We start from the raw sequence: 138,945 nt of genomic DNA, 5'->3' as shown, positions 1-138,945 counted from the left end.
ACACAGGTGCAAATCCCTGGGGGTGGGAGGCAAGGTTAAGAAGTTGCACAGAGGCCAAAAAAAATAAAAACCGCCGGGCATGGTAGTGGGCGCCGGTAGTCCCAGCTACTCAGGAGGCTGAGGCAGGAGAATGGTGTGAACCTGGGAGGCGGAGGTTTCAACGAGCTGAGATCCGGCCACTGCACTCCAGCCTGGGTGACAGAGCGAGACTCTGTCCCAAAAAAAAAAAAAAATGTTGCACAGAGGCCGGTGCGGTGGCTCATGCCTATAATCCCAGCACTTTGGGACTCCAAGGCAGACAGATCACTTGTGGTCGGGAGTTGGAGACCACACTAGCCAACATAGCAAGACCCTGTCTCCACTAAAAGTACAAAAATTAGCTGGGCGTGGTGGCAGGCATCTGTAATCCCAGCTACTCGGAAGGCTGAGGCAGGAGAATCGCTTGAACCCGGGAGGCGGAGGTTGCAGTGAGCCGAGATCTTGCTACTGCACTCCAGCCTGGGTGACAGAGGGAGAATCTGTCTCAGAAAAAAAAACAGAAGTTGCACAGGGCCGACGTAGTGGCTCACGCCTGTGATCCCAGCAGGTTGGGAGCCCAAGGCAAGAGGATCGCTTGAGCCCAGGAGTACCAGGCTGCAGAGAGCTATGATCGTGCCACTGCACTGCAGCCTGGGCAGCAGAGCAAGACTCCCGCCCGCCACAACATCGTCTTTTGAAAAATAATAATAGGCCAGGCACAGTGCCTCATGCCTGTAATCCCAGCACTTCGGGAGGCTGAAGCAGGCAGATCATGAGGTCTGGAGTTCAACACCAGCCTGGCCAACAGGGTGAAACTCTGTTTCTACTAAAAATATAACAATATATTGCTTCAACCCAGGGGGCAGAGGTTGCAGTGAGCCGAGCTTGTGCCACTGCACTCCAGCCTGGTTGACAGAGTAAGACTCCGTCTCGGAAAAAAATATGTATATTATAATAATAATAAAATTAGGCCAGGCTTGGTGACTCACGTATATAATCCCCGCACTTTGAGAAGCCAAGGCAGGTGGATCACTTGAGGCCAGGAGTTCATGACCAGCCTGGCCAACGCAGTAAAACTGTCTCTACTAAAAATACAAAAAATTAGTTGGGTGTGGTGGTGTGCGCGTGTAGTCCCAGCTACTTGGGAGGCTGAGATGGGAGGATAGATCCCTTGAACCCAAGAGATGGAGGTTGCAGTGAGCTGACATTACAACACTGCACTCCAGCCTGAGTGAGAGAGGGAGACTCTGTCTCAAAAAATAATATTAAAATAAAGTGTAACCTATATACAGAAAGAACATGAATTGAATGTATAAAGCCTCGTGATTTTCATAAACTGAAAACACTCCAACACCCAGCACCAAGATCAAAAAAACATACAACATGATCAGGCCCCAGAAACACCCTCTTCCCTGCCAAGGATAACCACCCTATCTCCTGACACAGATTGTTTTGCATGGCCTATTTTTGAGCTTCTCACACCTTGACAGTGCAGCACGGCCTCTTCTGGATCCAGCCTCTTCTTGCAGTCAACATTACCTAGAAGAATTCGTCCACTTTGTGGGCAACTGGCATTTGTGCATCCTCACTGCTGTATTCTCTTTTTTTGAGGCCGAGTCTCATTCTGTGTCCCAGGTTGGAGTGCAATGGCGCAAGTTCAGCTCACTGCAACCTCCGCCTCCTGGGCTCAAGCTATTCTCCTGCCTCAGCCTCCCAAGTAGCTGGAACTAAAGGCATGCGCCATCATGCCCGGCTAATTTGTGTATTTTTAGTAGAGATGGGGTTTCGCCATGTTGCCCAGGCTGGTCTTGAACTCCTGGCCTCCAGTGATCTGTCTGCCTCTGCTTCCCAAAGTGCTAGGATTACAGGCATGAGCCACTGCGCCCAGCCGCCCCAGGGGATTTCTTTTTCCCGCAAGATGTTGCCCAGGCTGGTCTGGAACCATAGGTTCAACCGATTCCCCGCCTCAGACTCCTGAGCACCTGGTGTTACGGGCAGGAACCCATGCACCTGACTAACCTCCTGTGTGGGTTCTGCTCCAAGGGGACACTTAGCAACGTCTGCTATGCATGGTTCTCATGACTTGGGGTGCTCCTGGCATAGAGTGGGTGGAGGCCAGGGATGCCACTCACTGCCCTGACAGTCCCACCCCAGAGAAGGATCTGGCCCCAAATGTTGATGATGTTGAGGTTGCAATTGAAATCCTGCCTCAATTATTTGGAAAAAATATTAAGACACGAGAAAAAACTCCCGATGGGGCGAACAGCATATATCAGGGAGACGGCAGCTTCCGGGATTCTCCTCTTCTCTCCCTCCCCACTCAGGGTGTGGATTTCAATGTGTGTGGCCTCCCGGGACCTCAGCAGGGCAGAGGATCAAGAGACACAAGAGTCTCTTGGAGGTCCATGGAATCCCCTAACCCAGGGGGTCTCAGCCAAGGTCGATCCTGCCTCCCCAGGGGACAATGGCAACATCTGGGGACATTTGTGCTTGCCTTGGCAGAGTGGGTGCTGTTCAGCACCCTGCTTTGGACAGCCCCACCCAAGAGAATTATCTAGCCCAATTGTCAATAGTGCTGTGCTTTAGAAGTGCTGGACATAATTGTTTAAAATTATGAAGCCGGGCGCGGTGGCTCACCCACCGCGCTCACCCACTGCAAGTGCTGGTGGTAATCCCAGCACTTCGGGAGGCCAAGGCGGGTGGATCACCAGGCCAGGAGATTGAGAGTATCCTGGCTAACACAGTGAAACCCCGTCTCTACTAAAAATACAAAAAAAAATTAGCTGGGTGTGGTGGCGGCGCCTGTAGTCCCAGCTACTCAGGAGGCTGAGGCAGGAGAATGGTGTGAACCGGGGGGCGGAGCTTGCAGTGAGCCAAGATCGCCCCACTGCACTCCAGCCTGGGTGAGAGCGAGACTCCATCTCAAAAAATAAATAAATAAAATAAAATAAAATAAAATAAAATAAAATAAAATAAAATAAAATAATGAAACGCTGAAACTATTTCAGAGTTGCTATGCAGGTTGTATTCACTCATTCCACACATACTTACAGAGCACTTTGTATCTGCCAGACATTAACTGAGGGACTGGGGACACAGACCTGGTGGGGCTGGCATTCTAGTGGTGACAGCAGGGAGGTGATGGAGCAGGTTGTGCACGGCCTTGTGGGCCTCAGCAAAGACTGGCGCTTTTATCTGCAGGAAGGTGGGAGCCATAGAGGGCAGTGGGCAGAGGAGGGACAGGGTTTGACTCAGGTGCTCACACACGCCCTCTGCTGGCTGCTGTAGGGAGAACAGACTATAGGTGGGAAGGGCAGGAGGCTGAGATCAGCCAAAACAAAGCAGCAGGTTCTCCCAGCTCAGGGTAACTTAGGGCAGTGGAAACCCAACGTGTGAGCAGCTTGCACCCGGGCCCTTTGCACTGCCCCATGGGACTTGGAAGACTTGGCGAACAGATGTCAACATGATATTCATTTGGCCTGCTGTGGTGTGAGTTTGTTTGTTGAGACAGTTTCACTCTGTTGCCAGGCTGGAGTGCAGTGGCACAATCTCGGCTCACTGCAACTTCGGCCTCCTGGTTCAAGTGATTCTCCTGCCTCAGCCTCCTGAGTAGCTGGGATTACAGGCCCATGCCACTATGCCCAGCTAATTTTTGGATTTTTAGTAGAGACCGGGTTTCACCATGTTGGCCAGGATGGTCTCGATCTCCTGACCTTGTGATTTACCCGCCTTGGCCTCCCAAAGTGCTGACATTACAGGTATGAGCCACTGCACCTGGCCCTTTTTTTTATTTCCATAGGTTTTGGGGACACAGGTGGTATTTGGTTACATGAGTAAGTTCTTTTTTTTTTGTTTTTTTTGAGACAGAGTCTCACTCTATCACCCAGGCTGGAGTGCGGTGGCACGATCTCGGCTCACTGCAAGCTCCACCTCCCAGGTTCACGCCATTCTCCTGCCTCAGCTTCCAGAGTAGCTGGGATTACAGGCGCCCGCCACCACGCCCCGCTAACCTTTTTTGTATTTTTTAGTAGAGACAAGGTTTCACTGTGTTATCCAGGATAGTCTCGATCTCCTGACCTCGTGATCTGCCCGCCTCGGCCTCCCAAAGTGCTGGGATTACAGGCGTGAGCCATCGCAGCCGGCCTACGTGAGTAAGTTCTTTAGAGGTGATTTGTGAGATTTTGGTGCACCCATCACCCGAGCAGTGTACACAGAGCTCAATTTGTAGTCTTTTATCCCTCACCCCTTCCCAAACTTTCCCTCGAGTCCCCAAAGTGCAATGTATCATTCGTATGCCTATGCATCCTCATAGCTTAGCTCCCACTTATGAGAAAGAACATACACTGAGACTACGGTGAAACCTCGTCTCTACTAAAAATACAAAAAAAAAAAAAAAAAAATTAGCTGGGCGCGGTGGCGGGCGCCTGTAGTCCCAGCTACTCAGGAGGCTGAGGCAGGAGAATGGCGTGAACCCAGGAGGCGGAGCTTGCAATGAGCCAAGATGGCGCCACTGCACTCCAGTCTGGGGGACAGAGTAAGACTCCATCTCAAAAAAAAAAAAAAAAAAAGAGAGAGAGAGAGCATACTATGTTTCGTTTTCCACTCCTGAGTTATTTCTCTTAGAATAATAGTATCTAATCCCATTCAGGTTACTGTGAATGCCATTAATCTATTCCTTTTTATGACTGAGTAGTATTCAATCATATATAGAGGCCACATTTTCTTTTTCTGTCCTTTTTTTTTTTTTTTGAGACGAAGTCTCACTCTGTTGCCTAGGCTGAAGTGCAGTGGCAGGATCTCAGCTCACTGCAAACTCTGCCTCTTGGGTTCAAACGATTTTCCTGCCTCAGTCTCCCAAGTAGCTGGGATTACAGGCATGTGCCACCAAGGCCAGCTAATTTTTTTTTTTTTTTTTTTTGAGACGGAGTTTCACTTTTGTTGCCCAGGGTGGAGTGCAATGGCATGATCTCGGCTCACTGCAACATCTGCCTCCCAGGTTCAAGTGATTCTCCTACCTCAACCTCCCGAGTAGCTGGGATTACAGGCATGGGCTACCAAGGCCGGCTAATTTTGTATTTTTAGTAGAGACGGGGTTTCTCCACGTTGGTCAGGCTGGTCTCCAACTCCCCACCTCAGGTGATCTCCCTGCGTCAGCTTCCCAAAGTGCTGGGATTAGAGGATTGAGCCACTGCACCCGGCGGAGTCTCTTTTCAAATCTCTCGGGTATACACCCAGGAGTGGGATTGCTGCCTTGTTAATGTTTCTCAAACAGCCGGGCGCGGTGGTTCACGCCTGTAATCCCAGCACTTTGGGAGGCCAAGACGGGCGGATCACGAGGTCAGGAGATCGAGACCATCCTGGCGAACACGGTGAAACCCCGTCTCTACTAAAAATACAAAAAAAATCAGCCGGGCGAGGTGGCGGGCGCCTGTAGTCCCAGCTTCCAGGGAGGCTGAGGCAGGAGAATGGCGTGAACCCGGGAGGCGGAGCTTGCAGCGAGCGGAGATTGCGCCACTGCACTCCAGCCTGGGCGACACAGCGAGACTCCGTCTCAAAAAAAAAAAAAAAAAAAAAGACAATTGAAACAATTACCCTCCCAGGTAGAAATTCCCAGCTGATGGGGTGCATCTGTTCAGCATCGGTGTTGAGAGCTCAAGCTCTTTTTTTAACGCTTTGCCTCGCTGTCCCCAAAGTATTCCTTCATCCTCATAGTCCAACGTGTCCGCCATCGCATTCACATGTCAGCCAATAGGAAGAAGAAAAGAGAAAAACAGGAAAAGAGTTTACATGCCACTCCTGCTATTGGGCAGAATCCTGTAACGTGACCACACTCAGCTGCAAGGGTCGCTGGGAAATGTAGTCTTTTTTTTTTTTTCCCCCCTGGGAGGCCATGTGTTCGGCTTAAAATTGTCTTTTCTTTTTCTTTCTTTCTTTTTTTTTTTTAGGAGGAGTTTTGCTCTTGTTGCCCAGGCTGGAGTGCAGTGGCGCGATCTCGGCTCACCGCAACCTCCGCCTCCCGGGTTCAAGCTATTCTTCTGCCTCAGCCTCCTGAGTAGCTGGGATTACAGGCGCCCACCACCACACCCAGCTAATTTTTTGTATTTTTAGTAGAGACGGGGTTTTACCATTTTAGCCAGGCTGGTCTCGAACTCCTGACCTCAGGTGATCCACCTGCCTCGGCCTCCCAAATTGCAGGGATTACCAGGGCCTTTTTATTTCCTTCCTTCCCTCCTTCTTTCCTTCCTTCCTTCCTTTGTTCCATCCTTCCTATTTTCGTTCCTTCTCCCCCTCCTTCCTTCCTTTTTCTTTACTTACTTCTTTCTTTTTTCTTTTCTTTTTTATTTTTCGGAGACAGAGTCTTGCTGTGTCACCCAAGCTGCAGGGCGCAGTGTTGCCTTCCTAGCTCATTCTGGCCTCGAACTCCTGTGTTCAAGCAATCCTTCTGTCTCAGCCTCCATAGTAGCAGGTATACACCACCACATCCAGGTAATTTAAAAATATTTTTAGAGTTGGAATCTCACTATGTCGCCGAGGCTGGTTTTGAACTCCTAACCTCCAGGAACCCTCCTGCCTCTGTCAGTTTATTTTATTTTATTGTTTTGTAGAGACGGGGTCTCGCTGTGTTGCCCAAGCTGGTCTTAAACTCCTGGGTCCAAGGGATCCTCCCACTTCAGCTTCCCAAGGTGCTGGATTACAGGGATGAACCATCACACTCAGCCAGATTTTGTGTTTTCATTTTCACAAAGTACCAAAGAAGCAGCACAGTTGCGTTGTGTTTTGTTTTTTGTTTTGTTTTTGTTTTTGTTTTTGTTTTTGTTTTGAGATGGAGTTTTGCTCTTGTTGCCCAGGCTGGAGTGCCATGGCAGGATCTCAGCTCACCACAACCTTTGCCTCCCAGGTTCAAGCGATTCTCCTGGCTCAGTCTCCCGAGTAGCTGGGATTACCGGCATGTGCCACCACGCCCAGCTAATTTTGTATTTTTAGTAGAGATGGGGTTTTTCCATGTTGATCAGGCTGGTCTCAAACTCCGGACCTCAGGTGATCCACCCACTTCAGCCTCCCCAAAGTGCTGGGAATACAGGCGTGAGCCACTGCACCAGGCTTAATTTTTATATTTTTAGTAGAGATGGGGTTTCACCATGTTGGCCAGGATGGTCTCAATCTCTTGACCTTGTGATTCACCCGCCTCGGCCTTCCAAAGTGTTAGGATTACAGGTGTGAGCCACCGTGCCCGGTGTGTTTTTTTTTTTTTTTTTAATTGAGATAGCGCAATCACAGCTCACCACAACCTCCCTTTCCCAGGCTCAAGCAATTATCCTGCTTCAGCCTGTTGAGTAGCTGGAATTACAGGTGCCCACCACCACGCCTGGCTAATTTTTGTATTTTTAGTAGAGATGTGGTTTCACCATGTTGGCCAGCTGGGCCTTGAACTCCTGACTTCAAGAGATGGGTCCACCTTGGCCTCCCAATATGCTGGGGTTACAGGCATCAGCCACCATACCCGGCCTTTGTATTTTTGGGTTTTTTTGTTTTTTTTTTTTTTGAGATGAAGTCTCACTCTTGTACCCCAGGCTGGGGTGCAATGGCACGATCTCGGCTAACTGCAACCTCTGCCTCCCAGAATCAAGCAATTCTCCTGCCTCAGCCTCCTGAGTAACTGGGATTACAGGCGCCTGCCTCCCCATCCAGCTAATTTTTGTATTTTTAGTAGAGACAGGGTTTCACCATGTTGGCTAGGTGGGTCTTGAACTCCTGACCTCCAGTGATCCGCCTGCCTTGGCCTCCCAAAGTATTGGGATTACAGGTGTGAGCCACCGCGCCCGGCCTATTTTCATTTTAAACTTTTTTTCTTCCTTCAGCTTATTTTAAGTTCTGGGGTACATGTGCAGAATGTGCAGGTTTGTCATCTAGGTAAATGTGTGCCACAGTTGTTTGCTGCACAGATCAACCCATCACCTAGATATTAAGCCCAGCATCCCTTAACTATTCTTCCTGATGCTCTCCCTCCCCCCACCCCAAGTCCTAATTTTTTTTTTTTTTTTTTTTTTTTTTGAGATGGAGTCTCATTCTGTTGCCCAGGCTGGAGTGCCATGGTGCAATCTCAGCTCACTGCCAGCTCCACCTCCCGGGTTCACGCCGTTCTCCTGCCTCAGCCTCCCAAGTAGCTGGGACTGCAGGTGCCCACCACCATGCCCAGCTAATTTTTTGTATTTTTAGTAGAGACAGGGTTTCACTATGTTAGCCAGGATGGTCTTAATCTCCTGACCTCGTGATCCACCCGCCTTGGCCTCCCGAAGTACTGGGATTACAGGCGTGAGCCACTGCGCCTGGCCAAGGTCACACCTTATGTACAACATCAGAACAAGAAATATGACATTAGTACAATGTGTGTATACAGTTCCAAGTTATTGTAGCTGGAGACCGTGGTTCATACCTGGAATTCCAGCACTTTGGGAGGCCAAGGAAGGAGGAACCCTTAAAACCAGGAGTTTGAGACCAGCCTGGGCAACATCATGAGACCTTATCTCTTAAAAAAAATAAATAAATAAATTAGCTGGAGGTGGTGGCACATGCCTGCAGTCTCATCTCCTAGGCAGGCTTGAGCCCAGGAGGTCAGGGCTGCAATGAGCTATGATCATGTCACTGCACTCCAGCCTGGGTGACAGAGTGTGACGCTGTTAAAACAAAAACAGACGCTGGGCACAGTGGCTCACGCCTGTAATCCCAGCACTTCGGGAGGCTGAGGTAGGTGGTTCGAGGTCAGGAGTTTAAGACCAGCCTGGCCAACATGGTGAAACCCCGTCTCTACTAAAAATACAAAAATTGACCACGCGTGGTCATGGGCACCTGTAATCCCAGCTACTTGGAAGGCTGAGGCAGGAGAATCACTTGAACCTGGGAGGCGGAGGTTGCGGTGAGCCGAGATCGCACCACTGCACTCCAACCTGGGCAATAAGAGCGAAAGTTTGTCTCAAAAAATATGTATAAATAAATAAAATAAAAACACACAGAACTATTTCATCACCACAAAGATCGCTGTTCTGTTACCTCCTTATTGTCACAACTATTCCCCTCCCCGTGGCCCTGCCCTGATCCCTAGAAATGACTGATCCATGTTCCAGCTCTATAATTCTGGCATTTCAAGAATGTTTTTGTTGTTGTTGTTTTGAGATGGAGTTTCACTCTGTCACTCAGGCTGGAGTGCAGTGGTGCGATCTTGGCTCACTGCAACGTCTGCTTCCCGGATTCAAGTGATTCTCCTGCCTCAGCCTCCCGAGTAACTGGAATTACAGACACCCACCTCCACATCCAGCTGATTTTTGTATTTTTAGTAGAGACAGGCTTTCATCATGTTGGCCAGGCTAGTTTTGAACTCCTAGCCTCCAGTGATCCACCCGCCTTGGCCTCCCAAAGTGCTGCGATTACAGGCGTGAGCCGCTGTGCCCAGCCCACATTGGCTTTTACCCCCCACTCAGCAGAATGCCCTTGAGACCTTCTTGTCCTTTCTAAATTAATGGCAATCTAATAATATTTCACAATTCTTGAGGGCTTACTGTGTACCAGACACTGAGCTAAATGCTTCGTGGCCCTACAATCCCCCTGTAAAATAGATACTATTTGTGGTGCCCAGCCTGCACGATTGTCCCAACGAATCTGCCCTCCTAACATCCAGGTATGACCTGCTCACATTGAACAGGGCTGAGCTTTATGAGGTGTTTTGAAAATGGGAGTGTGCTGTTTCAGGCTAGGTTATACAACACATCATGGCAGGTCCCAGTAGCTCACATCTGTAATCCCAGCCCTTTGGAAATGGGGAAGATTGCTTGAGGCTAGCAGTTCAAGACCAGATTTGGCAACCTAGGGAGACCCCGTATCTACCAAAAAACTTTATTTATTTTATTTTATTTTATTTTTTTGAGATGGTGTCTTACTCTGTAGCCAGGCTGGAGTGCAGTGGCACAATCTTGGCTCACTGCAACCTCCGCCTCCCGGGTTCAAGTGATTCTCTTGACTCAGCCTCCCAAATACCTGGGACTACCGGTGCCCGCCATGAAGCCCAGCTAATTTTGTGTATGTGTGTGTGTGTATTTTTAGTAGAGATGAGGTTTTGCCATGTTGGCCAGGATGGTCTCGATCTCCTGATCCACCTGCCTCAGCCTCCCAAAGTGCTGGGATTACAGGTGTGAGCCACCACGCCCGGCCCTCCGGAAACCTTTTTTAATAAGCTGGGCATGATCGTGCACGCCTGTAGTCTCAACTACTTGGGAGGCTGAGGCAGGAGGATCACTTGAGTCCAGGAGTTTGTTTGTTTGTTTTGTTTTGTTTTTTGAGACAGAATCTCGCTGTCGCCAGGCTGGAGTGCAGTGGCATGATCTCAGCTCACTGCAACATCCACCTCAAGCGATTCTCCTCATCTCTACAAAAGCTGCAAAAAAATTAGCTGGGCATGGTGGCATGTGGCTGTAAAACCAGCTACTCAGGAGGCTGAGGTGGGAGGATTGCTTGAGCCCAAGAGGCGGAGGTTGCAGTGAGCCAAGATTGTGCCACTGCACTCCAGCCCGGGTGATAGAGGGAGACTCAGTCTCAGAAAGAAAAAAAAATAGTAGGTGGGTGGTTATTTCTATGAAAGAGACTTCTGTGTCCCTGAGAAAATGCCCTGAGGGTGGGGTGGTGGGAGAGAGAACAAATTCCTTAACTCTCAATTCAATTATTTACTTGTTTGTTTTTAGACAGCATCTCACTGTTACCCAGGCTGGAGTGCACTGGTGTGATCGTAGCTCACTGCAGCCTCAACCTCCCAGGCTCAAGCAGTTCTCCCACCTCAGCCTTCTGATTAGCTGGGACTAGAAGTTCACACCACTATACCTGAGTTTTTTTTTGTTTTTTGTTTTTTTTTGAGACGGAGTCTTGCTCTGTCGCCCAGGCTGGAGTGCAGTGACCAGATATCAGCTCACTGCAAGCTTCACCTCCCGGGTTGACACCATTCTCCTGCCTCAGCCTTCCCAGTAGCTGGGACTACAGGCACCCGTCACCTCGCCCGGCTAGTTTTTTTGTATTTTTTAGTAGAGACAGGGTTTCACCGTGTTAGCCAGGATGGTCTTGATCTCTTGACCTCGTGATCCGCCTGTCTCGGCCTCCCAAAGTGCTGGGATTACAGGCTTGAGCCACCGCACCCGGCCAAGATGCTTTTAATATTCAGCTAACACCCAATTCACAATTTCGTAAGTATTATTATTATCATTATCATCATTTTAAAGACGGAATCTCCCTCTGTTACCCAGGCTGGAGTGCAGTGTCGTGATCTCGGCTTACTGCAACCTCCGTCTCCCAGGTTCAAGAGATTCTCCTGCCTCAGCATCATAAGTGGCTAGGGTTACAGGTGCGTGCCACCATGCCCTGCTCATTTTTTTTGTATTTTTAGTACAGACGGGGTTTCACCATGTTGGCCAGGCTGGTCTTGAACTCCTGACCTCGTGATCGGCCCGCCTCGGCCTCCTAAAGTGCTGGGATTACAGGCGTGAGCCACCGCGCCTGGCTCATAGGCATTTTTGCCCAGGAAACGACTCCATTTATTTAAGTGCAAAAAGGGAATAACTCTCTGTATGTGTATCTACCTCTCCCCATCTATCTATGTATCTTACATAACAGTGGAGGTGGTTTGTGAATTTTGTCAAAATTGCAAAGGATCTGATTTAGAACTGATGAATTTTGTCCTAAAACAGGCTGTAAAGCTTTAAATTGGTCATGCGGGGATTTTCCATAGCTTCCCTCTCCTCTTTCTTATCTGTCTACCTCCCATCAGTGTCTGAACATGTTCTGTATTTAGCCTTTTTTTTTTTTTTTTTTTTTGAGATGGAGTCTCCCTCCATCGCCCAGGCTGGAGTACAATGGTGCGATCTCGGATCACTGCAACCTCCATCTCCCGGGTTCAAGCGATTCTCCTGCCTCAGCCTCCCAAGTAGCTGCGATTACAGGTGTGTACCACCACGCCCAGCTAATTTTTGTATTTTTGGTAAAGATGGGTTTTCACCATCTTGGCCAGGCTGGTCTCGAACTCCGGGCCGCAGGTGATCTGCCCGCCTCGGCCTCCTAAAGTGCTGGGATTACAGGTGTGCACCACTGCGCCTGGACCTTCAATTAGTGTTTGATTTTGTTTGTTGTTTATCTCCTTCCTGGAATGTCAATTCCACGAGGACAGGGAATTTTGCCTTTTGTGGTCACCACTGAGTCTAAGCATCTCTAACAAAGATTAGCAAGCTACAGCCCTCAGCCCTAATCTAACTTGACACCTTTGTTATTTTATTTATTTATTTATTTATTTATTTATTTTTGAGACAGAGTCTTGCTCTGTCACCCAGGCTGGAGTGCAGTGGCACAATCTCAACGCACTGCAAGCTCTGTCTCTTGGGCTCACGCCATTCTCCTGCCTCAGCCTCCTGAGTAGCTGGGACTACAGGCACCTGCCACCACGCCCGGCTAGTTTTTGTGTATGTGTTTTTAGTAGAGACGGGGTTTCACCGTGTTAGCCAGGATGGTCTCGATCTCCTGACCTCATGATCTGCCTGCCTCGGCCTCCCAAAGTGCTGGGATTACAGGCATGAGCCACCGCGCCTGGCCCACTTGTTTATTTATAGTCTACGGTTTCTTTTACCCTTAGATGGCAGAGTTGAGTAATTGCTCTAGACATTATATGTGGTCCAGAAGCAGAAAATACGTCCCTGATCTCTACAGAAAATGTTTGCAGATCCCTGAACCAGAAAACAAGACAGTGGCTTAGTCAATGCCTGGGCAGGTGTTCCTATCGGATCCTGGCTTTCATCATCAGAGAATGAGGGGTCGATGGGGATGCAGCTAACATGGAAACACCTTATTCTGACAGTTTCTAAGACAGGGCTCAGCAATTTTTTTTTTTTAATTATTATTATTATTTTTTTTTTGAGACGGAGTCTCGTTCTGTCGCCCAGGCTGGAGTGCAGTGGTCGGATCTCAGCTCACTGCAAGCTCCGCCTCCCAGGTTCACGCCATTCTCCTGCCTCAGCCTCCCGAGTAGCTGGGACCACAGGCGCCGCCACCACGCCCAGCTAATTTTTTGTATTTTTAGTAGAGACGGGGTTTCACTGTGTTAGCCATGATGGTCTTAATCTCCTGACCTCATGATCCACCCGCCTCGGCCTCCCAAAGTGCTGGGATTACAGGCATGAGCCACCACACCTGGCTGCAATTTTTTATTTTTTTAATTTATTTATTATTATTATTATTTTTTTGAGATGGAGTCTGGCTCTGTCACCCAGATTGGAGTGCAGTGGCATGATCTCCACTCACTGTAAGCTCCGCCGCCTCCCGGGTTCATGCCATTCGCCTGCCTCAGCCTCTGAGAAGCTGGGACTACAGGCGCCCGCCACCATGCCCGGCTAATTTTTTTGTATTTTTTAGTAGAGACGGGGTTTCACTGCATTTGCCAGGATGGTCTCAATCTCCTGACCTCGTGATCTGCCCACCTCAGCCTCCCAAAGTGCTGGGATTACAGGCGTGAGCCACCACGCCCGGCCTTTTTTATTTTTTTGAGACGGAGTCTCACTCTGTCGCCCAGGCTGGAGTGCAGTGGTTCAATCTCAGCTCACTGTAACCTCCGCGTCCCAGGTTCAAGCAATTCTCCTGCCTCAGCCTCTTGAGTAGCTGGGATTATAGGTGCCCACCATCATGCCCAGCTAATTTTTGTATTTTTAGTAGAGACCGAGTTTCACCACGTTGGGCAGGCTGGTCTCAAACTTCTGGCCTCAAGCAATCTGCCTGCCTTGGCCTCCCAAAGTGCTGGGATTACAGGTATGAGCCACTGCACCGGGCTACGGCTCAGCAATTTTAGGTACAGAACGTCCTGAGTCCCTCCTCATCCATCCTTCAGGTTCAACAATTGGCAACACAAAATCCATTTTGTTTTATTTTTCTCCCTCAATACTCTTCCCATTCCCATTATTTGTTTTCTTCTTTTTTTTTTTTTTTTTTTTTTTTTTGAGACCGAGTTTTGCTCTTGTTGCCCAGGCTGGAGTGCAGTGGTGCTATCTAAGCTCACCACAACCTCTGCCTCCCAGGTTCAAGCGATTCTCCTGCCTCAGCCTCCTGAGTAGCTGGGATTACAGGCATGTACCACTACACCCGGATAATTTTGTATTTTTGGTAGAGACAGGGTTTCTCCATGTTGGTCAGGCTGGTCTCGAACTCCCGACCTCGGGTGATCTGCCCGCCTCGGGCTCCCAAAGTTGCTGGGATTACAGGCGTGAGCCACAGTGGCCGGCCTCTTCCAATTATTTCATTGCAAATCCTATACCATTTTTTCTGTAAATATGCTTGGCAGTTGTTTGTAACTGATAAAGACTCTTTATTGATTTATTATAGTTACTTTTGAGACAGGGTCTGGCTGTCACTCAGGCCGGAGTACAGTGGTGCTATCATAGCTCACTGCAGCCTCAAAGTCCTGGGCTCCAGTGATCCTCCTGCTTCAGTCTCTGGAGTAGCTGGCACTAAAGGTATGTGCCTCCATGGCAAGCTAATTAAAAAAAAAAATTGGGGGGGCCAGGCACAGTGGCTCACACCTGTAATCCCAGCACTTTGGGAGGCCGAGGTGGGCAGATCACCTGAGGTTCAGAGTTCAAGACCAGCCTGGCCAACATGCTGAAACCCCGTTTCTACTAAAAATACAAAAATTAGCTGGGTGTGGTAGCACGCAGCTGTAGTCCCAGTTAGTCGGGGGGCTGAGGCAGAAGAATTGCTGGAACCCAGGAGGCGGAAGCTGCAGTAAGCTGAGATCATGCCATTGCACTGCAGCCTAGGCAACAGACCCAGACTCCATCGCAAAAAAATAAAGAATAAAAATAAAATAAAATAAATTTTTTTGTAGAAATGGGGATCTTGTGTTACGTTTCCTGGCTGGTCCCAAACTCCTGGGCTTAAGTGATCCTCCTCCCTCAGCCTCCCAGAGGGCTGGGATTACAGGTTTGAACCAGGCACCCAGCCCAAAACATATTTTAAAACACAGACACAGTACCATGATTACACAGAACCTTCAGACCACAAGGGTTGCAGGAATCTACAAGTGAGACAAAATTTCACAGAACTGCCAGGCACACTGTCTCATGCCTGTAATCCCAGCCCTTTGAGAGATTGAGGCAGGTGGATCACTTAAGGTCAGGACTTCAAGACCAGCCTGGGCAACATGGCAAAACCCCGTTCTCTAGTAAAATTATAAAAATTAACTGAGTGTGGTGGTGCCTACCTGTAATTGCAGCTACTCGGGAGGCTGAGGCACGAGAGTTGCTTGAACCTGGGAAGCGGAGGTTGCAGTGAGCCGAGATCACACCACTGCACTCCAGCCTGGGCAACAGAGCGCGACTCTGTCTCAAAAGAAAAAAAAAATAAAAAATTCATAGACCCAAACACACACACACACAGGAAGGTGCATGTAAAAACGGGTGAAATCCAAATAATGTCTGCACTTGAGTTGATTCCATTATACTAACATTAACGCCCAGGTTTTGACAACACAACATGGTTGTATTTTTTTTTTTTAATTTTTTTTTTTTTTTTTTTTTTGAGACTCTGTCACCCAGGCTGAAGATCTGGCCAGCAGATCACTGAAGGTCAGGAGTTCGAGACCAGCCTGACCAACATGGTCAAACCTTGTTTCTACTAAAAATACCAAAAATTAGCCGGTGTGGTGGTGCACACCTGTAATCCCCACTGCCTGGGAGGCTGAGGCAGGAGAATCTCTTGATCCTGAGAGGTGGAGGTTGAAGTGAGCCAACATCCCACCACTGCACTCCAGCCTGAGTGACAGAGAGAGACCCTGTCTCAAGAAAATTAAAATAAAATAAAATAACATTACAAAAATTAGCCTGGTGTGGTGGCACACGCCTGTAATCCCAGTTATTTGGGAGGCTGAAGCATGAGAATCGCTTGAATGTGAGAGGCGGACATTGCAGTGAGCCGAGATCGCACCACTGTACTGCAGCCTGGGCGACTCAGCAAGATCCTGTCTAAAAAAACAAAACAGGCCGGGCGCGGTGGCTCAAGCCTGTAATCCCAGCACTTTGGGAGGCCGAGACGGGCGGATCACAAGGTCAGGAGATCGAGACCATCCTGGCGAACACGGTGAAACCCCGTCTCTACTAAAAATACAAAAAACTAGCCGGGCGCGGTGGCGGGCGCCTGTAGTCCCAGCTACTCCGGAGGCTGAGGCAGGAGAATGGCGTAAACCCGGGAGGCGGAGCTTGCAGTGAGCTGAGATCCGGCCACTGCACTCCAGCCTGGGCGACAGAGCCAGACTCTGTCTCAAAACAAAACAAAACAAAACAAAACAAAAACAAAAACAAAAAACCATCCCCAGCAGAATCAGCAGGGCTGGAATGAAGGTGAGGTCAGACTCATACGTGCAATGGCAGAGCTGGGTTCTGTTGTCAATGGACAACATTTTAACACATTTAAGGACATTAACTGGCTTCACTGCAATTTGCTACACTTCATTCCATAAAATAGGGTAATTGTTCCAATCAGTTGGGCAGAGGAGGTTGACTCTACAGGCAGAGAAGGGTTGTAGAGAGCAAAAGCAAAGAACAGGCTGGGCCGGGTGGCTCATGTCTGTAATCCCAGTTCTTTGGGAGGATCCCTTGAGCTCAGGAGTTCGACAGCAGCCTGGGCAATTCGTCAAAATCCCATCTTGACAAAAAATACAAAAATTAGCCAGGTGTGGTGGTGTGCATCTGTAGTCCCAGCTACTCAGGAGGCTGAGGTAGGAGGATCACCTGAGCCTGGGCAGTTGAGGCTGCAGTGAACCATGATTAAACCACTGCACGACAACCTAGGAAACAGAAACCCTATCTCAAAAACAAACCAACCAACCAAAAACCCAACAGCAAAGAATGTCTTAAGTCATTAGTTACCATTAGGTTGTTTCAGGCTAGTTTTTTTTGTATAAGGATTAAAGCAATTAAGCAGAGGGAACTTCAGAGCATTGCCCACTGAAGACTGAAACTGGCCTGTTTGGAAAATTGACTGGCCGGGCAGTGGGGGCTCACGCCTGTAATCCCAGCATTTGGGAGGCTGAGGCGGGCGGATCATCTGAGGCCAGGAGTTCGTGACCAGCCTGGCCAACATGGTGAAAACCCATCTCTACTAAAAATACAAAAAGATTAGCCAGGTGTGGTGGCAGGCACCTATAATTCCAGCTACTCGGGAGGCTGAGGCAGGAGAATCGCTTGAACCTGGGAGGCAGAGGTTCCAGTGAGCCGAGATTGCGCCCTTGCATCCCAGCCTAGGCGACAAATGCGAGGCTCCTCCAAAAAAGAAAAGAAAAGAAAAGAAAATTGGCTGAGAGGGCTCCCTCCTGATTTCCCCAAAGGTCAGATAACAACTTAGTTTTATCGTGGTGACTTAGAATCTGAGTGTGAGTAGCTGTGTTTTATTTATTCCAGTCTGTTGGTGCCTAGTGCAAGAGCTTAGTCCAAAACAACCGTCTCCGATAATTTTGTCGCCCAGTGACATGATGAAAGCTCACTGCAGCCTCGAACTCCTGGGCTCAAGGGATCCTCCTGCCTCAGCCTCCTGAGTAGCTGAGACCACAGGCGCACACCCCTATGTCTGGCTCTTTACTTCAAATTTTAGTATTTCAGGCTGGGCGCGGTGGCTAACACCTGTAATCCCAGCACTTTGGGAGGCCGAGGCAGGTGGCTCACCTGAGGTCAGGAGTTCGTAGACCAGTCTGGCCAACATAGCGAAACTCCATCTCTACTAAAAATACAAAAGTTAGCTGGGTGTGATGGTGCCCATCTGTAGTCCCAGCTACTCGGGAGGCTGAGGCAGGAGAATCACTTGAACCCGGGAGGCAGAGGATGCAGTGAGCTGAGATTGCGCCACTGCACTCCACCCTGGTGAAAGTGAGACTCCATCTCAAAAACAAAACAAAACAAAAATTAGCTGGGTACGGTGGTGCACGCCTGTAATCCCAGCTACTAGGGAGGTTGAGGCAGGGGAATCGCTTGAACCCAGGAGGCAGAGGTTGCAATGACCGGAGATTGCTCCCCTGCACTCCAGCCTGGGCGACAGAGCAAGACTCTCAAAAAAAAAAAAAAAAAGAGGCCAGGCATGATGGCTCATGCCTGTAATCCCAGCACTTTGGGAGGTTGAAGCGGGCAGATCACTTGAGGTCAGGGGTTGGAGACCAGCCTGGCCAAAAAAAAAAATTAGCTGGGCGTAGTGGCAGTCACCTGTAATCCCAGCTACTTGGGAGGCTGAGGCAGGACAATCCCTTGAATCCGGGAGATGGAGGTTGCAGTGAGCTGAGATCGTGCCATTGCACTCCAGCTTGGGCAACAAGAGTAAAACTCTGTCTCGAAAATAAATAAATAAATAACAATTTGGTATTTCATCCATCATGGACTCTTTTGCATTGATTTTTCTATGTTTAAAATGTTGGACTAGCCGGGTGTGGTGACTCATACCTGTATTCCCAGCACTTTGGGAGGTCCAGCCAGGAGGATCATTTAAACCCAGACATTCGAGACCAGCCTGGACAACATAATGACATTCTCGTCTCTACAAAAATAAAAACAAAAAATAAATGCACTAAAATACTTCATTACTGAAGTTTGAACTCCACTTCTACGGGCACTAAGCCACTTGGCTCCAAAGCCAACCAAGGAGCGCTTTGGAGCAGGAGAGGTCCCAGCTGGTGCAGATCCAAGGTTTCCCATGGGTGAGGAGGCAGGATGGGAGGGTGCAAAGACGTGAGGGCTGCCCGATCTCCGAAGAATTTGGGAGCAGGTGTCCCGCTTTTCTCCGCCTGGCGCCCCCAGCCAACTGGGTGCCGAGCCCACGCCCCATCTGCACACCAGGACCCGGATGTGCAGTGCACGGGGCGTCGGGGCCCGTGGAGCGTGCACCACGCGGCGCTGCAAGGCGTCGCACTGCACGCACTGGCGACTGCTGCGGCGGAGCAACCATTCCCTGCCCGACGCCGCCGGGAGTCTGGACACGCACCTGGCGGCCGCAGCGCGCAGGAAGCCACGGCACCTGGTCGCATTGTTGTCATTGCCACCGCCCCCTCCCGCCCTCCCTCCCTAGAGGCAACCCAGCACCGTCCCCACCTGCGCAGGGCTCGTACCCCTTTAAGGAGTCAGACGCCGCCAGGGGTGGGCGTGGTCGCCGTGAGCGAGAGAAGAAGGGTGGGGGGGAAGGGGCCGGTGTAGGGCAGACCTGATTGGCCCGAGGCCCGGGCGGCGGCCGCGCGCGCCTGCGCAGGACGCAACAGCGCGCACGGGCGGCGGGAGGAGCGCGCGCGGGTGCTAATTGGCTCGGGTGGCGGCCCCGCCCGCGAGTGGTGGGCGGTCACGTGACGCGACGGCTGGGGGCTCCCGGCGCGGGGGACGCTGGTGGCCAAGATGGCGGCGGAGCTGGTGGAGGCCAAAGTGAGTGAGCGGCGGCGGCACCGGCCGGGGCAAGTGGGCGAGAGGGCGGGGGCCGGGCCGCGGGTTGAGGTCTGCGCCTTCTGTCCGGGGCCCCACAGCGCGGCCGGCCCGCGGCTCGCCGTCCCGGCCCCCAGACCCCGACCCCAGGTCTCAGGGTGAGGGCGGGGGGCGGGGAGGCCGGGGGCGGGGCCCTCCTGCCTCACCCGGGTCTTCGCTCCGGGGGTCGCTCCCCCGGCTTCAGGCAGGGTCCCCCCCACCCAGCCCGAGCCCTTGGAGTCCCGGTCCCTAAGCGCCAGGCCAGGGCCGCGCCTCCCGGTTGAGGCACCGTTCTCCCGGGCTACGGGACGTGTTGAGCTTCTCGTTGCTCTCTTGGTTCCGAGCCGGGGTCTTTGCTCTTTGGCTGGTGTGTAGGGGGGAGTGTCTGCGCCTCCCCGCCCGCAGGGCTCCCAAGACTGGTATCTGGGTCTCGTCCCCGCCCAACAGGCCAGACTGGGGTTTGCGAGTCTCCGGCTTGGAAGGGTCCCCTGAGTCCCGGAGAGTGTCCTGCCACCGTCCAGGTAGAGGAGTCAGGGCCCTGAGACCACTTCCAAGACACAGCACGTCCTCTTGGGGTCTGGAATCCAGGCTCGGGCTTGAGCCCCTCTTCAGCTCCTGCATTGGTCCCAGAACCCCGCCCCCTTCCCGACACCGTCTCTCACACGCTGGAGTGGGCGCTGGGGGAAGACTGGGCCCCTCCTTTCCCTCCCCATAGGATAGAGTCCTGACCACTTTTCTTCGTCAAAGACTTTCCTTATTCTCCTTTCTTTAAATCTTAAATCCTGAACTGTGCTTTGGTCCTACCTCATTCCCGTTGGGACAGAATCTAAGACTACTAATTCTGTTTCAGGGGGCTCTAAACCTCACCTGTGCAGCATCAGATACTGTCTTCAAACCTTGGCTGCTTCTCTTATTTTCTGTTCTTGAGCGAGTCTACTTTTTAGGTCAGACACCCTCCCTCCCTGCACAGCCCCCAGAATCTTTATGCACCCCAGCTTTGGTTTTTAAGGTCTCCTGTCTTTCTGCCTATTCTCTTATGTTGATCTCTGGAGGGTCCCCATTGGGTCCAAGATTGGCCTCTTTAGAATAACTTCTGCTGCTACTCTTTTATACTACGGATCCTGTGCAGGTCCCATGTTCCATAGATACCATCTCCTAGCTTGGAACCCATTTTAATCCTAGGATTGAGCTCCCAGTATCCGCATTCCAGGGGATGTACCTTCTTGTAGGTGCCTGCCTAAAGCTGAGGGTCTAAAACCCTTAGAAGTGCCCGCAAAACCACGGCTTCCAGGGAGGTTAGGGGACCTCTCCCTCCCCCATCCCCCTTCACGTCTTCCCTCCCCACAGTCCTGACCTGTACATATTTTCTTCTCAGTCCTCTCACATTACCCACTGGGATCTGAAAACACAGCGCTCAGGGCTCTGTGATTACAGCATACACCTCTCTTCGCCTCCCAACCCTGCCCTCTCCCCCGCCCCGCACACACTTCTGTCCCTCTCTAGAGTTTTGAAAAGTGGAGACTCGCCCTGGAGATGTAGAGGCCTGAACTCTGTAAACCCGAGGTGGCAGGCTCTGGGCTTGAAGTGCCCTGGAGTCCTGAAATGTAACCTCCTTTCTGGACTTGGAGCTGTGACCCTGGACTCCCCACCCCCACCCTGGCTGAGGGCAGGGTCTGCACTCTTTTGTACCATCCAGGCCTTGAAATATGATCTGATGAACTTTCCTTGACCCTCTGGTGACTGGGTCCCCCCACCTCAATTAAATCAAGTTGATCCTTCTTTCAGGTTCTCTAAACCGTGAGCTTCCATTCAAGGGGGCCTGGACCCCAGGGAGCCTTCTTTCTTCCTGAGTCCATTGCTGCCCCTCCGAGTACCTTAAATGTCATTGAAACATCCCCTTTTTTACAGGGACCTTCCCCAGCCTGTCATATTCATGGCTGCAGATTCTGTCTTATGGGGGTGCATCACAGACTGCTCGGAGGGATGAATGTTGGGGGCTTGTTGGTGAACTTTGAAATCTGAGACTCTCAGCTTGAGACTTGGAGGCAGGTTTGGGGCAGGGGTGTCTGTGAGCTCCCTGAAATAGTCCGCAGCACACATCTCCACTTTCCTGGAAAGAGGCGCCTTCCTGAGCTTCCCCCAGTGCTCCGAGGGGCCTGTGCTGGAGGAAAGGTTCAGTGCAGCTGCTGTGTTTCGGCTGATGTCTCCCCACGAGACTTCCAGGCAAGCCTGAAGTTGAAACTCTGGAAGCTGCCGGTGCCTGGCGCTGTTTATAAACACAGCTCTGACGGCAGGCAGGTCAGCTCAGAGCCAGGGCAGGAAGTGATCCTGGGGCATTTGGGGCTTCTTCCTGAATTCTTGTCCCCCCCGCATTCCCTCCAGTGTCAAGGGCAGGCTCCTCTGAGGTGGCAGCTGCCGGGAAATCTGAGTCGTGAACATATGGCCGCCTAAGGGGTGTGCTCCGGGAAGTGGGAGCTGGGGCTCCACTGTCCAGCCTGGGCGGGGCGGAGGCTCCCGGGGTGCCAGGATGTCAGCAGGTTCCTGAGCCCACCTGCCTTCGACCAGGCTGCCAGTGTGAAGTGTCCACATGACATCGTCTCTCCCTGCTAAGGCCTTGGGCCACTTCCAGAAGAAACATCTTGTCCGCAAGCCTTTTTGTTTTCTGCACAAGGTAGGAAGTCAGGCCAAGGGAGGTGAGGCATTTTTGTTTTCAAAGTATCACTGACTCTGAGGCCCAGCAGACCACGCAGGTCCCCATAGCTAGTGTGCTGGTGAGTGAGGGTCCCTGGCAGCGGACGGGAACACTCTGGGGAGCCCAGGGCCGAGGGGCCGATGCCAGTCCCATGCATGTACTAGGGAGGCTCTGGGCCAGCCACTTCTCTCTGTGAGCCTCGGTTTCCTCACCTACACGATGGGTGTGGTCATTGTGAAATTAGCGACACAGGCCTCGCTGGTGCCTGGCAGGGAGCAGACGCTGGCATCCTGGTTCTTCACAGTCATGGGGCCGCGCAGCCCTGATATGGGAAGAGGCTGCTCCCGAGGCTCGTAGGGCAGGACTGGGCCACCCACACGTGCGTCCCTGTCGTTTTGAGCCGGGACAGCCTCTCCGTCTTCAGCAGGATCCCGGCCTGGTACAGCTGGAAGGAATCAGAGTTGACAGATGAGGACCCTGCAGTGGCCCCGGCTGCTGCAGCCTTGGTGCTGAAGTGGGCGGCTAGGCTCCTGGCCTCACCCTGGGGCAGCCGGGAGCTGGAAACCCCAGCGCTTCCTGGCACGGAGGCCGCAGTGTAGACACTCCAGTGGGACTGCCTCTGGCTTTGACCCTCAGGGTCTTTCGAGTGGAGTTTGAATGATTTATCGGTTTCTTCGGGTGCCTGCCAGCTTTCCTTACCACCCTTGACGCTTGAGCTTTTTCTCCATTCCTCCTGGAAGTTTCTCTTTCCCACCACATCTCATTCATCCCAGGCCAGCTTCAGGGCTGAGGGTGGGTGGCCCTGAAAGCCTGCCAGCCCATCGTTCGAGGACACCTGGCTTCTGCAGCCTGTTGAGCCCTCTTTCCTGTTCATGGTCCTACCCCTCATGGAGGGGAGGCCACTGCCAGGCTACCCCACATCAAACACTAGGGTCAGCTGGGCTCTCTTGTTTGGTTTGATTTCGCTGGAGAGGCCCTGTGGGGGGATGAGGGCCAGGTCCTGCCAAGCCTCATTCGTCACTTTGGCCCAGGTCCCGCAACAGCCCCTGTGGCTGCTGCCTTCCCCTCGGACCAGTCCCCCAGGGACTCACGGCGATGTCTGGAGATGTATTTGGTTGTCATGAACTGTGGGTGTTTAGCACCCCACAGTGCCCGGGACGGCCCCAGTGTCCACAGGGCCGAGGGGACGAAACCCTGCTGGAATGATGGGTAGATGTTTCGGAGGCCCCCACAGGCCCGGCCCTGTGTTGCTGTCCGGAGGATAGTGTGGCAGCAGGGACCGCCCCTGGCTTCAGAGCCAGGTCTGGGTTTGGATCTTGGCACTGCCACCTCTGAGCCGACAGTTCCTCTTTTGTGACAGAGTTCACGCACCAGCCTAGCAGGGGTGTTTTAAGGATCAGAGTTAAATATATAATCACGTGACCGACTCGGTTCCCGGCAGGTGATTAGTGCTAAGTAAACTGTGGCTACCGTTGGCGAGACCGAAGGGAAAACATATCTGTGGCTGACAAGGGTTGAGCGCCCGCCCAGCCAGTGCTTTATGTCATTATCCTCCCGACGAAGAGACTGAGGGTCAGAGAGGCACTTGGTGTTTGCTGGCAAGGCACTGGCAGAGGCCGTTTACAAGTAAAGCACGATGCCCAGTTCCTGCCATGGGGATGCTTTCAGGCTGAAGACAGGGAAAGAGAACCTAAAATAGAAGGGGGGCCTAGTCAGAGGCGCTTTTGCTGCGTTGGCGATGCTGGGGAAAGTTTGATGAGGAGGAGGGAGGGGCAGGGCTTTGCTGGGAGGGGGCACCGTAGGGGCAGGGCACTCCACCAGCCCCAGCCAAGGGTGGCGCTTCCTGGCGAGTGGGTGTCTCTCACGGCCCCCGCCTCAGGGCCTGGCCTTTGCGGAGTCTCCTGCCTCGCAGCTCTGCCCTCTGAGTTGTGTGTGCTTGCTCCTCCTCAGAACATGGTGATGAGTTTTCGAGTCTCCGACCTTCAGATGCTCCTGGGTTTCGTGGGCCGGAGTAAGAGCGGACTGAAGCACGAGCTCGTCACCAGGGCCCTCCAGCTGGTGCAGTTTGACTGTAGCCCCGAGTTGTTCAAAAAAATCAAGGAGCTGTACGAGACCCGCTACGCCAAGAAGAACTCGGAGCCTGCCCAACAGCCACACCGGCCCCTGGACCCCCTGACCATGCACTCCACCTACGACCGGGCCAGCGCTGTGCCCAGGACTCCGCTGGCAGGCCCCAATATTGACTACCCCGTGCTCTACGGGAAGTACTTAAACGGACTGGGACGGTTGCCCGCCAAGACCCTTAAGCCAGAAGTCCGTCTGGTGAAGCTGCCCTTCTTTAATATGCTGGACGAGCTGCTGAAGCCCACCGAGTTAGGTGAGTGGCCGCCCCTGGGAGGCTGCGACGGGAGGCCTCACCTAGGCCCTGTCGCCCAGTCCAGCCCAGCCACGCAGCCGACCTTGAGTGATGTTCTCTGGCGCGGCCAGGGCGGGGGCCACGGTGGCCAGGGCTGTCCTTCCCTGGAAGCAAAGGGACCATCTTTGATATTGGTCACCCCTTGGTGTGTTACAAGTTACCCTGAAATGGAGCAGTGGGCGTCTGTTAGCTCTCAGGAACCCGCAAGCCACGTTGCGGGGCATTGGGGCTCGGGGGCTCTCATGAGGCTCAGTCAGGCTGGAGCCACGTCATTCGGAGGCTCGACCAGGGCTGGAGCAGCCACTTCCTCATGTGGTGGCTGGCAGGCCACAGCTCCTCACCGGCTTTTGGCCGTAGTCCCCAGGTCCTCACTGTGCGGCCTCCTGCACGGGCTGCCTGGGCTTCCTCAGCCTGGTGGCTCCCTCACCCTAGGGTAGCGAGCGTGTACGTCCAGCTGGGAGCTGGAGCCCTTTTTATGACCCAGCCTCGGACACGCCTTGCCGTCTCCCCCATGGAGTCCATTGCTCACAGACTCTGTGGCGCAGGCAGGGACCGCACCAGGCTGTGACTGCCAGGGCCAAGGGTGACCAGGGTCACCTGGGAACCTGGTTTCCCTGCTTATTCCCCATGGAAAGGGAGCTGGCCAGTGGCATCGGCCTTCCCTCCTTCCCCTAGGCTCTGGTTCCTCGCTGGCAGCCTGCAGGTATGGCCTTGGTCAGCGGGCTCAGGTCACTGCCAGGCTGTGCGCACCAGGCGTGCTGGGGGCTCAGGGTGATCCCAGGCAGAGGAGAGGTGCTGGGCTCCGTGCTTCTCTCTCTCATGTCTTTGTCTGCAAGCACTGACTGAGCAGGAACTGTGTGTCACGACCTCGCAGCCCGCAGCAGTGTGGACAGGCCCCTGGCGCCTCCCAGCAGCCGTGACCATTCAGGCTGCAGGTGGGTATCAAGCCCAGTCTCTGCCTCAACCATAGCCCTGAGCTCAGGGTCGGGGAGGCCAGCGCAGCCCCAGCCCCCAGGGCAGGAAGAGTGTACAGCCTCTGGGACTCCCAGTTAGGGAGCGGAACATCCTGGGCCTTTTGCGGACCTGTGCCCCAAGGCGCTCAGATTTTACCAGGTCCTCTGTGTGCCTGGAGGTCTCTTCTTCCTGCCTCCCTTCCCCTGCCCTCACTCTTTCCTTCGCAGTAAACGTCGCGCAGTAAACGTCGGAGTACAGTAAACGTGGGAGTGCCTGCTGGGTGGGTGCGTGATGGGCACCAGGCATGGATATGCAGCAGGGAACGGGACCAAGGCCGCGAGGTTCAGGAAGCCTCTGCACGCCCCCTCCCACCCTGCTGACCCAGCGACCTGCCTGGTCCCTGCTGTGGCCTGAGGGCTCCTCTCTGGCACGCTTCAGTCCACTGGGTGCCAGCTGGCCCCCCTCCCCTGCCCCGGGAGGCAGGGTCAATGGGGGTGTGGGGAAGGGGAACTGGCCTCCATTCCCCTCCCACCTACAACCCTGGGACTTTGTGAGGTTAGGTTGGAGGGGCTGTGCTTCCAAGTGAGGATGGAGGAGGTGGAGGAGGTAGGAAGATGCTGCCGGTGGTTCCTGAAGCAGCCGAGGCTCCTCCCTCCAGCCTAAGGCTCCGCCTTCCAAGTGAGGCTCCGCCTCTACCTTTTTTCTTTTGCAGGAGGTGTCTAGAGGCAGCCTCCTGGGGAGCAGGTTGGCCCAGCAGCTCCTGTCCTGGGGGACTCGGGGCCTTGGCCTGACTTTCCCGGCCTTTGCTGCCTCATGAGGGAAGTGGTTCCCCTTGGCGGGTTCTTGGGCAGAGCTGGCTATCTCTGAAGCTTGGGCCTTGGGAAGGACCTGCATCACAGGGAGGCTGGGCTTTCCCGGGAGCAGCAGGGCAGGCTTGGTCCAGGGCGGGGGACGGGGCTGACCGTCTTCCTTCCTGCACGGGGACCAGTAGCTCCATCCCACAATGCATCGCTGTGCCCTGAGCCCCCAGGGACCCCGGTCACCTGATCTCCGGGAGAGCCAGCTCCCCTGTCTACACCAGTGTGACTCTGCTGGCGGCTCAGAACAAAGAGGCCAACCCCACCCTGCCTCTACTTCCCACTGGCTCCCTCTCCATCCTAGGCCGCCAGGTGAACCCCCTTTCCTGGATTCCCATGCTCTTGGGGGACCCTCGCCCCAGGGAATGCCTGGGTCCTCAGAGGTTTCCTGGAGCATAGACCCTGGCCCCAAAGCAGTGCTCCCCTTGGTTTCAGGGCCTGAGATGCCATCCCTCCACCCCGACCCTGGGCTGTGTTCCTCCCCAGGTTGCACTCTGTGGTGCTGGCCTTGCGGGGGGCCGCCTCAGGAGGACCCAGTTCCACCGGCTTCCCCCTTGCCCCCGCCTCTGGCTGTGACCCACCGGCCAGCGTGAGGCCCACTGCTCTGGTCTGTTTCCCCGGAATAGCCGCCGGCCGGCTCCAGGATGGAGACTGCGCCAGGCGGACAGGAGCCATAAATCACATGGCGCGGAATGCTGGGCTGGGGGAGGGGGTGACAGAGCTGCAGAGCAGGCTACGGGGGCCTCGGGCCACAGATGATGGGCTCTAGTGGGAGGTACCATGTGTGGGGACGGGGCCGGCGCCCAGAACAGTGCGGAGAATGGCCCAAGGTCACACAGCGGCCTGCCTTCCCTTATTCTGAGCCAACTGGGTCCTGCCTCTGAGCAGAGGCTCTGGCCTGGACCTCGTGAAGGCTGGGGACCCTGTCCTGCCTCTCAGCAAGGAAGCCCACCCCACCCCTTGGAAGCCCGCCCCACCCCTTCCCAGCCTGCACCACCTGGGGAGTCCAGCTAGGGGGCCTGACCCTCCTGTCAGGGTACATGGGAAGAGAGGCTGTCAGGAGATGTGGGGCAGAAGGAAGGACACACGCTGGCCCGGCACAGAGCTGCTCCTCCAGGGCCTCAGCCCACAGCGGGCACCCCGAGGAATCTGCCTGGTTGCCCGCCTGCTGTGCAGAGTGGAGCCCCTGTCACCACAGCTTCAGACGCCCCCAGAGGCAGGAAGCCCTGGCACTAGCCAAGAGCCGCCAGTCGGGCATGTGCTGTGCTGTGCTGTGCTGTGTGTAGGCACACGTGCTCTTCAGTCTCTGAAGCCCTTGGGCGAGCATTGCCCAGGCCACAGCGAGGTAGCATGGTCCCTGCTCAGGTGCCATACAGAAGTGCCAGGTGATGAGCATCTCGTGGCAGGCAGAGGGCTTTCAGGGGCAGCTGTCGGTAGCGGGAGCCATTCACTCTACATTTGTGAGGAGGTAGCAGTCAGGAAGGCTTCCTGGAGGCAGCAGCTTCCAGTCCAGACCTGAGGGTGACTCCCAAGAAGCCAGGCAGAGATGGGGGGCAGGGGAGTGTACTCTGGGCAGAGGGGAGGGGCAGGGGAGTGTACTCCAGGCAGAGGGCAGTGAGGGCAGAGGCCGATGGCCAGAGAGGGCTCATTCACAGGGCTGAATGGAGTCCATTGTGGCCAGAGTGTGGTATGCCCAGGAGGAGGGATGCGGCAGCCTGGGCGCAGGCGGCAGAGGCTGGAACCCGAGAATGGTGGGTCCAGGGAAGGCTGGAAGCTACTCTCCTTTCCCCGAGGGCTGCAGCGCCCCTGAGGTTCTGGTATGATTTTGGGGGTCAGTGAGGAAACTGAGAGGTGCAGGAGGCAAGTGGCCACCTGCCTTCCACAGCCAGGCCTGCTGCCTGCCCAGGCCCACCATCTGTCCGTCTGCACACTGGGAGCCTGGGGGGCACGGGCCATCCTGTGTCACTGTCCCGTGTGTGGGGTGGTCTGACCCACTCGGCCCGCTGGCACTTCCCGTGCCTATGATTGGGGAACAAGGGGACTCCGCCAGCTCTGCCCCAGGTCCAGGCCTTCTGGTTGAGGAGGAGGGATGTGCCCACTGCTACCAGCTGGGGGACTGCTGACAACCACCCCCACATCCCACTGGTCCTTCTCCTGTCCCCTGTGGCCCCTATCCTGCCCAGCCCAGTTCCCCACCTGCCTGCCGGCCACAGCCTCCTGCTCTGCTTCCTGCCCACTGGTCCCCCTGCCATGGCAGCCTGTGAATGTTCTCGCTGATGGGTGGAGCTGTCAGCACTGCCCTCTGTGCCTAGCCAGGGGCACCTGTTCCTCACCCCTCCAGCACAGTGCCCCCGTGTCCCTCATACCTGACTGTGCTGCCTCTACTCTTGATCTGGGGGACCTGGGGTGGGAAATTGGTGCTGGTAGCTCTTAGCTGGACAGGGCAGGTCTGGGAGTTAGAGAACTTGTACGTGCTGGGGAGGGGACAGCCTGGAGGAGGGGGCCAGCACATGGGCCAGCTGGAGGCGGAATGGTCCCATCCGATCAGCTTTTTTTTTTTTTTTTTTTTTTTTTTTTTGAGACAGAGTCTCGCTGTGTCACCCAGGCTGGAGTGCAGTGGCGCGATCTCGGCTCACTGCAAGCTCCGCCTCCCGGGTTTTACGCCATTCTCCTGCCTCAGCCTCCGAGTAGCTGGGACTACAGGCGCCCGCCACCACGCCCGGCTAGTTTTTTGTATTTTTAGTAGAGACGGGGTTTCACGGTGTTAGCCAGGATGGTCTCGATCTCCTGACCTCGTGATCCACCCGCCTCGGCCTCCCAAAGTGCTGGGATTACAGGCTTGAGACACCGCGCCCGGCCCCGATCAGCTTTTTTAAAATTTTTTTATTTTTGAGATGGAGTCTTGCTCTTGTCGCCCAGCCTGGAGTGCAGTGGCACAATCTCGGCTCACTGCAAGCTCCGCCTCCCGGGTTCACACTATTCTCCTGCCTCAGCCTCCTGAGTAGCTGGGACTACAGGGGCCACCACCGCGCCCGGCTAGTTTTTTGTATTTTTCAGTAGAGACGAGGTTTCACTGTGTTAGCCAGGATGGTCTCGATCTCCTGACCTCGTGATCCACCCGCCTTGGCCTCCCAAAGTGCTGGGATTACAGGCGTGAGCCACCGTGCCCGGCCCCGATCAGCCTTTTAGAATCTCCCTGTGTTTCGTTTCTATTTACACTTGCACAATGATGCGCCTGTCCTAGAAAACTGGAGTCAACAGCAGAGCAGCCCGGCTGGCGTCCTGCTGCCCAAGCGGGCCGCTTCGGCGCAGCGGGCCGTGCTTGCCGCCTTCCCCCTTTGCCTGTGTGATTGTAGGAGCGTGTGGCTGTCCTGGCTGCTGTTTTATAACCACCCCCCATGCTGTGAGCATCTGCTCCTGGCGTTAAATATTCATGTCAGCGGCATCTCACGAGGCTCCCTGGCAGCCTTGGGTGGAGCCAGCGGCTGGGCCCTTCTTGTTGGGCCCTCGGATTGGGCCCATGGGCTGCTTTGCATGCCCGGGCTGGATGGCCTTGCTGAGCACCTTATCCCAGAGCCGGCTCTGCCTGGCAGGGCCCAGCCTTGCACCTGGCCGCAAAGGTGCATCTATTTCAGCAGCGCCTGTGCCTTGGTCCTGTGGCCCGCGGGTGCCGGGCAGCCCACGAAACCATCTCCCCCTCGGGGAACTTCGTGCTTCAGTGGCCCAACAAGAGGGAGCAGCAGAGTGATACAGGGAAACTGAGTCGATCCTTGGAGGGAGAAGGTTTGGAGAAAAGCGGGGCGAGGGGGTGCAGTTTTTAAATGAGGTGCTCAGGGAAGCCTTTCTTTCTGGTTACATTTGTGTGAAGACAAATATAGGGCCATGAGGCTGGTCGGGAGAGGAAGGTTCCAGAAAAGGGAATGGCGTGTGCAGAGTCCCTGAGGCAGCATGGCTGGTAGGGCCCAAGCAGGAGGCCAGGGTGGTGGCCGTGTGTGTGCCGGGGTGGGTGTGGCCCTGAACAGGGGTGCTGAGGGCCAGGGGTCTCCTGCAGAGCCAGCCCAGGGAGCAGGCTCTGGCTGCTGAGACCAGCAGAGCTGGGGGCAGGTGTCCGCATCGGGTGGCATTTGAAAGCAGAACTGACAGGACCGGCTGGGGGAGTGGATGTTTGTAGGACGGCAGAGACAGGGGCTGCGTGGATGCCATCTGGGTTTCTGGCCCCAAACAGCTGACCCTGAGGGCAGAAGAGAAGGTTTGCGGTAGCTCCTCTTCCTGAGGGCCAGCCACAGCCCCTTCCCCAGCAGAGGGGGGCCAGGTGTTTGGGGGGATCCGTGAGCGGCCTGGGGCGAGTGGCACAGCAGAGCCGTCAGAGCACAGGGCATCTCCCAGGCCCCCAGCAGAGAAGCACAGCCTGGCCTCCCCCAGAGGGAGCCTCCCAGGGCAGGGAACCCTCCCAGGGCAGGGACCCCAAAGTTTTGGTCTTCAGTGACTGGGCCCTTTCTGCCCCAGGCACGGGCTTGCTGCCTACTGGGGACCCACCTTCCTCCCCTAATTCCTCCTGAGACACTGAGGGGTGGAGTATCCGTGTTTTCACCTCTGACCCAGCCTGGAAGCTCAAGGCCCAGCTCAGGTGTCGGCTCCTGCCCTGAACCATTGCTCCCCAGCGCTTGGGACAGATCTGGGTGTGTCTACAGGTGGCCTGTGTGCCCCACCCTCCCAATTAGGCGGCCTTCCTCAGGGGCCCAGCTGGGCATCCACAGCCCATCACCTCTGCAGACTGGCTGTGCCCTCAGCACATAAACGGGAAGAGGCTGTGGCACTGTGGCCCTTGTGGCAATGCCACTGCTGCAGTAGCCCCCTCTTCCTGAGGGCCAGCCACAGACCCGGCACCGGTTCCCGAAGAAACGGGTCAGCATGGGCCGGACATGCAGGCTCAGGCCACAGAGGCCCTGGCAGGGCTGGGATCCGAGCCCAGGCAGTCTGTTCTTTTTTTTTTTTTCTGAGACAGAGTCTGGCTCTGTGGCCCAGGCTGGAGTGCAGTGGTACAAGTTCGGCTCACTGCAAGCTACACCTCCTGGGTTCAAGCCATTCTGCCTTAGCTTCCCGAGTAGCTGGGCTTCCCGTGAGCCACCCATGAGCCACCACGCCCAGCCGGCAGTCTGAGCTTCTGACCCTAAAGCAGATGTACTTTTTACATCGTTACCTCTTCTCATGGGTTTTAATTGAGAAAGTTCCAAGACGGTGCTGGCAGTTGAGGTCTGATCCCATGGCTCCGGTTCTTGTAAAGGCCCTGTCATAGGTGCAGGCCACACCGCTGTGTGCGCTGCCGTCCTGGGAGCACCTTTCCAGGACTGGGCAGTCTCCTGCTCATAACACAGAGAGTGTGGCCTGCGAAGCTGATGAACTCCAGCTTTTACCGGGGGCAGTTCGCCGTCCTTGTTCTAAAGGGCTTGCCCGCCATGTTGTCTCCTGGCCACTCCAAGGCTGCCATTGTGGCCAGATTCTCCCCCACGCTCCTTTGATATTTTTTTACACTTATAGACAGATAGGCATTTACTCAGATTCCTTCCCTCCGTTTTCATTACACAAGCGATGGCAGGGCATGCAAGCCGCTCAGCGTTTTTGATTTACGTCTAAATATATTTTTTAACGTAGACGTAGTCTTGCTGTGTTGCCCAGGCTGGTCTCAAACTTCTGAGCCCAAGCAATCCTCTCGCCTCAGTCTCCTGCGTCGCAGGGATGACAGCTGCACACCAGCACACCTGGCTCAGGCTCATTTAAAAATGGCTTTTTAGAGACAAGGTCTCACTGTGTTACCCAGGCTGGTCTCCAACTACTGTGCTAAAGCGATCCTCCTACCTTGGCCTCCTGAAGTGCTGGGATTCCAGGCATGAACCGCCGTACCCAGCCTGCAAGTCTCTGAATGCATGTTTTCATTTACTGAAGGAAAATACTTCGGAGTGGGATTCCCGGGTGCTGGGGTAGGTCTGTGCTTACCTTTATAAGGGCAGTTTCCCGAAGTGATTGTACTGTCTTAAAACCCCACCAGCAGAGAGTTTGCTCTACACCCTCGCCACCTCGTAGAGTTGCCAGTCTTTTCATTTTAGCCATGCTAGTGGATGTGTAGAGAGGTATTTTACTTTATTTTACCTCATTTTATTTTATTGATACGGAGCCTCACTCTGTCACCCAGGCTGGAGTACAGTGACCCAGTCTCGGTTCACTGCAACCTCCGCCTCCTGGGTTTAAGCGATTCTCCTTAGCGTCCCGAGTAGCTGGGATTACAGGCGCGTGTCACCACGCCTGGTTAATTTTTGTATTTTTAGTAGAGATGGGGTTACCATATTGTCCAGGCTGGTCTCGAACCCCTGACCTCAAGTGATCCACCCGCCTTGGCCTCCACAGTGCTGGGATTCCAGGCATGAGCCACCGCGCCTGACCTGGGTGTGTAGAGAGGATTCATACCGGTCTTAGATTTCTCACACAAATCGCAGGGGCCTGAAATACTGGCTGATATTTTGTGGAGGATTTTACATCTGTGTTCGTGAGGGGCATTTATTGGTAATTTTCCTTCCTTGACGTCATGTTGTGAGGTTTTGGTATCAGAGTTATGCTGGCCTTGTAAAGTAACTAGTATTTTTTCCTTCTCTGTTGTTTGAAAGCGTTTACGTACAGTTTATGTGGTTTCTTTCCAAAATGTTTTATAGAATTCACCAATATGGACCTGTAGTTTTCTTTTTCTTTTCTTTTCTTTTTTTTTTTTTTTGAGATGGGGTCTGGTTCTGTTGCCCAGGCTGGAGTGCAGTGGTGCGATCACAGCTCACTGCAGCCTCCACCTCCTGGGCTCAAGCGATCCTCCTGCCTCAGCCTCCAAGGTAGCTGGGACTACAGGTGGTGCATGCCTCCACACCTGGCTAATTTAAAAATTTTTTGTAGAGACAGGGTCTCACTATGTTGCCCAGGCTGGCCTCAAACTCCTGGGCTCAAGCGATCCGCCCACCTCAGTCCCCAAAGTGCTGGGATTACAGGGGTGAGCCACCGCGCCCGACCTGGACCTGCAGTTTTCAGAAAAGGTTTTAATTATGGATCCAAATTCCTTAACAGGTAACACACTTTTCAAACTTCCTGTATCTTTTAGTACCCGTTTTGGTAATGTGCATCTTTGGAAGAATTTGTCACTGAGTTGTCAGATTCATTGGCATGAAGGTGCGGTGCACCTTTTCTTCCTCTGTTGGACCAAAAAGCTGTAGGGTCTGTACTGTGTTTCTCTTTCGTTTCTGATATGGGTAGTTTGTGTTCTCTCTGTCTTTTTGTTGTTCAGCTAGAGTTTCGTTCGTTTGTTTTTGTTTTTGTGTTTTGGGGGTTTTTTTGGAAACAGTCTCGCTCTGTCGCCCAGGCAGTGGTGTGATCTCCACTCACTGCAACCTCCACCTCCCAGCTTCAAGCAGTTCTCCTGCCTCAGCCTCCCAAGTAGCTGGGATTACAGGTGCCTGAACCACGCCTGGCTAATTTTTTTTTTTTTTTGAGACGCCGCACCATGCTGTTTTTCTTTTTAAGAGATGGGGCAGCCAGGTGCAGTTGCTCATGCCTGTAATCCCAGCACTTTGGGAGACCGAGGCGGGCGGATCACCTGAGGTTGGGAGTTCAAGACCAGCCTGACCAACATGGAGAAACCCTGTCTCTGCTAAAAATACAAAATTAGCTGGGCGTGGTGGCTCATACCTGTAATCCCAGCTGCTTTGGGAGGTTGAGGCAGGAGGATCGCTTGAACCTGCGAGGTGGAGGTTGCGGTGAGCCGAGATGATGCCATTGCACTCCAGCCTGGGTGACAAGAGTGAAACAAAGTCTCAAAAAAAAAAAAAAAAAAAAAAAAAAAAATGGGGCTGGCTGAGCGCAATGGCTCACGTCTGTAATCCCAGCATTTTGAGAGGTTGAGGTGGGCAGGTCACCTGAAGTCACGAGTTTGAAACGAGCCTGGCCAACATGGTGAAATCCCATTTCTACTAAAAATACAATAATTAGCCAGGCGTGGTGACTGTTCAGGAGGCTGAGGCAGGAGAATTGCTTGAACCTGGGAGATGGAGGTTGCAGTGAGCCGAGATCATGCCATTGCACCCCAGCCTGGGGGACAGGGTAAGACTCCATCTCAAAAACAAAACAAACAAAAAGAACAGTGTTTTCTGACTGCGCCTCTGCTTGTCAGTCCAGTTGTAAGTAATAGGGTAGGGCCCAGGCTTGTGAGCGCCATGGCCTTCCTCTCGTCAGTACCTCCGGCGCCACCTCTGTCCATGTGACCTGGCCACCTTGCAGGCATGAGGAGAGCAAGGGCAGGGTCCAGTTTGTACTCAGGAGGGAGGAGGGATGGCAGTGTCCTGCAGGCCTGGCTGGGTCCAGCTCTCCCCCCAGGCAGCTGGGCATTTTTCAGTCTTCCTAAATAGACGCCTGCATCCCACAGGCTGCAAAGGGCACCGGCTTTCTGAGTGGCCCTCAACAGGACACAGGCCGTAGTGAGCGGCCCCGAGAAGGGGATGGGCGGGAGTCCTCCCTCATTCTCCTCCCTCATCCTCCTCCCTGGGCGGCCCCCACCTCTTCCCCACATATCTGTCCAGCCAGCTTCCCATTTCCTGTTTCCTGATCTGAAGAGGCGAAGGCCCGGAAAAGCGCCTGGGCTCGGGGGACCTGCCAGGGACCAGACATGCCCATGACCCTGTGTTTGTCTTCAGTCCCACAGAACAACGAGAAGCTTCAGGAGAGCCCGTGCATCTTCGCGTTGACGCCAAGACAGGTGGAGTTGATCCGGAACTCCAGGTGCGTGGCCCCTTCCCCAGCCCGGTGCCCTGCCGCCCGCCCACTTTCTCCTGGGCTCACTGGAAGAACCGGCAGCCACATCCACCGCAGGCCTCGCTCGGGCTCAGTCCAGAGCCGTGCTGCAAGGCAGTGGCCGGGTTCGCTGCCTTCCAGAAAACCCCGTCCTGAGTCTCACCTGCTGGGCTGTGTGCCCACTGCCTGTACCCTGCAGCCCGTTAGAGAGAGGCAGACTGACTGTCCCCTTTTAACACGGTCTTGCCCTCTGCATGTGGGACCATCCTGGGTGCTGTAGGGTGCTGAGTAGCATTCTTCGCCTCCACCCACTCCATGCCGAGAACACGCCCATGTTGTGACAGCCACAGATGTCCCCAGATGTTGTCCAGTGTCCCCTGGGGCAGGATAACGCGGGTGAGACCTCCCTGGGTTATTGGATTCCACGTACCCCCAAGACACTCTGCGTCCCATAATCCTCTGCCCTGCTGAGGTCCCAGAAGGCCGCACACATTGAAATCCACACCCTGAGTTGGAGGGGGAGGGAGAAGGTGAATCCCGGGAGCTGGGGTCCCTGGTTTACACCGCCCGCCTTATCCGGAATTTATTCTGGTGTCCAGCATGAGCAGAAAGTTAGATGTGGTGTTTTGTTTGTTTGTTTTTGAGACTGAGTTTCACTCTTGTTGCCCAGGCTGGAGTGCAGTGGCACGATCTTGGCTTCCTGCAACTTCCACCTCCCGTATTCAAGCGATTCTCCTGCCTCAACCTCCCAGGTAGCTGGGATTACAGGCGCCTGCTACCACGCCCAGCTATTCTTGTATTTTTAGTAGAAATGGGGTTTTGCCATGTTGGTCAGGCTGGTCTCGAACTCCTGACTCAGGTGATTCACCCACCTCAGCCTCCCGGAGTGCTGGGATTACAGGCGTGAACCACCGCGCCCGGCCAAAGTCAGGTTTTCTCCCAGATAACGAACACAGGGTTTACCCCTCCGCATCGTGGATAGTCAGGTGGGATCGTTCCCTCGGATGTCCCCAGACACTGCGTGGTGTCCCCGCCCTCAGATGAGGACGGTTGAACTCTAGCAGGTGAGGGGCCAGTGTGGCTGCCCTGTGCTCTGCTCCTCCCTCAGTCTCTCTAAGGCTGTCCTGCCTCTAGCTGAGACAGATTCCTGCCGGGGCAGCCTCATGGTGGGTGCTGGACCCTCAGGACAGGGAAGGCCTTTTGCCCAGGTCACCCCTGAGTCCGTGGCAGAGCTGGGCTGGGCGCCCCCATTTGATGCCCAGCTTCTCGTGCCCAGCTGCTTCAGACCCACCGCCCCTACTTGCTGTGGGGCCAGGTTCCCGGGGCCTCCCAGCCTGGCCCTCACACCTAGTAAGGGTTCAGAACCAGCTGAGCCAGGCTTGGCCACGGAGGTCTCTCTGCCTGGGTGACCCAAGGTGGTGACGTCACCTTTCTCCTCTTCCTTGTCTGTGAACCTGGGTCCGCACAGCTCCACCTGCACTGCGTCCCTGCTGCAGGGTGCTCGAGCCAGCCACACAGTATAAAAAAATCAGTTTGGGTTTCTCCTCAGAAAGCTTCTGGACATTTCCTTTTCTTTTTTTTTCCATTTTTTGAGACGGAGTTGCTCTGTCGCCAGGCTGGAGTGCAGTGGCGCGATCTCGGCTCACTGCAAGCTCCGCCTCCTGGGTTCAAGCGATATTCTTCTCCTGACTCAGCCTCGCGAGTAGCTGGGACTACAGGCATGTGCCACTACGCCTGGCTAATTTTTGTGTTTTTAGTAGAGACAGGGTTTTACCATGTTGGCCAGGATGATCTCGATCTCTTGACCTCGTGATCCGCCCGCCTCTGCCTCCCAAAGTGCTGGTTACAGGCATGAACCACCGTGCCCGGCCCACATTTCTGTTTCTTATGTTGAGATATGATTTGCATACCATAGAGTACGCAGTTTTTAGGTGTGTCATCGAGTGGGTTCTCGTGGATCAATAGGTAGTGCAGCTCCCACCACTGCCTAGTCTCGGAGCAATTGTGTCCATCCCCATCAGCCACCACCCTTCATCCGCTGCCCCCACGCGTCCCCTCCTGTCTCTGGAAATGGGCCCGTCCTGGACATTTCATAGAAGTGGAATCACACACTGCGGCTTTTTAAAATGATGATTATTTGAGACGGAATCTCACTCTGTTGTCCAGGCTGGAGTGCAGTGTCGCGATCCCAGCTCACTGCAACCTCCACCTCCCAGGTTCAAGTGATTCTCTTGCCTCAGACTCCTGAGTAGCTAGGATTACAGGCACGTACCACCGCACTCAGCTGATCTTTATATTTTTAGTAAAGACGAGGTTTTACCATGTTGCCCAGGTTGGTCTGGAACCCGTGACCCACCCACCTCCGCCCCCCAAAGTGTTGGGGTTACTGGCATGAGCCACCTGCCCTGTGTGTCCTTTTGTGTCTGGCATCTCTCACTGGGCGGTACGTCCTCACGGTGCACCTGTGCTGAGGCCTGGGTCAGCCTGGCTCCTTTCCGTGGCTGGGTCACGTCCCGTGTGTGTTGGTCCTTCGGTCTGTGGAAGGACACTCAGGCTGCCGCTACTTTGTGGCTGTCGTGGTCAGTTCTGCTGTGAACATCCACGGATGCGTCGTTGGGTAGAGAGACTTTTTCCTCTTCTCCTGGGGATGTTTCTTATTAAAGTTTATTCTCAGGTGTTACTTTTTTTTTGTTTTTTTTTATTTGGAGAGTGTTTCTCTTTGTTACGCAGGCTGGCGTGCAGTGGTGCAATCATAGCTCACTGCAGCCTCTGCCTCCACGGGTTCAGACGATCCTCCTGCCTCAGCCTCCAAGCAGCCGGGACCACAGGTGTGCACCACCACGCCCAGATAATTTTTTGTATTTTTTGTAGAGACAGTTTCACCATGTTGCCCAGGCTGGTCTCAAATTCCTGGGCTCAAGAGCTCCGCCGGCCTCGGCCTCGCAGACTGGGTGTTTTCTTGACGTTGTGAGCTGGCTGCTACATTCCAGCATGCACGTTTTAGCTGTGTTTCCTCGCAGTGAGAGGCACCTGGCTGCCCTCTCTGGTTCAGGGTTTTGCGGTCGATTCTCTTGCATTTTCCAGGGAGGCCAGCCCCTCTCCTGACCCCACAGCCACTCCTGTCTCACCCGGCCTGCACAAAAGAGTCCTGGGCCTCAGTTTCGCAGCTCTAGGGGAGAGAGCCTTGTGGGGTGGCGGTCTCCACCTTGTGGGGCAGGCTGAGGTTGCGCCTTCCTCACTCAGCTCTCCTTTCCTTTTCTCTGGTTTGCTCCACACCTACAGAGAACTGCAGCCAGGAGTTAAAGCCGTGCAGGTCGTCCTGAGGTATGCCCAGGTGTGCCCACGACCCCAGGGCTGGACCCCTGGCCACCTGCCCCCCCCCCCCGCCCCCCAGTCCTGGTCCAGGCTCTTCTCAGTCTCCCCTGCCAAAGGCAGAGCCCAGCTCCCCCCAGCCTGCCATCTGTCCCTGTCTGGGGATATACCACTATCCCACCACCTGCTCAGGCCACACCCAGGGGCCCCGATACCCCCCATGTCACCTTCTCCAGTGCCCCCATCACCACCACTTGACTCCCACTTGTTACCCCCGCAGCGGCCCAGCCCCTCCTGTGCCCCTCATGGTCCCCATTGTTCCCCACAGCGGCCTAGCCCCTCCTGTGCGCCCACTCCTGCCGCCCCATGGTCCCTGTTGTCGTTGCAGAATCTGTTATTCAGACACCAGCTGCCCTCAGGAGGACCAGTACCCGCCCAACATCGCTGTGAAGGTCAACCACAGCTACTGCTCAGTCCCGGTGAGCATGGCCCCCCCCGCGTCTGTTACACGGGTTTGGGGGGCGTGGAGGGAGGGTGGGGGGCGTGGGGGGAGGGTGGGGGGCGTGGGGGGAGGTGGGGGCCGTTGGATTTTCCAGCCATTCTTGGCTCGAGGCTGAGCGGCCCGTCTGCTTGCAGGGCTACTACCCCTCCAATAAGCCTGGGGTGGAACCCAAGAGGCCGTGCCGCCCCATCAACCTCACCCACCTCATGTACCTGTCCTCGGCCACCAACCGCATCACCGTCACCTGGGGGAACTATGGCAAGGTGAGTGCATGCCCGGGTGCCCACCCTGCCCCCCTGCCCCAGCCCCGCCCTGCCAGCCCTGACCCCAGGCGCCCCCCCGTCCCCCCACCCCAGCCCCGCCCTGCCAGCCCTGACCCCACCCCTCTGTCCCCAGAGCTACTCCGTGGCCCTGTACCTGGTTCGGCAGTTGACCTCGTCAGAGCTGCTGCAGAGGCTGAAGACCATTGGGGTGAAGCACCCGGAGCTGTGCAAGGCACTGGGTGAGCAGCTCAGGGCCACCTCGGCCGAGGGGTGGACCGAGTCCCCCCTGGAAACCTTGCCTGTACTGGGCGAGGGTGGGGGGCCTGCACCCGAAGGAGATGGGTCAGGGGCTTCCTGTCACTCTGGGGGTCCATGGCCTCCCCGCTGTGGCTGAGGAGGTCTCTGGAGGATATGGATGGCAGAGGGGGCACTTGGCAGTGGGAGCTGCTGTGCAGAAGCCTGTGGGGTCACACCCCGTGTTGCTGGCCCCAGGCGCCCCAGCCTACAGGGGTCCAAGCAGCAGAAGAGCTGGGGCCTCGTTCCTTGTTCCGGGGCAGCACAGAGGCTGGGAGCCACAGCACCCGGCCCCAACTGATTTTTTAATGTTTCGTAGAGACAGGTTCTTGCTGTGTTGCCTAGGCTGGTCTTAAACTCCTGGGTTCAAGCGGTGCACCTGCCTCAACCTCCCAGAGTGCTGGATGACAGTCTTGGCCTCTTTCGCACCTGTTCTCTTTTGTACTTGTAACAATGAAAACAATATTTTTTAAGTGACACACAGAGCAATTTTAAAAGAAAGCTTACCGGCCAGGCGCGGTGGCTCACGCCTGTCATCCCAGCACTTTGGGAGGCCGAGGCGGGCGGATCACGAGGTCAGGAGATCGAGACCATCCTGGCTAACACAGTGAAACCCCGTCTCTACTAAAAATACAAGAAAATTAGCCGGGCGTGGTGGCAGGCGCCTGTAGTCCCAGCTACTCGGGAGGCTGAGGCAGGAGAATGGCGTGAACCCGGGAGGCGGAGCTTGCAGTGAGCTGAGATCATGCCACTGCACTCCAGCCTGGGAGAGTGAGACCCCGTCTCAAAAAAAAAAAAAAAAAAAAAAAAAGGCCGGGCGCGGTGGCTCAACCCTGTAATCCCAGCACTTTGGGAGGCCGAGACGGGCGGATCACGAGGTCAGGAGATCGAGACCATCTTGGCTAACACGGTGAAACCCCGTCTCTACTAAAAAATACAAAAAACTAGCCAGGCGAGGTGGTGGGCGCCTGTAGTCCCAGCTACTCGGGAGGCTGAGGAAGGAGAATGGCGTAAACCCGAGAGGCGGAGCTTGCAGTGAGCTGAGATCCGGCCACTGCACTCCAGCATGGGGGACAGAGCGAGACTCCGTCTCAAAAAAAAAAAAAAAAAAAAAAAAAAAAGCCTGCCAAGATGGGAGGGTGAATCAGTCCCCCCCGTGCAGCCGCGCAGCGCAAAGGCAGCGTACAGTTAGCCCTGCTTGGTGGCTGTGTGGCCTCGGAAAGTCGCTGGCTTTCTCTGGTGGCCACTGTCTTCAGGAGAATAGATCTGAGCCAGCTTGAGGGCACCTGGGCCTCTCTCTGGACGCCACATGCTTGGGGCTCAGGCCTCAGTGGGCTCCACAGGCCTGTTCTGTGGAGAGGCGAGGCCTAACCTGGAGTCCTTTGGAGCTGGGAGTGGGAGTTGGGCAGGTGGGCGAGGACTGGAACCACCTGCTAGACTGAGAAGAGGGTGGTTCTGGGCCAGCCGGGTTTGCTCGTGCCTCCTTCCAGAATGCTCGCTGTTTTCAGGTGGAATCTGGGCACCACCCTTGGCAGAATGGGGGCCAGAGGGTCTCCCAGCTGCCCCTCCTAGCTGCCCAGGGCTCCTGTGCCCAGGCCTGAGAGTTCCCCATGAGCACTGCCCTCCTGGCACAGCCAGGCCCGGGCCTCTGGCCCCTGTTCCTGACCACCAAAGGGCACCTACTAGCCTGGGTGTCCAGAAGCCTGGAGCAGTGCTGGCACTGCCAGGGGCCTGCGAGCCCCATCGTGTTGAAGCTTCCTGCACACTCCGGTCCCCCAAGTCAGGAAGGATAGCCGGCGGCACCCCCTCTGCAGAGCGGGATGTGCAGGGGTGAGGGTGCCCTCCGCAGAGACCCGCATCCCCGGCCAGCCTCCTCCAGGCTCGGGGAGGGAGGAGCTGGCGATGTCCCCGTGGGACCAGTGGGGACACTGAGGCACAGAGTGGCAAAGTTAGGGTTCTGTGACCTGGGTTTCCCCGCCCTGCCTCCCTCTTCCCTCAAAGGGCCCTTTCTTCAACCCCCCCCCCAACCTTCCTTGCCTTTGGGGACAATGGCCAACTTGAGGGAGGAGGCTGGGGCCGGGCAGGCTTCTAGGCCCATGGGGTGGGGGCCAGCCTTAACTCCTCAGTGACCAGAGCCCTGCAGTGCTGGGGGCTGCGGGGTCAGATTTCCTCTCTGAAGGGGTCTCCTGCCGCCTTCCACAGCTGGCCCCAGCCTCAGCCTCTTTGTCACTGGATTTTTTTGTTGTTGCACCTAGGAAGTCCTCACGTTTGCCTCACTTGAACCCTTCCTGCTGCACACGTCTTTCTGTACATGGAGAAGGGAGAGCTTGCTTTAAAATCAGATGGGCACCTGCATCCCCTCCTAGCTGCCCAGAGCCCCTTTGCCAGGCGTGAGGGTCCACGTGGGCACCGGGTAGCCAGAGCTGGATCCCAGGGTGGAAACTCAGCCAAGGAGTGAGCGACTAGGGCAGCCTTGGCTCAAGCAGGAGAGCTGCTGGGAGCGTGCAAGGGTGCCAGACCGTGCTGGCCAGCTTGTGGCTGCCACTGCGTCCCTACGGGAGAAGGAAGAGCCCACTGCTGCACACACGGGCCGGGGGGCTGGGTGGGGGTCAGGAAGGAGGAAGTGGCTTCCAAGCGGCCAGAGATAAGTGGTGGTTCAGGCCGATAAGGGGTGGCAGGAGCACTTCCAGACAGAGAAACGTCAGGACAGCTGGGGGAAGGGGGGAGACAGGCTGGCACCATCACTCTGAACCCCAAGTCGGTTGGGCAGGTGGCTTCCTAGAGGAAGCAGAACTGGTCCACTAGGCAGCTGAGGGCCGGGTGGTGGATGGGGAGGCCCTGGGGACTGTGGGCCAGGGTGGTCTGCCCTGCAGGGCCCAGGGCTGGGGGCTGTCCTGAGCTAGCCGAGGATGGAGTTTAGCCGCATCCCAGTAGTGTCAGGAGGGCACCCGGGGTCCCCGCGTGAGTTCCTTCTGGCTGTGGGCCTGCTGCCTGTGGAGGGGAGGGCGGTGCCTGCCCCAAGCCTTCATGTTTCACGTGTTGCCCCGTGTTCTGTGCAGCTTGCTGGCGGGCACCGTCTTTTCCTTTAAAGAAGCAGCTACACTCTTGGGTGTGCAGGCTGCCTCGGCGTGGTGTCCAGGGCTGGGCGGCAGCCGCTTCCTGGCTCACAGCCGGGAGGCCCCGGGGTCCATCTCCCAAAGGAATCCCTGCCTCATTCCCCACTGTGGCCTTGGCGATGGTGTGTCGGTGACAGAATTAAGTCACAGCAGTGACCCCGTCGGTGGCTGTGTTGCATGAAACTTTCCAGAAAAGTCCCGTGGGTCACAGCCCACGCGGGGTGGGGGAGGCCACATAGGCCACCTTCGTGTGGGGGCTTCAGCTGGGTCTGTGGTGTGCCCAGGTTGTGGTCAAATCTAATGGTCGCCGCCTGACTTCCTCTGGTCCCTCGTGGCCCTGAGCCACACAGCGAGGCTCAAGACTCGTTTTTGGGGCACCTGTTCTTGGAGGTGGTCATGGGTGCTGGAGAGAACCCGAATCCCAGCCCCATGCCCCGCTGTGCCCACCTCTCTGACGACATCCTCCGTTCCCTCCCCACAGTCAAGGAGAAGTTGCGCCTCGATCCCGACAGCGAGATCGCCACCACTGGTGTGCGGGTGTCCCTCATCTGCCCGGTGAGTCGGGGGCAGCCCCCTCCTTGGGGCCTCTCCTGCGGCTGTGCTTCCTCCCTGGTGGCCCTGGGCCCAGGGCGGCTTGGCTGGACCGTGAGCCTGCAGGGGCAAGGCTGGTCTTGGTCCCCGCCGTGTTCCTGAGGCACGAGCGATTGGAACAAGCCACAGGATGGAGCTGGGGGTGAGGGGTGCCAGGTGGGCGGGCACAGCAGACGGGTGCCATGCTCATGCAGCCCCTCCCCCGCAGCTGGTGAAGATGCGGCTCTCTGTGCCCTGCCGGGCAGAGACCTGCGCCCACCTGCAGTGCTTCGACGCCGTCTTCTACCTGCAGATGAATGAGAAGAAGCCCACCTGGATGTGCCCCGTGTGCGACAAGCCAGCCCCCTACGACCAGCTCATCATCGATGGGTGAGCCTGGGGCCCCAGGGAGGGCGGCTGGAGCCGGACGGCCATGGAGATCTCAGTGGCACCCCACTTCCTGCAGACCCCGTGCTGCCCCAGCAAGACACAGCAGTGGGGACACATGGTCCCGGAGCTTTGGAAGCTCCGGGCTGTGAGAAGAGCCCGTTTCTTCCTCGCGGAACTTGTCAGAGCCTTTGCTGTGCAGGCGACAGGCACGTAGCTCAGGCTGCAGAAGGCGGGCTCTGGTCCATCCCGCTCCCACATGACCTCAGGCAGGTGTGACCTTGAGCTCCAGGAGTGTGGTTTTTGTCACAAAAAACCAAGCCGGACTCTGCTTTCACACGGCGTTCGCCCCAGGACGTGCAGCCGTGGGGGTGGCTCCTCACAGAGAGGCAAAGGAGGTGGTGCCTCCTGGAGCGCTCTGGCCACGCCATACCCTTCCCTTCCTGGGTGGCACAGCTGTGGCCAGGCATTCCCCAGGCCACAGGGGACAGGAGGACAAGACCTTTCTCCCTGGAGGGAGGCTCTGCCCAGGGCTTAAGTTTCCAGAAACTGAGCCCTGTTGTCTGTGGCACCTGATGCGGCTCCTGCCTGGCGCCGGCCACGCCCACCTCTCATCCCCAGAGCCTCTGGCAGGGCGTGAGGCCACAGTGGCACGAGCTGGTGCCTTCACAGGCGGGAGCAGGCCATGCATGGGAGGGTGAGCTGGGCCCCCAGCCCTCGGGTGCACGGCCTCAGTGGACCGTGCAGGTGAAGGCAGGGCTGGCCTGCCTCTGGGGTCATAGATTTGGTCCCTAAGTGGACCCCCGGTTTGTGCAGTTGTCCCCATCCTGGGAGGCAGAGCTGTGAGCTTCCCCATTTTATTTTATTTTATTTATTTATTTTTTTTTTGAGACGGAGTCTGGCTCTGTCACCCAGGCTGGAGTGCAGTGGCCGGATCTCAGCTCACTGCAAGCTCCGCCTCCCGGGTTTACGCCATTCTCCTGCCTCAGCCTACCGAGTAGCTGGGACTACAGGCGCCGCCACCACGCCCGGCTAGTTTTTTGTATTTTTTAGTAGAGACAGGGTTTCACCATGTTAGCCAGGATGGTCTCGATCTCCTGACCTCGTGATCCGCCCGTCTCGGCCTCCCAAAGTGCTGGGATTACAGGCTTGAGCCACCGCGCCCGGCAAGCTTCCCCATTTTACAGACGAGGAAACAGGCTCAGAGGAGGCAGCCAGCAGCTGGAGCCCCCCTCAGCTCACAGGGGGCCAGACTGGGACTTGAACCTGGCCTGAGTCTGGGACCCCTCTGTGGAGGACTGGGTGGCCACCCCCTTGCATCCCGGCTTCGGGTAGAGAGAGGAGACCCTGGGGCCGGGCACGTGGACTGCCTGAATGGCTGCTCTGTTCCCAGCTTGACAGCTGTGCAGCCGGGTGCCTGCCTTCCCCCACAGGCCCGGAGTGGGGCTTGGGCTTGGAGTGGCGGCAGCTCTTACAGCTCCAGGGCCACCAGGGCTGGGGCAGGCAGCTGTATCCCACACAGGCCTTGGCCTCAGCAGCCCATGGGACTCAGTGTAGCCAGGGAGTCTTCCCGGAGGAGAGGTCCTTGATTCATACTTTGTTCCATGAGCCCTGTCGTCTCTCTGTCCCTGGCTCTGAGCTGGGTGACCCCAGGGTCCCCAAAAGAGTCCTGTTCCAGATCCTGCCTACAGGGAGCCTTGTTCTTGGCAGGGGGAGCAGATAGAGGAGCAGAGCCAGACATAAACTGCTGTGTCTGTCGTGGAGAGGAGGAAGAGAAGCTGTGGGGTGGGACTTCGGAGGGTGAGAAGGAGTTTTGCAAGCAGGGCAGTGAGCAGGCAGAGCTGTGCTATGCCTGGGGTGGCCCCCCGGCACAGGGGGCTCTGAGCATTGCCTCACAGAGACCTTGGTGGGGCGGGCGGGGGGCTGGCCTGGGTGAGAGGAGTCCCATCAGCCTCAGAAAGTGTCGCCCAGAAGGCCGGGTATGGCGGCTCACGCCTGTAATCCCAGCACTTTGGGAGGCCGAGGCGGGTGGATCATGAGGTCAGGAGATCAAGAACACAGTGAAACCCCGTCTCTACTAAAAATACAAAAAATTAACCGGGCACGGTGGCGGGCGCCTGTAGTCCCAGCTCCTCGGGAGGCTGAGGCAGGAGAATGGCATGAACCCGGGAGGCGGAGCTTGCAGTGAGCCGAGATCTCTCCACTGCACTCAAGCCTGGGTGACAGAGCGAGACTCCGTCTCAAAAACAAAAAAAGAAAATGTCGCCCAGAGCGGGACGAGGGCTCTCCTGTGTGATGAGAAAGACGCCACTGCAGGTGCCTGGGAGCAGCTGTAGCCTTGACAGTAACAGGCCAGCCTGGGCCCTGCATGGACCCATGAGCCATGGGCCTTTCCCCAGACACCCCCCAGCCACTGCGCCCTTCCCATCCTGCGGGTGGGGAGACCGAGGCCCTTTGGCCAGGACGGGGTTGGGGAGCAGAACCAGTGCCTGCCTCCAATTGGCCCTGTGGCCTCAGGGAACTCACCCCTTCCTGAGCCTCTCTCTGGTTTGTGAAATGGGACTGGTAGGACCTCCAAGGAAGAAGGCCGTACACAGCGGGGGCGCTCTGGAGAGGCTGTGGCTGGGATGGGCATGGGGAGCCCACGCTCTGCTTCCAGTGCTGCCCTCACAGCCTCTGCAGGGGCTTTGAGCAGCCTTCACTGCGGGCCGTTTCCTGATCTGGGGGGCACACAGTACAGTGTGAAAGCAGATGTGGGCCGCACACCCGCATGCCCACACATGGATGTGGTCCACACTGCCTCACACACCCCCACACCCATACGGTCCACACCGTAACCCACACCCACATACCCACATCCCTACAGTCCACACCGTCACACACACCCCCACACATCCATAGTCCACAGCCACACATCCATACGGTCCACACCATCACATACACACCTATACAGTCCACACCGTCACACACACCCCCACACATCCATAGTCCACACCCACACATCCATACGGTCCACACCATCACACACACACCCATCCATACAGTCCACACCGTCACACATACCCACATCCCTACAGTCCACACTGTCACACACACCCCCACACATCCATACGGTCCACACCGTCACACATACACAATCCATACGGTTCACATCACACATGCACACACCTATACAGTCCACACCGTCACACATACATCGATAGAGTCCACACCATCATATACACACACATCCATACAGTCCACACCATCACATACACACAAACACATCCATACAGTCCACACCATCACACACACATTTATACAGGGAATACTGTCACACATACACACATCCATACAGTCTACGCCATCACACACACACCTATACGGTCCACACCATCACACATACATCCATACGGTCCACATCGTCACACATACAAACACATCCATACAGTCCACATTCACGTATGCCGACATGGATCCACACATGGATGCACACATACACTCACGTGCGCACTTGTACACATGCATCCATGCACACGTGTGCACACATGCACAGATACACTGTCACATCCCCACACAAACATGCATGCACACCTGGAGGTGCCCAGAGGGGCAGGGAGGGCAGGACCCCTGCAGCCCCCACATCCCCTGCTCTTGTGGGTAGTTGGGGGCCTGGTTTTGTGCATTTTGCCCCGCCACCCCTGGCGGTGCCGTGCGCATGACCTGCCTGGGGCTCAGCACCTGCAGGAGCCTGAGGCCAGGGGAGGGAATTCAGGGCCCCTGGACCCCTGTAGTCGGGGCGGTGAAGCTGCTGTTGCAGAGAGAAGTGGGAAGTGCCTGGCGGCATCCAGAAGGAAGGGAGGGCTGGGGAGTTGGGGGGGCGGGGCACCCCCAGCCGCGTCGTCAGCTGTCCGCCTCGCCCCAGGCTCCTCTCGAAGATCCTGAGCGAGTGTGAGGACGCCGACGAGATCGAGTACCTGGTGGACGGTTCGTGGTGCCCAATCCGCGCCGAAAAGGAGCGCAGCTGCAGCCCGCAGGGCGCCATCCTCGTGCTGGGTGAGTGCCTCGCCACCACCAACCGCGCAGTCCCCAGCCAGGACCGCCTCAGTTTCCCCATTTATCAGTGGTTGCATCCTAAGTACCTGCACCCTGTCCCTGTCACCCGCAGGCCCCTCGGATGCCAATGGGCTCCTGCCTGCACCCAGCGTCAACGGCAGCGGTGCCCTGGGCAGCACGGGTGGCGGCGGCCCGGTGAGTGGCGTGGAGAATGGAAAGCCGGGCGCCGACGTGGTGGACCTCACGCTGGACAGCTCATCGTCCTCAGAGGATGAGGAGGAAGAGGAAGAGGAGGAGGAGGAGGACGACGAAGAGGGCCCTCGGCCCAAGCGCCGCTGCCCCTTCCAGAAGGGCCTGGTGCCGGCCTGCTGACCCCGGCCGCACACTCGACTTTCCTGGTGCTCACCACGCAGAGGGGCGCGGGCCAGCCTCAGGCACAGAGGGAGGAGTGACCTTTCTTGTTCTTTTTATTGTCGTTCCTTTTGTTTTTCCACCCCTTTGCCTGGCTCCTGGCACCTGTACCTCTGGACTCTCCTATGGGGGATTAAAAAAAAAGTAAAATGACAAAAAAAGATACAAAAAAGAAAAATGAAACAAAAAAGTCAAACTCTTAAAAACAAGGCCGGCCACCCACACAGCCGCCTCCCCGGCTGGAGTCCGAGCCGGGAAGGGGTAGTGGGCGGGAGGGACCAGGACGCTGCCCCGCGCCCTCCCCTCCGGATGCCCAGCTGCCCGCCACCCTCTTCCCATGACCATTCCAGCCGGCGCGCAGGGCCCCGGGCGGCGGGCGGGGCACAGCCCCTCTCTGGCGACCACTTTGACGTTTGTCTCTTCCTTTGCTTTTTCTCTGCAAACACATCCTCACCCAGAGACCCTCATGCGCCGAGCAACGAGCGTTTTAGCCAAGAAGCCATGGAGTGGGTTGGGGCAGGGAGGGGCAGTGGGGTGGGGGGATGGGCGGGCAGGATTGGGGGATGGTGGGCGGCTGGGGAGGGTTTAGCCACAGATGTGTTGTATTTTTTGAAAGTGCAATAATTTGGTATTTTGAAGACCCGGCGTGTGGCCAGGAACCCCCGGGGAAGGCGGGGGCCCAGGGTGCGGCACCGTGTGGCGTGGGGGGGTCTCAGTTTTCTAGCCAGCTACCTCGGTAACTCCAATTCAGGTTAACTTCCCTACGGAACAGCACAGATGTCCACAGATGTCCCCAGCTGCCGCCACCACCACACCCCAGTCCTTGGGGCACAGGGGGGCGGTCGCTTCCCAAGGGGCAGCAGGGACTCCGGCCACCCCAGCTCTTGTTTGGGTTGATTCCTCTCCTTTTTGCTCTTGGTTTTCCGACGGGTACGAGGCTGGCACCCTGTCCCCCGGGAGCCTTGCTTTTCCAGCAGGACCAGGCCAGGGGCCTCCCTCCAGTCCCCAGGGGTTCCCGGCCCCTCGCAGGCCCCACCCGTGCCCTTGGCCTCAGGGTCCAACAACTGGGGGCGCTTCCGGGGCTCTGCCTCCAGGATCCCGCAGCTGGGCACCCCCCTCACCCCCCAGGAGACCGGGGCACAGGCAGGGCACCGGCCTTACCTGGTTCTCCAGACCTGCTGCCTGCCGTCTGTTTTGCTTTTATCCTCCCCAGCCCAGAATTTTCCTTTGTATAAACAGAACTCCTAGTCAGGAAGCAATATCATTTCAGGTCTAAAGAAAGGGACGTGCATCTGGCCGAGGGCAGTTCAGTCTCGCTGCAGAGCCCGCAGCCCGCTGCGCAGCTCGGCCCCTCCCGCCCGCACGGGCAGCTGACGGCCGCTGTTTTCTAATATTTGTATTCTAATTTAATTGTTTTTTAAAAATGCAAATAAAAAAGGTCGAGGTGAAGCCACCCAGGCGTCCGCTTTTGTGTGCCCTGTGTCTCTCTCAGTGTGTACCCTGTAGTGGGGGGCGGGGTTGTGGGAAGGACAGAAACAGCCCCACCCACATCTCTCTGTCCTGGTTATTGCCAAGTTTCAGAATTCAAAAGGTGCTGCTCGTGGTCAAATGAGGCAGATTTTTATTATTTATTTATTTTTAATAGACATGGGGGTGTCACTCGCTATGTTGCCCAGGCTGGTCTTGAACTCTGGGCCTCAAGTGATCCTCCTTCCTCAGCCTCCCAAAGTGCTAGGATTACAGGCATGAGCTACCATGCCCGACCTGAATCAGGCCAGTTTTACTGTATACTGTGCTGCCTGGGCCCGGTGTCCACCAAGCTGGGAGACTGGGTGAAGGGGCTTGGGCCATACACGGAGTTCAGGTCCCAGGATCGTCCGTGTCTCTCTGGGTGGCCAAGAAGATACACAAACGTTTTGCTTTTGTCAGAAGAAAAAAAAAAAAAGGGGCCAGGCGCGGTGGCTCATGCCTGTAATCCCAGCACTTTGGGAGACCAGGGCGGGCGGATCACCTGAGGTCAGGAGATTGAGACCATCCTGGCTAACACAGTGAAACCCCATCTCTAGTAAAAAAAAATACAAAAAGCTGGGCGTGGTGTAGTTTCAGCTACTGGGGAGACTGAGGCAGGAAAATTGCTTGAACCCAGGAGGTGGAGCTTGCAGTGAGCCAAGATCACACCACTGCACTCTAGCCTGGGTGACAGAGCGAGACTCCATCTCAAAAAATAAAAGATACACCGACAACCATGGAGCACATGAGATGTTAGGGGTGTGAGATACCTGTCACCCCCACCAGGACAGCTAGCAAGGGTCAGGGAAGCTGCAGTCCACACAGCTGGGGAGGACAGCACGGTGCAGCCCCTTGGAAACAGCTGGACAGTTGTTCAAAAGGCTAAACGTGGAGTTAGCATGGGACCTGCAACGCCAGCCCCAGACATGGCCCCGAGGTAAGTGAACACATCCGTCCACAGTGAAACGTGTTCGTGGATATGCACAGCAGCCAAATGTGGCCACGACCCTTGTCCACCCAGGGAGTGAATCAGCGCAGCGTGGCCATCCACACCGCGGTATGACAGCCGTGGAAAGGAGCGAGGCTCTGACACAGGCCCCAGCACAGACGAACCCTGAGGACGCCACGCTTAGTGAGAGACACCAAAGGCCACGTGGCATGTGGTCCTGTTCCTATGAAATGTCCAGGACAGGCCAATCCACAGAGACAGGAAGGGGATTCACGGGTGCTGGAAGGTAAGGAAGGGGATGGAGAGTGATCACAAATGGATATGGGGCATCCTTTGGGCTGGATAGAATGTTCTGGAATTAGTGGTGATGGGTGAATAATTTTTTGAAGGAAATTTTTTTTTTTTTTTTTTTTTTTTCGAGACAGAGTCTCACTCTGTCTCCCAGGCTGGAGGGCAGTGGTGGAATCTCGGCTCACTGCAAGCTCCGCCTCCCGGGTTCACGCCATTCTCCTGCCTCAGCCTCCCGAGTAGCTGGGACTACAGGCGCCCGTCACCATGCCCGGCTAATTTTTCGTATTTTTTAGTAGAGACGGGGTTTCACCATGTTAGCCAGGATGGTCTCGATCTCCTGACCTCGTGATCCACCCGCCTCAGCCTCCCAAAGTGCTGGGACTACAGGCTTGAGCCACTGCACCCGGCCTAATTTTTTGTACTTTTAGTAGAGACAGGGTTTCACTGTGTTAGCCAGGATGGGCTCAATCTCCTGACCTCGTGATCTGCTCGCCTTGGCCTCCCAAAGTGTTGGGATTACAGGTGTAAGCCACTGCGCCCAGCCTTTTATTTATTTATTTTTGACACGCAGTCTTGCTCTGTTGCCCAGGCTGGAGTGCAATGGCACCATCTCTGCTCACTGCAACCTTCACCTCCCAGGTTCAAGTGATTCTCCTGCCACAGCTTCCTGAGACTACAGGCATGCGCCACCACGCCTGGCTAATTTTTGTATTTTTACTAGAGATGGTGTTTCACCATGTTGGCCAGGATGGTCTCAATCTCCTGACCTCGTGATCCATCTGCCTTGGCCTCCCAAAATGCTGGGATTACAGGCATGAGCCACCACACCCGGCTTTGAAGGGAATTTATGTGGTGTGTGAATTACATTTATTTTTATTTTTGAGAAAGGGTCTCACTCTGTCGCCCAGGCTGGAGTGCAGCAGTGCAATCATAGCTCACTGCAGCCTCGACCTCCTGGGCTCAAGCAATACTTCCGCCTCAGCCTCCAGAGTAGCTGGGACCACAGGTGTGCACCACCACACCCAGCTAATTTTTGTATTTTTTGCATAGATGTGGTTTCACCTTGTTTTTCTGGCTGGTTTCGAACTCCTGGGCTCCAGCGATCCTCCCTCCTCAGCCTCCCAAAGTGCTGGGATTACAGGCATGAGCCACCATGCCAGGCCAGAAAAGGAAGCACCTAACCCTGGCTTGTGGTCCTGAGGCTGCGGCTCCTTCAGCTTCCCGATGCTGTGGGACCTCTGAGCAGAGGCCTCAGTGTGCCCTGAGGGTCCAGGGCACAGGGGGCTCAGGACATGGCTGTAGAACCACTGACCCCCCACCCTGCCCCAGCCCGTGTTGGGGACTTGGGCACGAATCCTGGCTGCAGCAGGTTCACGGGCGGCCTCGCACAGGTATGGGGCTTTGCCATGGGGTCCACACAAGGACCCGGAGGCCCTCAGGCTTCGTGCTGTGGCCTCTGTGGTGTTTCCTGGCAAGGGCTGGGCCAGGCTTTGTTGACTTCCTGTGACTACCAGGAAGAGCTCAATCCACAGAGGAGGAGCTGGGGGTCTGAGTGGACCGAGTGCCCGGCTCAGTGCGGCCACCGGTGCCTTACTGTACCATCTGCTTCCATGAGTGCCTCATCCATCCCTTGGGGCCAGCCCCATCCGCACCCTTACTGGCCTGGACAGATTCCTTGGACATGGGCCGAGTCTGGTTGGAGGACAGGAGGTAGGAGGAGGGTCTCCCTCAAAGACCCTACCCAGAGGTAAGAGCTGCAGCTAGCTGAGGCTTCCAGCTCCAGATCCTGGCTCCTGGCCCTGGGGCCTGGCATGGGGCAGCACCCTGGGGTCTTCTAGCAGAGTCGGGTGGCCCCCAGGTGAGGCTACCCCGCCTGGGGCCTCGGGGAAGCCTGGAGTCAGCGGTGCCCAGGGCCCAGCCCTGGATTCTGCTGACAACCCGCCCGGCCGGTTCTCCCTGCTGCTCCTCTGGCCTTATCCTGTGCCAGCTGCCTGCCCGCGCCAGGGGCTGTGGGTCACCTTCCTCGCAAGAGGGGCCTCTGGGCCTGGGCACTCCTCGGACACTCACCCCTCACTCCGGTGCTCTGGGTCACTGTCCACACCCGGCCTCCCCACCATGCAACAGAGGGACCCCAGAGAGATGGGCCGGGCTTCTGAGGCCGGACAGGAAGAGCAGGAAGGGTCGGGGACCTGGGGCTTCTCTCCTTGAGACCCAGGATCCAGTCACCCTGGGCCCGAAGGGGTGGTGTGGACGAGGCGCTCAACCCACCCAGTCTCTTCAGGGCCAAAAGGGGAAAAAGGGGACCCCCCCAAACCCCCCATGCCCGCTCCCCAGCCTCCCCCGAACAAAACACAGAGAACATCAAATGAGGCGACTGAGGCGGCAGCGGTCGTAACAGGCTGCGTTTAGTGGTTTTTTTTTATGTACAAGAAAAATGAATTTTTTTGTTTTTTCATCTTTTGTGTTTTTGTGTTTTTTTATTACTTTTAAAGCTTCTCCCTCCCCACTCCCCAAAAGTGCATTTTTATCAGTTTTTTTTGTTGTTGTTTTGTTTTAAATCTCCCACACTTTATAAAGACTCTCAAATACAGTCTCTGGAATGTCTATCTGTGCTTTGTACCCTGAGGGCGCCGCCCCGCCCCCTTCAACCAGGCCTGGCCCCTCCAAAGTCCAAGGCACCTCGATTCTGGGCCTGGGGTGGGGTGGGGCGCGGGACCTGGGCATCAGACCCTCGTCCATAGCCTCCAGGCAGCCCCGGCGAGGAATGGGGGTCTCCCCAGCCCCCTCCACCTCCTGGCCCCAGTCCCCCCACCCCCCCATTGTAAATCTATGTATTTAATGCGAGCTAGTCTTAACTCTGAGGTTGTAGCTCCTGGGGCACCCCCCAGCCTCCAGGCCCCTGACCCGTCCTGCGCCAGCCACCCACCCCCTCACCTCTGGGAAGTCTACTTCAACTTAAATAACTTTTTAAAATAAAACTGCAAATATAAATATCTTTCTTTCTCAAAAAATAGGATTTTTGCTTTTTTTTGTTGATTTTTAATATTTTTTTTTTCTTCTGTTTTTCCTTTCATTCTGTCTGTCTCGCCTCCAACCATTCTGGCTGCCTGGACTGTCCCCGTCCAGGGAGGGGGCACCCTGAGGCCCCTGCCTCAGTGTCACCGCCTGTGAGATGACCGCTCCTGCCACGGCCCCGGGGACTGAATGTGCAAAGAACCCCGTCCCCCACCTTCCCCGCAGCCGCCCACTTCCAGGGGAAGACCCTGGAAGAGGCTGGGGGACCCCCCTTGGAAGGAAGCAAAAAGACAGTCACAGGACTCCACGGCCACAATGGTGGGGGGTCTCCTGAGTGGACCACCCTGTGGGGGCGGTCTTTGGTATCGCCCGCTTGAGTCTGGCTGGCCGCAGGCCCACACCCGTGCCAGGCTGGGCCTGCTCTGGCATTTTACATTCACTGGTTTATAATTTTTTTTTTCCTTTTTAAAAACTTTTTTGCCTTTTTTTTTTTTTTTTTTTGTTTCCTTAATCTCAAAAGGCAGGGGGGTGTCGTGGGGCAGAGGCAGGTAGCAGCAACAGCTAGTAGCAAAGATGCTCCTCTCTCTCTCCTGGGCCCGGCAGGCTGGGGGCCACCGCAGACGGGGGCTCCGGCCCGGCCACCTCCCCGGCCCCCCCGGGCGCCCCCGCCTGAAGCCCCGCCCCCAGCCTGGACCTCACTCCCGCTCTCTTGCACACACGCACACGCACACGCACGTCCACGCAACTTCACCATGAGAATGGAAATAACAATTTCGCATTGTTTTTCTTTTTTTTTTTTTTTTTTTTTTTGTACCAGGCAGTTAAAAAAAAAAAAAAAACACCCCAAAAAAAGAAAACACAAAAAAACCCCAAACAACCAAACAAAAAAGCTTTTAGCTGTGTCCTTTCTCATGGAGTCAACACGACCCTCCTCAAATATTTCATTATTTTTTGTTTGTTTGTTTCCTGAAACGCGAGAATTCAGCAGGTATCTTTGGCAACACTTTATCACGACCTTAATTTAAAGAATAAAAATAAAATCGATTCACGTCTATATACAGTATGTGATTGCGCGGAGTCTGGGGAGGGCAGGGCGGGGCTGGGCTGGGCTGGGGGGTCCCGGCTCTGGGCCCATGCAGAGGCTGTGGCCCCCAGGACGGGCGGGCAGTTAAGGCAAAGTGGGCGGGCAGGACAGGCGAAGCTGAGTGCGGAGCTAGGAACGAGGGTTTAGTGCAATCCCCGAGGTCTGTGTAAGTGTCGCAGTGGGCCGCAGCCCTTGTTCCTACGGAAGTCCCAGACCCCCCCAAGTCCGGTCGCCCCCACTGGCCAGGACGACAGCTGTGATTTTAGAGTTGGTTTTATTGCGAGGGGGTGCATGGATAGGGGAACGTGGAAAGAGGGATCCCCGCTCAGGGGGCCTCTCTGGGAGCTGGGGAGGGGTGTCCCTGGCCTGGGTGTTCAAGCTCCCTGCTCAGCCACGACAGATGGTTTTCTCTCCAGAACAGCTCGCCCTGTGACACTGGGGTGTGAACGCAGCCGGGGTGCTGTCACCCAGCCCCAGGGGAGAGGGGGGATCCTGAGACATTTGGAGGGGGCTGACAGGCTTAAGGGGGGGTGGGAAGGGAACCAAAACCATCCTGTAGAAACAACATGAAAATTGCCTTCTTAAAAAGCTTCCCTTTAAAAATGAAAGAAAAAGAGACGAGAAGATGTGTGTGTCACAGAGAAGGGGTATGGGGAGGTCGGGGGCAGGGAGACACCCCCCTTGGTCGGGCATTGACAAGAAGTCTCAGTGCAGTAGAGCGTCTATTTTCAGGGTCCCATGCTAGGCATTGCATATGCAAAAGGGGTGAGGGCATCCTGGCATCTGGCGACATAGTCTCCCCAACCCCGGCCCCTGTCCGTGGCCTGTGGCTCGGTCAACACCGGGCCTTGTAGGAGCCAGAGGTTGGGGGGAGGCAGGTCCCAGCCCCCCTGGATTACAGTCAGTGCCTTTGAGTAAAAAGAGGGGTGCCTGGGGTGGGGAGGGGGGCGGTGGTTCTAAGGCCCTGGAGGTGGGGGGCCCCTGTCACCCACCTCTACAGGGCAGGCGCATCCAAGGTCCAGCTCCTTGGTGGCCATGTGGGAGGATAGGCATGTTGGAGGATTGGGGGGTGCCGGGTGGGGATCGGGGTGCTCCGGCTGGAAGGCCCATCCCTGAGCTAGGGAGGAGGAAGGAGAGACCCCGTGGACAGACGGCCCTTTGTAGGTCTAGCAGGCACTAAGACCTCTTCACGTCACAACCAAAAAAGGGGACAGAAAGGGGGGGGCGGGGGAAACAGCACGAACACCCCACAGTCCTGCCTTCGAGGCTGACGTCCGGGGGTGAAGCACAAACACCTCGGGGCGTCTCCCAGGTCCCCTGCGATGGCTTCCTCCTGAACCCCCCTTCTCGCTTTTTGGGGAACAGAAGTGGATTCTACGTTTGTGGTGGGTTTTTTTTTTTATTATTTTGTACAAAAATAAATCGACTTTTAGGAATTTCTTCTGCTCTCGCTCTCTCTCTCGCTCTCTCTCTCGCTCGCTTTTTTTTTTTTGTCTTTTCAACTTTTCATAGAAGTTGGTTGTAACTTGTAAACATGTTTTTAAATTAAGAATTAAGATAAAGTGTAGTACCCGTTCCGTTACAAAGTGCCAAGACTTCTAATGTGGTTGGTTGCCTTTTTTTTTTCCTTTCTTTCGTTTTGTAAAATCTTTTTTTTTTCTAGTTTGTTTTATTGCTTTTGTGACATTGGAATTTGTGGATTTTCTCTCTCTCCCCCTGTCCCTGCCATCACCAGACCCTGGGGTTCCTCTGATCATAACTCTGTTTATCCCACACTGTTGCCTGCTCCTCTGAGGAAAAGTATATTATTTATATATATATATCTCTCTCTCTATATATAAATTTCGTTTTTAAGGAGGAAAGAGAAAAAAAAATCTAAAAAGTGCTTTAAAAATTTGGGAGACGGGGCTCGGGGGAGAGGACGAAGACAGAAGTTTTGAATCTCCAAACGTGGGGGTCTAGGTGGACCAGGCTGGGGGGGGGGGCGCCCTGAGGGGTGGACCCTGGGGGTCCCGCCGGTTGTAAGTGCCGTGAAGGAAGGCGGCGGGAGTACCCCCAGGAGCCATCCTGGTGCCCCACCCGGAACCCCAGTCCGATCTCCTTTCTCCAGGCCTAGAAATAAATAGGTTTGTGTCTCAGTGGCCAGGAGATGTGGGGCGGGCAGGGGGCGGCAGGCAGGGTTGGAGGCAGGGAGGCCATTGGGGAGATGGAGAGGGAGACCCCTCCCTTAGTAAGTGCCCTGAGGAAGGAGGGTGCGGATCGGGGACGGGGGCCCATTTTAACGTCCGCTCAGAGCAGACAGAAATCATTTAAGGTCTTGTCTGAAAGACTCATAGAAACCAGCAAGGGGAGGAAATTAAAAGCCCACCCCAGAACCCCCCCAGCCCCCCCACGTCTACCCTCACCCCAGCCCAGGGCCTCAGATCGGGCCCCAGGCCCCATGCCGGGTGCCCAGGGGGCTGTGTGGGGTCTCGGATTCCTTGTGTCCTACAAAAAACCCCAAACCAAGCCCCGAAACCCGGCGATGGGGTGGTGGGGGGGGAAGGGGAGCCAGGGAGGGCCGGGGCCCCTGTGGAGGGAGAAAAACGTCAGAAAGGAGGGAAATCTGAGAAAGCGCTACCCTAGATTCTGTGACGCGTCATATATATATATCTGTATATATATATATAGATATAGATATCTGTATATAGATAGATTTTCTTTTTTTGTGTTTTTGGGGGGGTGGTGGGTGATTTTTTTTCTCTCTCTCTGTCTCTCTCTCTCTCTCGGGTTTCTGTTTTCTCTTTTTGGTTTTTAGGCGAGTCCGGCTGTGAAGTTACCGTCGGTGGCGGCCCCGGGGCCACCTCCGCTGTCACCTCCTCCGCCGGCGCCCGCTACATTCAACCGGCCCAAGCCGTCGGGGCTGGCCACGTCCTCGTCCTCGTCCTCGTCCTTAAAGTGCTTCTCCTGGCCGTTGCGCCGGGCGTCGGGGGAGCTGGGCTGGGCGGGGGCGCCGGGGGTCGCGGTGGTCCCCGGGCTGGGGTCGGGCCCCCCGCCCCGGACGCGGGGCTTGCGGCCGCGGCGCGAGGGGACGCCGTTGCAGCCGTCTTTCTTGAGGTGTCTGTGCAGGTGGTCGGAGCGGACGAAGGTCTTGCAGCAGCTGTCGCACTGGTAGGGGCGCAGGCCCGTGTGCACGCGCATGTGGTTCTTCAGGTCGTAGTTGTGGGCAAAGGCGGCGCCGCACTGCTGGCACAGGTACGGCTTCTCGCCCGTGTGCTTCCGCATGTGCACCTTCAGCTTGTCCTGCCTGTGGACGGGGCACGGGGCGGGCACGGTCAGGGGGGCCGGGGACCCCCGATCCCCGCCCAGGGACCCACACGGACGCGCGGCAGGCCCCGGACCGCCCTGGCAGAACACAGACCGTGCACCGGAGGTTTCGGCGCCCCGATGGGGACGGTCCCTCGAAAAACGGAACGAATGGGGGCGACTTCGCATTCTGAACATCTGAAGACGGGCTCGGACCCCGCGTGCTGTGCGGCCTTGGGAAAATGCTAAGCCTCTCTGAACCCCGTTTCCTTTCCTTTTTTAACTTTTTAAGAGACAGGGTCTAGGCCAGGCATGGTGGCTCACACCCGTAATCCCAGCACTTTGGGAGGCTGAGGAAGACGGATCACTTGAGGCCAGGTGTTTGAGACCAGCCTGATCAACATGGTGAAACCCCGTCTCCACTACAAAAAAAAAAAAAATTAGCCGGGCATGGTGCCAGGCACCTGTAATCCCAGCTATTAGGAAGGCTGAGGCAGGAGGATCACTTAAACCTGGGAGGTGGAGGTTGCAGCAGTAAGAGCAAAACTCCGTCTCAAAAAAAAAAATTTGCCAGGCGTGGTGGCGCAGGCCTATAATCTCAGCTACTTGGGAGGTGGAGGTTGCAGTGAGCCAAGATCATGCCACTGCCTTCCAACCTCGGTGACAGAACGAGACTGTCTCAAAAAAAAAAAAAAAAAGAGAGAGAGAGACAGGGTCTGGCTTTGTCCCCCAGGCTGGAGGGCAGTGGCGTGATCACGGTTCCCTGAAGCCTCGAACTCCTGGGCTCAAGCCAACATATATATATATATATGTAAGTTTGAGAGATGCAAGTCGAGCTATGTTGCCCAGGCTAATCTCAAACTCCTCGCCTCTCGCCTTGGCCTCCCAAAGCTCTGGGATTACAGGTGTGAGCCACCGTGCCCATCCTGAACCCCCTTCCCTACCGCAGAAGCAGACAGCGGGCTTCTGCCACTCCATCCTGCCCCTACCCCTGAGGTAGGACGAGGCCAGCCAGTGCCCGGTGCCTTCATTCATGCCCCAGACCTTTGCCGAGTGCTTGCTGAGGGCCAGGCCCTGTTCCAGGTGCTGAAAATACCGCAGGGAACAAGACAGGCGAATATCCCTGCCCTCTTGAGGCTGGCGGTGGCCGAGGTGTTTGGTGACAGATAGGGTGACCAACTGTTCTGGTTTTAGCACTGAAAGTCTTGCATCCTGGGAAACCCCTCTGTCTGGGACAAAGTGGGGCAGTTGGTCACCCTAGTAACCGAGTCCCCACCCCGTGGCACCCAGGACCGCCCACTCTCCCCTCACTTCAGTGTCACGCCCCTATCTGGGCTCCACCCTGACATGCAAAGCGTAAGCTACCCGGGGACCTTTGCAGGTGCTGTTCCCACTGTCTGGGGCACTTTCTTTTATCCTCCTGGATCTTCACAGTCAAATTTGGGCTCAAATGTCACCTCCTTCCCTAGCCCTGTCTCTATCCTCCTGCCATCATCATCTGACTCTTGTTTTTTTTTTTTTTTTGAGACTGAGTCTCGCTCTGTCTTCCAGGCTGGAGCGCAGTGGCGTGATCTCAGCTCACTGCAACCTCCGTCTCTCGGGTTCAAGCAATTCTCTTGCCTAGCCGGGATTACAGGCCCGTGCCACCACACCTGGCTCATTTTTGTATTTTTTGTAGAGATGGGGTTTCACCATGTTGGCCGGGCTGGTCTCGAACTTCTGACCTCAGGTGATCCACCCGCCTTGGACTCCCAAAATGCTGGGATTACAGGCATGCACCACCACACCTGGCTGATTTTTGTATTTTTAATAGAGACAGGGTTTTCACCATGTTGGCTGGGCTGGTCTTGAACTCCTGACCTCAAGTGATCCGCCTGCCATGGCTTCTCAAAGTGCTGGGATTACAGGCATGAGCCCCCGTGCCCGGCTAGTCTCTCTTGCTTCTATTGATTTCCTTATTTCTCCTCTGTCTTCCTGATTGGACCATGAGCCCTGAGATAGCAGGGGTTGGGTGTGACTCGAGGGCCCCTCCCTACCCATCTCGCCCCACGGGGGCAGTGTGGACCCAGCTCAGCCTGGTGCCTTTAGCCTACAAAGGCAGTCACCATATCAGCCCTGGGGTGCCTGTGGCCTAGGTGGCTCCTGAACCCTTGGAATGTGGCCACTCTGAACTGATGTGTGCTGGAAGTGCAAAAGGCACCCCCGCTTTAGAAGACTTGATATGCAAAAGGTGATGTAAAATTGCTCACTGAGGATCCTGCATATTGACTACACATGGAAATGCATCTACTGGCTTAGGTAAAATGTTTCAAGTCACTTTCACCAACTCCCTTTGACTTTTTTTTGAACGGGGTTGTCAGAAAATGTTAAAATATGTAGGTGGCTTGCTGGCCGGGCGTGGTGTCTCATGCCTGTAACCCCAGCACTTTGGGAGGCTGAGGCAGGCAGATCATCTGAGGTCAGGAGTTTGAGACCAGCCTGGCCAACATGGTGAAACCCCCGTCTCTACTAAAAACACACACAAAAATTAGCCGGGCATGGTGGTGGTGGGCGCCTGTAATCCCAGCTACTTGGGAGGATGAGGCAGGAGAAACGCTTGAACCTGGGAGGTGGAGGTTGCAGTGAGCTGAGATCGTGCCACTGCACTCCAGCCTGTGCGACAGAGCAAGACTCATCTCAAAAAAAAAATAAGTAGGTGTCTTGCCTATTCCCATTGCATGATGCCAATCCATAATAATAAAGTGTATTCCTTCCTGGGATCCAGAGGGCAGGAGGGAGCCCTGGGTCTTAAGAGCCCTGGCTAGAATCTGACCTGTTCCTTGCTGCTGCCTATTGCACCCCACATCTGAGCTACTTTGGGTTTCTTCCTTGTCACACTCAACAGACTGAGGACTTCTATAGTGTGGGGACTGGCAAACTCCTATTCATCCCTCAAAGCCCTACCTTGATTGCCCCTCTATCTTTCCTAATTCCCAAAGACCTGGCTCCCCTCTGGGTTCCTCCAGCCCTAAATCCCTCCCTCTGGGACCAGCTACAGAGCTGGTGTCCCCTCCTTGGCTGTTGCCCTCAGGGTCAAGGCCTGGCCCTTTGCAACCAGATCCCTACCTTATCTCTAGCCTTGCTGCCCCACTGAAGCCAACAGCACATGGTAACTTGCTAATAGAACCCTGGCCTAACCAGGTCTGTTACCAACCTCTGGGCCTCTGGTTTACTGATCACCTTCTGTAGAGCCCACGGAGAGGTCTCCAGGTTGCCCTGCCCAGATCTGGCCCAGGGCCGGGCTCACAGAGGGGATGGCAGCCATAGGTTTTTCTAGAACTGTGCAGAGACTCCCCAGATGAGCCTGGGAGGCCCAGAGAGAGAAAGGGACTTGCCTGGGGCTGCACAGCAGGCTAGAGGGCCACACAGAGGTGGGGTGGGGGCGGAGGTATCCCTAGTTTCATCACCCCGAGCCCCAGCCTGGGTAATTATAGCCCCGGCCACCACAGGCCCCACTTACTCAACGCCCTGCTGTGACTCAGAGGGGCCTCGGGCTCCCAGGCTTTTGGAGGGTGGGGGTGCTGGTGCCCTGGGGAGAGGGGATCCGGGCACAGGGTGGGGGAAAAGAGGAAGCAGGTGGGTCTAAATTGGGGTGGGAGGAAGAGGCCTCAACAATTGTCCCTCTCTAAGCCTCGGTTTCCCTGACTGAGGGGATCAGCCCTGGGTCGGGTGGGATAGCCAGCAGTGCCCGAGTCAGAATGAAACCAGGTCTGTGGCCTGTGGCCTGTGGCCAGGGAGGTAGGGCGGGGGCCACCACCTTCGCTCAGCCCGGTCCCCTCTGCAGACCCCGGTTCTCTGCACCCCACCAAGCTGCTCTTCCTGAGCTCAGAGACGAACCCACAGTGAACCCTGCCTAGAGGAAGAGGCGCCCCCCAAGACCTCCAGTACCCCAACCTCACCAAGGAGGGGCAAGCCACCAGCTACACTGCCTGCCTCCCAAAGTGCCCTTTGCCCCTGCCTGGCACTCCTGGGCGCCGGAGTCCAGGCCGCACCCTCCTCTCCTGGCCTGCTGGGGAGGGGGCCGGGGTGCTGGGGAGGGGTCAGTCCCAGTTCCTGTCCCCACGGGGTGCGGCTGGGAAGCTGGGACAATGGCCTCTTTCTTCAGCCTCGGTGGGCGTGGCTGGGGGAACCCCAGGGCGGGCGGGGGGCAGGGGGTGGTGCTGAGTCACCCGGCCTGGCCAGGTCCCTGCCTGTCAGCCCCCTGCCCCCACCGCTACAGCCGTGGGGATCTACGAGGCCTAGGCAGCCACCTCTGGACTCCTGAGACCAAATCGCAAACTGCCCCGACCTGGCCTTGAACTCCTGCTGTTTAGGGACCAAGCCCCGTGGCTCCCACAGGGGCACGGTGATCTTTCAAGCTGAGCTGGCCTCAGGGCCTCTGCACTGGCTGTTCCCTCTGCCTGGAACGCCCTTTCCTACAGCTCCTTCGGGTTCCAGCAAGGCCTGTCCCCGGCGCCTAGAACAGGCCTGGCACCAGCAGATGCTTCATAAATGTTGGCTGATTGAAGCAAATTACCCAGGCTCACGGGAAACTCAGAAACCGCTCAACAGCCTGGGCTCTCCCTCCCTAAGCCTGAGGTTCTGTCACCCTCTCCCAAAGCAGAAACAGAAAAAAATCCAAAAGTGCAGAAGAGAAGAACCAGCCCTCCAGGGAGGAAGAGCGACTACCTTCCCGCGACCTCCCGCAGCTCAACCCTGTCCGGCACGCTTTGCATATGACCTGGCTGTTATCTTATGTCTGGCCTGCGCTGTCACCCACCGAGATGTCCACACACAAGGGCAGGGCCTGGTCTAGGTTGTTCTTAACAGGCACGTGGGTTAGGGAAGCGGTGGCTTTGGGCCCAAGAGGTGGGGTGTGTCTGTGTGCATGCGTGTGCATGTATATCAGTGGGTGCATGTTTGCAATGTCTGCACATATGTGTGTGTATGTCTGTGCATGTATATGTCTGTGTGCATGTGCCTGCGTGCATGTTTCTATGTGCCTGTCCATCTGTGTGCGTGTCTGCGTGCACGTGTGTGTGCATGTGCGTCTGTGTATGTGCATGTGTATGTGGTGTGCATGGGTCTGCATGTGTCTGTGTAGCATGTGTGTGCGCATGTGCATCTGTGCACGTGTAGTGCATGTGTGCGTGTGCGTCTGTGTGCATGTGTGACATGCATGTGTGTGCATGTGCGTGTACATGTCTGTGCATGTGCGTGTGTGCGTCTGCGTGTGTGGATGTGTACCTGGCATGCATGTGTGCGTCTGTGTGCGTGTCTGCGTGTGCACATGTCTGTGTGTACGTGGCATGCATGTGTCTGTGTACATGTCTGCATGTGCATATATGCATCTGCACGTCTGCGTGTCTTGTGTGTGCGTCTGTGTACGTGGCATGCATATGTGTGTCCGTGCATCTGAGTGCATGTGTGTCCGTGCATCTGAGTGCATGTGTGCGTGCGGTGCAGGGAGAGAGGCGCGGAGGGGCCTGCGAGTGGCCGATGCCGGGGCAGGGAGCAGGGCGGCGCCTACCCCGCGGCGGGCAGCTCACCTGGTGAAGCGGACCTTGCAGATGTTGCACTCGTAGGGCTTCTCGCCCGTGTGGGTGCGGATGTGCCGCGGCAGCTTGCCGGCGCCCTGGATGACCTTCTCGCAGATGGGGCACTTCTGGAAGGCCTTGGCTCGGATCTTCTTCTCCACCTTCTGCGACCAGGCCGGGTAGACGTCGCCGTCGTGGGCGCCGCTGAAGTACTTCAGGTAGTAGTCCATGACGCCCTTGTCGTCGGCCCGCGACTCGTCGTCGCTGTCCCCCGCCGCGGCCCCCGCCCGGCCCACCGAGGACATCATCTGCTGCAGCAGCGTGCTGGCCGCCAGCCCGTCCACGTCGGGCCCGTCCCCGTCCTCGCCCTCGGCCGCTCCCGACAGGAAGCCCGGAGAGTCGCCTGGCTCGGGGGCCGCCTCCGACAGCGAGGCGGCCTCCTCCTCTCCGCCCCGGCCGTAGTGGCCGTTCTGGGTGGCGGCCGGCGGGGCCACCGGCGGCGGAAACAGACCCCCGGTGGGGGCGTCCTCATCCCGCTCCGGCCACAGACCCGGGTTGCTGTCGCCCTCGTCCCCATCCCCCGTCGGGGGTCGCTCGGCCGGGGGGCCCGGCCCATAGAAGTCTAAGCCGTTGCAGTCGCCCGCGGCCACGGCGGCCACGGCAGCGGCCACGGCCTCCTTGGTGGCATCCAGGTCATCATCGGACGCCCCGAAGGCGGACCACGGGAAGCTGGCGGCGGCGGCGGCAGCCGCGGGGGGCAGGCTGTTCATGGGGTTGCTCTGGAAGAACTCGAGGTACTCCTTGGCGCGGAGGAGGTTGCGCTGATCAATTTGATCTACAAGGTCCAGCTGCCCGGCGTCGGCGCCCGCGTCGGCCGCCAGGATCTGCCGGTCCAGGAGGTCGGCGCACACGTGGCTCACGGCGGGGATCTCCAGCAGGCGGGCGGCGCTGAGGATGTCACCCACGTTGGCCGTGCTGACGGTGAGCGTGGCCGTGTAGGCGAAGTCCATGAGCGCGGTGAGCGCCTCGGCGCTGACGAAGTCGATCTCGTACACGTTCTGCTGGTCCACCACCGCGCCCGACGTGAACAGCTTCTTGAAGTACTGGCTGCAGGCGGCCAGCACCGAGCGGTGCGTGGGGAACTCGCGGCCCTCCACCAGGATCACCACGTCGCACAGCAGGCCCTGCGTCCGCTGCTCGTTCAGCCCACTCAGGATGTCGCTGCTGTGGTCGGGGAACGGGATCCCGATGGGGCCGTCCACGCCGCCGGCCATCTTCCGCGCCGAGACCTGCAGCAGTGGGGAGGAAGAGGGTGCTCGTGAGTCGGGGTGCGGGGGTTCCTGTGCCCACTGACGAAGGCCCGAGGCCCTTGAGAAGCAGCGCTCCACCCTGCTTCCCCAGCCTCCATTCCCACCTGCACGTGAAGGCGGTCAGATGTCACGCCTTTCCAGCCCAAGCTTCCCCAGCTGTGCACCAAAGTGATACATGTCCTGCCTCCAGCCTCTTTTCTTTTTTGGTGTGTCTTTAGTAGAGAAAAGCTTTCATCATGTTGGCCAGGCTGGTCTCAAAACCCTGGCCTCGGCCTGGCGCGGTGGCTCACGCCTGTAATTCCAGCACTTTGGGAGGCCGAGGCGGGCGAATCATGAGGTCAGGAGATCAAGACCATCCTGGCTAACACAGTGTAACCCTGTCTCTACTAAAAAATACACAAAATTAGCCGGGTATGGTGGCGGGGGCCTGTAGTCCCAGCTACTTGGAGGATGAGGCAGGAGAATGGCATGAACCAGTGAGCCGGGATCGCACCACTGCACTCCAGCCTGGGCGACAGAGCGAGACTCCGTCTCAAGAAAAACAAAACAAAACAAAAAACCCTGGCCTCAAATATCCAACCGCCCCTGCCTCCCAAGGTGCTAAGATTACAGGCATGAGTCACTGCGCCCGGCCAAGACTCAGTTTTCCATCTGTGCATGAGGATAGCCAGATGTCCTGGCTCCCCAGCCTCAGTTTACCCAGCTGTTCCCAAGGGCAGTCAAATGTCCTATTCTCTAGCCTCAGTTTCCCCAGATGTGCATGAGAATGGTCGGATATCCTGCCTCCCCCAGCCTGTCTCCCCAGCTGTGCACAAAAGCAATCAGATGTCCTGTCCCCAGCCTCAGTTTCCCCAGCTGTACAGGAAGGCAATCAGGTGTCCCACTCCCGGCCTGTTTCCCATCTGTACACGAAGGCGGCCAGATGTCCTGCCTCCAGCCTCAATTTCCCCAGCTGTGCATGAGGACAGTCAGGTGTCCTGCCCCCCACCAGCCTCAGTTTCCCCAGCTGTGCCCAAGAGCAGTCAGATGCCCTGTTCTGTCTCATCAGTGTGAGATTATGCCGGCAAAATCCACACTAGGCGCCTAAGTGTCACAGGCACACTGGTACCACCCCTCCCAGGAGGACCCCCGGCAATGCCTGTTGAAAGGGGACTTTGAGGCTGGGCTCAGTGCTCACACCCGTAATTCCAGCATTTTTGGGAGGGTGAGGTGGGCAGATCACTTGAGGTCAGGAGTTCAAGACCAGCGACCAGCCTGGCCAACATGGTGAAACCCTGTCTCTAATAAAAATACAAAAATTAGGCCGGGTGCGGTGGCTCACACCTGTAATCCCAGCACTTTGGGAGGCTAAGGCGGGCGGATCACCAGGTCAGGAGATCAAAACCATCCTGGCTAACACAGTGAAACCCCATCTCTACTAAAAATACAAAAATAGATGGGCATGGTGGTACACGCCTGTAATCCCAGCTACTCAGGAGGCTGAGGCGGGAGAATCGCTTGAACCCGGGAGATGGAGGTTGCAGTAAGCCGAGACTGCACCACTGCACTCCTGCCTGGGCCACAGAGCGAGACTCCATCTTAAAAAAAATTCAGCTAGGCGTGGTGGCGTGTGCCTGTAATGCCAGCTACTCGAGTAGGAGGCTGAGGCAGAAGAATCGCTTGAACCCGGGAGGCGGAGGTTGCGGTGAGCCTGGATGGAGTCACTGCACTCCAGCCTGGACAACAGAGCAAGACTCCATCTCAAAAAAATAAATTAATTAATTCAAAAAAAAAAAGCCGGGCGCGGTGGCTCAAGCCTGTAATCCCAGCACTTTGGGAGGCCGAGACGGGCGGATCACGAGGTCAGGAGATCGAGACCATCCTGGCTAACACGGTGAAACCCCGTCTCTACTAAAAATACAAGAAAATTAGCCGGGCGAGGTGGCGGGCACCTGTAGTCCCAGTTACTCGGGAGGCTGAGGCAGGAGAATGGCGTGAACCCGGGGGGGCGGAGCTTGCAGTGAGCTGAGATCCGGCCACTGCACTCCAGCCTGGGGCACAGAGCAAGACTCCGTCTCAAAAAAAAAAAAAAAAAAAAAAGGCTGGGTGCGGTGGCTCACACCTGTAATCCCAGCACTTTGTGAGGCCAAGGTGGGCGGATCACGTAAGGTCGGGAGTTCAAGACCAGCCTGACCAACATGGTGAAACCTCGTCTCTACTAAAAATACAAAATTAGCCGGGCGTGGTGGCGCATGCCTGTAATTCCAGCTACTTGGGAGACTGAGGCAGGAGAATCGCTGGAACCTGGGAGGCAGAGGTTGCGCCATTGTACTCCCGCCTGGACAACAAGAGCGAAACTCCTTCTTGGATAAATAAATAAATAAATAAATAAGGAAAGGGCACTCCGAGGTGCTACAGGAGCACACAGTAGATGCTCGAGAAAAGTGCCCTGATTTGAGCCATTTTCCTTTGGTCTGAGCATGGGCTTTGGCCGATACAGAGGGGAGGCCACGCAGTGACCTTTACAAAACACCTACTTTGGCTGGGCGCAGCAGTTCACGCTTGTGATCCTAGCACTTTGAGGGGCCAAGGCGGGTGGATCACAAGCTCAAGAGATGGAGACCATCCTGGGCAATATGGTGAAACCCCATCACTAACAAAAAATTAGCTCACGCCTATAGTCCCAACTACTCACGAGGCTGAGGCAGGAGAATCACTTGAACCCGGGAGGTGGAGGCTGCAGTGAGCCACCTAGATCACACCACAGCACTCCAGCCTAGTGACAGAGCGAGACTCCGTCTCAAAAAAAAAAAAAAAAAAAAAAACACCCAACAACAACAACACATAACACGTACTTCCCGCCGGTTCCACCCGAACCCCATCAGCAACACCTACTCCATCGTGGGCTGAGGCCACTTGCCCGAGGCCCCACCATGAGGCCACAGTTGCGTCCGAACTCAAACCGGGAGTGGACCTAAATGCCGACCCCTTGGCCTCCCCAACCCTGCCTCCTGGTGGGGCCTGGTCCTTTTCAGGGGGCTCTGAGTCAGCAGGAAGGGGTGTGGTAGCCCAGGCACAGGGACCCAGTGCCGAAACCCAGACGAGGTCAAGGCCATCGTGGGTGTGCCCCGTCCAGGCAGGGCCAGTGACTCTGCAGGCTAAACCCCTTCCTGCCCCTCAGATCCCCCAGCATAGCTCAGCCCTAGCTGTGAGTAACAGAGACTGGGCTGTAGCCCGGGAAGAGCAGGGAGCTGGGGGAACCCCTAGCCACCTCCTGCCTGCCCACAGGCCCGCCTGGCAGCCCCTCCTCAACTCTCAGCCGCCCCAGCTGAGCTGTTCAGTCCCAGGCAAGGCCTTGGCCCTCTCTGGGCCTCAGTCGCCCTATCTGTCAAATGGGCAGAGGTTTCAGGCAGCGCCGGGCCCTGGGGGGACTGTGTCTGTCCCACCCCTTTCTCCCCCTCCCTTTTTTCCGCCTTCCCCTCGGCTGTGACTCATCCACCCACTCAGAGCTTGTGCAACCCTCTGGCCCCTGTCCCCACCCCTCCGCCCTCTCCTGAGAGCCCCCGGCTGCCCCGAGTCACCCAGCACAGCTCACATTCCTCCAGGCCGGCCGGTGGCTCTCGGGCCAGAGCCTCTGGGCAAGGCCCCTGGGGAGAGGGCCTGAGCCGGGCCTTTCACAGCCTCCTCCAGGCCACCGGACCCTCCAGTCCCCCAGCCCGGCAGCCAAGGCAGGTTCTGACGCTGATGAGCTTGAGCCAGGCCCCACGAGGGAGGCACGGTGTCGGTCCAGCCGGACCCAAAGCCCGGGGCCCTCAGCGCCGGGCCTGAGCTGCTGGGCGACACAGAGGCCTTTGTGAGCTTGCTCAGTGCCACCACGCTCCCCAGGCCCCTCCACCCGCCTTCCTTCCCTCCTTCCAGCCTCGGCCCAGGGCCCAGCTGCTCAGCGCCCCCGTCCACTCCGAGGCCTGTGGTGGGGTGGTGGGCTCAGATGTGGCTGCTGGGAGCAGGGAGGGCAGGAGGGGGGCGACCCCACCCAAGGCTCGGTCCTAGGAAGCCTCTGAGGAGCCCCCTTTGGTGGTGTCCACCCCCTGCCACCATCTGCCGTCTGGCCCCGGGCCGCGGGGAGCGCGTGAGCAGATGGAGCTCCCTGCATGGGGCAGACCTCTGACCCAGGCCACCAACGCCCCAAGATGGCCACCCCGGGCCTGCTGGGCCGCTCTTCCCCTCAGGTGACCAAGGCCCCCGCTCTGGAGTGGCTGGGAGCTATCTTTCCTGGGTCCTAGAGGATGGGCCCAAAATAATCCAGGTGGCTGAGCCACCTCCCGGAGACCCCACCAGTGTGAAGATTCCATCTCCAGGTTGGGTCCGGGGGTCCCAGTCTCTGCCCTCTCCAGCCTGGGACCCTGTCTTGGGTCCCTATTCCCCGCTAAATATCACTGAGGCCCTCCCTCGAAGCAGTCAGGCCCCGGGTGATGTCAGCCAAGGAAAGCCCTCACGAGAGGACCGTGGCCACGTTTTACAGATGAGAACACCGGGGCCCAGGGAGGCCTGCAGCCTAAGGGTGCCTGGCAGGGCTGACTTCCAGGGGCTGGGGGCCAGAAAATGATGGAGGGGCCGGCCCCCCCACCCATTCAGGGCAAGGCCCTGCCCTCACCCTGGAAACTAAACTTGCTCTGAGACAACTGACCCACACCCTCACTCAAGGAACACAAGCCACCTGCTGGCCACGCCCTGCGCCACTGCCCCCACCTGGGCCTCCTGGAGGCCTCCCCTAAGGAAAAGGCCGAAGACCCTCCCTCCGTGGCGAGAAAGGGGGAGGCCGGGCCCAGGCAGAGCACCCTGGGGGGCGCTGCAAAGTCTTGGCAGTAGAAAGTCACCAAGTGCTGAAGCCCCACTGTGCGCCCAACACGGTAAACGCCTCCGCAGGCGGTGGTTTCATTCCCCTCCTCCGGGAAGCCCCGGCCCCACGCCAGCCAGGTTCCCACCCCTGCCGGCCAGGGTCCCCTGGGCTCGGCCCACACCCACCCGGGGCCCCATCTTTCATCACAACTCCTCCCCCGCGCTGGCCTCCGTGGGATTTCCGGGGCTGCTCGGTGCTGACTCGGCGGCCGAGGGGCAGGCCCTGGCAGGCCCCTCCTGGGCTGGAGGTGGGGCGCCCTCCTCCCGCTGGGCCAGTCCCAGGGAGGGCGGCGCACAGTAGGGGCGCAGCAAACTGCTGGATAAACCAGAGACAGCCCACGCCCGGGCCCGCCCAGCTGGCTGCAGGGCATACTCAGAACTAGGGGGCGGTGCAGCCTACCAGTCCCACCTCCCATCTAACCTAAGGGTCACTTGCTGTAGCGTCTGTCAAGAGCCACGGCACCCAGGCCGTATTTTGGCCTCCTCTGTGCTCCCAAACTAACTGGGCACCTTCCCTTCGTCTTCCCAGGTCCCTGAGAGGCTCAGAGAGGTGAGGTGGCCCAGTCGAGGTCACACAGCAGCCCTCTGACCTGGGTGGCTGCCACTCCCAGCTCTGCTGGGGATGTGCCGTGAGCTCGGAAGCTCCCTGACATGGCTCAGGCAGTAGCAGGTGTCGCCCAGGAAGGACCCCGGCATCCCCAGAAGGGCGCCCCAGCACAGGGAGCATCAGGAACGGAGGCCTGGAGGTGGGCGACCGGGGAAGGGGGACCGGCTGAGACGAGGCTGCATCGCTAGTGCAGGGTGTGGGAGCCAGGGGCCTCCCCAAGGTCACATGACAAGGTGAGGGCTGGGCAGGTAACTGCCACCCGCCACCTTCCCCAAGGCCACTTCCTGGAGCAGGGGGCCATCTAATGAGGGGCTCAGGGCCCCCACCCAACCCCCTGCCCAGGGAGAGCAGAGAACGAGGCCAAAGGGACCTCTCACCCCTCCTACGTGCTGCACAGAGCAGCTCGGGTTCAAGCCTCAGCTCCCCCACCTCCACGCTGTGTGACCTTGGGCAAGATGCGAGACTTCTCTGAGCCTCCGTCTCCTGGGGGACGTGACAGTGGAAAGGGGCCCCCCACTGTGGTCAGGGTCCCCGCTCACATCCATTCAGCAAACTGAGCCCAGGGACCTACCGCGCGCCAGAGCCAGTCCCCAAAACACATCACCAGGCCGTTCACCGCCCCTCACAGATGGGAACTTTGCTCCTGAATGCTATTCCGGGAATTCTGTCCCCTCCTCACCTACCAAGGGAGTGAGTGGTGGGGTCTGAGGAGGAAGCTGGAAGGGGAAACCAGGCCCAGAGAGGGTGGGCGGCTAGCCCAAGGTCACATTGCAAGCCTGGTGTGCAGGTGCGGCTGCCAGGCCCGCACCCGGCAGCCCCCGCCCCCTCCCCGCCCAGAGGCCTGTGTTGCAAGGTTAGTCCCGACGGGTAACCCCGCCCTGACCTGGTGCCAAGCCCCGCCTGGCCCAGTCCTCGGCCTGGGTTTAATGGGACAGGAATGCAGTGTCCCGATCGGGGGGCACCAACGGCCTGGGGTGGCTGCCAGCTGCCAGCCCGCCCCCTGCCCGCCTGCCCTCGCCCGCAAGCCTCCCTCTGGGCCAGACATGGAGCAAACAGGCCCTCGGCCATTTTACGTGTCCATTTATTGCCCTAAATGGGGAGGGGCTTCCTGCCCGGGACTTAAAGGGCCAGAGGCAGGAAGGCGGCAGGGCCCAGTGGGAAGCGTGATGGCGGGGATGGGGGCAGCGATGAGGAGGCCAGAGGGATCCTATCTGACGCCCAACTCACAGGTGGGACTGAGGCCCACCCTGTTCCCACACTCTGAGGTGTCATGGGCCAGGAAGCCCAGACTGCAGCCTGAGCCCAGGTTCCAAGAGAAAGCTTCACAACTTGACAGTTGGAGGGGCTGAGCTTCCCGTCACTGGGGGCAAGCAAGGCCAGACTCTCGGAAGCCCATCCTTGTCCACCCTGCCATCAGCCCAGGCTGCACCTGCTTAGCCAAGATGCCTGTGAGAGGCCGGGGTGACCTCTCTCTCCCTCCCCTGAGGGAGGCCTGCTTGTCACCTGGAGATACCTGCCCCACCCCCACCCTCTCCTGAGCAGGTGGAAGGCTCAGCCTGGGAGGCCTGTGGCCTGCAAAATCCGGCCGGATCCTTCTCTCAGGCATCCTGATAGGTGGGATGGGCCTTGTTTTCCAGTCAAACCAGAAAGGCGTGGGTGGCGACACTTCCACTGAGTGGCCCTCCACAGCCTGCTGGGGGGACAGATGGAGGGGCCGGTCCTTTGGCCACGCTCCTCCCGAGCGCCGGATTCTCTGAGGGGCGCCTTCTGCGCTTTGGGGCTCTGGACTCGGCCCTCGGGGCCCAAAGGCCAGAGCCGCTCCTCCGAGCAGCTGGGGGAGGCTGGGCCTCGATAATCGCCCCAGAGATCCATGGTATGCGCCGGCGCCCACAGTGCTGGAAGGCAGGATCTGTGTCTGTGCCCCATTTTGCAGATGGGGAAGGGGATCAGAGAGGGGGAGCAACTTGGCCAGGGTCACACAGCAGAACTGGAATTTGAGGCCGTCCGTCTGGCTCCGGCCTGCCTGACTAGTCCTCCCACAGCTCCTTCCATACCCTTGCCTGGCCCCCGGATACCAGCAGGAGATGAAATCCCCCTACCCTGGGGGCTAAGAGGAAGGACGGCTTATTCTCATACCCTCAGAGTCGCCTTGCAAGGGAGCCCGGGGCAGGGCTGGAGTCCAGCTGACATGGGCCGCACAGGGAGGGGCCTCTGCCCCTGCAGCTCTCAAGACAGCTCCCCACAGGCCTGACACAGTGCACAGCAGTCACTCAACAAACATTCCCAAGGCCCCAGTGAGGGAACCCTCTAGGGCTGACAACCATCTCCCCACTGTCCCGATGGGAAGACTGAGGCTGGTAGAGGGGGAGTGACTGCCCGGGGTGGGCCCAAGGGCTGGGCTGGGATTGGACCATGCTCACCCCCACCCAAGCTCGTTCCTCTGGTCCTTGTTGCCCAGGGCTACTGCAGGGCGGCTTATGGTCTGGCAGGTGTCTCACGCAGCTCTGACCCACACCCCACACTCAGGTCTCTGGCATGCCCTGAGCTGACCTGGGAGTTTCCGCCACGGAGGAGAAAAGACAACACGGGTGATTTTGCAGGCACCAGCTGGGGGACCCTCCTCAGTCCCATGCACACAGTGCACCCCGGCTGCAGGGGTCAAGGGGCTCATCCAATGTCGCAGAGCAAGCGTGCCGGCATTCCAACCCGAGGAGCCCTCCTTGGAGCATCTGGGCTGCAGAGGGCCGGCTCTGATGAGGTGACCTCGGTCTCCTCTGGTCGTAAAACCCAGAGCCCTGCTCGGCAGGATTGGAGAGGGGCCTCATACGCACGTGCGCCAGCAAGGGCCTGCCTGGTGAGGCAGCGAGGCGAGAGGGCTGTGGCTCGTGCTGTGTGACCTTGGGAGCCATGCTGGCCCTCTCTGAGCCTCAATGTCATCTTCGGACACAGGGTTTAATAAGCCTGTGTCGGTGACACTCCATTTGCAGGCAGGTGCCTGCAGTTGAGCCTCTACTGCCAACCTCTGGCCCTGCTCAAAGACAGGTGGGCAGGCGCCCCTCGGTGGAGCAGGCGCCCCTCAGCCACCACACGGCGGGAGGACACTTTGCACAGGCCCCGAGCTGGAAGGATGGTGCACAGGGGGCAGCTCTGACTCCACCTGAGTGACCTTGGGCCGCTCTCTGCTTCCCCTTACACCTCAGTCTCCCCTGCCCAACACCAGCACCAGCACCTGCTCTGAGGCTTGATCTAACCTCCGGAGTTTCCAAGCTCACATGCGACCTCCCCTCCTAGCCTCAGTTTCCTCCTCCTATGGCAACGGGGATCTGCCACAAGGTGGACCCAGCTATAGGTCAGAGGGACTCAAGGAAAGAAAAGAAACAAACAAACAACAACAACAAAAAACCCAGCAGGGACTGTGATCACCCCAGGAACCTTCCCCACCAGTCCCCAGACTGGGCTCTGCCTCGGCCGGGCCTCAGTCTCCCGCACAGAGCAAAGGACTCATCCACCGCCTGCGGCCGCCCGCGGGCCTCTGCCGATGCGTGGCTGCCCGCCCGGGCCCGGGTGCTGACTGGCCGCCACGCAGCCAATCGGAACTGAATAATAAATACCCCCCGGACCGACCCACGGATTAAAATGTCAGTGTCCCGGTTGGCTCTTCTTTCCTTCCTTAGACTTCGCTTTTCCAGCGGCCGGCTCCTGCCCCCCCCTTCTCCCCCAGGCTCTGTCTCCACAGCGATGGCTGGTGGTAAACAGAGGCCGCGGCCTCGCCGATAGGTGCTCTCGGGGCCCCATGGGGGGTGGCCCTCGGGGACAAACGCCCCCGGCCTGAAGCCCTCAGGCTCCCGCAGCAGCAGGGTTGGGCCTAGGCCTGGCCTGGCCTGGGCCCCTGCCCCAGCCTGGCCTCCCCGGGACCTCTCCCAGACCAGCTTGCCAATAGGAAGTGATCGGCCGGTGGTGGGGAGGCACCCCCAGTGTGGGAGCAGCACGCTCAGGGTTACGCCCTGGTCCAGTTCTGGGGTTGGGGCGGGGGGGCTGACACGGAATCCCGACGCCCTCTCCGGAGGCAGCTGGCAGGGAGGTGGGGGGGCCCAACAAGCTCGCCACCCATGGGTGAGCCAGGTGGGTGCCGCGGGTGGCAGGGGCACCAGCACCTCTGTGACTTCCGCCGCCTGGCTAGGGGGGAGAGGAATTGCTGCCTCCCCCCGCCTCGCCGCCAACTCCTGGCTGCATTCCGCCAACATTTAGTGGGCGCCGACTGGGTGCCCGGGCCCGGGTGGACAGCACCCTCCCACCGCGGCCCACCGTGCGCCCCCGCCAGCCAGCCCGGGCAGCGCCTCCCAGAACCCGCAGAGGCCCGGGCCCTGGGGGGGGCACCCGCTTCTGCGCTCGGCGCAGCCCCCGGCCAGGCTCCCAGGCCCAGGGGGACTGGGTCTCCCGCCCGGGAGGTAGGGAGCGGGAGAGAGGGGGCCGGATCCCACCAGCTCCCCCCTCCCCTGCCCGGGCTCAGGCTTCGCACGTGGTGGTGGCGTCAAGGGGAAGGAGGGGGGGGTCCGGGCCAGAGGAGACGGGGTCACGCGCTTTGGGGGCGCGGACGGCGGGGACTGGGGTGCTCTCTCCGCCCCCTCCCACGGGTCAGAGCCGGACGGCCGTCCGGGCAGGGCGAGGGGCCAGGCCGGGCCCCCCACCCGGGGCTGAGTCAGGCCCGGGCGGGGGCAGGAAGCGGCCCCCTCCCCCGCCCTGGCCGCAGCGCGCGGCCCCCGCCAGGCCCGCGGGCCCCCGCTGCCTCGCCCGCGCGGGGGGCTCCTACCTCCTTCCCGGGGCAGCGGCGAGGGGGCCCGGCCCCGGCGGCGGCGGTGGCGGCGGCTGCGGCTGGGCTGGCTCCCTCCGAGGGGCCGGGAGGCGGCAGTGAGCCTGGCCCCGCGCCACCCCCCGCCGCCGGCGGCCAATCCCCACCCGGGCTGGGGGGAGGGCGATGCAAATTACCCCGGATCTGGGTCCGCCCGCCCGCCTCCCCCACGCCCGGGCCCGGCCTGCGCTAGGCCGCGCATCCCCGGGCTCGCCTGCACCGCGCGGCCGCCCGGGCCGCCGCCCTCCCCGGGGAGCGCGGGGAGGGTGACCCCCCCCACGGGCGGGGGGCCGAGGGGAGGGGGGCTGGGGACGGTTACACAACCAGGCGGGGAGGGGCCCCGGGGCGGGGAGGGGGCCGGCCCGCGGGCCGCGCAGCCGGAAGCCGGGACCGCCACCGGCCCCCGGCGAGGGGAGCCCGGCTGCTGGCCCCGCCCCCGGGCCGGCTGGCCCCGCCCCAGCGCCGCGCCGCGCGATCGGCCCTCGCCCATTGGCTCTCCAGCCCGCCGCTCACCGCCCCTCCTCCGCACCGCCCCTACCCGCGGGCCGCGGCGGGCTGCCGGCGCGGGGCATTCTGGGACTTGTAGTCCAAGGCGCTTGCCACCTGCCGGCTGCAAACGGCGGGGGGACTACGACGCCCAGAGGTCCCCGCGGCCCCGCCCGCCCACCCGAACACCCCACCCCTTCCCCCTCCTTTCCAAAGCCCCCCTCCCTGTTTTTTCAGCCCCCTCCCCCCCATCCCCCATGGAGCTCAATCCTGGCCAACTCCAACGTATGCACGCAGCACCGAATAGGCCCCCGGGGGGCGAGAGCGCCCCTCGTCTTCAGCTGGAAACTTAGCAGGCGACGCGCCCCCCTATCTCCCCACGCCGGCTCCCCCCACCCTCAATGCAGCCCTGCTTCCCCTCCCCCGCTCCCCGCGCGCCTGGGAGCCCCGAAAAGCCATGCACCCGGGTTGGGGGGGGCTGGCGCACAAGCCCATGCACTTAGCCCCCAATCTCCCCTTCCCGGGCGGCGCCCCCTCCCCGCGCTCGGGATCCAGGGCGCCTCCAGCCTCCGGGCAGCTGCCAACCACCCCCTCCTCTGAAACTTGGGGGAACGTCCCCGGCCCCCCGGATCTCCCCTTCCCGAGGGGGCAGCGGTGGGCGCAGCGACCCCCGCTCGTCCCCGCCCTGCACTCCGTGCCGGGGGCCGCGCCGGGCGCTGACTTACCTCGCGGGGCCGGGCCGGGGCGCGCGGGGCCGGGGCCCGGAGTTGGGACTGGGCTCCCTCGGCCGCTCGCCTCCGGGGTCCGCGGCGCTTGCTCTGCCCGCGTCGCGCTGCCCTGGTCGCTCCCTCGCGCGGCGGCGGCGGCGTCACTGCCCCTACAGTAACTGTACAGTACAGCCAAAGCCCCGTATGATGCTCGCGACTCCCTTCCTGGTTTCTCCGAGGGCAAGAGGGGTCCTCCCTTGTCTTAAAGGTGCCGCAGCCGCCGGCCCCCCCACGCCCAGCCCGCCCCCCCCAGCCCGGCCTCGGAGGCCAGAACAGGCTCGGCAGGTCCCCTCTTGCCACGTCTCTGCCCTCCCGTGGGGCTTCGCCCGCTGCGCCGGGGAGACCGGGCTGTTATTAGGTTTTGTCAAGTGGGGGGGGTCCGGCCCGCCCCGGCGCGCCCCCCCGCCTCTGACCTCTCCGCCCCGCCGCGCGGCGCCGTGCCAGCTTGCCAGCTTATCTGGCCCCAGAGCTCCCCGGGGCGCGGGGGGAGCGGGCCCCCCGGGGTGGAGGGGGGGTGGGGGCCTCCAGATAAACAGGCCCCCAGCCTCTGCGCAGGGGCGGGGTGCGGGGGGGCGCGGGCTGTGCCCCCGACGCCCGGGGCGTGGCAGGATGGCAGCGGGGGCGGGGAGCGCGGTGCGCACAGCGAGAAGCGACGCGGGCGTGTGGGTCGCGCGGCCCGGGCTGCCGGGGGTGGGTGGGGGGCGAGGCGGTGGGCGCCCCCCCGCAGGCCAGATGCTGGGCCTCCCCGGGCCTCAGTGGGACTTGCCGCGCCGGGGACCCCGGAGGGTGGCTTTGCCAAGGACGGCTCGGGTCCGCGGGGCTCCCGGGTCCCTAAATGAAACCACCAACCTGCCCTCCCGCGATTATATAAAGGAGTCGCCTCCACCCCGCTGCGCTAGGGGCGTCAGCGGGGGAAGGGGTTGGCGAGGGGCGGGGAGGGCGGTTGTTTTCCCGGCTTCGCGAGTTCCCCCACCCGGCTGCGGGCCGCGGGGCGGGACGGGGACCGGACCCTGGACGCCTGGGTCCGCGCGGGCCGCTCCTTGGCACAAGGGGGTCTGCATGGCTCGGGAGGGGCGGAGGTGGGAAGAGGGGAGGCGTTGGCCCAGCTCTTTTTTTTTTTTTTCTCCTGTCCGTTTCTCCCACTTCCTCCCCGGTCGTGGGAGAGGTCCGGCGGGGGACGGGGAAGGGGGAGGAGGGCACGAGTGGCGAGAACGTCCTGGCCCGGCCCGGGGAGGGCTGGCTGGTGCGACCAGGCGCCTGAGGGGCTCCGGGACTCAGTTTCCCTTTCCTCATTCCTCTGGACCGGGAGTGCTGACAGCTGCTTTAGCTGCCGTTTACTGAGCACTTATCCAGTGGGTGACCCTGTTCCGGTGCTCACTGTGCCTTCATTCTAACCTAATCCCAGGGTCATTATTATGTTTTATTATTATTTGTCATTCTTAGTACCAACACCACCTGACAGCGGGAACTACCACCGGCCTGGGTGTAGTGTACCCAGCCTGTCCTCTGACTTCAAAGCCTCTCCTGCGAGAGACACAGTTTATAGCTTCTTCGCACAATTTATTAAAAGCGCCTTTCAACACCCAAACGGGTTGAATTGGCTTTTGTAATAATCTGGCTACAAGGGGAAACCCGGGAGGGCCCCCCAGAGGGGAAGTGGACTGTCTCAGGACTCGCAGCCTGAAACCAGCCGAGTAGGTGGGAAGGGACCCAGGGAGGGGTCGCGTGGATCTAGAGCGAGGGTGTCACCCAGGGACTTTGCTCCAAGGACCCTACCTTGGATACAAGCCCTTCTTCCTTCAACCACCAGCCATCAGCCTCGGGACCAGGAGGCCACGCTGAAGCACGAGTCTTACCAGATCCCACTGTTGTGTTTGGATTTCTGCAAATGATGCCCGGGCCTTTTTTTTTTTTTTTTTTTTTTTTTTTTTTTAAGGCAGACTTGCTCTGTTGCCCAGCCTGGAGTGCAATGGCACGATCTTGGCTCACTGCAACCTCCGCCTCCCCGGTTCAAGCAATTCCCCTGCCTCAGCCTCCTGAGTAGCTGGGATTACAGGCACCTGCCACCACGCCCAGCTAATTTTTTTTTTTTTTTTTTTTTTTTGTATTTTTAGTAGAGACAGGGTTTTGCCATGTTGGCCAGCCTGGTGTCCAGCTCCTGACTTCAGGCAATCCACCTGCCTTGGCCTCCCAAAGTGCTGGGATTACAGGTGTGGGCCACCGTGCCTGGCCTTTTTTTTTTTTTTTTTTTTTAAATAGAGATTTGGTGGGGCGGGGGGGTCTTGCTATGTTTCCCAGGTCTCAAACTCCTGGGCTTCAGTGATCCTCCCACCTGAGCCTCCCACAGTGCTGAGATGACAGTCATGAACCATCGTGCCAGCGAGACGCCCAGGCTCTAAGCTCTACATGGTCTAACCTCCCCCACACCAGGAGCAGCAGGTGACTCAGTTTCCCCTCCTGTACCGCCAGCCTCAGATCCGATCCTGCAGGAAAAGGATAGAGAAAGCTCCACACAGATTCTCCATGGTGAGAAGCTGACTCAGAAGGGACAGGGACTTCTCTGTAAGACAGGAATTTACCCTAATCCTCATCGCAGCCCTGAGAAAAAGCAGAGAGCACAATTTCCATCATACCGTTGATGGAATTGAGGCCCAGAGATGGACAAGGAGCAAGCATTCACGTGTCTCTGGACACTGCCGGGGGACTGAAGGGAGGTCCTTCAGTAAGTGCCAGGATGTGGCACACCCCAAACCACGCCCCCCACCCCTGTCATGAAAACAGAACGAAGGGGACCCAAAGCTTCCTCCTGACCTCTGCCCTTCACTTCCTTTTTCCTCCCCCAACCAAAAAAAAAGAAAAGAAAAACCGAGTTGATATTATTTGAAAACTTAATAAAGTATAAAAGATTGATTTGCTGTGTGATCTTGGGAAGGTTGCTTAACCTCTCTGATCCTTAGACTTCTTTGGAGAGAAGAATCAGTGCAACTTCCTAGGGTTGTGACAAGGGAGAAATGAGACGGTGCATGGAACGCTGAGACAGCACAACCCCTGCACCAGGGAGGTCTTCAATACATGATAGGTGTGATTATATTATTAATGTTTGGGCCACGCCTATTATTTTTGTCTCTGTGTAGCCAGGGGTTTTCTGTTGGTTTGTTTGTGAGATGGAGTTTCACTCTCATTGCCCAGGCTGGAGTGTAATGGCACAATCTTGGTTTATCACAGCCTCTACCTCCCAGGTTCAAGCGATTTTCCTGCCTCAGCCTCCTGAGTAGCTGGGATTACAGGCATGCGCCACTACGCCCGGCTTTTTTTTTTTTTTTTTTTTTTTTTTTTTTGAGACGAAATCTCTCTCTATTGCCCAGACTGGAGCGCAATGGCGCGATCTGGGCCCACTGCAACTTCCGCCTCCTGGGTTCAAGCGATTCTCCTGCCTCAGCCTCCTGAGTAGCTGGGATTACAGACGTGCACCACCAAGCCCAGCTAAGTTTAAATTTTTAGTAGAGACAGGATTTCACCATGTGGGCAAGGCTAGTCTCAAACTCCTGACCTCGTGATCCGCCCGCCTTGGCCTCCGAAAATGCTGGGATTACAGGCATAAGCCATTGTGCCCGGCCTCTAATTTTGTATTTTTAGTAGAGACGGGATTTCTCCGTGTTATTCAGGCTGGTCTTGAACTCCCGACCTCAGGTGATCTGCCTGCCTCGGCCTCCCAAAGTGCCGGGATTACAGGCATGAGCCACTGTACCCGGCCATAGCCAGGGTTATTATCCTTGCTGGATAGACGTAGACAGGGGACCAAGGAGGAGGAATAACTTATCAAAGACACATAGGGAGTGATTGGGGGGACTTCAATTTCAGTTCTGTTGACTAGACTTTGCTGTGAAGTCTGTAATATTTTATTTTATTTTTATTTAGTTATTTATTTTGATACGGAGTCTCACTCTGTTGCCCAGGCTGAAGTGCAGTGCCGCGATCTCAGCTCACTGCAACCTCCACCTCCCAGGTTCAGGCGATTCTCCTGTCTCAGCCTCCAGAGTAGCTGGGATTATGGGTGTCCGCCACCATGCCCCACTAATTTTTTGTATGTTTAGTAGAGATAGGGTTTCACTATGTTGGCCAGACTGGTCTCGAACTCCTGACCTTTGGATCTGCCTGCCTTGGCTTCCCAAACTGCTGGGATTACAGGCGTGAGCCACCATGACCGGCCTTGTGCTTTATTTATTTATTTATTTATTTAGAGACAGAGTCTTACTCTGTCGCCCAGGCTGGAATGCAGTGGCGCAATCTTGGCTCACTGCAACCTCTGCCTCCCGGGTTCAAGCAATTCTGCCTCAGCCTCCTGAGTCGCTGGAACTATAGGCACATGCCACCACACCCGGCTGATTTTTGTATTTTTAGTAGAGACAGGGTTTCACCGTGTTGGTCAGGCTGGTCTTGAACTTCTGATCTTGTGATCCACCCACCTCGGACTTCCAAAGTGCTGGGATTACAGGCGTGAGCCACTGCGCTCGACCTATTATTTATTTATTTGTTTAGAGACAGAGTTTTGATTTTGTTGCCCAAGCTGGAGTGCAATGGCATGATCTCGGCTCACCACAACCTCCACCTCCCGGATTCAAGCCATTCTCCTGCCTCAGCCTCCCGAGTAACTGGGATTACAGGCATGCACCACCACACCCGACTAATTTTGTATTTTTAGTAGAGACGGCATTTCTCCCTGTTGGTCAAGCTAGTCTCGAACTTCGGACCTCAAGTGTTCCACCTACCTCGGCCTCCCAAAGTGCTGGGATTACAGGCTTGAGCCACCGTGCTGGCTTAATTATTTTTCTTTTTATTTTGTAGATAGAGACAGAGTCTGGCTGTGTTGCCTAGGCTGGTCTCAAACTCCTGGGCTCAAGTGATCCACCCGCCTTGGCCTCCCGATGTGCTGGGATTATAGGCATGCGCCACCGTGCCTGGCCATGCCTTCCTATCTCATTTATTCACTGGACAAAAATGGACCATGTGCTTTCCATGGGCCAAGTCCCTGCTCTCCAGTGTACAGGCTAGAGGAGGCTAAAGATAGTAAGAAAGAAGACAAATGAATACAATTCCAGACACCATGAGTGCAATGAGAAAAGCAAGCCAGGCCGGGCGCAGTGGCTCACGCCTGTAATCCCAGCACTTTGGGAGGCCGAGACGGGCGGATCACAAGGTCAGGAGATCGAGACTACCCTGGCGAACACGGTGAAACCCTGTCTCTACTAAAAAATACAAAAAACTAGCCGGGTGAGGTGGCGGGCGCCTGTAGTCCCAGCTACTCGGGAGGCTGAGGCAGGAGAATGGCGTAAACCCGGGAGGCGGAGCTTGTAGTGAGCCGAGTTCGTGCCACTGCACTCCAGCCTGGGCGACAGAGCAAAGACTCCGTCTCAAAAAAAAAAAAAAAAAAAAAAAAAAAAAAAGAAAAGCAAGCCATAGGAATGGAAATACTAGGACCAGTCCTGAGGAATTGTTTTTTGTTTGTTTTTGAGATGGAGTCTCGCCCTGTTGCCAGGCTGCAGTGCAATGGTGCCACCTTATCTTAGCTCACTGCAACCTCCGCCTCCCGATTCAAGTGATTCTCCTGCCTCAGCCTCCTGAGTAGCCAGGATTACAGGCGCCTGCTGCCACCCCCAGCTGATTTTTGTATTTTTAGTAGAGATGGGGTTTCACCATGTTGGCCAGGCTGGTCTCTAACTTCTGACCTCTGCCGTGGCATCCCAAAGTGATCCACCTGCCGTGGCGTCCCAAAGTGCCGGGATTACAGGCGTGAGCCACCACACCCGGCCAGGGAATTTTTTTTTTTTTTTCATAATTAGGAACCAAGCACAGTAGTGCATGTCTATAGTCCCAGATATGTGGAAGGCTGAAGCAGGAGGATCACTTGAGCCCAGGAACTGGTGGCTATAGTGTGCTATGATCGTGTCCGTCAGTATCCTCTGCACTCCAGCCTGAACAGAGCAAGACTCCATCTCTAAAATTTAAAATAATAATAATAGGCTGGGCATGGTGGCTCCCACCTGTAATCCCAGCATTTGAGGAGGCCAAGGCAGGTGGATCACCGAAGGTCAGGAGTTTGAGACCAGTCTGACCAACATGGTGAAACCCCGTCTCTACTAAAAATATAAAATTAGTCAGGCGTGGTGGCACATGCCTGTAATCCCAGCTACTCAGGAGGCTAAGGCAGGAGAATCACTTGAACCTGGGAGGTGGAGGTTGCAGTGAGCCATGATCGTGCCATTGCACTCCAGCCTAGGCAACAAGAGCAAAACTCTGTCTCAAAAAAAAAAAAAGAAGAAGAAAAATAAAAGAAAAAGAAAAAAAGAAATAGGCTAGAATGAATCTACAAATAGAAGGAAGACACAATACACAATTTGTTTTCTTGTGGACAAGCATCGTTGCAATTATTATCAGTTTTCGACAACTTACGGAGTTGTGAAATAATTCAAAGATAGCAAAAGACACAGAGATCCCATAGAATCAGACAAAACCTACTTGTGCCTAGAGGCTATTTTATTTTTTAAATAGTCCTGAAAGGCCGACACGGTGGCTCACGTCTGTAATTCCAGCACCTTGGGAGGCCAAAGCTAAAGAATTGCTTGAGCCTGGGAGTTCAAGATCAGCCTGGGCAACATAGTGAGACCCTGTCTCTATCAAAAAGAAAAAGAAAAAAAAAGACCAATGATTTCTTCAAAGGAAGTGATGTTTGAGCAGAGACCCTTCCTTCCTTCCTTCCTTCCTTCCTTCCTTCCTTCCTTCCTTCCTTCCTTCCTTCCTTCCTTCCTTCCTTCCTCCCTCCCTCCCTCCCTTCCTTTCCTTTCTTTTCTTTTTTCTTTTTTTTTTTTTTTGAGACAGAGTCTCGCTGTGTCACCCAGGCTGGAGTGCAGTGGCGCAATCTCGGCTCACTCCAACCTCCGTCTCCCGGGTTCAAGAGATTCTCTTGCCTCAGCCTCCCGAGTAGCTGGGACCACAGGCGCCCGCCGCCACGCCTGGCTAATTTTTTTGTATTTTTTGTAAAGATGGGGGTTTCACCATGTTGGTCAGGCTGGTCTTGAACTCCTGACCTCATGTGATCCACCCACATTAGCCTCCCAAAGTGCTAGGGTTACAGGGGTGAGCCACTGCGCCCGGCCATGAGCAGAGATCTGAATGAAGATAGAATCAGCTGAAGACCTCCATATGTTTCCTAGGTGAGAGGAACAGCCAAGGTGACCAGCGTGGCTGCAGTTGGGAGCCAGAGGGCACCCAGTGGGGACCTGTGGGCCGTGGTGCAGGCTGTGGATTTTATTTAAAGTGTCCTGGATTCAGCCATGAAAAGGAAGGAGGTTCTGACTCAGGCCACCGCGTGGATGAACCCTGAGGACCTCACACTCAGTGAGGGAAGCCAGACACAAAAAGCCACACAGCGTGTGATCCCATTTCTATGAAATGCCCAGGACAGGCCAAGCCACAGAGACAGGAAGGGGATGCGTGGGTGCTGGGGCTGGGAGGGGGATGGGTAGTGACTGCTAATGGGGACGGGGCTTCCTTTTTGGGGTGACAGGTTCTGCAAGTAGATAGCGGTGGCAGTTGCACAACTTTATGAATGTATTGAAAATGACTGAATCTCACCCTTTAAAAAGGACAGGCTCAAGGCTGGGCGCGGTGGCTCAGGCCTGTAATCTCAGCACTTAGGAAAGCCGAGGTGGCCGGACCACCTGAAGTTGGGAGTTCAAGACCAGCCTGGCCAACATGACGACACCCTATCTCCACTACAAATAAAAAAATGAGCCGGGTGTAGTGGTTCACGTCTGGAATCCCAGCACTTTGGGCAGTCAAGGCGGCCGGATCACCTGAGGTCAGGAGTTCAAGACCAGCCTGGGCAACATGACAACCCCATCTCCACTAAAAGTACAAAAATCAGCCGGGCGTGGTGGTGGGTGCCTGCAATCCCAGCTACTTGGGAGGCTGAGGCAGGAGAATCACTTGAATCTGGGAGGCGGAGGTTGAAGTGAGCCGAGATTGCACCATTGCACTCCAGTCTGGGCAACGGAGCGAGACTCTGTCTCAAATAAAGTAAATAAATAAATAAGGCTGGATGCGGTGGCTCATGCCTGTAATCCCAACACTGTGGAAGGCCAAGGCAGGTGGATCACCTGAGGTCGGGAGTTGGAGACCAGCCTGACCAACATTGAGAAACCCTGTCTCTACTAAAAGTACAAGATTAGCCAGGCGTGGTGGCACGTGCCTGTAATCCCAGCTACTCGGGAGGCTGAGGCAGGAGAATCGCTTGAACCAGGGAGGCAGAGGTTGCAGTGAGCCATTGCACTCCAGCCGGGGCAACAAGAGTGAAACTCTGTCTCAAAAAAATAATAATAAATAAATAAAAGGTACATATTCTGGTATGTGAATTATATCTCTATTTATTTATTTATTTATTTATTTAGTGTTTTATTTTTTGAGACTGAGTCTCGTTCTGTCACCCAGGCTACAGTGCAGTGGTGTGATCTCGGCTGACTGCAATCTCCACCTCCTGGGTTCGGGCGATTCTTCTGCCTCAGCCTCCTGAGTAGCTGGCATTATAGGTGTGTGCCACCACACCTGGCTAACTTTTGCATTTTTACTAGAGATGTGGTCTTACCATGTTGGCCATACTGGTATCGAACTCCTGAGCTCAGGTGATCCACCCGCTTCGACCTCCCAAAGTCCTGCGATCACAGGTGTGAGCCACCGTACCGGCCTAGGAGAAATACTTTCTGAGCTGCCGACTTCTCCATGGCCTCTGAATTCACAGTGGTTGGGGAGATGGTGCCTGGGTATTTTCACTGGGCAGCTAAGAGGCAACTTCAATTAGTTCCAGAGGTCAGAAGCCCTGGTAGTGATGCTGGGACTGGGTCTGTCTCCACCACACCACTCAGTATTCCCATCCGTGCAATGGGTCCTTCTGTCCCGTTTTTACCCAGCCCAGGCCTCTCTCTGCACCTAAGTGGCAGCCTCTTGCCCCACCCTCTCTCTTCCAGACTGGATGGCTGCCTCCCAGGCACCTCTCAGGACCTGGCCACAGAGCTCCAAAGCCCAGCGCCTGCTGCCTTTTGGATCATGGCTTAGGGCCCAGTCTCTACCTCTCTCTATGGCCCAGTACCCTTTAGCTCAGGAGGTCTCATCTGGACTGACTCTGCCTCCTTCCAGGGGACACTGGGTGATATCTGGAGACAGTTTTAGGTGTCGTGATTGGGGAGGGGGTGGGTGGAGGCCAGAGGCTAAGCACCCTGCAGTGCCCAGGATGGACCCACCCCAGAGGTCTATCCGGCCCCATCGTGTCCACTGCACAGAGGGGCCAAAATTCTAGCCTGGGGCTCACTTCAGTCTTGCTCCCTGTAGAAGGTACCTGCTTACTTCTCCCGCGCTGTGCTCTGCAGAGAAAAGTCGCTGGCCAGTGACCTCTGTGCAAGGCGGGACTTCAGCCATCCACCGCCCTCTACCACCACGCCTGGGGTCAAGCCCCTACAGGCACCCCCTTGTCCAAAGCAGACAGTCCCTACTCTGGGATAAGGGGGGGACCCTGGCCCCTGGCTTTACCTACTTTGGGGTGATTCCTGGACCCTGGAGATGAACCCCAAGGGTCACCCTCACACCACGGGACCCCCCAACAATGGACAAGGCCAGTCTGTCCTCTCCCTCAGCCCCCAGTTGTGCAGAATCCTCCACATGACACCCCCAGCGTGAAGCTGAAGACTCACTCCAGACTTGGGGCGGGGGCGGGGCCGTGGGAGGGGAGATCATGGCTGCGGTTCTGGTCCAGTCATACGTCCTGGGTTGGTTCTTTTTTTAAGAATCACCGCAATTTAAAGAGCAGAGTCCTCCCTCCCTCCAGCCCACCTGCCATGTGGGCTGGCCCCTGTCCCCCTCTCCTTCTCTCTGTCTCTGCCAGCCGGGCTTGGCTGCGGGGACCCGGGCTTCGGTTTCACTTTGGTATCACCGGTTTCACTTTCAGGGCTGGGGACAGAGAGAGGAGAGAGGGACAGAGCCGGGGAGGGTGGCATCATCAGGTCGGGGGCCGGGGAGGGGTCCACCACCTGCCGCTCCTTTTCCTAACCTTCCTCTGGCCTGGGGGCGGACACTGGAAGTCAAGGTCACGGGGTCAAGGTCAAATTCTCCCCGTGTGACCTTGGGTGGGAGAAGCAACTTCTTACTATCCCTGAGCCTCCTTTCCTGGACTCCCCAGTTACCCAAAAGTGGGGCTAAGAATCACGTACACCCCATCCGGCGCTGGGAAGTTCAAAGGCTCCTCCGGCACCGTGGACCATCCCATCATGTCCCCGTGGGAGGGGGCGGGGCAAAGTCCCAGGCAGAACAGGATGTCGGCCGCTCCACTCCTTTGGCCAGGGAGAGACCCTTGGCCCAGAAACCACCAGGAAGGAGGCTCTGGGCTGCCCGTGTCCCGGGCCCGGGGTGAGCCACTGTCCCCCAGAATCCCCAGGAGAGGCTGGAGCTCTGTCCGCTAGCAGATCCAGACTGGAAATTCAGTTGGGCATGGCCTCGTCCCCACCCCACCTCCATCCCCACCCCACCCTTAGGTCCTTCCTGCTTGGTGGGGGCCTGGGGCTTGAGCTACTCACTTGAGAGCGGGGACTGGGACCCACTGGCCTTCCTGTCCCCAGCACTCCCAGAGGGCCCGGTCGAGGTGCAGCAGGTGCTTGGTGCTGGTCAGGTAGGATAAGGGAGTGACTATTTGCATGTCAATATCAATAACATATCTCAGTAGAGAGAGGCGGTTAGTCTGTGTCAAAATGTGAGAGGGTGGTAGTTTTTTTTTTTGTTTTTTTAATAGCTTTATTGAGATATAATTCACATACTGTGCAATTCACCCATTTAGCGTATATAGTTCACTGGGTTTTTGTTTTTTCTTTTTTCTCTTTTGGAGACAGTCTCACTCTGGAGTACAGCAGTACAATCTCGACTCACTGCAGCCTCCACCTCCCAGGTTCAACTGATTCTCGTGCCTCAGCCTCCTGAGTAGCTGGGACTACAGGCGCCCACCACCACGCCCGGCTATTTTTTGTGTTTTAGTAGAAACAGGGTTTCACCATGTTGCCCAGGCTGGTCTTGAACTCCTGACCTCTAGCAATCCACCCTTTACCCTCACAAAGTGCTGGGATTACAGGTGTGAGTTACCTCACCCAGCCTCAGTGGTTTTTAGTATAGTCACTTGGCTAGGCTGGATGGCTCACACCTGTAATGCCAGCACCTTAGGAGGCAAAGAGGGGCGGATCACTTGAGGTCAAGAGTTCAAGACCAGCCTGGCCAACGTGGTGAAACTCCGTCTCTACTAGAAATAGAAAAGTTAGCCAGGCATGGTGGCGTGCACCTGTAATCCAAGCTACGTCAGAGGTTGAGGCGGGGTAAGTGCTTGAACCCGGGAGGCAGAGGTTGCAGTGAGCCAAGATCATGCCACTGCACTCCAGCCTGGGCAACAGAGCAAGACTCCATCTCAAAATATAAAAATTAAAAATTAAGAAAATAAAAATTAGCCTCTTCATCATAAAACGGGAATAATAAAAAGAGAGAAAATAAATAAATAAATAAATTTCAACCAGCCGTGGTGGCGGGCGCCTGTAATTCCAGCTACTCGTGAGGCTGAGGCAGGAGAATCATTTGAATCTGGGAAGTGGAAGTTGCAGTGAGCTGAGACTGCACCACTGCACTCCAGCCTGGGCAACAGAGTGAGACCCTGTCTAAAATAATAATAATAATAATAATAATAATAATAATAATAATAAGGATAGAGAGAAAGACAGCACTGGCTGACTGAGGTGCTGAGGGGATCCACCTGGGCTGGCAGCTCGGTGCTCCTGGAAAAGCCCCTTCTCCACCCCACACAGGGTGGGAACCCAGGACTTCCAAACAGGAGGCTTAGGGAGGCTGCTGCTGGAACCTTAGAAACCCACATTAGCAGCCCAGCATGGTGACTCATGCCTGTCATCCCAGCACTTTGGGAGGCAGAGGCAGACGGATCACTTGAGGTCAGGAGTTCCAGACCAGCCTGGCCAACATGGTGCAACTCCAGCTCTACTAAAAATACAAAGATTAGTCGGGCATGATGGCATGTGCCTGTCATCCCAGCTACTCAGGAGGCTGAGACAGGAGGATCACCTGAGCCCAGGAGGCTGCAGTGAGAGATGACCATGCCGCCACTGCACTCCAGCCTGGGTGACAGAGTGAGATCCTGTCTCAAACAAACAAAAACAAATGCTGGGCAGGGAAGGGGAAGGGAAGAGGGGAGGGGGAGGAGAAGGGAGGGAGGAGGTGGAGGGAGAGAGGGAGGGGTGGGGAGGGGAAGGGAGAGGGGGATAGAGAAGAGGAGGGGAAGGGGGAGGGGATGGGGAGGGCAGGGGAGAGGAAAGGAGAGATGGAGGGGAAGGGGGGGAGGGAAAGAGCAGGGAGGGGAAGACAGGGAGGGGAGATGAAGGGAGGGGGAGGGAGAGAGGGAGGGGTGGGGATGGGAAGGGGAAAGGAGGAAGGGAAAAGAGGGTAGGAGGGGGCCAGGCGCGGTGGCTTATACCTGTAATCCCAGCACTTTGGGAGGCCGAGGCGGGTGGATCACATGGTCAAGAGATCGAGACCATCCTGGCTAACACGGTGAAATCCCATCTCCACTGAAAATACAAAAAATTAGCCGGGCTTGGTGGCGGGCGCCTGTAGTCCCAGCTACTCGGGAGGCTGAGGCAGGAGAATGGTGTGAACCCGGGAGTCGGAGCTTGCAGTGAGTCCAGATCACGCCACTGCACTCCAGCCTGGGTGACAGAGCAAGACTCTGTTTCAAAAAAAAAAAAAAAAGAAAAGAGAGGAGGAGGGGATGGGGAAGGCAGGGAAGAGGACGGGAGATGGAGAGGGGAAGTAGGGGAGGGGAGGGGAGGGAAGGGACGGGGCACCTCTGCCCTGCTCTGGGCTTCCTCCTGGGTGCAGATGGGCAGTTGCTTTAACTTGTGCCTCCCACCTCAGGCAGGGGAGCACCTTGGGCAGGGGGAGGAGGAGGGAGGTGCTAAGGATCCTATTTCTGTCGCCTGGTAACGGAGTACTGCTCTTTCCTGTGAAGGATTCCGTGGGTTCCGTGGAGGTGCCCTCTCCCCGCACTCGCCTCCCCTGTGCTCCTGCCACACCCCTAATCTCGGGTCAAGGTCATTTCTCACCTTCCCGTATGCAGGGGTATTGAGCGTCCTGGGCAGAGACCCCAGCCCTCTGCAGACTAGGCCAGACCCCCATAAATTCAGGCCCTCCATAGTCCCCAGTTCTGCCTAAGCTCCCGAGGGGCACGTCCCACACCCCTCCCGGACTCAAGCGATCCTCCCACCTCAGCCTCCGGAGTAGCTGGGACTACAGGCACGCACCCCCATGCCTGGCTAATTGTTTTTTTTTGGAGAGACAGGGTCTTGTCCTGTTTCCCAGGCTGGTCTTGAACTCCTGGGCTCAACTGATCCACCCACCTCGGCCTCACAAAGTGCTGGGATTATAGGTGTGAGCCACCATGCCCAGCCTGTTCCCCGTTCCCTTTTTTCGTTGAGCTGTTTGTTGTTTCGTTGATGAATTGACAAAGCGATTTATATATTCTGGATCCTAGACGTCTATCCCATACATGATTTTGCAAATATTAATATTTTCTCTTTTGAACCTTTTTTCTCTTTTGAGAAATATTAATATTACTTTCTGAATATTAATATTTATCAATATAATATCAAATTAATATTTTCTCTTTTGAGCCTTTGGCAGGGGAAGGGAGCGTCTGCCCAACAAGGGGATATTGACCCGGAGCCTGAAGTTTGAGCAGGAGGTGGAAGTGGAGATGAGGGATGGAAGAACCTTCCAGAACAAGGAACAGCAGGTGCGAAGACTAGAAACGAGCGAAGGATTTGCACCTGGGAGGTCAGACGCGCTCTTTTTTGTTGTTGTTTTGAAACGGAGTCTCGCTCTGTTGCCCAAGCTGGAGTGCAGTGACACGATCTTGGCTCACTGCAACCTCCACTGCGTGGGTTCAAGCGATTCTCCCACCTCAGCCTCCTGTGTAGCTGGGATTACAGGCACCCACCACCACGTCCGGCTAATTTTTGTGTTTTTAGTAGAGACGGGGTTTCCTCATGTTGGCCAGGCTGATCTTGAACTCCTGACCTCAAACAATCTGCCCGCCTCGGCCTCCCAGAGTGCTGGGATTCCAGGCGTGAGGCACCGAGCCCGGCCTGGATGCACTCTTTACTCCGAGAGAGATTCTCCTCTTTAAAGCATCCCCCACCTCACGCCCACCAGAGAGGCAGGCCCAGCCAGGTGCGTATAGCCCTGAGCACCAGGTGGCCTGGACGCAGGCTCAGTGGGGCTTTGGAGCTGTGTGACCTGGAGCAAGTTACTCCCCGTCCCGACCTCAGCGTCTTTACCTGTAAAATGGGACTCACATTTCTGGTCCCCAGAAGGGTAGTTGGGAGGATGAAGTGGGTGGATTAGATATGGGAAGTGTAGGCCGGGCGTGGTGGCTCATGCCTGTAATCCCAGCACTTTGGGAGGCTGAGGCAGGTGGATCACCTGAGGTTAGGAGTTCGAGACAAGCCTGGACAACATGGCCAAACCCTGTCTCTACTAAAAATATAGAATTTAGCTGGGCATGGTGGCTCAAGCCTGTAATCCCAGCACTTTGGGAGGCCGAGGCGGGCGGATCACGAGGTCAGGAGATCGAGACCATCCTGGCTAACCCGGTGAAACCCCATCTCTACTAAAAAATACAAAAAACTAGCCGGGCGAGGTGGCAGGCGCCTGTAGTCCCAGCTACTTGGGAGGCTGAGGCAGGAGAATGGTGTGAACCCAGGAGGCGGAGATTGCAGTGAGCCGGGATCGTGCCACTGCACTCCAGCCAGGGGGACAGAGCGAGACTCGTCTCAAAAAAAAAAAAAAAAAAAATACAGAAGTTAGCTGGGTGTGGTGAGGCGCTCCTGGAGTCCCAGCTTCTCGGAGGTTGTAGTGAGCCGAGATCGCGTCACTGCACTCCAGCCTGGGCAACAAAGCGAGACTCTGTCTCCAAAAAAAAAAAAAAAAAAAAAAAAAGATATGGGGAGTGTAGAGTGACACCCACAGGTGCCAGCTAGGGCTGCAGCCTAATCTCCCTTCCAGGGTTCCACATTCAGGATCTCTTCTTTCCTCAGCCCACCTGGCGCTGGCATTAGAATCTTATGAAGTCCCAGAGAGCGTCCTCCTATGTCTATGACCATTGCTCCTCCTCTGTTCTGCCTCCTCCTCGCTGCTCCTCCTCCTTCCTCCCTCCTCCTGCTCCTTCTTGCTCCTCCCCCTCCTCCTCCCTGCCCCTCCTCCCTCCTCCCTGCTTTTCTTTGCTTCTCCTTCCTCCCTCCTACTTCCCCCTCCTCTGTGCCCCTCCTCCCTCCTCCTCCCTCCTACTCCCCCCTCCCTGCCCCTCATCCCTCCTCCCTGCCCCTCCTTCCTCCCTCCTCCTCCTCCTTCTTCCTCCCTACTCACCCCTGCTTCTCCTCCCTCCTCTTCCCTACTCCTCCCTCCTTGTCCTCCTCCCTGCCCCTCCTTCCTCCCTCCTCCTCCTTCTTCCTCCCTACTGACCCTTGCTCCTCCTCCCTCCTCTTCCCTACTCCTCCTCCCTCCTCCTACTCCTCCCTGTTCCTCCTCCTTCCTCCTCTCTGCCCCTCCTCCCTCCTCCTCCATGCCCCTCCTCCCTCCTACCTGCTCCTCTTCCTTGCCCCTCCTCCCTCCTTCCTCCTCCAGGAGTCCAGGGAGCCCAGGGTCGGTGTAACAGAGCTGCAAAGCCCTGACAGGAAGGGTCTCCCGCGGCCTGAGAAACAGTGTGAGCTGGGATTCTGGGAGGAAGAGGGACCCAGGACAGCCACTCAGGGCCCAGCCTTTGTCTCTGCACAGAGTTCAAGTCCAGATTGAGGGAAGAGGGGAAGGAGACCTGGACGGCGGGGTTCCTGGGAATTCTAGATCGTTCTAGATACTGACGGAAGTTGTAGCAACATCTGCGTTTGAACCTGCCACTGCTCCAGGCCTGGTGACCTCCAGCCTTTAACCTTGGTGTACAGTGAGCTTCACTCCAAGAGACAACCAGCCACCAGCCACACTCAGGGGGCCCAGTAGGGACCCCACAGCATGGAGGGCCTTCAGTGCTATCTCTGCAGCGATCCCACAGCTCAGGAGGTGGTGCTGGGGGCTTTCAAACCTGCCCCCTTTTCTTGTCTGGAGGGAGGAAGGGATCTCAGCTGCATGGCCATATTTTGAACCTCGTTGCTCCCAGCCCACGCCCCCAACCAGGCTGGTCCTCTCCAAGGACCCCTGTCACCCAGTCCTGCCACTGAGCCTTTGCTGACACAGTTGCCCGTGTTGGCCCTGCCACCGTCAGGAATGTCCTCTCCAGCGCTCAGCTGTGGAGTCCCCTCCTTCCCAGGACTTCTCCTCTAGGTTCTGGCTCAATTTGCCTTTAGCCCTTAGGGCGGCTGTAAATTCTAATTTCTGGACCCCAGCACCGTGGTGAGGCTGCAGGCTCCCCAAGGATGGACAGGGGTTCTTATCTTTTAGGGTCCACAGGTCACTTCAGGAGAGCCCCGAACGTCTGTGGGTCATGAAAGCAATGTCCTGTGAGGGGAGAGAGCAGGGTGGCGGGACCACAAGATTGTCCATGTCTTCCCCGGCAGAGGTTCGAGTCACCTTCAGCAGGTCACCTAACTTGCAGGGACTCAGCTGTTGCAGAGGTTGTGTGGGGAGAGGCAAACCTGGTCAGCCTATTTGTGGGGTGCAAACAGAAGGGATGTGGGCCTCACTGGAAGTCTGCAGAGAGGATTTGCCCCTCCGTGGACGCTTCTCTCTTGGTCTATGATGAGGTCCTTTTTTTCTTTTTTTTTTTTAGACGGAGTTTTGCTCTTGTTGCCCTGGCTGGAGTGCAGTGGTGCGATCTCGGCTCACCGCAACCTCCGCCTCCCGGGTTCAAGCTATTCTCCTGCCTCAGCCTCCTGAGTAGCTGGGATTACAGGCGCCTGACACCACACACGGATAATTTTTGTACTTTTAGTAGAGATGGGGTTTCCCATGTTGGTTAGGCTGCTCTCGATCTCCTGACCTCAGGTGATCCACCCGCCTCGGCCTCCCAAAGTGCTGGGATTACAGGCATGAGCCACCATGCCTGGCCTGTGATGAGTTCCTTTGCGGACAGGGAAACTGAGGCTCTCAGAGGGGATTCTATCTTCCCCAAGGTCACAGGCCAAAGGACAGCAGAAATATTGTCAGGCCTGTGGCCTGATGTTCAAACAGGAGGCCCTGGTCGGCCGCAGTGGCTCACGCCTGTAATCCCAGCACGCTGGGAGCAGAAGGATTGCTTGGGGCCAGGAGTTCCAGGCCAGCCTGGGCAATGTGGTGAGATCCCGTCTCTACGAGAAAGTTTCAAGAAGTTAGCCGAGCATGGTGGCTCGTGCCTGCAGTCCCAGTTACTCAGGAGGCTGAGGCAGGAGGATCGCTTGAACCCGGGAGGCGGAGGCTGAAGTGAGCTATGATGGTGCCACTGTACTCCAGCCTGGGCAACAGAGTGAGACCCTGCCTCACACGAAAACATAAACAAAACAGGAGGCCCTACTGTCCTGAGGGGCTGGTGGTGAGTCACTGGTGGATGGGGAGAGAGCTGGTGTCCAGGTCCCAGCTGGGGTTGAGTCCTCACCTTTGCTGTCCCCCAGGGGGGCCTCTCTGCAGACCTCCATCCCTGCCCTGGGAAGCCCAGCAGAAACCTGAGACTGGGCCTCCAGCTCCAGGTCGCCACTGGGCCCAGGGCTCTCCTGCCCACCCGCCAGCGACTGGGGAACAGGTCACTCCTGACCACCCTCAACCCACCTGGCCTGTTGCTCCAGCTGTGGCCTGGAGGCCCCGGGGCCCGCACACCTGGTCAGCTCACAGGCCAGGAAGGGGAGTGGAGGGAGGGGTGGGGCTGCCGGCCGCTGCTGGTTTCGTTTTGAGCCGGGCCCCTTCTCCGTCCTCCCTTCCTCCCTCCCACTCCTCGCCAGACCCCTGCTTTCTGGGAAAGGCTGTGACAACTTCCTCTGAACTCTCCTTAACCTGCCCTGGAGCCCAGGGCCCCCAGGAGGCTGAGTTCCGCCTGCGGGACCTGAGGCTTCCTGCGGGTCACACACCTCCACCCATGGCCACGTGGCCCCAGACCGCCCACCTTCTAGAAGGTTCTTTCTGTGCTGCCCCATCATGTTCCCAGCCCAGGTGGAGCTGTCCCCTGCCTGCACCCCGTCCACCCTGTGTCCCAGGCTCTGCACACGGGAAACCGCTGTGGCCCCAGGGAGGGCTGCCTGAGACCCCTGCCTCCACCCCACACTGTGGACATCTGGGCTGGATGGTTCTCTGGGGGTGGGGCCGCCCTGGGCACTGCAGGGTGCTGGGTGACATCTCTGGCCTCCACCCACTCCATGGCAGGGGCACCCTCCGTCTTGACAACCACAGATATCTTGGAGTTGCCAAGCCTCCCCTGGGTGGGGGGACAAAATTGTTCCTGCTAAGATCCAGTGGGCTGAATGACATCTGTGGGGGGACAGAAATGACTGAGTTTTGTGCCGGCCGGTCAGGCAGTCCCTGGCAGACAAAATTCCCAAGAATGTGCATCCAAAAAAACAAAACAAAACAAAACAAAACAAAACCACTGGGCGAGGTTGCACTTGCCTGTCATCCCAGCACTTTGGGAGGCCAAGGCGGTCGGATCACTTGAGGTCAGGAGTTCGAGACCAGCCTGGCCAACATGGTGAAAGCCTGTCTCTACTAAAAATACAAAAAATATCCGGGGGTGGTGGCACATGCCTGTAATCCCAGCTACTTGGGAGGCTGAGGCAGGAGAATCACTTGAACCTGGGAGGTGGAGGTTACAGTGAGCCAAGATCACGCCACTGCACTCCAGCCTGGGCGACAGAGCGAGACTCTGTTTCAAAAACAAAAAAAGAAAAAACCCTAAATTTTTCATATTGATTCCAAGGTGAAATGGGAATATTCTGGCTCTGTTGGGTTAAATATACTATCACATCATCTGTTCTTTTCTTCTATTTTGTTTATTAATATATTTTTATTTATTTATTTATTTATTTATTTATTTATTTATTGAGATGGAGTCTCCCTCTGTCGCCAGGCTGGAGTGCAGTGGCGCAGTCTCAGCTCTCTGCAACCTCCACCTCCCGGGTTCAAGCGATTCTCTTGCCTCAGCCCCGCGAGTAGTTGGGATTACAGGCGCTCACAACTATGCCCAGCTAATTTTTGTATTTTTCGTAGAGATGGACTTTCACCATGTTGGCCGGGCTGGCCTTGAACTCTTGACCTCAGGTGATCACCCACCTGGGCCTCCCAAAGTGCTGGGATTACAGGCATGAGTAACCACACCCGAACAGTATTTATTTTTTTTTCAGACAGAGTCTTGCTCTGTCACCCAGGCTGGAGGGCAGCGGCACAATATTGGCTCACTGTAGCCTCCGCCTCCTGGGTTTAAGCGAACAGGCCAGCTAATTTCTGTTTGTTTGTTTTGAGACAGAGTCTCACTCTGTCGCCCAGGCTGGAGGGCAGTGGCACAATCTTGGCTCACCGCAGCCTCCATCTCCTGAGTTTGAGTGAGCACGCCGGCTAATTTATGTTTGTTTGTTTTGAGATGGAGTCTCGCTCTGTCGCCCAGGCTGGACTGCAATGGCACGATCTCGGCTCACTGCAAACTCCGCCTCCCGAGTTCAAGTGCTTCTCCTGTCTCAGCCTCCTGAGTAGCTGGGATTACAGGTGCATACCACCATGCCTGGCTAATTTTTGTATTTTTAGTAGAGACGGGGTTTCATCATGTTAGTCAGGCTAGTCTCGAACTTCTGACCTCATGATCTGCCTGCTTCGGCCTCCTAAAGTGCTGGGATTACAGGCGTGAGCCACCGCACCCAGCCTGTGTTTTTTTTTGTTTTTTTTTTTTGTTTTTTTTTTTTTTGAGACGGAGTCTCGCTCTGTCCCCCTGGCTGGAGTGCAGTGACATAATCTCGGTTTGGTGCAACCTCCATCTCCCAGGTTCTAGTGATTCTCCTGCCTCAGCCTCCCTAGTAGCTGGGAATACAGGTGTGTGCCACCATGCCTGGCTAATTTTTATATTTTTAGTAGAGATGGGATTTCACCATGTTGCCCAGGCTGGTCTCGAACTCCTGACCTCAAGTGATCCTCCCACCTTGGCCTCCCAATGTGCTGGGATTACAGGCGTGAGTCACCGGGCCCTGCCTTTTCTTTTCTTTTCTTTTCTTTTTTTGACGGAGAATCTTGCTCTGTCACCCAGGCTGGAGTGCTATGGCAAGATCTCGGCTCACTGCAAGCCCCTCCTCCCGGGTTCATGCCATTCTGCTTCAGCCTCCCTAGCAGCTGGGACTACAGGCGCCCGCTACCACACCCGGCTAATGTTTTGTACTTTTTAGTAGAGACGGGGTTTCACCATGTTGGCCAGAATGGTCTTGATCTCCCGACCTCGTGTTCCGCCTGCCTTGGCCTCCCAAAGTGCTGGGATTACAAGTGTGAGCCACCGCGTTCGGCTGCCTTTTCTATTTAAAATGTTTTAACAGGGAAATTCTGCTAAAACTGGGACATGTACATAATGTACATTTCGTCTGGGGTGCGGCATGCGCATTGGGTTGGGGTGGAAGGGATGCGAACAGGATGGGGACACCATGGCGTGGGGACCCTTGTGGAATCTCACCCTCTGGGCGGCCGGTTGCTTCTCCAGCCTCATTTCATTTGATGACCTTTCCACTTGCCCCACCCCAGGGCGGCTGTTGCAGGAGGAGAAGGAAGTGTGTGCCTGTCCCAGGGCCAGCCTGGGTCCCATCTGGGGAGAATTCCACAGGATGAAGCGAGCGGGCCGTCGCCTGTGACCCCCGCTTCATAAATCGAGTATTTCAGCGAATCCTGCCCTGCACACATCCTGGGGCACTTGCATGGAGCCCGTGACTTTTTGGTGTGTTTGGAGACAGACTGTGCTACGGAGATGGATGTGAGGGCTGCCCATGCTCTCCAGAGACAGAAGCCAGCACACATGACCAAGTCAAGCGCTGTTTATTTACGATGAAAATACCCAGCTTGGGGGGCCGGGCACGGTGGCTCATGCCTGTAATCCCATCACTTTGGGAGGCCGAGACGGGTGGATGGCTTGAGGTCAGGAGTTTGAGACCAGTGTGGGCAACATGGTGAAACCCCGTTTCTACTAAAACTACAAAAATTATCTGGGCGTGGTGGCGGGTGCCTGTAATCCCAGCTACTCGGTAGGCTGAGGCAGGAGAATTGCTTGAACCTGGGAGGCGGAGGTTGCAGTGAGTTGAGATCGTGCCACTGCACTCCAGGCTGGGCGACGGAGCAATACCCTGTCTGAAAACAAAACAAAACAAAAAATACCGAGCTGGGAAAACAGCCGATAAAAAGCTGTAGGTTGTCTCTTTGGGGCCACAGGTGGTATACCCTAGGTCCACGTGGGCCTCAGACTTGGGGGCAGGGCCATCATGTTGTCTGGAGGGTTTTGTTTGTTTGAGATGGAGTCTCGCTCTGTTCTCCAGGCTGGAGTGCAGTGGCGTGATCTCGGCTCACTGCAACCTCCGCCTCCCAGGTACAAGCGATTCTCCTGCCTCAGCCTCCCGAGTGGCTGGGATTACAGGCGCCTGCCACCACGCCCGGCTAATCTTTTTTTTTTGGTATTTTTAGTAGAGACGGGGTTTCACCATGTTGGCCAGGATTGTCTTGATCTCTTGACCTCGTGATCCGCCCGCCTCAGCCTCCCAAAGTGCTGGGATTACAGGCATGAGCCACTGCACCCGGCCGAGGTTTTTAAGAATAACCACAGAAAACCTCAACACGTTTGTGTAAAACCTTCCAATGTCTAGGAATGAGCTGCCCCCGGGCGCCCCAAGGCCTGGCCTTCAGTGACACCCTCTTCACCCTAAAGTCCTGTACATGTTATTTATTTTTTGAGATGGAGTCTCGTTCTGTCGCCCAGGCTGGAGTGCAGTGACGTGATCTCGGCTCACTGCAAGCCCCGCCTCCCGGGTTCACTCCATTCTCCCGCCTCAGCCTCTGGAGTAGCTGGGACTACAGGCACCTGCCACCACGCCCGGCTAATTTTTTTTTATATTTTTAGTAGAGACGGGGTTTCACCGTGTTAGCCAGGATGGTCTCGATCTCCTGACCTCAGGTGATCTGCCCACCTCGGCCTCCCAAAGCGCTGGGATTACAGGTGTGAGCCACCGCACCCAGCCCATGCCCTGCACACTTTAAAATGCAGCATGTTTTACAGGAAAGGGTCTGGCCCCGGGATGCAGGGGAGTCCTACCCCCTGGACTGCAGCGCATCTGTGGCCAGGGCAAAACGGGGCATCGCCCGGTGTGTAGCCACCTTTGGGAGCACCCGGGATCCCTTCCCAGGCCTCCGCAGTGGAGAGCATGAGGCGACAAGTCCAAAGGGCAGCAGGCGGGAGGGGGGTCTCGGATGAGGCGGCGGCTGCGTCTGGGGGGTTTCTTGTGGGGAGCAAGAGCTGACAGACCTAGAAACTGACGTGATGGATGCACTCTTGCCACGTCTACAAAGTAGTTTCTAGAAGCCTGATCCTGAAGTGAGGCGGGGAGACAGGCAAGACCACAGCTTCTCTCCTGTCCCTCCCTCTGGGGTGCTGTGGGGTTCCAGTGAAACTGCAGGATGGCCTCACACACCGCGGGGACCCTGGCGTGGAGTCCGTCCCCACCCAGCCCAGACTGCACCTGCTCCCCTGGAACCCCGTGTCCTTTCACTCCTTGCCAATGGCAGGGGGTGGCTGGGACCCTGGGGTTTCCAGGACCGCCCAGAGGTCCTGCCCGCTTGGAGCACAGGCAGCCAACAAATTCCCCTCAGCCCTCCCAGCAATCCTGAGGGTCCTGGTTACTCACAGGGCAGCCCCTTCAACACTTTTATTTTTCTCCTATTTTTTATTTTTTGGAGCCACAGTCGCCCAGGCTGCAGTGCAGTGGTGCCATCTCGGATGACTGCAACCTCCACCTCCACCTCCCCAGGCTCAGCTGATTCTCCTGCCTCAGCCTCCTGAGTAGCTGGGACTACACGGTGCACCACATGCCCGGCCAAGGTTTTTTTTTTTTTTTTTCGTAGAGATAGGGTTTCACTCCGTTGCTCAGGCTGGTCTTGAACTGGGCTCAAGTGATCCTCCTGCCTCTGACTCCCAAAGTGTTTGGATTACAGGCATGAGCCACCAAGCCCGGCTTTTTTTTTTTTTTTTTTTTTTTAAGTCATGTGAGACTTTAGGGGAAAAATATGAAGGAGCAGAGAAGCCTGGGGAGCTGTTTGCAGGAGGATCAACTCACCTCTTCCTTGGTGTCTGCAGAAAAAAAAACCACACAAGACTAGAAGGGTCACCCTAAGAAGAAAAGGACGATCCAGCAGTTCCCACAGAACCACAAGCTCCCACCTTCTGCTTTGTTTTCTCCAGAAATACAGTGCCGGCCACCCTTCCCCTACAATTCGCCTGCAGATAAGTATCAGCTTGCTGGTCGTCTCCAGGAAGTGCTGAAGGGGGAGGCTCGCAGCCTCACGAGCTTTACAGAGCTCAGAGGGGCCCTAGAGCGGCCCAGCCGCCCCCACATCTAGCCCAGAGGGCGATTGCTCTGTCCAGGGACACGACCCTGAAGGCAGAAAGGCTGGGCTTTGGGTCTCGGATAACCGGAGAAGGAGGCCGGAGAAGCAGGTGATGGGCCTCCGGGAACCCTGAAGACCCCAGGACAAGCCCTCGCCGTTTCATCTGCAACCCACTGTGGCGGAAAGGCTCAGAGGCCCGAAAGGGTGACATGCCCTGGTGGTCACTTGTGATTTGTTGGGCGAGGAGAGGTGACAGGACCGCCCGCCCTGGGCTGGGCCTGCTGCAGGCACAGGGTGGGCGCAGGGCGTGTCTCGGGACCTGCTGGGGTTTTTCCAACCACACCGACAGCTTGGAAAACCAGCACTTCCTTTCTGTGGGGCCGTCTCAGCTCAGCTGCCACTGCTGGGAGCCGCCACTCTCTGAAGCTCGGGGACAGGGAGAGGACGGTGTCATGCTGGGGAAGAAGCAGGGGCGGCCTTCCCTTGGAGGCTATGTGACAGGAGCCGCGTGGAGGAAGTGGTTTCCATCACAGAAGGCCGAAACTCTGCCTTCCACAGAGACAGAGACAGTGTGGGAAGCCACGTGGCACTTCCCTTGTTTTCCAGTCAGAGCTCTGCTCTGTCGCCCAGGCTGGAGTGTGCTGGCACCATGGCGGTTCACTGCAGCCTTGATCCCCTGGGTTCAAGCGATCCTCCCACCTTAGCCTCCCAAAGCAATGGAATGACAGGCAAGAGCCGCCGCCCTGGCCTCGCTCTCCTTCCTTTCGGTGAGAGCCGCCATCGCCTGGGGGCTCACTGCAGGTCTTCATCCCTGACCCAAAGGGAGCGGCTGGCCCTCGGGAGAGCCCTGTGCCCTCAGCCTCGGCACCCCGTGATGCGGGTCGGCTCAGGGATGCCCTCTCCATGCCAGGCTGAAGCGAAACCCAGCACCCAACGCCGAACGGAAGAAAGAAGCACGATGGTGCGCTTTGCTTTTTCTCTCCCTGTTTTGTTTTGTAACCTAAGGAAGCAGAGGCTCTGAGACCACACACAGCAGCGTCGCCCGTCCCCGGAGGCACCTCGGCCGGGACGGGCAGGAGAGGAGACCCCCGTTCCTGTGTGCGCAGTTGCCCCGCCACAGTGCTCTCCACAGGGGTGAGGCAGGAGGGTGGGTGGAGGCGCCAGCCTGTCCTCAGCTGGAAGGGCGGGGCGTGGACAGGGACGGTGGGCAGGTCACCAGCGGGACGCGGGGAGCCCAGCCGCTGTCACACGGCGGTGCGCGTGGGTGTGCCGGGCTGGTTCAGTCGCAGGGTTTTACACAACCACCCGGCAAAATCCACTTCTTCCACCTCGGACCGCTTGATGAAGGTGTGGTTCTGCAGGGAAAGGGGAGCCGTGAGTATCCGGGCCTGGAGTCACAGTAGACCGGGGAGGGCCAGGGTCTGCCCAGCCCTGGCAGATGGTGCAGGACGGAAAGCAAAAAACAGAGGAGACCCTCCCTCCTTCTCAGGAAGATGCACTCAGGGCAGGAGAGGGAGAGCCACCCAGGAAGGGGCAGTGGCGTCCGCCAGGCCTTCGAGGGGTCTCAGGATGCTGTGCTCCACCCGGGGCGGGGACACCACCAGCCCGGCAGCCTGGGCTCCCAGGGGAGGGTCTACGCTCGCGCAGCCGGGTCCTCTGGCCGCTGTGGACACTGGGGCTGGATCGTTCTCTGGGGTGGGGCCATCCTGGGTACTGCAGGGTACTGAGCAGCATCCCTGGTCTCCACCCACTCCATACCAGGGGCTTCCCCAAGTCATGACACCACAATGTCCTCAGCCATTGCCAGGGTCCCCCGGAGCAGGACAGTCTAGGCAAGAACAGGCTGTTCCACAGAACTCCCTGCAAAGCACTGTACAGGCACCGTCCCACCCGCCAGCACATGAGGCTCCAGAGCCCCGGGAGTGGCTCCTGTGGCTTGAGAACAAAAGCCTCAATTGTATTTCAGTTCAACAAATTAAATTAATTACTTTTAGTTTTTTCTATTTTTTATTTTTCTGAGACAGAGTTTTGTTCTTATTGCCCAGGCTGGAGTGCAGTGGTGTGATCTTAGCTCACTGCAACCTCCGCCTCCTGGGTTCAAGAGATTCTCCTGCCTCAGCCTTCCCTGTAGCTGGGATTACAGGGATGTGCCACCACACCTGGCTAATTTTTGTATTTTTAGTAGAGACAGGGTTTTACCATGTTGGCCAGGTTGGTCTCGAACTCCTGACCTCAAATGATCCACCCTGCCTCAGCCTCCCAAAGTGCTGGGATTACAGGCATGAGCCACCGCAACCAGCCTTAATTTTTATTTTTTGAGACAGTCTTGCTCTGTCTCACAGGCTGGAGCACAGTGGCACAATCTCAGCTCACTGTAATCTCTGTCTCCCAGGTTCAAGTAATTCTCCTGCCTCAGCCTCCCAAGTAGCTGGGATTACAGGCGCGTGCTGCCACGCCCAGCTAATTTTTGTGTTTTTAGTAGAGACCAGGTTTCTCCATGTTGCCCAGGCTGGTCTCGAAATCTTGGCCTCAAGTGATCCACTCGCCTCGGCCTCCCAAAGTGCTGGGATTACAGGCGTGAGCCACCGTGCCCGGCCCCATTTCACACATTTAAACAGCCATGTGTGGTTAGTGGTTCCTGCACAACATGACAAGCCTCCTGGTTAGAAGGGCTGGGGGAGGAGGGCGGGTGCCCTTAGGGAAGAGGCGGGGCTGGGCCACCCCACGGCGGGTGAGCAGAGGCCTTTGGGGTTCCCAGGAGGGTGGCGTCCAGGACCTTGCCCCCGAATGCTGCCTCTTCTGCAGCTGGAGGCAGGCAAGGGTGTCTTCCTAAAAGTCGGTGCAGGGTACGGGTGAAAAACCAACCAACTTGATAGGACACACCTCGGCTAGGTCCACAGGTTACCAGGCTACCCCACAGGGGAACATTTTTAAGAAGCTGGTTCAAAAAAGGCTATTTCAGCCAGGCTCATGCCTATCACAGCACTCTGGGAGACCAAGGTGGGTGGATCACAAGTTCAAGACCAGCCTGGCCAACATGGTGAAACCCCATCTCTGCTAAAAACACAAAGATTAGCTGGGCGTGGTGGCACGAGCCTGTAATCCCAGCTAGTCGAGAGGCCGAGGCAGGAGAACTGCTTGAACCTGGGAGACGGAGGTTGCAGTGAGCTGAGATTGCGCCACTGCACTCCAGCCTGGGCGACAGAGCAAGACTCTGTCTCAGGCAGAAAAAAAAAAAGTTATTTCAACATTAGTACTCCTCTCTATTTATTTATTTATTTTGGAGAGGCACAGTCTCACCATGTTGCCCAGGCTGCCCTTGAACTCCTGGCCTCAGCCATCCCCCCATGGCACTAGGATTCCAAGCGCCCGCCACTGTGCCCAGCCTGCCTCATTAAAAAAGAAAAAATGTCACATATGCCAGGTGCAGTGGCTCACACCTGTAATCCCAGCCCTCTGGGAGGCTGAGGTGGCAGAATCATTTGAGCCCAGGAGTTTGAGACCGGCCTGGACAGTTAGCAAAACCCTCTCTCTCTAAAAAACTAGCTGGGCAGGTCGGGTGCGGTGGCTCACGCCTGTAATCCCAGCACTTTGGGAGGCTGCGGCAGGTGGATCACCTGAGGTAAGGAGTGTGAAGTCAGCCTGGCCAACATGGTGAAACCCTGTCTCTACTAAAAACACAAAAATTAGCTGGGCGTGGTGCGCGGTGCCTGTAATCCCAGCTACTCGGGAGGCTGAGGCAGGAGAATCGCTTGAGCCTGGGAGGCTGAGACTGCAGTGAGCCGAGATTGCTTCATTGCACTCCAGTCTGGGAGACACAGTGAGACTCTGTCCAACCCTCGAGAAACATACAAAGCTGAGAACCACATTCTGGTATCATAAGGTGCACGGGTTGGGCGCCTGTAGCTGGCATCTCTTCTTTTCTTACAGGCACAGAAAGTAGCGGACTGTCTAGGAGGGCGGGTCTCCAATCCACCCATCAGCTGTGGAGGGGTTCGAAGGCTGCTGACAGTGGCCGTGGTGCGGGACGGCACCCAGGGTGCAGGCTGGGCTGAGGGGCAGGAGGATGACGCCCAGGGCCCTCCTCTGAGGGTGCAGTCCCCGCCGGGAAGGCGAGTTTTGGTGAACAGCTAGGCTTCCGAGGGTATCAGAGGATGGGAGTTTAAGGAGACACCGAAGCACCCACAGCCTCGGGGGACCTGCCTGCCACAGTGTGCACAACAGGGACGGTCACCCTCTTGTTTGCCGAGAAAGGAGCTCGGGGAGCTGAGAGCTGCCTCCAGCCTCTCATGAGGGCAAATGAGCCGGGGGTCCCGTCCTGTGGGTGCGGGACCAGCACCAGGCAGGAGCGGCGGAGCTCAGAGCCCACAGCTGTTCCCACGCACACACCCTATGCTCCCCGCAGCCACTCCAGGATGGCTTCTCTCGTGGACGAGGGAGACCCACAGAGGGTCCTCGGTGTGGCCTGGCACACCTGGACTGCCCACATCCTGGTCGCAGGTGCTGGCTCCCGGGGCAAAGCCAAGCCCAGCAGCCTTATTTCCTGGGGCCCGGGTGGCAGCCTGCACCCTCCCGGCCCCAGAACCCGCTGGCATCACTCACCGTGAGCATCTTCAGGTCTGCCCGCTCTGCTGGGTTCTTGATGAGGCTGGGGGTTCCAAGACGCAGGACCGGGAGGCAGTAGGGGAGACAAGATAGGGCAGTTAGTTGGTAGCCCCAGGGCACCTGTGTTTTGGGCCGTGGCCGGGGGAGGCCTGGATCTGTGGCACAGACCTGCCTGCTCTGCCGCCTGGCAGCGGACGAGGGCTCCACCTCTGCCCTTTGGTGCCAGGGGCAGGACACCCCTGGGGGGAGGGTGAGAGGGCGGGAAACCCCGCCTGGTGGGTCAGAAGCCTGGACGCAACCCCAGCTAACTTTCTAATAAAAACCTTCTTCAGACACAGAGCAGCCCCGTGTGTGGGTAGATGCCGTCCACGGCCTGCCGGAGGACACGTCAAGGGCCCAGGACAACTTTAGCACCAGGAGTGCGGTGCCATTTCACAGCGCCCCCAGCTCAGACACACGGACTGGCCCTATGGGCAAGCGGGTGTCCCCAGCTCCTCCCCCGTGGTCTGTGGCCCGTGCCTGAGGCCCACGCCACAGATGCTGCTGGGTGCTTGGGGGCAGGAGAATGGAGAGGGGTTGGCAATCCTCCTAGAACCTGCAGGCGGGCCTCGGGGAGCCCATGGCCAGCACATCAGGGGTCCGGGGACCAGGCAGAGGCTTCTCCGGCTGCAGACGGTGAGGCAGGGACACCGTCATGTCCACAGGGCCTGCAATCCTGCTTTACCCCCAGGCTCGGGGAGAGGATGGCATGGCAGCCAAGAGTTGCAGCGCCACAGCCCTGGGAAAGGGAATCTGGGTTCCTGTTGGGCTCAGAGTCCTGCGTGACCCTGCACTGGGATTCTGGACGGGCAGGCTGGGCCAGGGGCCCCACCCAGGACCTGGAAGGAGTGGCACATCTGGGTCCTGGCCAGGGGTGCGGGCGGCCCGGCTCCACCTACCATTTATTGACAAACTCCTGGAAGTCGGGGGTGAACACACCGTTGGGCAGCTTAGGAGGCGGCTGCGGAGGAGAACAGAGGGTGGGGTCAGCCCTGGGCGTCCTCAGGGACCCTTGGCTGTAGCCCTCCCAACCCCTGCCTGTCCTGTCCGGTCACCCACCCTGCAGGCCTGGCCGACACCACATGCCAACTAAGCTGCACCCTGTGAGAGCTGGCCTTCTCCCGGAAGTTCTCGTTTGAGAGTCATGGCTGGTTGGAGGGAAGGAGAGAGGGGTGCACCCCCCTTTTATAAACAGGACAACCCCTCGAGTATCATCACTTGCTTCCTTCCCCAGTGACGCTGGCTGAAGGATGAGCTTTGGGACTGGGCCCCACAGAGGAACAGCTGGGTCCAAAGTTCTTTGGTTTTGAGACAGAGTCTCGCTCTGTGCCCAGGCCGGAGCATAATGGAGTGATCTTGGCTCACTGCAGCCTCCACCTCCAGGGTTCCAGCGATTCTCTGGTCTCAGCCTCCCGAGTAGCTGGGATTACAGGTGCCCGCCACAGCACCTGGCTAATTTTTGTACTTTTAGTAGAGACAGTATTTTTTACCAGGTTGGCCAGGCTGGTCTCGAACTCCTGACCTCAGGTGATCCACCCGCTGTGGCCTCCTAAAGTGCTAGAATTATACACCTGAGCCACCGTGCCCAACCAAACGGGGTCCAAAGTTTTAAGCCCAAGCACTGGGGAGCCTGGTCCAGCACACACATCCCTGGAGCGGGAGCGGCCGTGGAAGTGGTGCCAGCAGTGCAGGGTCAGGCCTCTCCTGCGCAGGGGTGGGAAGAGGCAGGGGAGCAGTGGGGGGGTGTGTGCACCAGGCCTGGGTGTGGCTGCCAGGTGCAGGGAGAGCTGGGTCACCAGGGCCACCCCACCTGGCCCTGTCATCATCTCGCCACCCAACCCCAGGCCTAGCCCAGTCTGCAGGCAGCTTAGATGCCTGTTTCTCTGCCCCAGCTCCAAAGGGCCGCCAAAGACACAGAAGCCCACAGAAGGCTCAGGGAGGTGGCCCGGCCTGGTCACGTGGCCAGCAGGAACTTGGGGTGCAGTCCGGTGCCTCCCTGACAGCTGCAGGCCTGGGAGGAGGCCACGCCCCTCCTTGTGCCTTGGTTTACTCATCTGGGCGGTGGAAACCCTCACACTGTGGCTCACGGGGTGGTTACGGGGACTGACGGAACAGGAGCCACTCCAGGACCTATAGGTCCTTCTAGGCTCTCTGGCCTCCTTCCAAGAGGCAAGGGCCACGCCTGTCCCTTTCTCCGTGGAAGTGGGGTGATTTATGAGTCTACACCCATGGGCTCCTGGACGCTCTAATGCAGAGACACTGGACCACCGGCTCCTTGGCCTGAGCCCGGGGCTGCTGGGACGCACCTCCCGCTAGACTCAGGGTGAAAGGATGCAGCGGGAATTCTGGGTTCGTCTTCATAAAAAAACAAGGCCCTTGGGAAGGAGCTGGGCTTGTGCAGCACAGTGGAAGACGGGAGATGCGATGCACGTGGAATTGGTTCAAGAATCACTTGAACCTGGGAGGCGGAGGTTGCAGTGAGCCGAGATCAAGCCACTGCACTACAAAGCTAGACTTTGTCTCAAAAAAAAAAAATAGCTGGGTGTGGTGGTGTGCACCTGTAATCTCAGCTACTCGGGAGGCTGAGGCACGAGAATCACGTGAGCTTGGAAAGTGGAGGTTTCAGTGAGCCGAGATGGCATCACTGTACTCCAGCCTGGGTGATTTTTTTTTTTTTTTTTTGAGGCGGAGTCTTGCTCTGTCGCCCAGGCTGGAGTGCAGTGGCGCAATCTCTGCTCACTGCAAGCTCCACTTCCTGTGTTCATGCCATTCTCCTGCCTCAGCCTCCCAAGTAGCTGGAACTACAGGTGCCTGCCACCGTGCCCAGCTAATTTTTTGTATTTTTAGTAGAGACGGGGTTTCACTGTGTTAGCGAGGATGGTCTTGATCTCCTGACCTCATAATCTGCCCGCCTCGGCCTCCCAAAGTGCTGGGATTACAGGCGTGAGCCACCGCGCCCGGCCCAGCCTGGGTGACTCTTGCTCTACTCAAGAGAGAGATTTTGCTTCAAAAAAAAAAAAGAAAAAAGAAAAGAAAAGCCAAAAGGCGTCGAGCACAAACCTCATTCACAATATAGTCCAGCAGTTCGAAGATGGCCATGGCGGGCCGGCTGTCCATCCCGTGACCTGCACAGGGAGAGAGATGGAGGTGAGAGGGGCCGGTGGCCACCTCACTACTTCTAGGGGTTGGGCTCCCAGGGGGCTGATCACCACCGGGCACCCTCCTCCCCACGCCCGCCTAAATCGGAGGTGGGTGTGCAGAGGCACAGGACAAAGCTCTTCTGCCTGACGCTTTGTTCCATTCCCCAGGATGCCTGAGCCTCTAGTGAATTAAAAAAACGGCAAAAGGAACATGAACATTTTTTGAGAAGTCACACATTTGGCTCGGTGAGGCTTGCCGGACGTGCCAAAGTCACCGCTCTCCTCTCTGGCGGGCAGGGGGAGGGACGGTGCTGACCGCAGGCAAGGACAGCAGTGTGACCTTGCATGGAGCTGCTGGCGGTGACGGTGGCAGGCCCCGAGTGCCATTCAGGATGGGAGACCGGCTAGGGGTGGCTGACCCATCTGAGAACCAGCTGGCCAGGCCTGGGCTTGGCCGCTGGACTTTCGCCTTCTGCCTGTCCCAAAATGGGCAGGCGGGCTGGGGCCCTGGGCTGGGGGCAGGGCTGGGGACGGTGTACCACCTGGGAGGGGCTGAGGCCAGGCCTGAGGATAAGGACTTGGGGGACTCTCCCTGGGACGAGATCAAGACATCCCAGCAGTCTGGCTGGAGGGGAGGACTTAGGCTTGCCAGTGCTGTGAAAATCACCACCTCACAGCCCCAGCCCGTCCAGGGTAGAAGGACCACAAAACGTGACCTGCTCGTGTCATAAAATACCACTCAGCCTTTCAAAAGGAGCCAGGCTCTGACACGCACCACGGCGTGGGGGACCCTCGAGGACACCGCTCCGGGAGAGAAGCCACACACAAAACACAGAAGGCCACACAGTGTGCGATCCCCTTTCTGTGAAATGCCCAGGACGGGCCAGTTCACAGAGGCAGGAAGGGGACGGAGAGTGACAGCTGATGGGGACGGGGTTTGCTCTTGGGAAGCTGAGAAGGTTCTGGAATTAGAGGTGATGGGGCGCAGCACTGTGACAGAAAACCACTGAAATGAGTGAGTTGTGGGGTTGCGCTTCAGTTCGGAAACGTGGTTTTAAAACCAACCAGAGTCCGCTACACGGTCCTTTGGCGTCTAACTCCACTAACTCTCCCTGATGTCTGACTTCAAAAAAAATCACAGGACCCTCCCGTGACTCTGCACCAAGCAGGGTTGGCCCCCGGTTCTCCCTCAGGCGGTGGAAGTGTCCGCTCAGGCGTCTCTGGCTGGCGTCTGGGAGCTCCCGCTCCCGAGGTGCCCGCCCTAAGCATCGGATTGTCCTCTGCGAGCCCAGCTGTCCCTGGGGCCTGAGCCCTCCCGCCCCCACTGGGCTGCATCCCCTTCTGTGTGTGTTGGGGCCGGAGCCAGCAGGCCACTGAGGGCCATGCCAAGTCAGATCTCCACTTCGGGGCTCCCTAGAAGGCTTGGCCTGCACACAGGAGCGTGTCACCTGCAGAATCCAGGCTCTGCAGTGGCCAGTTTCTTCCACTTTTCTGTATGTCTGGAGGCGTTCAGGATAAAATGTTGGAAAATCTAACTGCCCAGGGGCTTGGCGGCAAAGCTGCGCTCCCAGATCCCGCCAGCTGGCAGCAACAGGTGCAACTGCCTGGACAGAACAGGTTTGGGGCGCTCACTGCTTCCAGCTCTGTCCCGGGAAACCCCAGGACCATCTGAGGACTGCTGACCACAGTCGGCACCATCCAGGGGGACAGGTGGTACGACAGGGGCAGAGGAGAGGCAGCTGCTGGCCCAGGCACAGCAGGCCCCGCACAGGGTACTGCGCGTCCAGACCGGAAGTTGCAGACGCAGGCCGTACCGCTGATGGGGCGCCCAGGGGGTCTCGGCCGAGGCGAGATGCTGTGAGGCTCTCCTTCTTCCCCGTCGACCACTGGCCTGCCAAAGATGGCCTCCAGCTCCTTGGCGTCGGGCGGGGGGATGGGGTACCTTCCGATGGCCAGCTCCACCAGGGACAGGCCCATGCTCCAGATGTCCGACTGCACCGAGTAATGTGTGCCCTGCAACCGCTCCGGCTGCAGCAGAGGCAGGAAGGAAAGAGCCCAGAGGGGCGAAGATGGCAGCTGGAAGCCGGGAGGCTTGCCCCATTACAGCTCCAGTCACCCTCTCCATGGCTAATGACCACAGCAATGGACGGAGAGCTGTTAAGCAATTCTACCTCCCGGCTCAGCAACCCAGGGCCGCCCTGCAGCACTTGCTGAAGAGGCTCCAGCCCGACGCCTGGAGCTGGTGTGGACCGCAACTCTTGAAGAGCCCACAACGCTCAGCGCTTTTGGGAATGGACGATCGGCCCCAGGAAGCAGGGGCCTCCTTCTCCACGGCTAACATCCAGAGCCTGCTCCAAGGCTCAATTTGGCAGGCTGCTGAATCTCCAGTCATTTCCTAAAAGACCCCAGAGTCCAATTTCTTGGTCCAGAAATGAAGTAAGGGCCGGGTGTGGTGGCCCATGCCTGTAATCCCAGCACTTTGGGAGGTTGAGGTGGGAGCCCAGGAGTTAAGACTAGGCTAGCCCATATGGCGAGACCCCGCCTCTACTAAAAGCATTTTTTTAAAAATCAGCCAAGGCTGCCGGGCACAGTGGCTCATGCCTGTAATCCCAGCACTTTGGGAGGCTGAGGCGGGCAGATCGTGAGGTCAGGAGATCGAGACCATCCTGGCTAACACGGTGAAACTCCATCTCTAGTAAAAATACAAAAAATTAGCCAGGCATGGTGGCGGGTGCCTGTAGTCCCTGAATCTCCTACTCAGGAGGCTGAGGCAGGAGAATGGCGTGAACTCGGGAGGCGGAGCTTGTAGTAAGCTGAGATGGCGCCACTGCACTCCAACCTGGGTGACAGAGCGAGACTCCGTCTCAAAAAAAAAAAAAAAATTACCCAGGTGTGGTGACAAGATGCCTGTAGTCTCAGTTGCTTGGGAGGCTGAGGCAGGAGAATTGCTCAAACCCAGGAGGCGGAGGTTGCAATGAGCCAAGATTGTGCCGTTGCACTCCAGCCTGGGTGACAGAGCAAGACTCTGTCTCAAAAAAAAGAAGAAAAAGAAAAAGAAAAAGAAAGAAAGAAAGAAACCTGGTCGGCATTACTAGAGACAAAAACCTCCGTGAGAATTCCAACAGGAAGGGGAGATCTGGCTGGGCAATGGGGCTCAGGCACACTTGCTGGCAGAATCCCAGCACTTTGGGAGGCTGAGGCAAGAGGGTCACTTGAGCCCAGGAGTTCATGACCAGCCTGGGCAATACAGCGAGACCCCGTGTCTACAAAAGACTAATAAATTAACAAATAAAAAATAGCAAGGGGAATCCAAAAAGCAGGCTCCCAGGAGGCACTGGCTTTAGGCAAGCCTTGTGGCAAGTGGGCAGAGCTGATGGAGGGGAGGGTGCAGCTGGGGTGGGAATGTCCCGGGGGCACTCACAGCCATGTAGGCGCGTGTGCCCATGAAGTAGCTGGGAAAGCCTTGTGGGAGGTGGGGAGAGAGCTGCACAGGAGAACTGGCGGGGAGAGCGGAGGGGAAGAGATGGAGGGGAGAGCTGCGTGGGAGAACTGGGGGCGAGAGCTGAGGGGGAGAGCAGGTGGGGAGAGCTGGGGGGACTCACAGCCATGTAGGAGCGTGTGCCCACGAAGGAGTTGGCCATGGAGTCGATGAGCTGGCCGCTCACCCCGAAGTCACACAGCTTGATCTCCCCTCTGGAGTTCACAAGGATGTTGGAGGGCTTCACATCTGGGGGCGGCAGGCAGCGAGTGAGGGGCGCCCAACAGTTGCCTGCCAGCCCACAGGGCTCTGGGGAGGGCGGGTTGGGCCTTACCTCGGTGCATGATCTGGTGCTTCTCTCGGAGATACGCCAAGCCGCGGAGAACCTGCAGGGGATCGCAGAGAGGGTCACGGGACAAGGCCGCCAGGACTTAGCTCCTGACCGAGGCCAGGGGTTGGACCTGAGCAGCCAGAGCTGGAGCGAGGGACCTGCGGCAGGAATGCTGTTTCAGGCTGTGAAGAGCTCGCTGGGGTGGAGCAAGCGAGGGCAGAGACAAGACGATGCTGATGGTCCTGTGCTGTGTGCAAGTAAACCCCGGTTCCCACACGGCTGCAGTGCGGCCGATGCCATTACTGCCTCTGAATCAGGCCACACGGCTGAGCCCCAGGGAAGCTGAGACGGTGGCCCACGGCCCGGGAGTAGGCCGGGCTGCTGAGTTTGCCCACACCAGCCTGAAGGGCAGCATCTGTAACGCATCTGGGGTCCTAGGGACTGTGCTAAGGGCCCTCAGACGGGACGGGCTAAGGGTGCCCGGGAAGGACGCTGCTTCCCCCAGGCCCACCCTGGAAGGAGCATCCCGAGAAGTGAAGGAAGCAGCACAGGCAGTGCTGACGGCAGCTTTCTACTCTGAAGCGCATGTCTGGCAGCACGCAGCCTGTGTCTTAATCCCAACTCCGGTATGGGCAGGCGGGACTCGGCCCCTGCTATGGGCAAACTGCAAGCTCCTAGGAGCAACACGCACGGTCTGCTGAGGCCACACGGCTCTGCGGAGCAGCTGCGCTGAAGACCGGGCAGCAGAGACACCCTTGGCCCCGGTGGCATTTCTAACAGCAAGGGGGAGTGTGTCTGGAGGTCCTGGCGTCCCACATCCCACCCCAGGGTTTCTCCTTCAACAAGCTCCTGGCCCCTGCAACGTGCCAGCGGCCAACATCCCCCTGCCATGAGGGTCAGAGAGGACCAGCATGGCAAACAGAGGATACTAAGAGTGAAGAGGAAACCTAACGTCTTCACTCGGCAGATGGTGACCTCGGGCCCCAAAAGGGACATCACTTGTTCAAGCTCCACAGGGGGTGGGCACAGCCTTGGCCACTCTCTTTCTGCAGGGGCCACCCTAACCCCCACCGCACTGTGAGTGGCTCCTGGAACCCTGGCCATGTGGAGGAGGCCTGTGCAGGGTCTGCGGCGGGACTCACCGCAATGCTGACTTTCCCCAGGATCTCCTCGGGGATCCTCTTGGCCTCCTTCAGCACCTGGTCCAGGGAGCCGCCATCCTAGAGGGCACATGACGAGTGAGTGCAGGCTCTGAGCAGGTGGCTGGGAAGCCACGGATGTGTCCCCCGACTCCTGGCGAGGGGGTGGTCTGCCTCCTGACTGATGGGAAGCGGGGGCCGGAGCCCAACTCCACCCACTGGTCAAGGAGGCCTTCTGATAGTTCTGCTTTGGGTCTGCACACCCGCCCACAAGGGGGCAGAGAAACAGGGCCCAGGGCGCCCCCGCCTCCCGTCCCTTCCTGGAATCAGTTGCGTGACTCGGCCCTCCTGAGGTCGCCACGGCAGAGGCTCTGCTCCAGGCCAGCCCAAGCGGTGGCCGGGGGCTCAGCCAGCTGTGGGGCCTGCACTCCCTGAAGCCTGCATGGTGGGCTTGTCTGTGCGCCATGGGAGGCGGCCAGGCTGGAGATCAGCTTCCTGGGCCTGGGTCCTCTTCCCAGCACACGAAGGGAAGGGGAGGGTGAGGGCGTGGAGGAGAACTGGGCGCTGCCCATGTGGGAGGAGACAGAGGGTTGCTGTGTGCCTGTCCAGACCCCCACAGGGGCTCCCTAACCAAGCCCTGCGCCTGTCCCTGCCGCTTAGGACAGAAAGGCCAGGTTGAGTAGGACCAGGTGCCAGGGGGTACATGGACTGCAGGACGGACCCCAGTGAGGCCAGCCCAGGTGACCGTGACCTTGGCCCCTCCCCATAGCCTCGGTCTCCTCGCCGTTGTGCTGGGCATCCTGTGGAGGCCTGGGAACCAGCCATCACGGCTAGGCTGGCCCCTGGGTGCGGCCCCACCTCCATGTCACGAATGGTGACACAGAAATTCCATGTCTTGCCCAAGGCCGCCTGGCAACAAGCCTGGGGACCAAAACCCCCAAACGCCAAAACCCCAGGCACTGGGGGCCACCCGAGATGCCTCTTCAGAGGTGGAGGCTCCGGACACACCTGCCAGGCCACCCCCAGGACAGCAGGGGGTGACCGGCCGAGTTCCCACTGCCACCGTCTGGCATGCTTCTCTTCTGCGCTCAGCAGAGAGGAAAGCGGAACTGAGGCTGGAGAGGCGAGCCGGGGAGCCTGGATTTCCCCACCATGCTGCTCCAGGACTCCTGCAAAAGCCCAGCCTTCCCCAGGACGGCTTTCATTCACATGGGTGGGAGGAGCCGGGGGAGAAATCCTGGGACTCAGGGGTGCCCGGATTGCCGCTTTCTGGCCACTTCTGCCCAGCTAGGCTCGGAGAGAAAGGCCGAGGGCAGTTCTAGAGAACCCGACACGCTTTGAGGCCTCTAGAGCACAGATGTGACTCCATCCACCAGCTCCAGGCTGAAGATGCAGACACACAGGGTGGGAGGGCAGGTGTGGCCAGGGTTCAGACAGCCCAGGAGGAGGGGCTGGGATGGGAGCTCCGGTGAGCCAGGGCCAGGTGGAAACTGCTTCTATTCTCAGTTTTTATCAATCTACCTTAAATTAATTCTTTAAAAAGAGGCTAGACATGGGCTGGGAGCAGTGGCTCACGCCTATAATGCCAGGACTTTGGGAGGCTGAGGCAGGCGGGTCACTTGAGGTCAGGAGTTCGAGACCAGCCTGGCCAATACGGTAAAACCCCACCTCCGCTAAAAATACAAAAAATTAGCTGGGTGTGGTTGTGGGCGCCTGTAATCTCAACTACTCCGGAGGCTGAGGCAGGAGGATCGCCTGAACCCGGGAGGATCGCCTGAACCCGGGAGGCGGAGGTTGCTGTTAGTCGAGATCACGCCACTTTTCTCCAGCCTGGGTGACAGAGCAAGTCTCCTCAATTTAAAAAAAAAGGCCAGACGTGGTGGCTCACACCTATACTCCTACCCCTTCGGGAGGCCGAGGAAAAGGCATGCTTGAGCTGAGGAGTTTGAGACCAGCCCGAGACACACACGAGACCCCCACATCTACAAAAGATACAGAAATTAGCTGGGCGTGGTGGCGCAAGCCTGTAGTCCCAGCTACTCGGAAGGCTGCAGTGGGAGGATCCCTTGAACCTGGGAGGTCAAGGTTGCAGTGAGCCGAGATCGCACCACTGCACTCCAGCCTGGGTGACAGAGGGAGACCCTACCTCAAAAAAACAAAAACCAGAAAGAGACCAACAACTTCAAAGAGGCAGGGTGGCGGAAAACAAACCAACACAAACCAACACAACCAACGCAACAACACAGCCAACGCAGCCAATGCAGCCAGCGCAGCCAACGCAGCCCTAAAACCCTCAAACCCCTGCTCCCCAGCACAGCTCCTTCAGTCTCCGTTTCTCAGAGGGTCACAATCAATGTTTGCTGCGTGAGGAAATTCAGAAAGCCTTTCCCAGGAGGTGAGGGCGGGCGGAGCGCTGGGCTGCAAGCCTCATGAGCTGGCGGAAGACGCCTCACAGGAGCTCTCTCTGCAGCCGTCTTTCTTCACTGTGACATCGGGGCCAGGTCACTCGGGTGGGGCCGGTGTGGGCACTGCAGGGTGCTGAGCAGCGTCCCTGGCCTCCACCCACTCCACGCCAGAAGCACCCCGCAGACGTGATAACCACACGCGTCCCCAGACAGCGCCAAGTGTCTCCTGGGAGGGAGAACTGCCCCTGGTTGAGAAGGGCTGGTCTCCAGCTATAAAGACCAACGTCTGGCAGGACGAGCAGTTTGTCTGAGTCACAGAGACAGGATGTGGCGCAGAGGGTACTGCAGCTGTGTACTGCGGGCTCCAAATCTCACTCTGTGCATGACCATACAGTTCTACCGTGTGTGCACACGTGTGTGTGTGTGCGTGCGTGTGTGTGTGCGCGCGTGTGTGTGTGCGTGCGTGTGTGTGTGTGCGTGTGTGTGTGTGTTTCAAATAGTCTTGTAACTGTACTTTTGTTACATAGGTAGTAGGCGAACACATTTTTCTTGTAAGAAATTCAAACGAAGATAACAAACCCGGATGCCCCATCACTTCCACCATTCTCCCCTCAAGTGTGACTCAGATTGTTCCAGATCCTTTCTCTTCTCTCTCTCTCTGGGAGACAGGGGTTGCCCAGACGGCAGCAGAGTGGTGGGATCTTGGCTCACTGCAGCCTCAACCTCCTGGCTTCAGGCAATCCTCCCACCTCAGCCTTCCAAGTAGCTGCGACTACAGGCGCGACATCAAGTCCTGCCAATTTTTTGTAGAAATTGAGGTTCCTCAACGTTGCCCAGGCTGCTCTCAAACTCCTGGGCTCAAGAGGTCCTCTCGCTTCAGCCTCCCAAAATGCTGGGATTACAGAAGTGAGCACCTGGTCCCCAGATCTGACTGTGTATTTGGAAATATAGTCTCAGGACTCACTCTGTTGCCCAGGCTATAGAGCAGTGGCTCAATCATAGCTTGCTGCAGCCTCGACCTACTGGGCTCACGTGATTCTCCCAAAGCGCTGGGAGGCCGAGGCAGGAGGGTCACTTGTGGACAGGAGTTCAAGACCAGCGTGGGCAACATAGAGAGATACCATTTCTACAAAAATAAGCAAATAAATTCGCTGTGCATGGTGGCTTGTGCCTGTGGTCCCAGCTACTCGGGAGGCTGAGGTGGGAGGATGGCACCAGTGTACTCTAGTCTGGGCAACTCAGCAAGACCCTGACTTGAAAAGACAATAAATAAATGAATGGGCCAATGCTATGTTTATTTTCTTTTTCTTTTATTTGAAACGGAGTCTTGCTCTGTCGCCAGGCTGGAGTGCAGTGGCATGATCTCGGCTCATTGCAAGCTCCACCTCCCAGGTTCGTGTGATTCTCCTGCCTCAGCCTCCTGAGCAGCTGGGACTACAGGCGTGCACCACCGTGCCCAGCTAATTTTGTATTTTTAGCATAGATGGGGGTTTCAACATGTTGGCCAGGATAGTCTCGAACTCTTGACCTCGTGATCCGCCTGCCTTGGCCTCCCAAAGTGCTGGGATTATAAACGTGAGCCACGGTGCCCAGCCCATGCGATGTTTATTTTCTACAACCACCCCTCCACTACATGAGTAGTGTTATATTTGGGGATACTCCCATTCAGTACACCCTTGTGGATTTCACTTTGCCACTGCAAAGTGGCCAAATATCATTCTTGAATCGCTCCCTTAGTGATGGACACGTCCAGTTTCCATTACTGCAGAACAACGTGGGCATTCTCCAGCAGATTTCACGAGACCCCGAGAAAGGCCAAGGGGCACCTCTATGAGGTCCCTAAGTCACTGGCTCTCCTCTCCCATCCCATGAGGTCCCAGTGTCCACTGGGTTCTTGCCCCGAGTTATCCAGCAATAGATTCAGGCCCAAGGGAAGCAGCCAGCCCCACTGTTGCTAAGCTCCAGTCACCAACAAGTGCTGGCCATTTTATATAAATACATGACTGCGCACGGTGGCTCACCCCTGTAATCCCAGAACTTTGGGAGGCTGAGGCGGGAGAATCATTTGAGCCCAGGAGTTCAAGATCAGCCTGGGCAACATAGTGAGATCCCATATCTACAAAAAACTTAAAAAACTACCTGAGCGTGCTGGTGCACCTGTAGTCCCAGCTCCTTGGAAGGCTGAGGCAGGAGGATCGCTTGAGCCCAAGAGGTGCAGGCTGCAGTGAGCTAGGATCATGCCACTGCACTCCAGCCTGGGTGACAGAGAGAGACCTTATACCCCCCTACTCCCCAAATAAAAGAAAATAAAGATGACACAGAAATATGGGGCAATTGCATAGAAATACAGGGAAATGGTCGCAGGACACGGATGCAACACCCCGTGCGTGCCAGGTGCCATCCTGGGGAGAGTTTACATAGTCCTCACCCCAGCAGGGACTACCACCTCCCTCGGCTTCACAGCAGAAGCAGCAAGAGTCCTGTCCTGAACTCGTGGTGAGAGTGAGCGGTGGGGCCGAGACCTCATCTGGACGCCCATCCTCAGCCCTGGTGCTAAGCTGCCTCTTTGCCTCACTGGGGTGGCCTGGAAGGGAATGAATCAGGTGCTGGGCAGGCCCTGCCGTGGAAACCTATGGGCACATGGGTGAATTCCGAGGGCACCGTTCAGCATGGAGAGGATTCACAGGGCCGGCAAGGGTGGCAGGGATGGCCCCCTTGGATGGCTTTACTTCCTAGGATGCTGCCCTGTCAGGGCTCACCTGATGCTTTAAAATCAACATGTTCCACACTGTTTTTTTTAGTTCTTTTTTTTTTTTTTTTGAGACGGAATCTCACTCTGTCGCCCAGGCTGGAGTGCAGTGGCGCCATCTTGGCTCACTGCAAGCTCCGCCTCCCGGGTTCACGCCATTCTCCTGCCTCAGCCTCCCGAGTAGCTGGGACTACAGGCACCCGCCACCTCGCCCGGCTAATTTTTTTTGTTTTTTTTTTTTTAAGTAGACACGGGGTTTCACTGTGTTAGCCAGGATGGTCTCGATCTCCTGACCTCGTGATCCACCTGCCTCAGCCTCCCAAAGTGCTGGGATGACAGGCGTGAGCCACCGCGCCTGGCCGACGTTTTTTTTTGAGACAGTCTTGCTCTGTCGCCCAGGCTGGAGTGCAGTGGCGCCATCAGCTCACAGCAAGCTCCGCCTCCAGCGTTCAACCGACTCTTGTCCTGAGTAGCTGGGATTACAGGCGTGCACACCACACCTGGCTAATTTCTGTACTTTCATAGAGACGGGGCTTCACTACGTTGCCCAGGCTACTCTTGGACTCCTGAGCTTAAGTGATTCACCCACCTCAGCCTCCTAAAGTGCTGGGATTATAGGCGTGGGCCACATTTTTTTTTTTTTTTTTGAGATGGAGCCTCACTCTGTTGTTGGAGTACAGTGGTGCGATCTCGGCTCACTGCAACCTCTGCCTCCCAGATTCAAGCGATTCTCCTGCCTCAGCCTCCTGAGTAGCTGGGATTACAGGCACTCGCCACCGTGCCTGGCTAATTTTTACATTTTTAGTAGAGACGGGGTTTCACCATGTTGGCCAGGCTGGTCTTGAACTCCTGACCTCAGGTGATCCTCCCACCTCGGCCTCCTAAAGTGCTGGGATTACAAGTGTGAGCCACCACCCCTGGCTAGACAAACTTGGAACTTTTAAAGAATGCACCCCATAAACACAGACAGCATGGCCTGTGTCTCCCTCTTGCAGCTTGGTGGTCTGTGTGGTGTCCCCTGGGGTGCCAGCACCCACTCGGGGAACCCCCATTTTAAATTCGCCAAGAACAGAGGTTGGGGGAGGGCTGCCATGCTCTCCCGTTTCCGCATGGGAAGCAGGGGTCTTGAGAGCTGGTCAGCCACATGAAGGGAGGATGGAACTCCTGAGTAGAGAGGGTGCCTGCTGGGTGCGAGGGGGAAGACGAGGAAGACGAGGAGGAATGGGGAGCACTACATGACAGAGGGGCCGCCTCAGACCACAAAGCACTTCCTCATCCTTTCCTCGCCCTTTGATGCCGTCGGCACCATGACTCTGCGAGCAGCGGGGCAGACGCCAGGTCTCCCTTGCTGGCGGGAAAGGGGTTCCAAAGCGGGTGCTGCCTTGCCCGAGTCACATGGCTATGTGGGGGCCTTGCTCAAATTCACTTCCTGCCTTCATTACAAAACTGTCAAAGGGGATCGCACGTTTGCAGGGTGTCACCCAAGCATTCTGGTTTTGCAAAGGATGCCGTGTGGCGGGCAGTCTGATACCTGATGAGCTCGGTGTAGCGGGGTCGGCAGCATTTCCTCCGGGGTTTTGAGCTCTGGCCACTTCTCCTTTTGTTTCACCCAATCTTACCCACTTCTGAGCTTCAAGGCCAGAGAGTCTTAACAAGGGGGCACGTCGGAGTCCATGGAGGGGGTGCCTGTGCCCCACCCTAGAGACTGTGATCCCACAGATCTGAGCTGGGGGAGGCACAGGCCTGCCTTGACAAGCTCAGACTGCCACACCTTCCAGAGAAGGCCATTTAAAAACGGTCATCAGCTTAGTTTTGTTTTGAGACAGCGTCTCGCTCTGCTGCCCAGGCTGGAGTGTAGCGGCGTGACCGAAGCTCACTGTAGCCTCAACCTCCCGGGCTCACGGAAGCTTCCTGCCTCAGCCTCTCATGTAGCCGGCGCTACTTTTATCCCCATTTTTAAATGTTGTTAAAAATCTTAAAACAGGCACGTGCCACCACACTCACCTAATATTTTCAATTATAGAGATGGTTTCTCACTATGTCGCCCAGGCTGGTCTCGAACTCCTGGGCTTAAAAGATCCTGATGACAGGCATGAGCCACCGTGCCCGGCCTGATAGTGATCAATTTTTAATCGCATCTGCCTTGGAACCCAGCAATTCCCTCACACAGCTTAACCTCACAGGTTTGCCTGCGAGTCAGTGCCTTGTTACTTGAGATGGGGCAGAGACTGGAAACAACCTACGTGACCCCCAAAATGGGAGTGTTTTCCCTCTCTGCTGTCGTAACGATACCCGGGATACAGCAAGAGAAAAAGCAAAGCCGGGAGGAAGGCATGAATGCTTAAAAAACAAAATCATTGGCCGGGCGCGGCGGCTCATGCCTGTCATCCCAGCACTTTGGGAGGTCGAGGCAGGAGGATCACTGGAGGTCAGGAGTTTGAGACCAGCCTGGCCAACACGGTGAAACCCTGTCTCTACTAAAAATACAAAAATTAGCCGGCGTGGTGGCGGGCACCTGTAATCCCAGCTGCTCGGGAGGCTGAGTCAGGAGAATGGCTTGAACCTGGGAGGTGGGGTTGCAGTGAGCTGAGATTGCGGCACTACTAGACTCCAGCCCGGGCGACAGAGTGAGACTGTCTCTCAAAAAACACAAAAAGAAAACAAAACAAAACCAAAGCATCTACATACACACCTGTATGGCATCCCCTGGAAGCCGGCGCACTGCTGCCTCCGAGGAAAGGGGCCGTGAGGGGGAGCCTTCCTTCTCCCCAACATGCTTTATTCCAGGGAGGCCCTGCCCCTGCCTCTGTCCCGGATGCACTCACCATGTGCTCCATGCAGATGCTGATCTCCCCGTCGCTGTAGAAGGCCCCGTAGAAGCCCACGATGTATGGCGAGTTGCACTCATGCAGGACCTGCAGCTCGCGGATGATCTGGTTCCGGATGGCCGGCTTGATCTCAAGGTGGATCAGCTGCCGGGGAGAGGGGGGAGACCGGCTTGGGGGCGCCCGAAAATGGGATGAGGGCATTTGGGGCCTCTGCTCTGCAGGCGTTCACAACAGTGGTCAAGACCAACTCAGCCCCCACTCTGCAATTCCACCCCTAGATGTCCGCCTAGGAGAAGTGGACACGTGCGTCCACACAGAAACGTGTCCACAAGTGCTCATAGCACCACGATTCACAGCAGGCAAGGGTGGAAAGAGCCCAGGCGCCCACCCAGGGCAGAGCAGGCCAACCCAGCGCAGCCCATCCCCCACCGAAACAGGACTCAGCCGTAAAAAGGAACCAGGCCTTGACCCCAGCCACGGCGTGGATGGACCCTGAGGGTGTCACACTTAGTGCGAGATGCCAGACACAAAAGGCCACACGGTATGTGATCCCATTTCTATGAACTGTCCAGAACAGGCTGATCCAGGGACAGGAAGGGGATGCATGGGTGCCGGGGGCTGGAGGAGGGGATGGGGGTGACTGCTGATGAGGACAGAGTTCTTTCTGGGGTGATGGAATACTGTAAAATTGACTGTGATGATAAGGACAATGTCATGAATATACTACAATCCACTGAGTCACACACTTTCAAAGGGGACACTGTAAGGTATGTGAATTACACCTCAATAAACCTGTTTTCAAAAAAGACCAACGAAGCAAATACTTAATTCCCACTCAGTTGTAGTGGGAACTGTGTGAAAGCGTTTTTCCCTGTCAAACCAGACTTTGACAAAGTGCTCACCTGTCCCAGGAAGGAGGCAGGGCAGTGGCTCCCCTCCAGCCCTCTCCCTGCTTGGGGTGGGTCTATCTCGAGCCCCTTCCCACCCTCAAGCTGGAGACAGCCCGTGGAGACGTTAGGCACACGGAGCCGCGGACGCCCCTGAGGATGCTCCCTCTCCTTCCACCCAAGTTCAAGACGGCAGGGGAAATCTTCATCAAATCGACCCTGGTGCCACTTTAAAAAGGCAAGAAGCCAAAGAGCCACTCAAGAGGTCAGAAAGGAGCCTGGCGTGGTGGCTCACACCTGAAATCCCAGCACTCTGGGAGGCTGAGGCGGGTGGACTGCTTGAGGTCAGGGGTTTGAGACCAGCCTAACATGGTGAAACCCCGTCTCTACTAAAAATACAAAAAAATTGGCCAGGCGCAGTGGCTCACGCCTGTAATCCCAGCATTCTGGGAGGCCAAGGCAGGCGAACCACCAGGTTAGGAGTTCGCGACCAGCCTGGCCAACATGGTGAATTCCCATCTCTACTAAAAATACAAAAAATTAGTCAGGCACCTGTAATCCCAGCTACTCAGGAGGCTGAGGCAGGAGAATCACTTGAACTCAGGAGACAGAGTGAGACTCCATCTCAAAAAAAAAAAAAAAAAAAAAAAAAAGGTGCAGAAAGGACATCAGATAAAACACCACGAGCAACCCCCAACCCCACGGACAAGCCCCAGGAGAGGCAGGACCCCCCACACGGCAAGGAGCAGCCTAAGGCTTTGGGCCAGCGCTCCGGAGAATCAGAGCATCCCGCTCCAGCTGCTGCAATAAGACAAGAAAAAGACATGGTTTCCACTCATCCGCCACGGAGGCAAAGCCAGGCCCAGGTGTGCAGTCAATGAAGAAACAGCCACTGACTGAGACGGAGACGGCTCCTTCCTGGAGGAGACCCGGGCTCAGGATGGGAACAGGAATGGGTAAGACCACCTCGACGTGGCAAAAATGCTGCCAAGGAGAAGCGATCCGGGTGCCCGGGGAGCAGAAACAAGGAGGTGACACTGGGGCTGGGCCTTGAGGAAGGACAGTCACCGTGAGGAGGAGATGGGGGAGGGTGTTCCAGGCAGAGGCACAAAGAGCTGCCTGTCAGCGGGCACGGAGGCATGAAGGAGCCCTCGCTGTGTTCGGGGCAGCAGGAGGCTGACTGTGGCCACAGCACAGGGCATGTGTGGGGTGTGCCCCCTGCTCCAGGCCTGTGACCTTGAAAAGCGTGGCAGGGACCAGGGGCACAGTGCCCAGCTCCCCCCACCCAGCCGCTCCTCAGGCAAAGGGTATCCCACCTTGACTGCAGCCCTGGCACTGCCTGCCCCTGTAGCTCTGGCTTCTCCCCTCAGGCCAGCCTGCAGAGTCCAGCTCCAGACAGGGGCCCCTGGGCTACTCCACTCCCTCATGGTGACTCCACAGGCCCCAGGGCCACCCCAGCACCCTAGGATGCTCTCCCCTACAGCCAGGCTGTATCTGAGAGGTGCTGGTGCCCACTCCCATTCCACAAGGGCCCGGTACTGAAGCTTGGATGTTCACGTGGAGGTTGGGAGATTTACTCGAAAAGGCCACATTTGGGCCAGGCGCGGTGGCTCACGCCTGTAATCCCAGCACTTTGGGAGGCTGAGGCAGGCAGATCACGAGGTCAGAAGATCGAGACCACGGTGAAACCCCATCTCAACTAAAAATACAAAAAATTAGCAGCATGGTGGCAGGCACCTGTAGTGCCAGCTACTCGGGAGGCTGAGGCAGGAGAATGGCGTGAACCCAAGAGGCGGAGATTGCAGTGAACCGAGATCGTGCCACTGCACTCCAGCCTGGGCAACAGTGCAAGACTCTGTCTCAAAAAAATAAATAAATAAAAATAAAAATAAGTAAATAAATAAGATGAGATGAAAGGAGCCCTCGCAGCCCCACCTGCATAGCAGCCAGAGCCGCTGAGCCCGCGCACTCAACGCATCCTCTCCCACCCCCGAGTCTGCAGGCGCTTAAAAGAAAACCTAATTTTGAAAGAATTATAGAAGCACAGGAAGTTGCAAAAATAGTACCGACAGTCCTGTGTGCCCTTTCCCCACCTTCCCCAAGGTGAATGACAGCTTCATGACGGAAGGACAGAACCAAACCCCAGAGCCGACGCTGGGACGTCCCCATGCACCAGACCACAGAGCCTGCCCAGCCACGCCTGCCCTCAGGTTTAAAGGCCCCGACCTCCCTTTCCCGGCTGCGGTAAAGCTGCAGGTGAGCCCGTCTTCACCTGTGCCGGTCAGCGGGAGCAGGAGCTGCTGATGCAGCAAGCACTGGGTTCATGCCCACTGCCCAGCCCATCAGGGACCACTGGAGGCTCCCTGAGAAGCCCGAGGGTCCCTGGCACACACGGGGACTGGCACTCTGACTCAAGGCCCTGCTGTGGCTCTGTCAACCACAAGCTTGCTTTTTTCCTCCCGGTGCTTCGGGCGGAGGCGGACCTGAGCTTTCCAAGGCTGCTCTGGTTTGGAAGAGGCTGCCTGCAGTACGGGGACAGAAATAGCAAGTCCGCGGCTGCAGACTTCAGGAGGGAGGGAGGGTGGCACTCTAGAGGCCAGAAGACAGAGCTGCAGAGCTAAATCCCCGCAGGAGCTGAGACACTGCTCCCGAGGAAGGCAGGGCCCTCGAGCAATGCTGCCACCTGCGCAGACCCACAGGACCGGGTGCGGTCAGGTTCCCCCAGTTTGGGGAACTACAGGATGGTGGGCTTCCAGGAAGAGGCAGCATTCTATATCTGCAAGAACACAGGTGAGGAGCTGAACGCCCCGTCAACACTAAGTCCTCTGCTTATGTGTTTAAGAGCCACTGTCCCCAAGTGGTCACAACCTCCCTGTATCCCCTGGGCACTCTTCTCAAACACAGAGCAGAGGCTGCCTCATGGCCCAGGAGCCCGGGATGACTAAGCTCGGGGGCTGTCAGCGCCAGGGCTTGCAAATTCTCAAAGAGTGGGGTGACAGTCAGCTTTATGCGTCTCCTGAGTGAGACCACGGTGCCCAGTTGTCAAACGCCAGTCTAGAGGTTGCTGGGAAGGTACGTTTTTAAGATGTGATTAACCTTTAAATCGGTAGACTCTGAGCAAAGCAGATTACTCCTCCCCAGAGTGGGTGAGTCTCAGCCAATCAGCTGAAGGCCTTCAGGGAAAAGCCTGCCCAGGCGCGGTGGCTCGTGCCTGTAATCCCAGCACTTTGGGAGGCCGAGGCAAGAGGATCACTTGAGGTCAGGAGTTCGAGACCAGCCTGGCCAACACAGTGAACCCCATCTCTACTAAAAAAACAAAAATTAACTGGGTGTGGTGGTGCACACCTGTGATCCCAGCTACTCAGGAGGCTGAGGCAGGAGAATCCCTTGAACCCAGGAGGTGGAGGTTGCAGTAAGCCAAGAAAAAAAAAAAAAGAATATAGGTCAAGCACGGTGGCTCATGCCTGTAATCCCAGCACTTTGGGAGGCCGAGGCGGGTGGATCGCCTGAGCTCAGGAGTTCGAGACCAGCCTGGGCAACAAACCAAGACCTCATCTCTACAAAAAATAAAAAAATTAGCCAGGCCTGGTGTTCCCTTTAGTCCTGGCTACTTGGGAGGCTGAGGCAGGAGGATCACTTGAGCCCAGGAGTCTAAGACCAGCTTGGGCAACATAGTGAGACTCTGTCTCTACAAAACAAACAAACAATTAGCCAGGCGTGCACCTGTGGCCCCAGCTACTCTCAGGATGCTGAGGTGGGAGGATCGCTGGAGTCTAGGAGGCGGAGTCTGCAGTCAGCTATGATTCTAGCCTGGGTGACAGAGGGAGACCCTGTCTTGGGAAAAAAAGAGAAAAAAAAACAACAAAAAAAAACCACGCCCGAGGCGCCCGAGGAGGGCCTGGATCTCAGCCGCAGCGTCAGCTGTTCCGTGGGGCTCTGGTCTGTCCTGCAGATATCAGACCCACCAGCCCAGGGACTGTGTGAGCCAATTCCTTAGAATAAATCTCTCTCTACACATACAGTCAAGTATCGTTAAGGACAGGGATACACTGAGAAATCCCTCACTGGGCGAGGTCGTCACTGTGTGAACACCGGAAAGTCCATTCTACACGCAGGTTCTTGTACTCTGTACGGTGCGGTCCTGATAAGCATCTGTTTATCTAAATATAGAGAACCGAGGTGGGCGGATCACCTGGGGTCAGGAGTTCCAGACCAGCCTGGCCAACACGGCGACACTCTGCCTCTACTAAAAACACAAAAAAGTTAGCTGGGCACGGTGGTGTCCGCCTGTCACCCCAGCTACTTGGGAGGCTGAGGCAAGAGAATCCTTGAACCCAGGAGGTGGAGATTGCAGTGAGCCAAGATCGTGCCATTGCACTCCAGCCTGGATGACAGAGTGAGAGTCTGTCTCAAAAATAAATAAATAAATAAAAATAAACATACAGAAGGCACAGTAAAGACGTGGCCCGATCATCTTACGTCACCACCGCTGCACAGGCGGTCTGTCATTGGCTGAGCCATCGCCATGAGGTGCGCGGCTATACACACAGGCGCAAACGCACACACGCTTCATCGCCTGTTTCTCTGGAGAACCGTAACACATTCATATTCCTGAAATCCACACTTGTTAGCTTTCTGGGAATGTGGATTTCAAGTGCCCTCCAGGGCAGAAGGTAGCCACCGGAGGGCACAGCTGTGTGTGGCTGGCACCGCTCCCATCTGCCCAGAAGCTGGGCCCTTTCTCAGGACCTAGAGTCCCTGGTGGGGATGAGGAACGGAGCCTGGAGCTCATCAGAATGCAGAGACCCGGCTGCCTTCCCAACCTCCCTCCTGTTTCCAGGGGGACCTTCCCCACCACTCCCCGACCTCCGACCCCGCAGTGCTCACCTTCCTGGCCATGATGAGGCCTGAGGGTCTGTGCTGGACTTTGGTGACCACCCCGCCATTGCCCGCGCCCAGCTCTGAGATCCTTTCGAAGTCATCGTCTTTGAGTTCGCCGACCTTGGCTTTCTGGGTGAGAAAGGCTTCCAGACGCTTCTTCTGCTGCTCGTCAAGTTCCAGCTCCTCCAGCTTCTTCTGCAGGTCCACCAGGTTTGCCCTGCAGAGACCCCCAGGGCAGGGGTTAGCTACCTAGGGAGATTCTACCTTTCCACCTGGCCGTTTACTGCGTGGCCGTGGCGCGCCGGCCCCCAGAAGGACACAGACCGGATTCCTGCACTTCAGGGGTTTGTGGTGTAGAAGGAAAGAAGGATCCATGCTGTGTACACCCAGCAGACACACCAATGACCAGAATCCAGGGCGGCTCCCCGGGAACTGAGGATGCTGCCTTGATCCCATCTCAACAAGTCTAGCAGACCTCAGGATCTCGAGGATAAGCCGCAGCTCAAAGGCCTCCATCTGCTTTTTCTTTTTCTTTTTTTGTGAGACAGAGTCTCCCTCTGTTACTCAGACTGGAATGCAATGGTGCGATCTCGGCTCCCTGCAACCTCTGCCTCCCGGGTTCGAGAGATTCTCCTGCCTCAGTCTCCCAAGTAGCTGAGATTACAGGCGCCCGCCACCATGCCTGGCTAATTTTGTATTTTCAGTAGAGACAGGGTTTCACCATGTTGGTCAGGCTGGTCTCCAACTCCTGATATTAAGTGATCCGCCCGCCTCAGCCTCTCAAAGGGCTGGGATTACAGGCGTGAGCCACCGCACCCAGCTGGGAGGCCTCCTTCCTAAGGCACAAGCTCCGGACCATGTCGGGAGGACAGGAGGGAGGGATCAGGTGAACGGAGCCCAGGCCAGGATGCCTGTCTTTGCAGGAGATAGAGGAACAAGTGTTCTGAGCACAGTACGAGAACCAAGAGCAGAAGGCAGAAGGCTCAGTACAAAACCTGCATCAGGCAGGCACGGTGGTGCACGTTTGCAATCCTAGCCACTTGGGAGGCTGAGGCACGAGAACTGCTTGAACCCGGGAGGCGGAAGTTGTGGTGAATTGAGATCTCGCCACTGCACTCCAGCCTCGGTAGCAGAGGGAGACTCTGTCTCAAGACAAAACAAACCAAAAAACAAGCATGACCAGCCTGGGCAACAAAGTGAGACCTACAGTCGAGCACGGTGGCTTATGCCTGTAGTTCCAGTTACTCAGGAGGCTGAGGTGGGAGGATCACATGAGCCCAGGAGGTTGAGGCTGCAGTGAGCCATGATCATGACAATGCACTCCAGCCTGGGCGACAGGGCAAGACCTTGTTTCTGCACAATAAAAAAATTTTTAAAAATTTAAACAAGCATGTACATTGCATTTTATTGGGTGATTCCAAGAATTTTCGACAGTAAGCTATTTTCACAAATGCCTTGACTCGGAACCAGATCCTGGAGTAACAGACAACTTCTCTGTAACAGACAATTGAGCTCAATGCACACAAGAACCAAGTGCTGTGCAAAAGAAATGGAATGTAAGCCATGTGTACAAATTAAAATCTTCTAGTATCCACGTTTAAAAAGAACAGGTGGCCGGGCGCGGTGGCTCACGCCTGTAATCCCAGCACTTTGGGAGGCCGAGGCGGGCGGATCACAAGGTCAGGAGATCGAGACCATGGTGAAACCCCGTCTCTACTAAAAAATAGAAAAAAATTAGCCGGGCGCAGTGGCGGGCGCCTGTAGTCCCAGCTACTCGGGAGGCTGAGGTAGGAGAATGGCGTGAACCCGGGAGGCGGAGCTTGCAGTGAGCCGAGATTGCGCCACTGCACTCCAGCCTGGGCGACAGAGCGAGACTCCGTCTCAAAAAAAAAAAAAAAAAATTAAAAAGAACAGGTGAACTGATCTCATTTATTTAGAGACATGGTCTTGCTCTGTCTCCCAGGCTGGGGTGCAGTGGCAAGATTATAGCTCAGTGCAGCCTCCAACTCCTGTCCTCAAGTGATCCTCCCACCTCAGCCTTCCTAGTAGCTAGGATCACAGGTGTGAGCCATGATGTCTGGCTATTTTTAATTAATTTTTATTTATTTATTTTTTTTGAGACAGAGTCTCACTCTGTCACCCAGGCTGGAGTGCAGTGGTGCGATCTTGGCTCACTGCAACCTATGCCTCCCATGTTCACGCCACTCTTCTGCCTCAGCTTCCCAAGTAGCTGAATATAAGCACCCGCCACCAAGTCCAGCTAATTTTTGTATTTTTAGTAGAAACAAGGTTTCACCATGTTGGTCACACTGGTCTTGAATTCCTGGGCTCAAGTGATCTGCCCACCTCAGCCTCCCAAAGTGCTGGGATTACAGGCGTGAGCCACTACACCTGGCTGAAATTAATTTTTAAATTTTTTTTATTTTTTATTTTTGAGACAGAGTCTCACTCTGTTGCCCAGGCTGGAATGCAGTGGCCGGATCTCGGCTCGCTGCAAGCTCCACCTCCCGGGTTCATGCCATTCTCCTGCCTCAGCCTCCCGTGTAGCTGGGACTACAGGCACCTGCCACCATGCTCAGCTAATTTTTGTATTTTTTTTAGTAGAGACGGGGTTTCATTGTGTTAGCCAGGATGGTCTCGATCTCCTGACCTTGTGATCCATCCGTCTCGGCCTCCCAAAGTGCTGGGATTACAGGCTTGAGCCACCGTGAAATTGATTTTAATAACACATTTGATTTAACCCATCAAAAATGTTATCATTTCCAACATACAACCAGTATGAAAAATGAATGAATGTTTCACATTGTTTCCATCTTAAGCCTTTGAAATCTACAACGGCATTATTGCATTATTGCGCCTATGCTCTTGTGGTTCTGGGCAATTCTCATTTTATGTGTTGCCTGTAGCCAGGGGCTACTCAACCAGGCAGTGCAGCTTTAAACGTCTCCCTGGAAGAGCAGGCCACCTCGAGAGGTCCCAATTCCGGAAGGAGCTAAAGTCATGGTGGACAGCCATAGAGGGGACAGAAGCAGGGAATGAAGGCGTGGATGGCTCCTTCCATCTGGAACCTTCCAATCCCGAAGTTTGACCACTATTTGCCTATAGCTGGAAGTGGCATAAGCCATGGGACACACAGGCCAGAAATGAGGTGATGGCACTGGAGCTGGTGCTGCAAAGAGCTCGCCAGAAGGCAGGGGCCTGGGCACTGCTTCCTGGGCTGGACAAACACCATCTCATTCCATTCACACCATCTCATTCCATTTTCCCCATCGTCCCCGGAGGCCCAGGCAGGAGGGAACAGACTCACAGGGGTGGAGGAACCTGCCCCAGGTCACAACACCTGTCCCAGGTCAGGACAACTCCTGCTCATCTCAGTGTCCCCTAGGAGGGGAAACAGAGCCCTGGTAGGTGCTCACTGAGCAGCTGCTGAATAAGGACCCAGAAGCAGCAGGAATGGCGAGACCCTGGGAGTGGGACAGAAGGTTGGTGGGGTGGGGGACATGAATGAATGAATAACATGAATGAATAAATGAATATTTCTTTTTTTTGAGATAGAGCCTTGCTCTGTCGCCTAGGTTGGAGTGCAGTGGTGCGATCTCAGCTCGCTGCAACCTCTGCCTCCTGGGTCCAAGCGATTCTCTTGCCTCAGCCTCCCAAGTAGCTGGGATTACAGGTGTACGCCACCACACCCAGCTAATTTTTTTTGGCATTTTTAATAGATACTAGGTTTCGCCATATTGGCCAGGTTGGTCTTGAACACCAGGCCTCAAGTAATCTACCCACCTTGGCCTCCCAAAGAGCTGGGATTACAGGCGTGAGCCACCGCACCTGGTCATGAATGAACACTTCTGATGGCACACTTGGAAGATCTCAAGTACTGCTCAAAACATTGAAAATGCATCCTGGAGTCAGCTGACTAATCCATCTTAAATTTGCTGGCAACCCAACTGTGGTTATTAAACAAAACCAAACCTTGGCATCTCTACAGCCGGCTTCCTCTCCTGGGGGTAATCCTTCAAGGGATGGAAATCAAACCCCACACGGAAGAGAATGTGAAGGGCGAGTTCCGTGCGGAGAATGAGGAACAGGTCCCTGTGTCTGGCTGTGCCCGTGTTGACTTGCACACATTGGCATCAAGAGTCTTCTTCATCCGGGTCACAGAAGGCCGGCCCCCGAGCGGGAGAGGCCACCAGACATGCCACAGTCCCTGACACCTCGTTCTCAAGCGGTCACACCACAGGCACGGCACCCGGACCCTAGCCAAGGGCCCAGGGGATTGTCCTGCCCTGCCCCACTATGCCCTGCAGAACGTAAGTGCAGAGATCACCCTGGCATGACCCCACCAGTGTGTGTCCCCAACACCCAGTCCCCTCCCTCGTCCTGGAGCAGTGCAATTTTGCCAGCACGCGACCCCAACCCCAGCATGCCCCTTTCTCAGACCCCTTCGCCCAGGCCTCTGGTCTCCCTCCACCTCCTCAAAGCTTCTGCACTGGGTCAGCCCCTCAGGAGGGTTTTCCAGTCCACCTGCTTCAGAATCTGCACCTCCGCTTTCAGGGGCCAGCAGGGTCCCCTGATCCCCGAGCCTCCTCATTCTTCACACTCCAGCTTCCCTGTCTCCTCACCACACTTCCAGCTTCAGGGACTCCACACACCAGGCACCGCCACAAGCAGGAGATGCCCTCTCAGAGATGCCCAACCTGACCCCCCGGGACCCCCTGTCCTGATCCCCCCAGAACCCAACATGAGACCCCTAGGACCCCCTGCCCTGACCCCCTAGAATCCCCCAACATGACTTCCCTAGGACCCCTGCTGACCCCCCCAGAATCCCCCAATGTGACCCCCCGGTACCCCCTGCTCTGACCCCCTCAGAACTGCCCCAACATGACTCCCCTAAGACCCCCTGCTCTGAACCCCCAGAACCCAACATGACCCCCCAGGACCCCCTGCTCTGAACCCCCAGAACCCAACATGACCCCGAGGACCCCCTGCTCTGAACCCCCAGAACCCAACATGACCCCCCAGGACCCCCTGCTCTGAACCCCCAGAACCCAACATGACCCCCCAGGACCCCCTGCCCTGACCCCCCCAGAATCCCCCAACATGACTCCCCTAGGACCCCCTGCCATGGACCCCCCAGAGTTGCCCCAACATAACCCCCCAGGACCCCCTGCTCTGAACCCCCAGAACCCCCCAACATGACCCCCCTAGGACCCCCTAACCTGACCTCCTCAAACCCCCACAACATAAGCCCCCTAGAACCCCCATCCTGACCCCACCAGATGACCCCCGCAGAAACCCCTCCATCCGGAACCCCTAGAACCCCCATCCTGACCCCGCTAGAGCCCCCCCACATCCTGACTCCCCTAGGACCCCCCTTGTCCTCAGATACCCCAGAACTCCCACTCTGATCCCCCCTAGAGCCGCTCTATCCTGACCCCTCTAGGGTCTCCTACCCCATCCTGACCCCTCTGGGAGCCCCCCATCCTCTCTTCTCTTCTCTTTTTCCTGGTTGTCTACGGACCTCCTCAGCCCATTCTCTCCCGTAAGGGACCCCCCCCGCCCCACCTCAGCCCCCTAGGTGCCCTCCTCATCCCACCCCAACCTCATTACTCAGGGACTCATTCCCCAGAAGGACTGCTCCCCGCCCCCCAGGACCTCTCAGCCTGTCCTCCCCACCCAGGTGCTGCACTGTGAACTCGTTGCCCAGGGACCCTCCCACCCCATGTTTCCCCACAGGGAATCCCTCACCCATCTCTCCCCCGAGGGACTCGCTTCACTATCATTTCACTGCGCAGGACACCCCTCGCTTATCCTTCCCCCTACAGGTACCCACCCATACATCCCCTCCTCTCAGGAACCCCCTCCACCCCATCTCACAACTCAGGGGCCCTGCACCCCATCCTCTCTCTGCAAGGACATCTCCTTGGCCTGATCTCATGACTTAAGGACTCCAAACCCCATCTTTTCCCCAAAGGGATTTCCCCTCATTCCAATCTCATTACTCAGGGACCCCCCCCATCTCCCTGATTTCACTATTCAGGGACCACACACCCCATTTCACTACTTAGAGATCCACCAGCATTCTGCTACTCAGAGCCTCCATGCCCTGTCTTTCCCCACAGGGACCTCCTTGGCCCAATCTCATTACTGAGGGACCCTACCCCATCTCAGTCTCATCACTCAGGGACCCCTCACCCCATCCTCTCCCCTCTGGAGCCCCCTTGCCCAAATTCCTTCCTCAGGGGCTGCCTAACCTCCCCTCACCCCATCCTCTCCTCTTGGGAACGCCCTGCACCCCGATTTCCCTACTCAGGGGCTCCCCTGACCCTCATCTCATGACTAAGGCAACCCTCACTCTGTCCTTTCCTCTTAGGAACCCTTCACCCTCATTTCACTACTCAGGGACCCCATACTCTGTTCTCTCCTCTTAAAGAGACCCCTCACCCCGATCTCACTGCTCATCCTGTTCTCTCCTTACGGACACCCCTCACTCCGATTTTCCTACTGAGGGACTCCGCTCACCCCAGCTTCACTTTTCAAAAGCCCCACACCCCATCTTCCGCACTGCAGGGACCTCCCCTCACTCAATCTCACTGCTCAGGGACCCTTGCCCCCATCCTCTCCTCTTAGAGACACCCTTCACCCCAACTTCACTACTCAGGGACTCCCCTTATCCCAATTTCACTTTTCAGGAATCCCACACCCCATCTTTTCCACCACAAGGACCTCCCCTCGCCCAATCTCACTGCTCAAAGACCCTCGTCCCATCACCGGCCCAGACCCCCCTGCCCTGTGCACCCTCCACCCCGTCCTCCAAGGGCCCCCTGCCCCGTCCTCCCCCGAAAGTCCCCTGAACCTCTCGCCCCATCCTCCTTCGAAGGCCCCCTGCATCCCTCGTCCTGTCCTCCCCTCGAGAACCTCCTGCCCCGTGCACCCCTCACCCCATCCTCCCCCGTGACCCTCCTGCCCCCTGCACCCCTCGCCCCGTCCTTCCCCGAGGGCTCCCTGCACCGTGCACCCCGAGCCTCCGGCCGACCCCGGCCCACTCACTCGGAGGCGCCCTCGCTGGTAGGGGACGGGCCCTCGGCGATGGTAGGGTTGATGGTGAGCGCCGGCAGCACCGGCTTCCTCCGGGCCAGCATCGGGACTCCGCGGGCCGGCGGCGGCGGCGGCACCTCTAGCCGGGGCCCATAGGGGGCGGGCCGGGAGCGATCGGCGCCTACGCGAGCCCGGGGCTGCGGCCGCGGCCTAGGCCGGCGTCGGGGCGGCCGAGGGCGGGCGGCGCTGCGGGCCTGGGCCGAGGGTAGCCGAAGGGCGCTGGGGCCGAGGCGACCGAGCCGCCACCTCTGCCGAGGCCCGCGAGAGGCTGACGCCGCAGCCGGAGTCCAAGAGGCCGGGGGAGGGGAGGGGCGGCCACGAGATCGCGGACCGGCCTCTCGCGATAACAGGATCGGGAACCGCGATGGACCCTACCCCCAGCCGGCGCTCCTGCGCAGAAGCCCAGGCCGCCTGTCGGAGGGGAAAGGGGCGGACACCGAGGCGAGGCGGTGCCCGGAGCGTGCGCACTCGCTTGCCTTCCCACGGTGCGTGTGCGCATGCGCCTGGGGCACGAGGCGCGCGCGCAGGTGAGGAGACGGATGGGTGAGGAGACGGATGGGTGAGGAGACGGATGGGTGAGGGCGGAGGTTGATGGTCTTGCACAGGTGGGCAGGGAGCCAGACTCCTGAGAGCCTGTGGTGCCCCAGGCTGGGGCTGAGACAACCCAAAAGACCCCAGAACAGTGGACGAGACCCACCCAGAGTCCATTTAATCTTTTTGGCAAGGGTGGACACATGCCCCGGCTCCCACCGCCTTAAAGTGTCAATTACTCCCCCTCTTTCATCAGAGCAAGGCCACTCTAAAACATTTTTTAAAATTTATTTTAATTGACAAAATTGCATGTATTGTTATGCGCATATTAAAACATTTTTATTATAAAATGCACATAACGGCCGGGCGCGGTGGCTTAAGCCTGTAATCCCAGCACTTTGGGAGGCCGAGACGGGCGGATCACGAGGTCAGGAGATCAAGACCATCCCTGTCTCTACTAAAAAAAGACAAAAAACGAGCCGGGCGCGGTGGCGGGTGCCTGTAGTCCCAGCTACTCGGGAGGCTGAGGCAGGAGAATGGCGTGAACCCGGGAGGCGGAGCTTGCAGTGAGCCGAGATCCGGTCACTGCACTCCAGCCTGGGAGACAGAGCGAGACTCCATCTCAAAAAAAAAAAAAATGCACATAACATAAAACTTGCCATTTTCACCATTTCTAAATGCACAGCTCAGAGGCATTAAGCGACCACCACCAACATGTCCAGAAGTTTCTCATTTTCCCAAACTGAAAGGCTGTCCCTGTGAAACCTCACTCCCTATCCTCCTCCCCAGCCCCTGGAACCTACCATCCTACTTCCTGTGAATCTCATGATTCTAGGGACCTCATATGGGTAGGATCACACAGGTTTTGTCCCTTTGTGTCTGGCATATTTCACTGAGAGCCATGTCCTCAAGATGCATCCATGTTGGAGCCTGTGTTAGAATTTCCCAACATGACTGGTCTAGGCATATTTCCAGTTGGGTAGCCCTGCTCCAAAAAGGAGCTGAAGGAAAAAAAATAAAAGAAAAATTTCCTCCTTTTTTTTTTTTTTGAGATGGAGTCTCACTGTGTCACACAGGCTGGTGTGCAGTGACGCGATCTCAGCTCACTGCAAGCTCTGCCTCCCGGGGTTCACGCCATTCTCCTGCTTCAGCCTCCCGAGTAGCTGGGAGTACAGATGCCCACCACCACGCCCGGCTAAGTTTTTGTATTTTTAGTAGAGACGGGGTTTCACCGTGTTAACCAGGATGGTCTCAATCTCCTGACCTCGTGATCCACCTGCCTCGGTCTCCCAAAGTGCTGGGATTACAGGTGTGAGCCACCGCACCTGGCCAGAATTTTCCTCCTTTTAAAGACTGAATAATATTCTGTTGTGTGGATGGACTATATTTTGCTCGTCCATTTATCTGCCACTAGATACTTTGGTGAATCGTGCTGCTATGAACACAGATGTGCAAATATCTGTTTGAGTCTTCGCCTTGAGTTATTTTGGGTATATGTTCTGAAGAGGAATTGCTGGATTATATGGTAATTCTATGTTGAGCTTTTTGAAGCACCACCTTACTGTTTAATACAATAACCGTACCACTTCATAAGAAAGGTCATGTTATTTACCTGATGGTGTAACCCATTAAAAATTTATTTAATTTGGCCAGGCATGGTGGCTCACGCCTGTAATCCTAGCACTTTGGGAGGCCGAGATGGGCAAATTGCCTGAGCCGAGTTCAAGACCAGCCTGGGCAACACAGCGAAACCCTGTCTCTAGTAAAATACAAAAAATTGGGAAGGGCACAGTGGCTCACGCCTGTAATCCCAGCGCTTTGGGGGGCCGAGGCAGGTGGATCACCTGAGGTCAGGAGTTCAATACCAACCTGGCCAATACAGTGAAACCCCCTCTCTACTAAATAAATAAATAAATAAATAAGCCGGGCGTGGTGGCGCGTGCCTGTAATCCCGGCTACTAAGGAGGTTGAGGCAGGAGAACTGCTTGAACCTGGGAGGCAGAGGTTGTAGTGAGTTGAGATTGTGCCATTGTACTCCAGGCTGGGCAACAAAGTAAAACTCTGTCTCCAATAAAACAAAACACAACCAAAAAAAATTAATTTTTGGCCAGGCATGGTGGCTCACGCCTGTAATCCCAGGACCCTGGGAGCCTGAGGCAGGCTGATCACTTGAGGTCAGGAGTTCGAGACCAGCCCAGCCAACATGGTGAAACCCCATCTGTACTAAAAAGACAAAAATTGGGCTGTAGTTCCAGCTACACAGGAGGCTGAGGCAGGAGAACTGCTTGAACCCGGGAGGTGGAGGTTGCAGTGAGCCAAGATCACGCCACTGCACTCTAGCCTGGGTGACAGACCAAGACTCCGTCTCGAAAAAAACAAAGCAAAACAAAACAACAAACAGAACACTGCTGCTAGGGAAGCCTGCTCCTGGGTTTTTACAATCTGGGCCTTTCAGTTTGACTTCTCTTCACTCCCACCTGCTTGTCCAAAATTCAGATGGACGCTCATCTGGCCTCAAATAAGGACAGGCCCTTTCAGAGACCGGGGTATTTCCATGTTCCTTCTGTTCTGCCCAGCAATCATTCTCCCATTTTATCCTATTTTAAGCTTTTTTTTGAGACGGAGTCTCACTCTGTTGCCCAGGCTGGACTGCAGTGGTGCAATCTCGGCTCACTGCAAGCTTCGCCTCCCGGGTTCACGCCATTCTCCTGCTTTAGCCCCCTGAGCAGCTGGGATTACAGGCGCCTGCCACCACGCCCGGCTAATTTTTTTTGTATTTTAGTAGAGACAGGGTTTCACCTTGTTAGCCAGGATGGTCTTGATCTCCTGACCTCGTGATCTGCCTGCCTCAGCCTCCCAAAGTGTTAGGATTACAGGTGTGAGCCACCACGCCAGGCTGGCTTTTTTTTTTTTTTTCAAGACAAGTTCTCACTCTGTCACCCAGGCCCCAGGCTGGAGTGCAGTGGCACAATCATAGCTCACTGCAGCCTCCACCTCCCTGGCTCAAGCGATTCTCCCACCTCAGCCTCTCTAGTAGCCCTGGCTACAAACATGCACCACTATGCCCAGCTAATTTTTGTATTTTTTGTCCAGACGGGTTTTCTCCATGTCGCTCAGTCTGGTCTCACACTCCTAAGCTCAAGCGATCCTCCTGCCTCGGCCTCAGCAGTGCTGGGACTAGAGCTGTGAGCCACTGTGTTCAGCCATTAATGCACAATTCTCCAAAGTTCAATTTCTTGAACTATTACAACTCTGTACATCCATGTAACGCTTGCCCTTACTCCAGAAAGTTTGTTCACTCCTTTTTAGTTCATTCTCTGCACCCAGCAGTGGTGAGCTGGTAAATGTTTAATGAGCTGGTAAATGTTTAACAATGAGCCATTAAAATAAGGAGAGGCGGCCGGGCGCGGTGGCTCAAGCCTGTAATCCCAGCACTTTGGGAGGCTGAGGCAGGCAGATCACGAGGTCAGGAGATCGAGACCATCCTGGCCAACACGGTGAAACTCCGTCTCTATTAAAAAATACAAAAAGGCCGGGCGCGGTGGCTCAAGCCTGTAATCCCAGCACTTTGGGAGGCCGAGATGGGCGGATCATGAGGTCAGGAGATCGAGACCATCCTGGCTAACACGGTGAAACCCCATCTCTACTAAAAAATACAAAAAACTAGCCGGGCGAGGTGGCGGGCGCCTGTAGTCCCAGCTACTCGGGAGGCTGAGGCAGGAGAATGGCAGGAACCCGGGAGGCGGAGCTTGCAGTGAGCCGAGATCTGGCCACTGCACCCCAGCCTGGGCGACAGAGCGAGACTCCGCCTCAAAAAAAAAAAAAAAAAAATACAAAAAACTAGCCGGGCGAGGTGGCGGGCGCCTGTAGTCCCAGCTACTCGGGAGGCTGAGGCAGAAGAATGGCCTAAACCCAGGAGGCGGAGCTTGCAGTGAGCTGAGATCCGGCCACTGCACTCCAGCCTGGGTGACAGAGTGAGACTTTGTCTCAAAAAAAAAAAAATAAAATAAGGAGAGACGGGGCGTGGTGGCTTATACCTGCAATCCCAGCACTTTGGGAGGCTGAGGAGGGCAGATCACTTGTGGCCAGGAGTTCGAGTCCAGCCTGGCCAACATGGTAAAACCCCATCTCTACCAAAAATACAAAAATTAGGATGGTCACGGGTGTTATCCCAGCACTTAGGGAAACTGAGGTGGGCAGATCACCTGAGGTCAAGAGTTCGAGACCAGCCTGACCAGCATGGTGAAACCCCATTTCTACTAAAAACACACAGAAATTAGCTGGGCATGGTGGTGGGCGCCTGTAATCCCAGCTACCTGGGAGGCTGAGGCAGGAGAACTGCTTGAACCCCGGAGGTGGAGGTTTCAGTGAGCCAAGATTGTGCCTCTGCACTCCAGCCCGGGCAACAGAGTAAGGCTCCATCTTAAAAAAAAAAAAAAAAAAAAAAAAATTAGCTGGGCATG

General features: G+C 56.8%; 3 protein-coding genes across 5 annotated transcripts; 1 reads left to right on the top strand and 2 right to left on the bottom strand.

The window, feature by feature from the left end:
• The first annotated feature begins 19,352 nt into the window (after positions 1-19,352).
• On the top strand, positions 19,353-49,594 carry PIAS4 (protein inhibitor of activated STAT 4). Of its 2 annotated transcripts, none has more exons than XM_037994594.2 (11): positions 19,353-19,475; positions 24,154-24,580; positions 35,151-35,235; positions 38,530-38,571; positions 38,948-39,038; positions 39,196-39,324; positions 39,458-39,563; positions 43,216-43,289; positions 43,534-43,694; positions 47,596-47,726; positions 47,839-49,594. In XM_037994594.2, the coding sequence occupies exons 1-11, from the start codon at positions 19,449-19,451 to the stop codon at positions 48,096-48,098; spliced, it is 1,533 nt and encodes a 510-aa protein (XP_037850522.1). In that variant the 5' UTR covers positions 19,353-19,448; the 3' UTR covers positions 48,099-49,594. The 2 variants fall into 2 exon arrangements, with proteins under 2 accessions (XP_037850522.1, XP_037850521.1); XM_037994593.2 differs by lacking the exon at positions 19,353-19,475 and adding an exon at positions 21,909-22,182.
• A 3,676-nt stretch (positions 49,595-53,270) lies between these two features.
• ZBTB7A (zinc finger and BTB domain containing 7A) lies at positions 53,271-76,784 on the bottom strand. 2 transcript variants are annotated; one of them, XM_007994867.3, is made up of 3 exons: positions 76,681-76,784; positions 63,838-65,114; positions 53,271-58,271 (listed from the first exon to the last, which is right to left on the bottom strand). In XM_007994867.3, exons 2-3 carry the CDS (start codon positions 65,097-65,099, stop codon positions 57,779-57,781), a joined length of 1,755 nt encoding a protein of 584 aa, XP_007993058.1. In that variant the 5' UTR covers positions 65,100-65,114; positions 76,681-76,784; the 3' UTR covers positions 53,271-57,778. The 2 variants fall into 2 exon arrangements, with proteins under 2 accessions (XP_007993058.1, XP_007993059.1); XM_007994868.3 differs by lacking the exon at positions 76,681-76,784 and adding an exon at positions 75,431-75,760.
• A 24,554-nt stretch (positions 76,785-101,338) lies between these two features.
• MAP2K2 (mitogen-activated protein kinase kinase 2) lies at positions 101,339-134,270 on the bottom strand. The gene is made up of 11 exons (XM_073017112.1): positions 133,904-134,270; positions 126,860-127,070; positions 121,083-121,229; positions 113,107-113,184; positions 111,968-112,019; positions 111,758-111,882; positions 109,970-110,183; positions 108,076-108,140; positions 105,915-105,976; positions 104,974-105,019; positions 101,339-101,726 (listed from the first exon to the last, which is right to left on the bottom strand). Exons 1-11 carry the CDS (start codon positions 133,993-133,995, stop codon positions 101,616-101,618), a joined length of 1,203 nt encoding a protein of 400 aa, XP_072873213.1. The 5' UTR covers positions 133,996-134,270; the 3' UTR covers positions 101,339-101,615.
• Positions 134,271-138,945: the final 4,675 nt, after the last annotated feature.

This window comes from Chlorocebus sabaeus, chromosome 6 (assembly GCF_047675955.1).
Source record: "Chlorocebus sabaeus isolate Y175 chromosome 6, mChlSab1.0.hap1, whole genome shotgun sequence".
Lineage (NCBI taxonomy): Eukaryota > Metazoa > Chordata > Mammalia > Primates > Cercopithecidae > Chlorocebus > Chlorocebus sabaeus.
Note: the sequence above shows the minus strand (reverse complement) of the source record. Positions and strands in the feature narration are given on the sequence as shown.

Bases quoted from the DNA above. Each gene is read 5' to 3' on its own strand.
- PIAS4 (XM_037994593.2), top strand. From the start codon at position 22,099: ATGACATCGTCTCTCCCTGCTAAGGCCTTGGGCCACTTCCAGAAGAAA. The intron at 24,581-35,150 runs GTGAGTGGCCGC...GTTTGTCTTCAG, and splicing joins GCTGAAGCCCACCGAGTTAG to TCCCACAGAACAACGAGAAG. The intron at 47,727-47,838 runs GTGAGTGCCTCG...TGTCACCCGCAG, and splicing joins GGGCGCCATCCTCGTGCTGG to GCCCCTCGGATGCCAATGGG.
- ZBTB7A (XM_007994867.3), bottom strand. From the start codon at position 65,099: ATGGCCGGCGGCGTGGACGGCCCCATCGGGATCCCGTTCCCCGACCAC. The intron at 58,272-63,837 runs GTGAGCTGCCCG...CCCCGTCCACAG, and splicing joins TGCAAGGTCCGCTTCACCAG to GCAGGACAAGCTGAAGGTGC.
- MAP2K2 (XM_073017112.1), bottom strand. From the start codon at position 133,995: ATGCTGGCCCGGAGGAAGCCGGTGCTGCCGGCGCTCACCATCAACCCT. The intron at 113,185-121,082 runs GTGAGTGCATCC...TGTGCCCTCTAG, and splicing joins GCATCTGCATGGAGCACATG to GATGGCGGCTCCCTGGACCA. The intron at 108,141-109,969 runs GTACGGCCTGCG...CTCCCTGTGCAG, and splicing joins CCCTGGGCGCCCCATCAGCG to GTCACGGGATGGACAGCCGG.